At 42.9% G+C, this 144,179-nt stretch overlaps 1 long non-coding RNA gene across 3 annotated transcripts; it reads right to left on the bottom strand.

Annotated features, from left to right (window-relative positions):
• Positions 1-47,637: 47,637 nt before the first annotated feature.
• Positions 47,638-110,115, bottom strand: LOC138423309 (uncharacterized). Of its 3 annotated transcripts, none has more exons than XR_011250224.1 (6): positions 109,921-110,058; positions 77,773-77,876; positions 54,218-54,442; positions 51,012-51,120; positions 49,992-50,103; positions 47,638-48,344 (listed from the first exon to the last, which is right to left on the bottom strand). It is a non-coding gene; the product is annotated as an uncharacterized lncRNA (long non-coding RNA). The 3 variants fall into 3 exon arrangements; XR_011250225.1 differs by lacking the exon at positions 109,921-110,058 and adding an exon at positions 93,703-93,815; XR_011250223.1 differs by lacking the exon at positions 77,773-77,876 and having other exon boundaries at positions 109,921-110,115.
• Positions 110,116-144,179: the final 34,064 nt, after the last annotated feature.

Raw genomic sequence — 144,179 nt, 5'->3', positions numbered from 1 at the left:
ATCTCAGTGTGAAATGAAAAGAATCAACAGCCAAAGGAGTGAGATTGGCCTAAAATAAATAAATAAATAAACAAACAAACACACACATACATTGGTTTCAGAAGAGAACATTCCTTCTAGACAGGGAGAGAGGAAAGAAAAACTTTCCTCAGGGCTCTTGATAGAAATACAAACCAAAAAATCATACTAGAGGACTTTTAACTTCTATTTTATTAGCAAAATGTAGGCATCAGTTTTCTGAAAAGCGAATTAAGTTTTAAACCAATGTGAGAGTGTTTGTGGGCTCGGTAGTATTATGTGCATGTGTGATGTGTTTCCTATGTCTATTCGTGTATGTGTGTCTATGTATATACATGCCTATGTGTGTTTGTGTATTTGTGTGTATATGTGGATATGTGTGCATTCTGTTTGTGTATCATGTGTATCTATGTGGGTGTGATGTATATATAGTACTAAGGCACTTAGTAAGTGTTCAATAAAAGCAAATCTATTTCCTGCTTCTTTTTTTAGTTAAGAGAGTCTATGGAGAGTAAGGCACCCACATTGCCGTGCCAAGTGTATTCATTATTAAAGAAGAGAGATTGCTTTCTGGTGTTTCTGTAAGTGAACGCTAGTGCATTAAAAGTTGAAAATAAATAAAACAAGCAGACAAAAAGACAAGGCAGAATTTGTAGTGGAAATAGCTCTATTAAACCTGCACAACTGGAATGTGGCCGTGAGGAAGTAGCAGGGAGTTGTTTGTCAATTACACTAGGAGGTGCAGGATGCCAGAGTGTGCAGGGCACCTCCCAGGACAAGTGTGTGAGGGCACCATTACAGAGTAGCGAGCTTTACACACAATCAAGATCTTCCAAATACTTGCTCTGACTTTATGCTACAGATCTGGGCACAAATATTGAGCAAGATTCAAGCGGTACATGGCGTCCTGGTATTAGCACCTTCCATCAAAATTGAGTTAGGACAGGGGAGTAAAGATGGGGAGGTTGCTTGACCTATTGCCTTGGATTTATTTTCATCGTTTATATTATATTACATAAGATTGGAACGCAACTTAATGGATGGACAGTCTAATAATTTACATGTTTAATATGATTTCTGCTACAGGCAAAAACAGTACCAGGTAAAGCATTCATATCTTAATGATAGGTAAATAATCCTTTAGTGTCACCGCTGAACGTGCAACCAGCCAGCATTGTCTGTTTATGAAAACACCTTTTTTTTTTGTTCCTCATTACAGCAGAGATATTACTACATTGGTAGCTATAGCCCTACACTGATAGAATAAACAATTCACACACATACACACTTACTCAAGCACACACACACACACACCAGCAAGATGAAGACAATATAGTCACACAATAATCCCGTCCCATCCTGCCGCCCAGAAGCTAGGGGCTTCCCAGGTAACACAGTTGGTAAATTAACTGCATGCCAATACAGGAGACACAGGAGATGCAGGTTCAATCCCTGGGTCAGGAAGATCCCCTAGAAAAGGAAATGGCAACTCACTCCAGTATTCTTGCCTGGAAAGTCCCAGGGGCAGAGCAATCTGGTGGTCTACACTCCATGGGGTCGCAAAGAGCTAGACACAATTGAGCGACTGAACAAGAAGCTAAAGAATTTCTGCCTCATTAAAAAAAAATATATATATATATATAAGAATACTCGAAAGTATTCTAGTATGCTCTGCATGCTAGAAAGAATTCTTGGGATCAGAGAGCAACTCTCAGGTACTCTCCTGACTAGCTTTCTGACCTTGAATGTTGTTTCACAAACTGTGCTGTGCTCATGAATCACTCAGGGTTCCTGTTAAAATGCAGAGTTTGTGCCTCAAGGTCTGGGGCAGAGAGGGTTCCTGAGAGCCTGCATTTCTCACAAATTCCCCTGTACCTGGGCTCAGGATGGTGATTCTTGGACTTGACTTTAAATCTCAGTTTCTTCATCTGTAAAACGTCAATGCTGACGTTTAATAAGGCAGTCAGGATTATACCAAACAATGCTGATAGAAGCCCCAGCAGAGGGGCGGGCAAGCACTGTGTTCCATCAGTGGATGCAGTTACCACTATTATGAATAACGTGGTCACGGAACTAGGGCAGACATTAACCACCTGAAGAGAACAAGGTAATGTCAATTAGGTGCATGTGGTCCCGTCGCCTTTTTCATCCTACAGTTAATGGCAACGTTGCAGGTTTACTTAGCCCTATAAATTCTAACGCCAAGGCATTGTGTATTCCGCCATCTTCCTCAAAATAATAAGAAAACTGGGAAAGAAATAAAAGGAGAAAATCTGTTTGCCTTAGAAAGTTTCCACAGCTCAGCAGAGCCCTGCATGTACTCAATGGTAGCTTCATTTCCCAGGGTCTGGCAGAGGCCGTAATCCATGAAAATGGAACACAAGTCCTTGCATGATGTACTTTGCAGTAAGCCGCTAAGATTCACTTGCAGCTCTGCGTGAGACCCCTGGGTTCTCTTTGATAAGTTGCCCAACCCGAGGAAGCTGAAAATGTGTCTATTATTGTGGGGGGCTGTAGGGAGGAGACAGCATTAGAAGTGGAGAAGGTGGTGGATCATGGACCCCGGGGTGCACAACCTGCCTCCTGACCTCATCTGTAGGACAAAGAGAGCCTGAGTTGGTTTTACAAAGTACTCAGAGCCCTGGCGAGGCACGGTAAGAGGCCTTTGGGGTTGCCTTCCATCAAATGCATGCGGATGAGGTGATCAGGCTGTTAAGGAGGATTTTAGCACCTGTGGAAATGGGGGGAGCCCCAGGCAACTCTGTCCCTACCCTGCAGAGGAAAGAGCGCCCTGGTGTTTGCATTGCAAAGCTGGGAAAGAATAATGCGTAGTGCAGGCAAGGCCATGGGGGGCTAACCCTCTCAGCCCAGGCCTGGGAGAGGATAAAGTGTTTCTGCTTTTCTGGAGGCAATTTGGCATTCCTTTTCAAAACCTTTAAAACTGTACATATACCTTTGGACCCCGCAGACCTACATCTGGAAAATTATCCCGAGGAAATGACATAAATGTGTGGAATATTTTGGCTTTAGGGTGTCATGCCTGGAACTGGGATGCGGGATTCTTTTTTTTGTAACCTTGATGAATAGGGGTACATGAAAACAAAACAAGCAAACCAAAAAACCAAACCAACAATGACAGCAATACAGAGACAAAGAAAAGTTATCTCGTTTCAAAGCTGCAGGGAGCTTTCTCTCCCAGAGAGCTGGAGTGTGGAGCTGGCCTTTGGTGGAGTCTGCTCTACTGCTTGGAAGCCACCCCCTTACATGGGGAAAACTATTAAGCAAACACTCTCCCCAGTATTCCCAGGCAAATCTGAGAATGCAGGTGTGTTAGACTCAGTGGTTAAGTGCCCTGCCTCATTATGGAAATTGTTAAGTGCTGGTTTTATCCAGACTTGGATGCTCTTTTGTACAGAGCCCAGTTTCTCTACTCAGTAAGGTTTCAAACAGGCTGCAATTTGCCTGGAAAGAGGGCGCATTCAGGGGCTTCCCCAGTGGCTCAGCAGTAAAGAATCCACCTGCAAGGCAGAAGACACAGGAGACACAGGTTCTATCCTTGGGTTGGAAAGATCCCCTAGAGGAGGGCATGGCAGCTCTCTCTAGTTTTCTTGCCTGGAGAATTCCATGGATGGAGGAGCCTGGCGGACTTCAGTCCATGGGGTCACAGTCAGATATGATTGAAGTGAACGGGTAACACACATGCAGGAATCTTTCAGGCATGCGATATTCAGGCCAGGGCTGCATAGATAGTCTGAGAATCTGCCTTCGACTTGCTCATATTCTAATAGGCTTGGACAGGTAATGAACACACACGTGAGTAAGTAAACAAATGTGAGCATATATAATAATCATATGTTCTATGTAGAGGAAAGCGCAGTAACAGTAGAGAATATTTCAGACAAGCTATTTACTTAGAATGGTTTCTGAGGGAACGGATAAGGAGGTAATGAATCAGTGAACAGGGACACAATGTCCATCACTACATAGAAAGAAAGCTCTTTGCAGGAGGTGTTGCTGTGAACACCTATAGATAAAGGCCCTAACATCTGGAGGGAATGTGGAGGCATGGGCGATCTTATTTTGGATGGATATCTGATGGCAGATCTGTTGGCTTATGAGAATGATGTAGTAGACAGGGAGAGAGGGGTGAAAAATGTCTGGAGGAATCAGTCCTTGAGAAAACAAGGGGCAGGGGACAGGGAGCATAAGAAGGGAGTCTGTTCTAGGGCTGAGATGGATCCTCGTTCCATTACATGGTAGAAGCCAGGGATACAGATACAGGCAGCCAGTGTCATTGGAGAAATAAAGATGGCGAATTTACGTCTGATTGCATCCATCTTCTTTGAGATAAAATATGAGTAGAACTTGGTGGAGGTGGGAGTGATATTTGAGGATAGATAAGGTGTGAAACCATCATCCCCAGAGCTAGAAAGTAAATTCACCTGGAAAACATGACTGTCTAGTTGGGTCAAATGCCTACTTCAGAATGGGTGGTCATCTACTGAAATGCATCCATTCAGTCCCATTTGGCAACATTGTCCAGCCCAGTCAGCTCTTTGGCAGCAGATGCAGAGAAAGAAGACAATCCATGTAACTAGGTATGATGAACAATTTTATGCGTCAACTTGGCTGTGACACAGAACCCAGATATTGGCACAAACACTATTCTAGATGTTTCTGTGAAGATATTTTTAGATACGATTAACATTTAAACCAGGAGACTTTGAGTAAAGCAGATTTCCCTCCATAATGTGGGTGGACCTCATGCAATCAGTCGAAGACCTTTAGAGAAAAAGAGTGACCTCCCTGGAAGAAGAGGGAATTTTGCCAACAGACTATCTTTGGACTCAAAATGTCATGCTTCCCTGGATCTCCAGCCTTCTGGTCTACCCTGAATAACTTTTAACTTGACAGCTTCCAACATCACATGAGTCAGTTCCTTAAACTGATTCTCTCTCTATGTACATCCTATTCGGTTTGTTTCTATTGAGAATACTGACTACTCCACCAGGTTTAGGGGGAACTGGGGTTACTAAGGTTGTCTTACGAGCAGGGAATGGGCAAGGGCATGAAGACTGTTTTCAAGGGATGGTTATGGTCATAGTCAGGGAAATTGTATATGGTGAGAGTCTGTACCGCTAAGAAACATGCCCCAAATCTCAGTGGCCTATCACAACAAACATTCGCTTCTCAAGCAGGATGGCTACAGCTGTTGTTCATCACGGTCACTCAGGGACCTGGACTGATGAAGACTCCAACTCCACCTCGGCTTCCACAATTGCTGCAATGGGAAGAAGAGAGGGTCAGGAAATTAAAATGCATACATCACTTCACAGATTTGCTTGTAAAAGCAAATCACAAGATTCCATCTATTTCAAAAAATGGTCATGAAGCAGTTCTGCCATGTTTGAGGAAGGAGAATAATCAGAAATGTGTAACATAGCTTGAAAAAGTGGTAGGACTGATGAACTAGAGGTCTCAATGAGGCTGCAGAATTTCTAAACTAGGAGAACTGCTGTGATCCGGAAACTTGGAGGCTTCCCTGGTGGCTCAGACAGTAAAAACTCTGCCTGCAATGTGGGAGACCTCAGTTTGATCCCTGGGTCAGGAGGATACCCTGGAGAAGAGAATGGCAACTCACTCCAGTATTCTTTGGAGAATCCCATGGACAGAGGAGCCTGGTGGGCCACGATCCATGGGGTCACAAACAGTCCAACATGACTAAGCAACTAACACTTTCACTTTTATTAAAACACCTTCACTGCAACACATAGATGAGTATTTGATTAAAGAACTGGGACCACAGCTTAGCCAAGTTGATACAAAGACTATCACATACATCAATAGAGAGCTAAGGCAAATTCACTGATGTCAAAGCAAAAAACATTAAAATAGTCTAAATAAATCTTCAAGTGCTGAACAAGGCATACAGCACACTCAGTGTGTCTGCTTTTAGTTGGGAACACCTTTATGAAAGTCTAAATTTTTAAGCAATATATATTCCCTGTATCTAAAAGGCAACATTAAAGGAGGGAATAATCTCTAGACACAGAATAAGTATAGTTGGTTCCAGAATTCATCAACTCATTTATGTTGGTCAAGTCTTTTAACTCCCTTTCTCTCTTGATCTGCAAAGTGATCTTACCTCACAGCAAGATAAGATTAATTAATGTGAAAGTTCATCCTAATTGCCTATATATCCTCAAAAAATGATCCACAAGGATTTACAATAAAAGATACTTCAAGATGGTGAAAACAGAACCCGAAATTTAACATCCATTCAGAAGGATGGGAGAACACATTTATTTTGAGGGCTAATAAAATTATTGTGATTGAGCAATGAATCTAGCCCATGGCTTTGTTGTAGCTAAGGCCCAAAGGAGAAAGATGCTGACTTGCATGTGTTTATTATTTCAACAACAACCACAAAACCCTATTACATCAGTCAGTTAGTTCATTCACTCAGTTGTGTCTTTGCGACACAACTCTTTGTGACCATGTGGCCTGCAGCACACCAGGCTTCCCTGTCCATCACCAGCTCCCGGAACTTGCTCAAACTTGCATTCATGCAATCGGTGATGCCATCCAAACACCTCATCCTCTGTTTCTCCTTCCCCTACTGCTTTCAATCTTTCCCAGCATGAGGGTCTTTTTCCAGTGAGTCAGTTCTTCACACCAGGTGGCCAAAGTATTGGAGCTTCAACTTCAGCATCAGTCCTTCCAATGAATATTCAGGACTGATTTCCTTTAGGATTGAGTGGTTAGATCTCCTTGCAGTCCAAGGGACTCTCAAGAGTCTTCTCCAACACCACAGTTCAAAAGCATCTATTCTTTGGCACTCAACTTTTTTTATGGTCCAACTCTTACATCCATACATGACTACTAGAAAAACCATAGTTTTGACTAGACCGGCCTTTGTAGGCAAAGTAACGTCTCTGCTTTTTAATATGCTGTCTAGGTTGGTCATAACTTCTCTTCCAAGGTGCAAGTGCCTTAATTTCATGGCTGCAGTCACCATCTGCAGTGATTTTAGAGCCCAATAAAATAAAGTCTGTCGCTGTTTTCATTGTTTCTCCCATCTATTTGCCATGAAGCGATTGGACAGGATGCCATGATCTTAGTTTTTTTAATGTTGAGCTTTAAGCCAGCTTTTTCACTCTCCTCTTTCACTTTCATCAAGAGACTCTTTAGTTCTTCACTTTCTGCCTTAAGGGTGGTGTCATCTCCCTATTACATAATGGGAGTAAACACACATTTATTGGGTCCGAGAACTTTCTTGAAAATACTTGATTTGCCATGACTCATAAAAGGGACACGGATGTGTGTGCTCCAAAATAATAGATGAGTCACACAGGCCTGAGCGCAAGGCCCAGATCTAGCAGTTTCTAGATGCTACTCTGAACCTGGGAGAGATTCTTCATGTCTCTGAGCCTCCATTTTCTCTTTCCCCCAATTGGGAAGATGCACTGTATCTTCTTCACTGAGAAGTTGTGATGTCTTTAATGGACTTGGTACATCAAAAGAGCTTAACACAGTGCATGATATAGAAGGGATTCAATACACATTAGCTAGTTAATCAGAAAGTTGATTTTCATTGTTATGTCAGATACTTAAAAGTTCTTCACATGGTCTTTAGTCTTGCAAACCCACAACAGAGGTCAATCCATCATCAGAAGGAATATTGATTTATTCCCTCTGCTCATATCTTTTGAGTACACTATTCCAGGGACTACTTTAGAGGATGTAGAGCCATTGTGAGTCTTAATCTTATTACCTATAAAAGTAATAAGTAAGGGGGGAAGTAAGCATACTTACCTTGTCAGGTATTAAAATAAAACTAAAAATTATTACAGATGAGACTCAAGCCTAGAGCTTCTGGAGCATTCCAGCCTTCAATTAGTTTTTCACACTCAGGCTACACTTCACCCTACCTACGGATTCAAGATCATTTCAGTCTGGGAAAACGGATGGTTCCTCTCCAGGACGATGTTCGTATATATATGAACCTCACATCTCAAAAAACATGTGTCTGACAGGAAATTGATGTCAGGGCATGCTGCACCTCAGCAACTGTAATAGCACAAAATTAACCTCTGCCCAAGTAAACCCTTCCCCACTGCAGTGATGGACACTCATAAGCTGAGAGCTTATTTTTTTGAGACTTGCATATGCTCTAAAAATGCAAGTTCTTCTAAATATGAGACTGCTGGTACACCAGTAACTAATTATCCAAAGGGTTATTTATTTATTTTTCCTTAGTATATCAGACCTGGTAGCCTACATTTCCACAGGTTCATAATCATTCAATTAGATACTCAGTTGAATATATTTTGCAAGTGATCCTTGCAGAGGAATGTTTAGGAAAAAATAAAGAGAGAGAGAAAGCTTTGCAAACAAGAAGTCTCATCAGCTCAATATTACACTTTGTCATTAATGACACTGACTGTTTTCATTCATTATTCAGCCCAACTTAACAGCAATTTGTGCCTGAGAGCAGGAGCAAAAAGGGGGAAAATGAGGGCTGGAAAATATGTGTTTATATTAGAAATAGTTTTAAAATAGGATCTCTAAAGCATAGTGAGAATGAATATTATTTTCACCATTAAGATTCAATTATATGCACAGTGGTTTTGCCTTTCTCTTAAGTGTAAAACGGTACTATTGAGCCTTAAATGTGGTGATAAGTTTGATACGCATTTCCTTCCTTTTTTGCGCTGCATCCTATACATACTATTCATTTCCAAAGTAATGATCCTTCTTCTCTGGGAAGCTTTTCAAGGTGCAAAAGGTGCTCTGTAAAGAGACACTTCAAGATGCATAGAGCATATATGTTAAGATCCCAGGTTGCGTTGGTCCATTCCCCCCAAAAGCATATGTTATAAGTCTAGTCAGCCTCAGGCATGGTGTTAGACACAGAATTTGCCAGGAAGTAAAGACAGACCCCTGCTCAAGAGGACAGATTCCCAAAGGGAGCCAGCCTTGGAGCATGCATTCACAAAGAGATTATGAGAAAAGGCAGACAGGACATAAAGAGGATGCACAACGGAGGAGGTTGCTTTTAATCTAAGACACTGGTGGGCTGTAATGTTGAGAGAGTCTGTTTCGGGTCCAAGGAAGGTTCATACAAAGAATGTGATGTGAACTTGGGACCCATAAGAAGATCCAGTTCAGTTCAGTTCAGTTCAGTCGCTCAGTCATGTCCGACTCTTTGTGACCCCATGAATTGCAGTACGCCAGGCCTCCCTGTCCATCACCAACTCCCAGAGTTCACCCAAACCCATGGTCAGTCGAGTCCGTGATGCCATCCAGCCATCTCACCCTCTGCTGTCCCCTTTTCCTCCTGCCCCCAATCCTTCCCAGCATCAGAGTCTGTTCCAATGAGTCAACTCTTCGCATGAGGTGGCCAAAGTACTGGAGCTTCACCTTTAGCATCATTCCTTCCAAAGAAATCCCAGGACTGGTCTCCTTTAGAATGGACTGGTTGGATTTGCAGTCCAAGGGACTCTCAAGAGTCTTCTCCAACACCACAGTTCAAAAGCATCAATTCTTCGGCACTCAGCCTTCTTCACAGTCCAACTCTCACATCCACACATGACCACAGGAAAAACCATAGCCTTGACTAGACGGACCTCGGTCGGCAAAGTAATGTCTCTGCTTTTGAATATGCTATCTATGTTGGTCATAACTTTCCTTCCAAAGAGTAAACATCTTTTAATTTCATGGCTGCAATCACCATCTGCAGTGATTTTGGAGCCCCCCAAAATAAAGTCTGACAGTTTCCACTGTTTCTCCATCTATTTCCCATGAAGTGATGGGACCAGATGCCATGATCTTAGTTTTCTGAATGTTGAGCTTTAAGCCAACTTTTTCTCTCTCCTCTTTCACTTTCATCAAGAGGCTTTTTAGTTCCTCTTCACTTTCTATAAGGAAGAAGATCCAGTAGTCATATGCAGATGTGAGAGTTGGACCATGATGAAGACTGCACACACAAAAATTGATGCTTTCAAATTGTGGTGCTGGAGAAGACTCTTTAGGTTCCCTTGGACAACAAGGAGATAAAAACAGTCAATCCTAAAGGAAATCAACCCTGAATATTCATTGGAAGCCCTGATGCTGACATCAAAGCTCCAATACTAGGGCCACCTAATGCAAAGAGACAACTCATTGCAAAAGACCCTGATGCACTCCTCCTGAGAGCAGATGGAGAAGGAGGTGACAGAGAATGAGCTGGTTGAGTGACATCACCAACTCAACAGACTTGAGTTTGAGCAAACTCTGGGAGATAGTGAAGAACAGGAAAGCCTGGTGTGCTGCAGTCCATGGGGTCACAAAGAGTCAGACATGACGTAGTGACTGAACAACAGCAACGTAAGGAGATCAAGGTTATAGGAGGATAAAATGTGAGAAAGGAGTTATTGATGAGAAGAAGGATGAGCAGCTTGTTGGGCCCCACATCCTGATGTCTAAAGGATGCTCAACAGATGAATGCATGTAGATGGTTGAAACCTGAACAAACTCTGTGATTTAGTTAACAGCACCAATGTCAATTTGTTGGTAATCACTGGGGGAAGCTGAGTGTCAGGTACATAAGAACTCTGTGCACTATTTTTGCAATATCTTTTGATTATTTCAAAGTAAAAATACTTAAAGTGTTTTAGAAAGTGCATGTATTGTAAATAGAATACTAAGACATGAAGCTAACGGAGAGCCGACACAGACTTTAGTGCAGAGATGTGTTTCCTAATGAGATTAGACTTGGAATTGAACTTCAAAGATTTTTGAAAACACACCCCTTCTTCTTTGTGCTGGAAATAAAATAGAATCCTAGACCAGACTAGAAGGGTGGCACAATACATTAGTGATGAACCTGGAATGAAATAACAGTCTTGTTCAATGATTGCCTGGCTATTTCAGTTTTTGCATTGATTTAGTCATGGATGCCAAATTTATTGGAAAGAGTTCACTCTATTGAGACAGAAAACTCTGCATTTTATGCTCATGTTGACCACTGTAAACCTTGTTGGTTGTGACCTGAAGTAGTTTTAGGCACACTCTGGAGTCATCTGACCCAACACCAACTCCATTTGCACTTCTGGTAGACTAGGGTTCAAGCGTGCTTCATGTTCCCGTCTGTAGGGTGGAGGGATTTATGGTACCTTCTGCATAGGTCTGTAACAAGAATTAACGTGTTCCATGTATGAATGATTCTCAGTGCTCACTGTGGCACGTGAGTGGTCAATAGTATTTTACCTATGGTTACTATGTGAGCTGACTGACGCTGAACACATTATTTAATCTTTGTTTTTACTGTAATTTTTATTTTATTTTTTATTAAATTTTGTTGGAATATAGTTGCTTCCCAGGTGGCACTAGTGGCAAAGAACCTGCTTGTCAATACAGGAAACCTAAGAGACATGGGTTTGATTTCTGGGTCAGGAAGATCCCCTGGAGAAGGGCATGGGAACCCACTTCAGTATTCTTGCCTGGAGGATCCCTACGGACAGAGGAGCGTGCTGGGCTGTAGACCATTGGGTGGCAGAGTCAGACCCAACTGAAGTGATTTAGCATGCACTTAGCATATCTGCCTTACAATGCTGTATTAGTTTCTACTGCACAGCAAAGTGAATCAGTTATGCATATACATTTATCCCTTCTTTTTTGGATTTCCTTACCATTTAGGTCACCACAAAGCACTGAGTAGGGATCTCTGAGTTATACGGTATATTCTCATTAGCTATCTATTTTATACACAATATCAATAGTATAAATATGTCTATCCCAATGTCCCAGTTCATACCAATCCCCTTTCCCCTCCTTGGTGTCTACACATTGTTCTCTACATCTGTATCTCTATTTCTGTTTTCCAAATAAGATCATTTATACCATTTTGTAGATTCCACATATATATGTTTAACATGCATTATCCGTTTTCCTCTTTCTGACTTATTTCATTCTGCAAGTCAGTCTCAAGGTCCATCTCCCTCTTGGCAAATGACCAAATGCCATTCCTTTTCTATGGCTGATTAATATTCCATCGTATATATGTATGGCTTCTTTATCCATCTGTTGATGGACATTTAGGTTGCTTCCATGTCCTTGCTATTGTAAATAGTGCTGCAAGCACATTATTTAACCTTTATTAACTTTCAAATTCACCTCTATAAAATGGAGATAATCATACATACTTAGCAAGGCTGTGGGAAGACTGGGCAAGATAACGTCTGCCATAGGTCTGGGCAGAGTAAGCAGGACATCTACATTCTAGAGTGTCTCCTTCCTGCCTCTGGGCTCTCTTCCATGCCTAGAAAGCTTCTCTGTTCCCATTCCACCAACAGGACATGACTGAGACATTCGGACTCCAACAGAAAGTCTGCTGTCTCCAGGCTCCTGGCCCTCATCTCTCCTCTGGTAATATATCCTAATTTTAAAAACATAGATATTTATTGCAGACAGATGAAAAGATTTACCTTCAAATTTTCTGTCTAGAGTCCTCCATTAAGCATATTTCATCATGATTTCCTCCAGGTTCATTTTAAATAATTTTTTTTTATGCAGGTGAGTTTATTTAGATAGACAACAGCTTTGTATCCTATTATTTGTTGGGGAAGAGGGGGCTTGAAAGTATTTTTTCCTTGTCTTAAAATTTTTTAACAATTGATAATAGCTGCATAATAGTTCTTTGGGGGAGGGCTATACTTATGTATACAGTGATTCTTATATGGTGGTATATTTATGTAAATTTGGTCAATATAAGTGAACAATGTGATGAACAGATCTTCGTGCATATAACTTGGAGTTGCCAATGGACTTGTCTAATTTGAATTCTTATCTCTCTCCTGGGTTTCCAAATGTCATTTGCTCCATCCCTGGGTTTCACCCCTTTGATTTTCTGGCATACATCTTTGCTGATGGCAGCTTCTTGGTTGGCCTACCATGTGTCTCTGTACCTCTTTGGGTATCCTTTTCTTCCTCTCAAGGATTGGATCTCCTACTCAAGAGGCAGGGCTGGTCTGGGCTCCTGTCACATCTCTGCTTGCCTGATCCTCTTAGAGTTAATATTCCTAGTCTCAGATTATCAAAGACAGAAACAGATAAAACCCCACAACTGACTCTTTCCATTCTATCAGGATGCCTTTTGAAAACATTATTGTTTAGTTGCTAAGTCATGTTGGACCCTTTTGTGACCCCCTGAACTGTAGCCCACCAGGATTTCCCAAGAAAGATAGTAGAGTGGGTTGCCATTTCCTTCTCCAGGGGATCTTCCCTACACAGGGCTTGAACTCACACCTCCTGCATTGCAGGTGGATTCTTTACCACTGAGCCACCTGGGAAGCCCTTGAAAACACTGTAGCCCTCACGTGTTCTTTGTTTTGATTTTGAGTGGTCAGTATCAGGTACTCCATGAGATGTAGAATTAAACAGAGAGAGCATGCTTTATAGGTGGAGTGACTTTCAAAATGAAAACTCTAGTTTAAACTAGCATGAGCGCTGACCTTCAGCAGAACTGAGTTTCAGTCTTGACAAATCCAGTAACCTTATTGAACCTGTCCCTTGGACTTCAAGGAGATCCATCCAGTCCATTCTGAAGGAGATCAGCCCTAGGATTTCTTTGGAAGGAATGATGCTAAAGCTGAAACTCCAGTACTTTGGCCACCTCATGTGAAGAGTTGACTCATTGGAAAAGACTCTGATGCTGGGAGGGATTGGGGGCAGGAGGAGAAGGGGACGACAGAGGATGAGATGGCTGGATGGCATCACGGACTCGATGGACGTGAGTCTGAGTGAACTCCGGGAGTTGGTGATGGACAGGGAGGCCTGGAGTGCTGCGATTCATGGGGTCGCAAAGAGTCGGACATGACTGAGCAACCGAGCTGAACTGAGCTTCAGCTCCCTGTCTGAAAATGAAAGACGGCCATGGCTATTGGGTGAATCACCTTGAGGACTTCTGATTGCTGGGTTTGTGCTGGTTACGAGGCATGCTGATGGCTAATCCAGCCTCGATGATGACTGATACATTGAAAATCAGTGCAAGGAAATTGTGACTATCCATGTGAACTTAGACATGAAAATTACCCTCCTAAGCCTCAGTTTCTCTCGCTGAAAAAAAAAATTAGAGAGACACATACTTATCCCTCAGGGCTGTTCTATGAAAAGAGATAATGCATTTAAAGTGCCTGACATATGCCAGGAACTCAATAAATATTCATATCTTCTCACTCTCCTTCTCCTCCCTAATGCCATCTTGGATTTCACCACAAGGCATTTGACCAGGCGAAGATGGTCACATTGGAGACACGGGCGGTGAGGAGCCGCACTCCTCCAGACTTTGTAGAAAATGATTGAAAGTTAAACTGGGCCAGGAGTCTGGTGACGTTTGGGTGAGAGACAGAGTTAAATTAAGGTTTAATCTTAGCCCCTTCCATGTGTTAACCAGGCTGTGCAGAGCCAAGAGCTTGAAAGAGATTCAGTGCTGAATTTTCTCACTAATCTGATGAGAAGAGAGAGGCATGGGAAGAAAGAGAACGGGAGAGAGGGAGAAACAGAGTTCAGATGGCTAATTTTCTAGCCAGCAGCTACTGGAATGTTTCCATGAGGAGATATGAAAAGAGACAAAAAGAAATAATAACTGAAAATGGGCTTTGTTGGCCAGAAAAACTTATCCTGCTGGGGTGGAGGTCAGTGGGCAAGAGGATGGATAGAAGCAGGTACTCAGGGGACATGTTTCATTTTAATGTAGTCGCTTTGGTACCCCTCTATCTGCTCATTCAATTAGCATCGGAGGGAAAAATAAAAGTTCCTCGCGTGTCAGCCTGCTTTCCAAGCTCTAGGGACAGAACTTCATAAATGCAGTGACCTTACATTGCTCTCCTCAGAGAGCACGCTCCATCTCTGTGTTGGCCTCTGATGTTAAAGAAAATGGATAGCTCATTCTTTTCCTTTTCCGTTTCTTTCAGGAAAGAAACGATCTAAGTGTCGTTTTAAATGAAAACAGTTGAGTAATTGTCTTTTTCATAGATGCTCTTGCATCCCCCAGAGTCATAAGAACCAACTTTCTAGGCCTGTTCCTTTTCTCCCATCTTCTCTCAAGTGCATCTGGCTGATTCACTGCAAGTTAACCTAAAATACGGCCCACGTGTTCCTCCACCCATTCCAAGTCATGTTGATGGCAACGTGACCTTGGCATGGAGCTTCCAAAGTCACGACATCAACAAAGGACATTTCTTCTTCCCATATGTGTATATATATATGTATATGTATATATATATAGGTTGATTTGTTTGTTTGGTTTGGTTTTCACTTGATTCCAGTTTTCCTGTCAAACCAACTTACATTGTTTGGACTTGAGCTGCCCTGACTCATTCCTTTAAGAGCATAAGTTTCCTAGAGATCTTTCACCCCTGACTTATAAAATTCTACTGTCTTCACCATCCCTATCAAAGACTAGACCACAGGCCTGCCTGCCCCACTCTCCTAGAATCTCTGCTTCAGTCTCCTCACCTCTGCTGACTTGAGTGAATCTAAACTCAGGAGCTTTCATGTATTCATTTGCTCACACATCTCTTTAGATCTGTTATATTTGCGAAGGATGTTCTACAAATGGCTATAATATTTCTAGCCCCATGTGCTCCTCCAAAACTTCATCCCTCCTCAACAACAGGTGGAGTTTTTACCCTCTCCCCTTGAATCTGGGTGGCATCTGTAACCACTGCCTCAACTAAAGGAGAGCGGAAGTGATGCTGAATGACCTCTGATGATAGTGAGCAAAGAAGGTACAGAAAGGAGATCAAACCAGCCAACCCGAAAGGAAATCAACCCTGAATATTCATGGGAAGGACTGATGCTGGAGCTGAAACTCCAGTACTTTGGCCACCTGACGCGAAGAGTTGACTCACTGGAGAATCCCTGATGCTGGAAAAGATTGAGGGCAGGAGGAGAAGAGGGTGGCAGAGGATGAGATGGTTAGATAGCATCACTGACTCAGTGGACATCAGTTTGAGCAGGCTCTGGGAGATGGTGAAGGACAGGGAAGCCTGGTGTGGTGCTGTCCACAAGGGAGCAAAGAGTTGGACATGACTGAGCAACTTAACAACAAAGGAGATGCCATCCTCACCTGGATCTCTTTCTTGAGATGTCACCCTGAGAGTCTCCACTTTGTAAGCAAGCCCAGGCCACATGAAGAGGCAGCATGCAGGTGTTCCCATCATTGACAGCTGATAGCCAGTACCAAGTGCAAGACACATAAATGAATGAGCCTTCAGAAACTTCTAGCCACTGAGTCAATCCTTACTCATGTATTCCAGATGAGGTCTCAGACATACTGTAGCAGAGACAGCTACTCTCGTTGTCCAGTTCATACAGCTGATCTGCAGAGTCTGAGCTGGTCATAGTTCTTAAACACGGAGCATCATTCATTGATTCATCTAGCATCTAAGTCACATTCACTGATGACCACTGTTTGTCCCAGACTATAGGTGAGTGTGGGTGCGCGCACCCTGAGATCATAGACACGCCAATTATTTGCCTATCCATCCCTGAAACCCAAACAAAGACAGAGCACTTTCCTAATATCCCATTTCAGAATTTTGTAGCCATTCAATTATGAAAGTGTTTCTGCATTTTCATTCCAACTCAACTCCTTTAAAATAGGGACTATAAGCTCTGTATTTCCCATGGTACACAACACAGTTTTATAAACCTCATAGATGTTTGATATAGATTTGTTAATTAAAAAAATCAGTTCACTACTGGTATTAGGTTTTCCAAGCCCCAAACAAATAAACTAAATACATTTTGGAGAAAGACTTGAATAAATGTAACCATTTTACAAATAGGAGAGAAGGAAGACATGGACAGTTTCTTTGATCTTTTATGACAGACAAGTGCTGTTTCATTTTAATCCGCAAAGGAATCCTATAAAAAAAATTAAAAAAAAAAAAAAAAAACATGATAATCCTCCAGACTGGCAAAGTCGCATGGCTACTGAGTGTGGTGCTAGGATTCTAGCCAATGCCAAGAAAGCCTTTCCAGCCACAGTGGTGGCTTCCACACATGAAAACACAACACAGATGACATTTGCTTTCAAGACCATTGAATAGGCCGTCTCAAGAAGAATGCTTTTCAGTGTGCGACATTATGTCCCATGTGCCACTGGTAAGCGGAGACTTGATCGCTTTTGGACATTTTGGATGCCTCCTCTTTCAATGGTTTCCAAGCCTCACAGAAAAGTGTTACTGATTAATATTACTCTTATTTTTATAAATGGGAAGAAAGAAGGCATAAGACTTAGGGGAAGACAGTTTAATATTCTCAAAAAGCCTTAAAAGTGAAAAACCAAGTATGTTCATTACAAAAGCTCTGCTCTAACTTTGCATTTCTACATTGTATGAATATTGCTAAATATACTTCAGTGAACATAGGGATGAAGCTGAGGGATACGGAGCATCTCCTTTAGAAGCTGAATGCACACTTTGCCCTGCTCTTCTCTCTGCGCAAAGAAAGGGAGCGAAGAGCTAAGAGGTTCCAATCTAATGTGACTGTACCTTCTTATTCTGAGTGACCTTGGCATCCAAAGACTTCATTTTAACAAACCACCCATTTGTTTCAAGGCTGTGGGTGGTGATAGCAAGAAATATGATGTAACTTCTTATTAAAAGAAACTCTAGGGTTGGGAATTATTCTCTGAATAGTAGGGCTTACAAGAAATTCACACACACACACACATACACAGACTTCTGGACAGCATATGTGGATCTATGGATGAAGAAATACCCTCTGACAAGGTCCTTCTCCTCTGCCTATAAGAACTATGTAATTGGAATCAGAATCTGGATGCAATCATCTTGATGCCATTTACCCACACCACTTTAAAAATGAGGAAATTGGAGGCTGCTGGAGGTGGGGGCGCGGTCACTTTCCCTAGGTAATCCTGTGGTTAAAAATAGTCGTGATCAGCTCTGAACGGACCAGTAGCTAGCATACCCTAACTCCAAAGGTCTTTCTCTGATCTTATCATCATATCCACATTCTAGTCTGTTCTCCACCTCCCTGAATTCTGTCTTCATTTTGAGTCTTACAGTCCAGACCTCATTGCTTCTATAAGGTTTGGCCACTGTCTTTCTTTTTAGTAACATCTCCCCCTAGAAGTGGGTCCAATATGTAAACACATAAATATGCCAGGGATAACTCCTATACAGACCACAGAGTTATAAAGCAGGAGATCATCATTCAAATTCAAATATGTAGTGAATTCTGCCTAAAGTAATAGGTCTGCTGCTTGGGGCTGGCTACATGAAGCATATCTGAAAACCAACATGGACCACAAGTAAAGTCAGATGTTTTGATTGGCAGGCTGGTCTAGATGACCACTGAGATATCTTCATCCCCTGGAACATTCTTTCTATCTTCCCTAACTCAGTCCAAAGTTGATATCATATTAAAGCTATTCTTCATCCCACCCCTTTCCCCAAGATAGAACTATCCTTTTATCCTTTGTGTATCCCCATTGTTATTGCCATGGAAATATGAAGAAGAGCAAATGTATTCATATTAATAACAGCAATAACAGCAGTAAAGCCATGGTTGAATGTACACATATCAAGTGAAATACTTTGTTGCTGTTTAGTCGCTCAGTCATGTCTGACTCTTTGTGACCCCGTGGGCAGTAGCCCTCCAGGCTCCTCTCTCCATAGGATTTCCCTGGCAAGAATGCTGGAGTGGGTTGTCATTTCCTACTCCAGGGGATCTTCCCAACCCAGGGATTGAAGACCAGTCTCCTGAATTCTCAAGCAGTTTCTTCACCACTGAGCCACCAGGAAAACCCTGACAAAATACCAGATATGTTATTTAATAGCCAGACTACTTTGAGAATGAGAGCTTCCCTGGTGGCTCAGATGGTAATATGTCTGCCTGCAATGCGGACCACCCGGGTTTAATCCCTGGGTCGGGAAGATCTCCTGGGGAAGGAAATGGCAACCCACTCCAGCACTGAAGGCACTGACACCCCACTCCAATACTCTTGCCTGGCAAATTCCATGGACGGAGGAGCCTGGTAGGCTACAGTCTATGGGGTCACAAAGAGTTGGACACGACTGAGCGACTTCACTTTCTTTCTATCTTTGAGAATGGAAATCAACTATTTTATGTTTTACAAATTAGGGAACTGAAGCACAGTGGAGTTAAATAACTTTCCCAAAGTCTAAAAAACGAAGTAGCCAAGGCTCAGCCATAGCATGTTTTATTCTAGAACTCAGCTTTTACCCCAGCAGCTATCTTTTTCCACAACCCATCCGCTAGTCTATGAAAACCTCCCGAACACTTGAATTCTGTTTAACATTTCTCTCTTCTACGTCACTATATTTCACGTTTCTCTCTTATACTTCAGTTCTGAATGAAAAGACAAGGAGCTTCACACATATTAGGGGATCTTTTTTTTTTTTTCTTTACTAAGCGGCCAGTGATGCCCTTGAAAATTTTACTTGGAATTATATGTTGCCGTCATCAGGTGTCATGGTGTTGTTAATGGATCAAATACAGAGGCTTGCATGATGGGGCTTCCCCATGATGGGATGGTGATAGTGGTAAAGAATCCACCAGGCAATGCAGGAGATGCAAGAGATATGGGTTTGATCTCTGGGTTAGGAAGATCCCCTGGAGTAGGAAATAGCAACCTGCTCCAGTATTTTCCAAGCCAGGCTTCAACAGTATGTGAACCATGAACTTCCAGATGTTCAAGCTGGATTTGGAAAAGGTGGAGGAACCACCAAATTGCCAACATCCACTGGATCACTGAAAAAGCAAGAGAGTTCCAGAAAAATGTCTAATTCTGCTTTACTGAATATGCCAAAGCCTTTGACTCTGTGAATCACAACAAACTGTGGAAAATTCTTTAAGAGATGGGAATACCAGAACACCTGACCTGCCTCCTGAGAAATCTGTATGCAGGTCAAGAAGCAACAGTTAGAACTGGACATGGAACAACAGACTGGTTCCAAATTGGATTGCAGTAAGTCAAAGCTGTATATTGTCACCCTGCTTATTTAACTTCTATGTAGAGTACATCATGTGAAATACTGGGCTGGATGAAGCACAAGCTGGAATCAAGATTTCTGGAAGAAATATCAATAATCTCCAATATGCAGGTGACACCACCCTTATGACAGAAAGTAAAGGAGAACTAAAGAAATTTTTGATGAAAAGAGAGTAAAAAAGCTGGCTTAAAACTCAACATTCAGAAAACTAAGATCATGACATCTGGTCCCATCACTCCACGGCAAATAGATGGGGAAACAATGAAAACATTGAGAGACTTTATTTGTTTGGGTTCCAAAATCACTACAGATAGTGACTGCAGCCATGAAATTAAAAGACACTTGCTTCTTGAAAGAAAAGCTATGACTAACCTAGACAGCATATTAAAAAGCAGAGACATTACTTTATCAACAAAGGTTCATCTAGTCAAATCTGTGATTTTCCTGTAGTCATGTATGGATGTGAGAGTTGGACTATAAAGAAAGCTGAGTGCCAAAGAATTAATGCTTTTGAACTGTGGTGTTAGAGAAGACTCTTGAAAGTCCCTTGGACTGCAAGGAGATCCAACCAGTCCATCCTTAAGGAAATCAGTCCGGAATATTCATTGGAAGGACTGATGCTGAAGCTAAAGGCCATCTAATGTGAAGAACCAGCTCATTGGAAAAGACCCTGTTGCTGGGAAAGATTGGAGTCAAGGGGAGAAGGGGACGATAGAGGATGAGATTGTTGGATGGCATCACCAAAGTGATGGACATGAATCTGAGTAGACTTCAGGAGTTGGTGATGGGCAGGGAAGCCTAGTATGCTGCCATCCATGAGGCCACAAGGAACTGACCACGACTGAGCTACTGAACTGAACCAGTATTCTTGCCTGGAAAATTCCATTGACAGAGCTGCTGGTGGCTTACAGTCCATGGTGTCACAAAAGAGGGGAGCATGACTGGGTGACTGAGCATTTTCATGCATGAAGGGAACCCATGGCAGAGTCATTTTCTTAGCTTTTGTTTTATTTATTTATTTTTTAATTCACAACTGGACCTTTAAATGATAATTGTGCTGTTACTAAGCGTTGCTGCATAAAAAGACTTTTCCAGAAATGGGACACTTCATTCTGATCGCTTCCAGTGACATCCTCAATTTGATGTGAATCTAACCAAGACTTTGCTGCCTAACACCTCATTGATCCCACCTCAGGAAAAACCCACCGATAGGTGACTAAATAAGAAGAAGGAGAAGAGATTGTTAGGTGTCATCTCTGATGCCCACTGAGGGCTCCAGGGTCATCCTGAGCTTATCAGTAGAGCCCAGAAAGTCAGCAGGAGGAAAAGGTTAATGAGAATCAGGGTTGTCTTCAAGGGATCTGACGAGGGAGTGGGGTTGAGATCTCTGGTTGAGATCATCTAACACCTCATCAATAACCAGGAACACTTGAGACCATCACACACAGTTTTCCTCCAAGTTATTTCATAAGAACTAATTTGTATGTGATGTTCTGAAGTGAGAAGAATCTATAATTGAATAATTATGGGCCACAGCTCATATAGGATGCGTCACAATGTACATTTGGATATGTACAGACCTTTGAAATGTACAGAAATCTACTCAGCTATAATTCACTTGACCATTATAGCAGAGATGGTTCATTTCCATTGGGCATCCATTTTCTCCAACCTCCTTGGTAATAGAACTCTGATTTTATTCACATTGGCAACACTCTTTTCACAGTGTTTTTTTTTTCCCCCACAGAAATACTACATTTTACAGTCTCTCTTGCAGTCGGGTGTGGTCATATGACCACATATTCTGGCCCATGAGGTAAAATTAGAGTGCCGTAAGGGAATTCAGGAAAAGTTATTTAAATAACATTGATTTATGTAGAAGACCATTGTGTCTGCCATGCTTTATAATTTTCATTTCTGTTACTTAGAATGCAGATGTAATGACTGGAGCTCTGGCAACCATTTTGAACTACACAGTGAAACATTGAAGATGGAAGTCATTGCTAAGGATGGTGGAAGAGACAGATAAAAAGATCTGGGACTCTCATCATACAAGCCCAGGACGGCTTACCTCGGAATTTATTCCATTTGAAAGAAAAATAAATGTTCATCGTTTAAAGTTCTGGTGTTTTTTTAACAGCACTGGAACACAATCCCTGTTTAAATCAATCATTGAAATCCTTTTGCACATAGCTTACTACCCACGTCCTTTAGAACACATTTTGGAAAGCATGAATTTGACTTAGAAGAAAATCAAAGGCGAGGGAAGGGAAATGATTTGTCAGTGATCACAGCTGTTTAGTTGTAAGACTGAACTTTGGCCCAAGTAATCTGAAAATTGGTCCCTTGCTCTCAGCTCTCATGCTAATTTTTTATGATTTGGAAAATAATTTCCAATTCTGAAACCATCTTAGATGCACAGTAGATAGGATCCGATATATGAACTGCAGACCTTCAGGTGCCTCAGAAAGAAACTCATGAGGCCCTAGAGAGAAAAGAAGCCATTTTAGGCGACCTTGTCCTGGAATGTTCGCCACTGGGCATTTGGGGAGACTTGAAATCCCCCTGTCACTTAGGCACGGGGAAGGCAATGGGGTAGCCAGGCAGAATGATACTTTTGTCTTCTCGCCTTTCAAATCCAAATAAATCATGAAGGCCTTCATATCTGCCTTTTAAGAATGCCATCTCTGGATGACTTGTGGTGGTCTATCAACTCGTCTCACAGCTAACAGCCAATTAAAACACCCTGAGGAATCTGCAAGTTGCTACAGAGGCAAAAATGTGGCGCAGGTCTGACGGGGTCTCAAGGAAATAAATCCATGGTTAAACCTCCAGAGACGGGCTCCTCCCACTGAGTCTGGATGAGTGCAGACACACACACAAACACACACACACACCACACCACACCACACCACACACACATGCCAAACCATGTACCACATACACACATACCACACACACACATATATCATACACACAGACACACACACACAATACCTTACTGACCACACACACACACACACACACACACCACTTCACACACATACACATACAAGCACATCACACGTTGCATTCTAAAACCACACACACACACACACACACCATGCACACGTCACACCCCAAACCATGCACATACCATACACACACACAGCAAACCACATATATACCACAGACACACACCACACACATACCACACACACACACACAACTCTCACGTATACTCCCCACACACCTCAGACCATACTCACCACACACACCCCACACTCACTGTGCACACCCACACCACATTTTGCTAGGCAGAAAGGGAACACTATATCATTAATTACTCCCCCATTGTTAGAAAACAAATTTAAATTATGATATTGTTACCTGAGGGCTTGCTGACAGACTTCTTCAGGTCTCTTCCACCTGGCATAAATCCAAGGCTTCCTTTCTCCCTTCTTTCTTTTGAATTCTGGAATGCAGACAGCAGATTCTTCCATCAGTAAACGAATGTGTCTAAAGCCCAATTATCCTGCTGTGTCAGGAGAAGGGGCCCTTCGCTGTCATCTCACTCCACTTCTAAGCAATGAAACACGGAATCCCTAGGGTATTCACAGATTGCATCTCCCCAGAAGTTTCCAGCATTCTGGGGGCCTTTTTCCCTGTAAATTTCCAGTCACATTCATTTTCAAGGGATTGTTTAAAACCTGTGGTGGGATTTCACATCTTTTATTCCATAGGTTTTCAGATTTTCAGAGGAACATGGGGAAATTTTACAGCATTTTTTCTTTCCCTGTGGCTCAGCTGGTAAAGAATCTGCCTGCAATGCGGGAGACCTGGGTTCGTTCCCTGGGTTGGGAAGATCCCCTGGAGACGGGAAAGGCTATCCACTCCAGTATTCTGGCCTGGAGAATTCCAAGAACTGTATAGTCCATGAGGGTCACAAAGAGTCCACACGACTGAGTGACTTTCACTTTCATTTTCTTTCCTCTCATATACACCAAAGTTAACCGATATAACAAATAACTTCTAGGTCTCAGAAGCTTAACAAATAAAAATTAGCATCTTGTGTCTCTTGTCCAGTGAGGTCAATGGGAGGGGGTACCTTGCTCTGAGCCAGGGGTTGGAAAACTACAATCAGCCTGACACCTATCTTCATAAATAAACTTTTACTGGAATACAGCCTCATCCATTCTATTGGCATGGTGTCTGTACAGTCAGCTGACCGTTGCTCTAGGCAGGCATTCAGGGACGCTGTCTTCTTATGTCTCCCTGCTTCTCCGAGTTCTGGAAGTCTCTCCATTCTTCAGGCAGGTGGAGATTTTAGGGGAGGTTTTTTTTAACAGGTTAGGGGTAGAAGTCTTGTCTAAAACTCCCACTTGTGTTTACTGGCCAACGCTCACAGCTACATGTGATCGTTCAGGAATGCCGGAGAAGAGTATTACCCTTGTGTCCAGAGAGAAGGAGAAGCAGGATCTGTGAGCACCTAGCTTCTGCTTCCCGTCTCTCCTGGCTTCAGTACCTACATCTAGGCATCAGGATCCCCATAGTTTCTATCACCCTAATAGCGCTAAGCCCTTCCCTCCTCTCTCACATGTGGCCACTGCCCTGGTTCAGGTGCGGGGTTTTCCTCTTCTGTTTTCAGAACTGCAGTCTCTCTGCATTCACAGTTCCAGTCTCCATCTCTCTTTTTCCCTCGAGGTCAAGCTTGTCATCCCATGTCTTTGTTTTCTGAAACAACTTTAGAGTCTCCTGTGTGCCTATCACACAATTGCCAAGACTTCGGGAGAGGCAGTCTCGTTCCTCCAGACCTGATGAAGCCCTGATTCAGCTTGACGTCTTCTCTTGCCTGATCCCAGAGCTTTCTTCTCGACAGAATGCTCGATCTTCTTTTCACTCTTTGGCCTGTGGCCACTTTGTGGCTTCTTCTCACATTGCTCCCTCTGCCTGGAAAATGTTCATCTCCCCAAATCTCAGCCATCTGACCCATTTCAACATGTCCAGATATAACTCAGACCTTCATCCACCTACACTATGGACCTCACAGGAAGCAGGAGCTGGGTCATTTTTATTCATTCATTGTGCCCATAGTGCTAGCACACTTCCTACACACACACACACACACAGTTGCTCAGTTGTGTCCGATTCTTTGTGACTCCATGGACTGTAGCCCACCAGGCTCCTCTGTTCATGGAATTCTCCAGGCAAGAATACTGGAGTGGATTACCATTCCCTTTTCCAGGGGATCTTCCCTACCCAGAGATCAAACCCAGGTCTCCTGCACTGCAAGCAGATTCTTTACCATCTGAACCACAGGGGAAGCCCCAGCACATTTCCTAACATGTGGTGATGACTAACAATGTTTTAAAGGGATGAATGAAGGAATACCCAGTGGATTATGGGTGTACTTGTACACCCAGTGACCTGGATCTGTTTTCCCTCTGAAGTCTCATAACTGTACCTTTTTAGAGTAACTTCTCACTCTTGTTTTTAGCATGAGCTACACATGTGTGTTTGGTATCACCTTTCTTGGACTGCACAATTCTCATGGATAAGAGAATCACCGTCAGCATCACAGCATCTATCACATGGTAGGTGCTGAATGAACGTGAGATAAATAGGTGAACCAAGGGAGCTGAGCTCTTTCTTGGAGATTCTGATCCATACACATTCTCTAAGCCTCATATTACTTCCTTCAGGTGAGAATGGAGAGTGACGATATTAATCTTAGAATGAGAAATGTCTTTCTCTCTTAAAAAGGGTTTGAAAGGCTTTAAATCAAGAGCCAAGAAGATTCAAGGTTAAGTAACAGCTTAAATTCTTGAGCAGTGTAGCTCTTCCTGATTTTTTTATGCAGAGACAGGAATTAAGAGCCTAATACCAGGATGAATAACTTTGGACTTAGTTGTGATATGAAGAGACAAGGTGAAAAGAAAAGAGGGGAGACTGGACTCTGAATAGGAAATTGTTGGAATGTTATATCAAGTATCACACTGTGTTCAGCTGAGTGGAAACAACTAGCCCTGAATCATTTTTCCTATCCATGCAATGGGTATTGCTTCATTAATCAAAACTTAGCATTAGTGTAAAGAGGGTGGGTGTGATCTCAAAGCCTCATTATGTGGTCGATTCAGATATGAAATGCTAAGAAGCAATGCACTGAAACCACAGGTTTTTCAACTCTGGAAACATAAATAGATTACAAATAGGCAGGCATCTCTTCCTACAGTTTTAATTATTTTTTATTTTATATTGGAGTATAGCTGATTAACAATGTTGTGTTAATTTCAGATGTACAACGAAGGGATTCAGTTATATACAAATATGTATCTATTCCTTTTCAACTTCTTTTCCCATTTAGGTTATTACAGAACATTGAGCAGAATCCTCTGTGCTATACAGTAGATCCTTTCCTTGGTTGTCTATTTTAAATCTCACAGTGTGTATATGCCAATCTCAGACTCCCAATCTACCCCTTCTCTCCCCTCTCCCTCCTCCCGGGTATGTGTGTTTATTCTCAACATCTGTGATTCTATTTCTGTTTTGTAAATAAGTTCACTTGTATCATTTTTTTAGAATCTTCCTATAAGTGATATCACATGATATTTGTCTTTCTCTGATTTGCTTCACTTAGTATAATAATCTCCAGGTCCATTTATGTTGCTGCAAATGGCATCATTTTATTCTTTTTTATAGCTGAGTATTATTCGGTTATATATAAGTGCCATATCTTCTTTATCCACTCATTTGTCGATGGACATTTAGGTTGCTTACGTGTCTTGGGTATAGTAAGCAGTGCTGCAATGAACGCTGTGGTGAGTGTAACCTTTCAAACCATGTTTTCTTCAGATACATGCTCAGGAGTGGGGTTGATGGATTATACGATAGCTCTGTTTTTAGTTTTTTTAAGGAACTTCCATACTGTTGGGCTTCCCTGGTGGCGCAGAGGGCAAAGCGTCTGACTGCAATGCCGGAGACCCGGGTTCTATCCCCGGGTAGAGAAGATCCCCTGGAGAAGGAAATGGCAACCCACTCCTAGAAAATTACATGCTTGGAATTATTGCCTGGAAAATTCCGTGGACGGAGGAGCCTGGTAAGCTACAGTCTGTGGAATCGCAAAGAGTCGCACACGACTGAGCATCTTCACCTCTTCATACTGTTCTTAGTAGATACACCAATTTACATTCCGACCGATGGTGTGGGGGGTCCCCTTTTTGCCACACCTTCTCCAGCATTTATTATTTTTAGATTTCTTTGACTATGTCTATTCTGATTCCTGTGAGGAGACATCTCACTGAAATTTTGATTTGCATTTCTCTAATAATTAGTGATGTTCACAAGTGAGTTCTATCAAAAAGTTAGAGAGCAGTTAACACCTATCTTTCTGAAACTGCTCTAAAAATTGCAGAGGAAAGACTTCTCTTCCTGTGCTTTTTTCGTAGGACCACTTTGCTAAACAGGCTGGGCGTTGCAGAGACAGTGGATCTAAAATAACCCATGGACTTCTCTGTATTTCCCGTCTCACTCATTGTTGGATGGGTTTGTTGTGTGAACTCTTCCAGAATCAGACAACAGGACAGCAATTAAAGTATCCCTGATATCTTCAGATGCCACAGATGGGAAAGAATCTGCCTGCAAAGTGGGAGACCTGGGTTCAAACCCTGGGTTGGGAAGATCCCTTGGAGAAGGGAATGGCATCCCACTCTAGGATTCTTTCCTAGAGAATTCCATGGACAGAGGAGCCCAGCAGGCTACAGTCCATTGGATTGCAAAGAGAAGATCCAAAGATTGCAAAGAGTCAGACATGACTGAGCAACTAACGCTTGCACCTTTAGCCTGGTAAATTTCTCATCACACGATTGGTCCATCGGAGCCATGGGGCTGGATAGGCTTTTTCGGTTGCGTCTGACTCTTTGTGACCCCATGGACTGTAGTCCACAAGGCTTGTATGTTCACTTTAGATAAATCGATAAGTGGAAGTGAAGCCAACAGAGAGTGTGGTATTGAGCCAGCTTCCACTGTGGTCACCTGGAGTTAATGCTACTGCGGAACTCTCAAAATCAGTGTGAAAGAAGCCTCAGAATGACTCAGACAGAGGAGTGAGGAAGCTGGGGTATTTACCTACTGCTTCTCCTCCTACCAGTGGCTGCCGCCGCTCTCAGAGATTTGGTTTCACGGCAAAGCAGAGGCTGGCATAGCGAGTGGCATTGAGCATGCAGAGACGAGAGGGCACATAGAAGGGCACGCACATAGAGAGCTATGCACCGGCTTCTACCCGCCTGGCCTGAGAGAAGCGGCAGGGCCTGCTTCACCACCTCTTCTCTCCCTTTGGGCTTCCCCAACGACTCCATGGTAAAGAGTCAGCCTGTAGTGAAGGAGACACAGAAGATGCGGGTTCAGGCCCTGGATCAGGAAGATCCCCTGGAGGAGGAAATGGCAACCCACTCCAGTATTTTTGTCTGAAAATCCCATGAACAGATAAGCCTGTGGGCTACAGTCCATGGGGTCACAAGGAGGCAGACACAACTGAAAAAGCTTATCCAGCACATAGCTCAGGGAAGCCAACCAGGCCTCCCTGTCCATCACCAACTCCCAGAGCTGATTCAAACTCATGTCCATCACATTGGTGATGCCATCCAACCATCTCATCCTCTGTTGTCCCCTTCTCTTCCTGCCTTCAATATTTCCCAACATCAGGATCTTTTCAAATGAGTCAGTTCTTCACATCAGGTGGCCAAAGTATTGGAGTTTCAGCTTCAGCATCAGTCCTTCCAATGAATATTCAGGATTGATTTCCTTAAGGATGGACTGGTTGGATCTCCTTGCAGTCCAAAGGACTCTCAAGAGTCTTCTCCAACACCACAGTTCAAAAGCATCCATTCTTCAGCACTCAGGTTTCTTTGTAGTCCAGTTCTCACATCCATACATGACCACTGGAAAAACCATAGATTTGACTAGATGTGTTGGTAAAGTAATGTCTCTGCTTTTTAATATGCTGTCTAGGTTGGTCATAGCTTTTCTTCCAAGGAGCAAGCATCTTTTAATTTCATGGCTGCAGTCACCATCTGCAGTGATTTTGGAGCCCCCAAAACTAAATCCGACACTCTTTCCACTGTTTCCCCTTCTATTTGCTATGAAGTGATGGGACTAGATGCCATGATCTTAGTTTTCTGAATGTTGAGTTTTAAGCCAACTTTTTCACTCTCCTCTTTCATCAAGAAGCTCTTTAGCTCTTCTCTGCTTTCTACCATATGTGTGGTGTAATCTACATATCTGTGGTTTTTGATATTTCTCCTGGCAATCTTGATGCCAGTTCGGCATTCCACATGATGTATACTGCATGTAAGCTAAATAAGCAGGGTGACAATACACAGCCTTCACATCCTCCTTTTCCTATTTGGAACCAGTCTGTTGTCCCATATCCAATTCTAACTGTTGCTTCCTGACCTGCATACAGATTTCTCAGGAGGCAGGTCAGCTGTTCTGGTATTTCCATCACTTTATTTTTTTTTTTTAGTTTTTTATTTTTTAAATTTTAATATCTTTAATTCTTACATGCATTCCCAAACATGAACCCCCCTCCCACCTCCCTCCCCATAACATCTCTCTGGGTCATCCCCATGCACCAGCCCCAAGCATGCTGCATCCTGCGTCAGACATAGACTGGCGATTCAATTCTTACATGATACTATACATGTTAGAATGTCATTCTCCCAAATCATCCCACCCTCTCCCTCTCCCTCTGAGTCCAAAGGTCCGTTATACACATCTGTGTCTCTTTTCCTGTCTTGCATACAGGGTCGTCATTGCCATCTTCCTAAATTCCATATATATGTGTTAGTATACTGTATTGGTGTTTTTCTTTCTGGCTTACTTCACTCTGTATAATCAGCTCCAGTTTCATCCATCTCATCAGAACTGATTCAAATGAATTCTTTTTTACGGCTGAGTAATACTCCATTGTGTATATGTACCACAGCTTTCTTATCCATTCATCTGCTGATGGACATCTAGGTTGTTTCCATGTCCTGGCTATTATAAACAGTGCTGCGATGAACATTGGGGTACATGTGTCTCTTTCAATTCTGGTTTCCTCGGTGTGTATGCCCAGCAGTGGGATTGCTGGGTCATAAGGGAGTTCTATTTGCAATTTTTTAAGGAATCTCCACACTGTTCTCCATAGTGTCTGTACTAGTTTGCATTCCCACCAACAGTGTAGGAGGGTTCCCTTTTCTCCACACCCTCTCCAGCATTTATTGCTTGCTGACTTTTGGATCGCAGCCATTCTGACTGGTGTGAAGTGGTACCTCATTGTGGTTTTGATTTGCATTTCTCTAATAATGAGTGATGTTGAGCATCTTTTCATGTGTTTGTTAGCCATCCGTATGTCTTCTTTGGAGAAATGTCTCCATCACTTTAAGAATTTTCCACAGTTTATTGTGATCCAGACAATCAGTCTTTGCCATAGTCAATAAAGCAGGATTAGATGTTTTTCTGGAACTCTCCTGCTTTTTTGATGATCCAACAGATGTTGACAATTTGATCTCTGGTTCCTCTGCCTTTTCTAAATCCCTCTTGAACACCTGGAAGTTCATAGTTCACATACTGTTGAAGCCTGGCTTGGAGAATTTTGAGCATTACTTTGCTAGCGTGTGAGACGAGTGCAATTGTGCAGTAGTTTGAACATTCTTTGGCATTGCCTTTCTTTGGAATTGAAATAAGAACTGACCTTTTCCAGTCCTGTGGCCACTGCTGAGTTTTCCAGATTTGCTGGCACATTGAGTGCAGCACTTTCACAGCATCATCTTTGAGGATTTGAAATAGCTCAGCTGGAACTCCATCGCCTCCACTAGCTTTGACCGTAGTAATACTTCTTAAGGCCCACTTGATTTGGCATTCCAGGATGTCTGGCTCTAGGTAAGTGATCATACCATCGTGGTTATCTAGGTCATGAAGATCTTTTTTGTATAGTTCTGTGTATTCTTGCCCCCTCTTCTTAATATCTTCTGCTTCTTTAAGTCCATACCATTTCTGTCCTTTATTGTGCTAATCTTCGCATGAAATGTTCCCTTGGTATCTCTAATTTTCTTGAAGAGATCTCTAGTCTTTCCCATTCTGTTGTTTTCCTCTATTTCTTTGCACTGATTGCTGAGGGTGGCTTTCTTTTCTCTCCTTGCTATTCTTTGGAACTCTGCATTTGAATGGGTATATTTATCCTTTTCTCCTTTGTGTTTCACTTCTCTTCTTTTCTCAGCTATTTGTAAGGCCTCATCAGATAACTGTTTTGCCTTTTTACATTTCTTTTTCTTGGGGATGGTCTTGATCATTGCCTCCTTAAATTTCTATTAAATATTGGCCATTATTTTAAAGGATTTCATAATCATGGACTCATTTAATACTTATAATTTTAACAAATGGGTCTTATTCCATTTTTGAAGGTGAGGAGACTGAGCCTCATAAAGATTCAATTACCCATATCACACACCTAGTATGCAGAGAGTGCCAGCCCTGTTCATAGTGTCATTAAGGTGATCAGATCAGACCACTGTGAGAGGCCCATTTAACTGTCTCAGCTAGGTCACCAAAGCAAACCCCACCTTAAATATATTCATTTCTGCCATCACATCACTGTGGACAGTGACTGCAGCCATGAAATTGAATGATTGCTCCTTGGGAGAAAAGCTATGACCAACCTAGACAGCATATTGAAAAACAGACATCACATTGCTGACAAAAGTATGGATAGGCAAAGCTATGGTTTTTCCAACAGTTATGTATGGATGTGAGAATTGGACCATAAAGAAGGTTGAAGCCAAAGAACTGATGCTTTCAAACTGTGATGCTGGACAAGATTCTTGAGAGTCACTTGTACAGAAAGGAGATCAAACCAGTCAATCCTAAAGAACATCTACCCTGAATATTTAATGGAATATTTAATGCTGAAGACTTTAGCTTTATGCTGAAGCTGAAGTTCTGATTTTTTGGCTACCTGATGCAAAGAGCTGGCCCATTGGAAAAGACCCTGATACTAGGAAAGATTGAGGGCAAGAGAAAGGGGTGAGAGAGGATGAGATGATTGGATGGCATCATCGACTCAATGGACATGAATTTGAGCCAACTCCGGAAAGTCTGGCATGCTGCAGTCCATTGGGTCACAAAGAGTCAGACACAACTGATCCACTGAACAAGAACTGTGACCAAATGCAAAATCCTCCAGGCTTACCTGATTGAGGGAATCCCCTGTCTGTGGAATCCAGAATGTAGAAGCTTCCATGTCAATTTCAGCTCTAACATGTGAAAAGTGGCATAGTTTATTACCACAATAAGATCCCTCCTTCTAAGCTTTCTCTTCCTCCCCTTCCTTCTTTCTTTTGTGAAAACTGCCAAATGTTTCTTAGTAAAACTGGACAGCACCAGTTCTGGGAGATGTATAGAAAAGGCATTTTCCATGTTTCACTTAACTCGATATTTCACTGATTAAAGGCAATATAATTTACTCCTATGCTTCTCAAATTTTAAAATGCTTGAAAACCTGTTAGAAGAATTGTTAGAACAAAGATTTCTGAGTCTTGACTCCACAGATCCTCATTCTGTAGACCTAAAATGGGCACTGAGAATTTACATTTCCAATAAAGAGCCCAGGAAAAAGATGCCACCACTGCCATTCCAGGGGCCCACTCTGAGTAGCTAATACATAGGTTTACTGACTTCATTTCTGATAACTCTTAAACTTTACTGAATCCCATAGTCTCACCTTCACTTTGTTTTTCTTTACTGCTTATAAAATTTTGATCTTTGTGACAATCTTTGCTTATCACTTAGAATCGCCTCATTCGTTTTCCATTCATACAACAAATGTTTATGGACTGCCTACTCTGTGCCAGGCACTGCTAGGTGCTGAGATTTTCAAATACAGTTTAAAATGCCATCAGTATCTTCAAGGGGCTCATGGTCAAATGGCCGGAAGGGAATCGAGGGGTATGGATCAGGGCATAGTGAGAGCAGTGAAGCCTGGGAGTAGTTTGGGTTCATGGCATAGGGAGGACCACTTAAAGAAGGTTTTTAAAGTTTCTGTTGCTCCCCTTCTTGCTTCTTTCCTCATCCTCCTCTTGTTCTCTTGTCTTCATCTTCACACTTGACTTGAAGTGCTCTGCATGTGTCGCCCTGTATATTGGGGTGGAGGAATGGACCTCAAATCCTCCAGGCGCCCAAATAAAGTCAGAGCATCCACAGTCATAGGCAAGTGCACCACGGCCACCTCCTATTTAGGAAAGCAGCTCCTTAATCACTGGAATCCAATACAAGGTACAAATCACTGTGCGAATATATTATGGAGACGCCCTTGAGGCAGGAATGTTTCTCTCCCTGTCTTGCCAGTCTGAGATGTTCTCCAGGTCTACAGGAGAAGATGAGTAGAGAGAGACTCTGATGTCTTTAGCATCTGAAGGATCCAGGGATCCTGGACATAACTGCCTTCAAAAGCCAAACTACCTGGGTTCTTCAATTTGCCTAGGAATGTTCATTTATTACACTTATTAAAAGAAAAATAGCCAAATAAAAGCAAAGTTAATTTTAGGTAATGGACAACTTTTTTTTTTTTTATTCTCACCAGCAATATTTTTTAGTTATTTTGGCTCCAGCTTAAAGTTTCAAAGTTGGTAGTCATAGCTGCCTTTTTCACCAATAAGCTAAATGAGATGGTCCCTTTACTTCTAGCTAGAATGAGCTTGTCTGAACAATAAATCATGTAAGAAGGCACAGCTTAGAAAGAGCTCAGTTCTCTAGCTTGCTTCCCCAAACTACTTCAAGTCTAAGGAAAGGTCTCAAGTTAACTGGTTCTTTAGCACATCACTACCGAATAGGCAGATGTTGATAAGAAGAGCTCTGGGGGAATAAATTATTTTTTAAAATGGTAAAGCAAGAAGAGTGGAGGAAATGACTTATTTTTATTGATCAACTTATATTTAATTGGCTGATAATGGTGTTACAGTATTTTGCTGGTTTCTGCCATACATCCACATGAATTGGCCATAGGGCCACATATGCCCCTTTCCTCACTAAAACACACACATTCCCAGGTGCAAGACAGATAGCCAGTGGGAATCTGCTGTATGAAGCAGGGAGCTCAAACCTGGTGCTCTGTGACAACCTCGAGGGGTGGTATGGACTAGGAGGTGGGAGGGAGGTTCAAGAGGAAATGACTTACTTTTAATAAGAACATGCTACATGGATAATTCTTTGCAGTCATTTTGTGGGGTGAAAAACATTTGCCCTCTGAAAACACCTGAAATCTGAAAAGTAGGGATGGAAGCCAAGTAAAACAAACACACTTTCAGTCAATTTTCATTGGCTAGTGTAGTTCTAGAACTTGCCAGGCAACTGAGTCACTTCCTTAAAATGGCTAAAGTCATCTAGCTTATCACTCCTTGCCTTGTTCTGTCTCTGGATTTTGGAAATCTATCTTTGTGGGTGAATCCTCTTAAGATATTCTAACATGGCTGTCTACCCGTTTATTTCCTATAGTCAGCTGTGGGATCCCTACAGGAAATGAACTGTGCTTAGTTAATTCTATTAATGTGCAAAGTCTGGGAGACAGTGAAGGACAGGGAAGCCTGGTGCAGTCCATGGGGTCACAAAGAGTCAGATATAACTTAGCGACTAAACAATAACATTAATATGCTTGCACATAACTGATGTTCAGTATGCATTTAGTAAATGGAACAGAATGAAGTGGATGGATAGATGGATGAAGGAGTAAGTGAGTGAATGAACAAGTGGGTATATAAATGGGTGAATAGATGGAGGGGTGAGTGGGTGGTGGATGGATGGCTGGAAACATGCACAGACAGGAAGATGAATGACTGGAAAGACAGAAAGATGGAAAGGTCAATGGATGAGATGCTGGCCTAGGGGACAACTAACAAAATAAATGATCAGTAATTGAGTGAGCCTAGAATTTTCAACTTGTTACTACTCCTGGACGCTATATTCTTCACAAAGTATCTCATATATTGGTGAAAAAGGAAACCAACTACATATCCAACTTAGTGGTAGAAAGTAAAGAATTCAACAATTAAATAAAAACAGATGCTCTACAGAATTTCAACCACTTTTAGAAGACAGATGCATTTTTTAGAAATCTAACTCCCTTTGAACCATTAGTCCACAAATATTCTATTAACAAAATTCAGAAATATTTGTCAAAACGTTGAAGACCAAATCGGCACAAAAGGTCTTAACTAGAAAACTACACCTCTCTCTCTCCATCTCTTTTCATGTCTCTTTCTCAATCTCAGTCAGTCCCTCTCCATATTATTCTTTATTGTTTCTATTCTAGTCATCTTTTACAACTTAACTCTGGCCAAAACATCCCCATTCTCCTATTATCACTCTGGTGATCTCCTTGTACCTGCAAGCCAGAGTCAGCAACGGACATGAGTTCTGAGGCTGTTCCACCCATCCCTCTCTGCTTTTCTGCTCTCACTGGACACCAGCTGCTCCAGACCACCTGCCATTCCAGTCACAAGAGACCAATCAGAAGTAAAGATGGTGCCCTCTGGTCCATAGCTCAGACCTGCCATATGAAGCCTGCTTCTTTGTGTGCGGAAATAGTACTTACCTCAGTAAATGTTAACACATTTTAAGCTGGAATACCCTTTCTTCCTGCCTTTTGGGGAAAAGCTAGCTTTGTTGGCCTTGAAGCCTTGTTTATGTCTCTAAGGCCTTGCTGTGGGGTGGACTTCAGTGGTGTCTCATCCCCATGCCTCTACCTTTATAAGTCTATAAAGTGAATATGCTGATGTTCAGTTGCGCAGTTGTGTCCAACTCTTTGCGACCCCATAGACTGAAGCACTCCAAGCTTCCCTGTCAATTACCATCTCCTGGACCTTGCTCAAATTCATGTCCATTGAGTCGGTGATGCCATCCAACCATCTCATCCTCTGTTGCCCGCTTCTCTTTTGCCTCCAGTCTTTCCCAGCATCAGGGTCTTTCCCAGTGAGTCAGTTCTTAACATCAGGTGGCCGAAGTATTGGAGCTTCAGCTTCAGCATCAGTCCTTCCAATGAATATTCAGGATTGATATACTTTGAGATTGACTGGTTTGATCTCCTTGCAGTCCAAGGGACTCTCAAGAGTTCCAGGTTCACAATTCAAAGCCATTGGTTCTTCAGCACTCAGTCTTTATTTTTTTATGGTCCAAATCCATACACATAATGGGACGCATTGTGGTCACATCAATACATAATGTACATAAGCTCCCCTGCAATGTTCTCGGTCCTCAGCAAATAACAGTGAAAGCTAATGTTTAGTGAGCACCTAGTATGTCCACTCTTAATAGATTAGGTTTATTAGTTTATTTAATAGTCATGACAGACTATGATGCAAATATAACATTATTGCCATTTCAAAGATGAGGAAAGTGAGAGTCAGAGAGGGTGTGTAACCACTGTGCGCTCCCTGAGAGCAGATGCATGCCTGTTCTCCATAGCTCTTGGCACATAGTAGGTGTTGATAAGTATTGATTAAACAGGTGTCAGATAATTTGATCTCCAAACAAGTGTCAGATAATTTGAGCTGAGGCTGAAGAATGAAGGAGCAACCATCTTTTCATGTCATTTTCTGTGTGATATTAAACTGGCTTCTGCAAATTCCCATTTATTAAATTTCTCATATTTTTCACTTATGATTCAGTCCCTTGGGACTTTTACAATATTTTTAAGCTGAAAATATGACATTGTTTTCTCATATGGCAATCCAGGGTTTCCTTTAAGATTGTATTTAATAATCAGGCTGCAATATATGTCCCCTAAAAGGTCTTCACCAGGTGAAACTTTGTTCTAAAGAGAAACTGACATCCTGGTTTAACTGTTTGGAGGAGCAGTTATAACACCAGTCCCGCTGTGCGTTTCTTCTTATTTGTGTGCACACCTTATTCAATATACTACATGCTTCGGGTTTGGAGACTGAGTGTGGTCTGAATTTTATACCCCTGCAGTCAGCAGAACACCGAGCAGAGAGTAGCTGCTCAATAAATGATCAAAATGGCACTCTGCTGCAACCAAATAGCTTGGAATTTCATCTGCAAGATGGGGATGATAAGAGCAACTTCAGGAGACTCTGGGGAAGTGAACAAGGGAAGCTGTGGGTGGGGCCGTACGCCTCAGCATAGATGCATTGGTAGAAAGCCTTCTGTGAACAGTGGTGTTTGTGAACACCACTAGAATGAGCTCTAGAATAAATCGATTTCAAAGTCTGAGATTCTAACCCAGTTTGAGGTCTGACCTCAGACTTTACCCTTTAAGTTTCAATGCCCTTATTGTAGAATGTGAATAATAATAGAACTTGCTATATATTTACCAAATAAAGACACAAGTGTCCCAGTGAAATCTGCATTTGAGATACACAGCAAATTTGTTTTTTTAAGGAAACTATGTCCCAGGCGATATTCAGAACATATTACTATTAAAAGATATATCTTTTAACTGAAGTTCAAATTTAATTGGCTTCCTGAATTTTCTACCAACTAGATAAAATAATATGTGTAATCCGCTTGCATGGGATACTCAATAACATTCACCATTATTGTATACTGTGTGTTTAATAAATAGTAATTCCCAGCCTGACTTCCCTCTTTTAAAAGAATCAGTGCTACTCCCATCCCTGCCTCCCTGCCATCCTCCACCTCATTCTCTGCTTCTTAACATACATTGAGTTGTCAGGAGGGGTCTTGGATATAAAAAGGGAGCAAACAGCTGCCATAGAAAGAAGTTGCTGTCAGTTCAAATGAATGCTGAGCTAATAGGCCTATTAATAATGAGCTTTATTATAGGAGGCCACTTACGTTAATAATTCTCTGTATTTAGTATTTGACGCTGTGACATTTATACTGAGCTGAATGGTGACTCTGTGTGTGTGTGTGTGTGTGTGTGTGTGTGATGTGTGTGTGTGTGTTTAAAGCCATTTAGCTCACTTTTACTTTGAATACAGCTGCAACATTGGGCCACAGAAAATGTTGTATTTAAACACACACACACATACACACAACTCATCTGACTCAACTTCTCATAGGTGCCTCTCAGCTTGAATGCATCGGAGACACTGCCGAGGGATGAACAAATGGGGATCAGCCCTTACCCTCTTGCCCTGGGATTGTCAGTCCAATCCCCCAGCCCTTGCCCTCACAGCCCAGAGAAGCTGAGGGTAGATTTAATCTGATTTGCATACTGTGACTTCTCACAACAGAAGCTGGAATTGTGACAGGGTCTAATTAGCATTTCCACCCCCTCTCTTCGCCCCTTTTATACTGGACGACAGTGCCTGAGCAGTAGGGGAAGTTTAACTAAACCCCGATTAAGAAGCCATGCTCTGGTTCCGGAAGTTAGAAAAATCAGCATTCCCAGCGGGTGGTGCCTGACAAGGAAGGGGTTCGGGCAGAGGAAATATTGATTTCTGTGGCAGTGACTTCAGCTCTGGTTCAGGCATTCGGGTGTAAGAGCTCCCATCGGAGGAAGACAGAAGCAGAGCTGAACTTCCGCAAGAGTTCCGCAATCCAGCACGCCAGCAGTAGAACCCGTCCTTACATATCCTGCCTTGAATCCAGTGCCATGAAATCTCTCAAATGGGCTAAGCAGCTTATTACAAACCATATAGCCAGAAATTGTTCAAGTCCAGGTTCAAAGTCTAGGCTTCTCAGGTGGCGCGGTGGTAAAGAATCCACCTGTCAATGCAGGAGACACAAGAGAGACGAGGGTTCGATTCCTGGGTGGGGAAGATCCCCTGGAGTAAGGAATGGCAACCCACTCCAATATTCTTGCCTGGAAAATTCCATGGACAGAGAAGCTTGTCTGGCCACAGTCCATGGGCTCGCAAAGAGTTGAACACGACTGAGAACACACACACACACACACACACACACACACACGTTCAAACCCCACCAGGCAGGGTCCACTACCATCTGTTGTCTTAGAACTCAGATATCACACCAGAGATCCTGCCATCATACGTATGCCTGATCCAGATTGGGCCAGGAGCGCCTCCCATCTCCTGGTGACTCACAGAACCGTCCACAGGCTAGTGGTTCTGGTGACCATCTCTCCAGAGCTTGTGAAAAATGCAAAATCTCAGGCTGAATTAGAAGCTGCGTTTTAACCAGATCCCTCATGATCCATTTCTATCAAATTTTGAGAAGCCCTGCCTTAGAGCTTTCTTGGGCAGACAGCAGGCTTCTCCTTGAATTTGTCATATGACTTGCAACTCACCTTCTCAGAGAGCACTCTGTCCCCTTGCCGGGCACATCGCACACCTCACCTCGGCAGGGCCAGCGTTTGGGAATCAGTCCAGGCCTCTAAACCCCGAGGACAGATACAGTATTCCTCTCACCAGGCCAGGCTCTCAATCCCAAGCAGCTTTCCTGCAGCGGATTTCGCTGTGCCCACCCCTCCCACCCCCTGCCAGCCCTCCCCTGCTTGCAGGAGCACAATTAGCAGGTTAATTTTGAGGCCACTGGTGCATGCACAAAGTACCTGGCAATTACCAAAAAAGAGAGAAGATATTCAAACTAGACTGCTCATAGAAGATCAAGCTAGATGAATATTCTTAATAAGTGTTTAAAACATCTTAAGAGTTTCCGGAGCTATTTTGCCGCTCAAGGGTTTTCAATAAGATGCTCTGATGATGGAAGAACCACTTTTATCAAATATTAAGCTACTGTAAATTTACTGTAATTGAATAATTTGCCTCTTAGCTTTGGTTCACTAAGACTGAAGCGAGGTTTTCATCCTTATGTGATTGCTGCACAGTCTGTTTCAATATATGTCATGTCAAGCAAGGCTCATCTACAGCACCATTTGAGTTTCAGTAATTTCAAAGCCAAGGGACCCTGTAAATGGTCTGGATGATTGACCATAAAGTATGTACATATTTAGTTATATTAAATTGTGATTAGGGTTTCAACTTCCATATTTAAACTCTGAGTAGTTTGCAGAGCCTTTATGACTTTTATGGAAGTGTTAATGTGAATTCCGCAGGGCTTTTTATAGGAATTGAAGCAGAGGCAGACCTTTTGGTCCAGGTTACATAAATATTATGGAGATGGAGCAACAGGAAAAAAGCCCGGCCATCAGTTGGAAATAGATAAAATTAATACCCACATCTATAAATTATGTCTTAAGAGATGAGGAGGCAAAAACAATCTGGAGCTTTGAAAAGGAGCATCTGAATTCGTCCCTAGCTCTTCCTCTTATATTGGTTTAGTGATTTTAGCAAATGACTTTCTAAGTCTCAGTTGACTCATCTATAAAATGACCATCATGTTGCACTGAGTAGATCATTGAGGGGGGTGTGAAGTGTCTGTGAAAGGTCTTGGTGACACAAACAAACGTTTCTCAAATCATCACACTTGGATCCCCTGTCTTGGAAACATCCCTGAATCTTGTTAAAATTCTGATGCCTGGTCATCACATCTGCTCTGCTAAAGGAGTAATTTTGGAGATAGGACTCAAAAGCCCTCATTTTTTTCCAATAAAGGTAATTTTCATATACACTAAAGCACATGAAATCCATTTCCAAATATGTTTCTTATCATGTTGGCGTAGTGGAGGAAGGCGGTTCACTTTTTCTTTCAGTTCCCTCTTTCTGCGTATGTGTGCCCAGCCACTCAGTTGTGTCCGATTCTCTGCAACCTCATGAACCATAGCCTATCCGTCTCCTCGGTTCATGGAATTTTTCAGGCAAGAATACTGGAGAGGATAGCCATGTCTTGCCTCCAAAAATTGAACCTGTGTCTCCTGCATCTCCTGCACTGGTGGATTCTGTACCACTGAGCCACCTGGGAATCCCATCTCTTTCTATACACATTCTAAAATTCAGGTTAATTAGCTCCATATACCTGTATAGGAAAAGTGAAGAATCTCATAACCACTATATGCATCCCTGACAGAAGAGATGGACCCAATAATAAAACAGCAGGAATTAGGACTTTTGTTGTTCAGTTGATAAGTTGTGTCTAATCCTTTGCGACCCCATGAACTGTAGCACACCCGGCTCCTCTGTCCTCCACTATCTCCCAGAGTTTGCTCAAATGATAAACCTATATAGCATATTAAAAAGCAGAGACATTACTTTGCCTACAAAGTTCCATATACTTAAAGTGATGGTTTTTCCAGTAGCCATGTATGGATGTGAGAGCTGGACCATAAATAAGGCTGAGTACTGAAGAATAGATGCTTTCAAACTGTGGTGTTGGAGGAGACTCTTGAGAGTCCCTTGGACAGCAAGGAGATCAAACCCGTCAATCCTAAAGGAAATTAACTCTGAATATTCATTGGAAGGACTGATGCTGAAGCTCACATCACCAACTCAATGGACATGAGTTTGAGCAAGCTCCAGGAGATAGTGAAGGACAGGGAAGCCTCGCAAGCTGCAGTCCATGGGACTGCAAAGAGTCGGACATGACTGAGCGATTGAACAACAACTGAGTTGGTGATGCCATCTAACCATCTCATCCTCTGCTGCCACTTTCCCTCTGCCTTCAAGTTTTCTCAGCAGCAGGCTCTTTGCCAGTGAATCAGCTCTTCACATTAGGTGCCCACAGTACTGGAGCTTCAGTTTCAGCATCAGTCCTTCCAATGAATATGCAGGGTTAATCTCCTTTAGAAGTGACTTTTTGATCTCCTTGCAGTGCAAGGGACTCTCAAGAATCTTCTTCAATACCACAATTCAAAAGCTTCAATTGTTTGGCACTCTTCATGGCCCAATTCTCACATCTGTACATGACTATTGGAAAAACCATAGCTTTGCCTTATTATACGGACCTTTGTTGGCAAAGTGATATCTCCGCTTTTTAATATGCTGTCTAGGTTTGTCATAGCTTGCTTTCCAAGGAGCAATGTCTTAAACCTAAATTATTTCCACTATGTCTAAGATGGTATTTCCCTTGTTAACTCTAACTTCTATTCATCCTTCAAAATCCAAGTTAAAATCATCTCTGCTCTGAAATATGTTCAGACCCGTGACCTGACAGCTAAGAAGCATTGCTTCCTAACATGTCCAGAGTAGACAATGGTCATAACGGATGTGGTGGGAAGAACTCCCATATGACCTGAAAGTTTCCTGTCCTCTGAAATCCCCTCCTTGAGTGTGGGTGGGGCCAGTGACGATGATCAGATGTTCCCTTGATCAGTTTACTTTATACAAGTAAAGAGGCAGATTCTACTGCTGGTTGACATCTTGATTTTCCCCTGCTGAGTGTCTGAGCATCAGACCCAGCTAATCTGTGTCCAAAATTTTCACCCACAGGAGCTGTGAGATTATATATTTGAGTTATTTTAAGCCACTAAATATTTGATGATTGCCTATGCAGCAGTACAACAAAGGAGATAAACAGTGAAAGTACAGAGGAGAGACTGTAGAGATTTCTGGAATCCTAGAGCTCTGATCATGAAAGCTTTTTATAGAAAAATGTGTTGTCTCTACCTAGGGAACCAGTGGTTGGTAGGACATCAACCTAGTTCAGACTCTACCCATTTCAACCCATCAGAGACTGTAGGGCATAACATGAGTGGCACAGTACAGGAATAATTTTTCAATTATCTATGTGCTATCATAACATTTCTGACTGGGAGTGGGATGGGAAGAATTCTGCAAACAACCAGCCATGTCAATGCGCCTTGAAATCCGCCATTCTTTACCACCAATGGCTCCGTGGTAAAGAATCCACCTGCCAATGCAGGAGATGAGGGTTTGATCCCTGGGTCAGGGAGACTCTCTGGAGAAGGAAATGGCAACCCGCTCCAGTATTCTTGCCTGGGAAATCCCATGGATGGAGGAGTCTTGTGGGTTGCAGTCTATGGGGTTGCAAAAGAGTCAGATAGAACATAGCCACTAAGCAAGAACAGCAACAAGCTCCTTTAGAATTAAAGTACATCAGTACTTTTCATCCATCAGCTACCAATGAAACTGTCTGGCTCCAGCAAGAGCTTGTGCCTGGGTGCTCTGTGCAAACACAGCTTTTGTAGTTTGTCATAAAATTGCTTCCTCTCCATCATATATTCCCTTTCATCCAACGAGCTCCTAGTGTTTTATTCATAAATATAATTATCCTCCTTTTACAGATGAGGAAACTGGGTCATAGAAACGTGAACACTGTGAATTAATAATAACAACAGAAGCAAGATTTGCCTCAAATTGCAAGTGACGAAGTCTCCTTTTTCAATTACCATTACGTGTATGTAGAAATCACATACGTGCATGCATACACATCGTCATCTGCATATCCATACAGTTCCATTTTGCACAAGTAACTTCCAAACTCTTGTTTACCATGCCAGGTTTTCCCCAGTACAATATTTCTATCCCACTGCATCCAGCCAGGAACATTCACAGTGATTTAACTCCAAGTAAAATTCAGATGTGCTTTTATATCTGTGTGGGCACAGGCACAAAATCTGAGACTGCCTGTGGCCCACACTGGCAACTTGGTCCTATATCATTCCACCTTAGAGACAAAATGTTTAACAGAATATCATGACTCCTCTATAAATACCAACACTGTGGAGCTGAAAGCAATTGGCAATGTGCTTTGTTAGAATGTTGCCTGAAATGTTAGCTGGTGCTTTTCAATGGGGCCATGAATATGAAGAAAGACAACCAGCTCTGCCTTGGAACCACTGAGCCCTTGCTGTAGTCTGAGTCCATCAGTCATGGCTTCATCACTGGAGATTTGAAAAGTCTAGGCATTTTCTCCAGCCCAAGCCAAAGCAGAAATGAGACTGGAGGTCTGGGTACAGACTGAATCCTCTTTCAGAAACACAGAGCCCACTCTAGGAAACTGAAGAGGATGCATCCTCTGCTCCCTACCTGTCTTGTCTTCAGCGGATGGCCAATATTGTCCCTTAAAAATTTTTCTAAACTTAATGGTAATTACCTTATTCTTTGTCAAGGATCCTATATTCATTTGAGAAGTTAGACTGTTTCAAATAAAATGGCTTCTGAAACTGATTTGGGATTCTTCCATTGGCACGTGGACTAGTTTCTGGCTAACAGTAGATGCTCAGGAAATGGTCATTGCACTAAACTGAGAAAGTTCTGTTTATTGTTATCAAAATTCTGTCTCCCATTCTATCCCCATTCCCTCTATGATAATTCACAACCGTGTTATCTCCTGCCCACTTGAATGGCCGTCTCACTTACCTTCCGTTGCCTGTTTATGCTCCCACTGAAACCTGAATAACAATTCCAAAGCCTAAATCTAACCATCCTATTTCTCTGTTTAGAACCCTTCAACACTGACCCCCTCCCCCACCAACAAATAAAGAACAGAGTTCAAGCTCCTGAACATGCAGACAAGGCCCCTGGCCACTTTTTTTTGCCAGATCTCTCCCCCACCCCATCCTATTCATCATCATCCCAGGACTGCTCATAGCTGTATCATAATGCCACACCTAGATGCGTCTTGCCTTGGCTTCTGTCATTGGTTCTCTCCATTTTCTCCTCTTGGTATCTCCCCAAATTTCTACCCTGCCACTTACTTTCTGATTAACTGAAAAATCCTGTTAGCTTTTAAGAATCGGCTTGGAGTTCTGCTTCCAGGAAATGCCGTTCATCTCTTCTAAATATGAGTTCTGCTGTATGCACTTTTGTGCCTAACTTCATAACGACACTTGCCCTTTTATCTGTATTCTTGTCTGCTTTCCCACGTTAGGATGTGAGACCTGGTGAGCAGGGACTAAATCATATGCATCTGGGTATGCCCAGGGCCCAGCATTGGGATTCACGCACAGTAGACACTCAATAAAGCATCCTGACAGAATGAACAGGTGCCAGAAATAACTGATCCATGGATGAGTGGATAATGTCAGCAAAGTTCTGTTCAGAGTACTTCGCTTCCTATGCTTCAAAGGGTTAATTGCCTCTTACCTGGAGTTCTGAGTGAATTCCACTCTCTGGTGTCAAACTCCATTTCCACTCACCTCACCCTTGTTCTAATGACATGCAACTGGACAAATAGGAAAAAGCACCCATGGCACAATTGCTCCTGATGAATATTTCAGCAGGTGCCTCTTGGCTGAAAGTCAAGATGAAAGCCTGGCTCCAGGCAAATTAAGATGGGGAAGAAAGACTTGTAAGTACATAAGGCTTTGGAGAAATGCCCCGATGCTGAGCTGGAGACAGGAGTTCTGCAATTGAAAGCGAGGAGATCACAGCCCGGGTACTCTCCAAGTCTCCTTCTGGGCTTGGGAAGGGGGCGGGGGACACGCTGCTCTCTAAGTTAGATCACAAGCTGTTCCCAGGACACTTAGCTCTGGCAGGATAAGACTGAGAGCCAAGGCTGCCCTTTCACCTACGTATTTTCAGCCCCCGATAGAGCTTGGCTTCCTGAGTACAAGGCAGGCCTGAGTGATCTGTCCCCGGGTCCTGTTCCAACATGACTTCCACGTTCTTGGGTATTTTTTTGTTGTTATTGTTGTTGCTGTTGTTGTTGTTTTTAAAGAAGGGCTGGGCTGAAGCAAGCCAGACTAGGACCATCTTTGAGTTGTTGTTGGTTCAGTTGTTCAGTGTGTCAGACTCTTTGGAACCATCTGAGTGCACACTGCTTTCTCACATCCCCAGATGACCCAATGGGAAAAGAATCTCTGAATTCTAAGTCCAGCAGGCTTCCCTCTCTTTGTTGCAACCCAGTGATTTGTTGGGATTCTACAGATACGTTTTACTGAATCTATATTAAACTCTATGATTTTCTTAAACACCTTGAAGCTGGATGAACAGAAAAATGGGGTCAGAAAAAAAAAGGGGGGGGGAGGCTAATTGAACTGGAAAAGGAAAGTCACTAACAGGAGCCTGGGCAAGTTCCAGGAAGTGGGGAAGACAAGAGAGGACTGGGAATTAGGAGCTCTGGTTCTGAACTTGACTCTGGCCCTGACCTTACATAGTGACTACCCGTTTCTGCTAAGGGTGTCAATTTTCTCAACTACAGAAGGAAAAGCATTGTCTGAGATGTTGCAAGATGCCTTAAAATTCTACTTAGTTGTGAATCGATCTATTGGTTTTTATAAGACCTCTAGCTCAGAAATGACAATAGGAAAACCAGGAGTCCTCTAAGCAAGGTCTACATTTCAGGTGTGTCTGAGATGTAGGAAAGTCTTCACAGGGCAGTTTGCCTTCTCCTGTCAGATGTGGGAACTCAAGAGGAGTCTGATTGAATCAAAGAAATAAATTTTAATGTTGAAGATTCAACCTGTGGTTTGTGGGAACCTGTACACAGGGAATGAAGGTCATAAGTAGATGCCCCTAAGCCTCTAAGGCAGGGACCTATCTGCCAAGTTTACCAGGAGTGCTGGCAGAGCGCAGAGCACAGAACTGAGGAGGAGGAGAGATGGGGCTTTGGAGCAATCACAACCAGGACCCACGGATATCTCTGAAGCTGGAGCGTGCGTGCTCACTCAGTCTCCCTCAGTCATGTCCGGCTCTTTGTGTGGACTGTAGCCCGCCAGACTCCTCTGTCCGTGGAGTTTTCCAGGCAAGAATACTGGAGTGGGCTGCCATGTCCTTCTCCAGGGGATCTTCCCGACCCAGGGATCGACCCTGTGTCTCCTACATTGGCAGGCACCTTCTTTACTACTGCGCCACCTGGGAAGCCCTATTTCTGAAGCTGGAGAGACCCCTTCAAATTCCCCAAGCTGGGGCACGGGAGTGGCTATTTGCACCCCATGCATTGATCAGTTAATGCTTGGGTTGCCTTCAGAAAGACCCAATTTCTCAAGCCAGCTGTCCACAAAGATCTAGCAGTTGCCCATTTTTGCAGAAATTGGGGAAATAAGTCCTTCAGTTCTGCCTGGGTAATCAGGGTGGCAGAGCAGAGTGTCCACACAAGGTAATAGCTCAGCGAGCAAGTAGTTGATCACCCTTAGGGCAGATGAATTTTCCCAATTTAAATTGCTTACCAAATAAAATTATCTACACCATTTTGATGATTTTTATTTCCAAACAGAAACAGAGACACAGACATCGAAAACAAATGTATGGATACCAAGGGGCTAAAGGGGAGGTGGGATGAATTGGGAGATTGGGGTTGACATATATAAACTAGTGATACTAAGTAGAAAGTAGATAGTTGATGAGAACCTACTATACAGCTCAAGGAGCTCTACTAAGTGCTCCATAGTGACCTAAATGAAAAGGAAATTCAAAAACGAGGGGATATACGTATATGTATAGCTGATTCACTTTGCTCTACAGTAGAAGCTAACACAGCTTTGTAAAGCAAGTATACCCCAATAAATGTTAATTAAACTAAATAAGTAAATTGCTTACCAATCACAGGGGAGTTCGCTAAATAGTCATCTCCCTGGCCTCAGTCTGAATCAGTTAAGACAAAATCTGAGAGTATGATCACGTACATAATTTTACAGCATCCCAGGTGATTCTATTGTTAGTTGTGGTGAGACGTAATGGTATCTGGGGCAAAATGGAAAGAGTTGGAGATATGGCATCAAATTTTGAGTTCCAAAAATGGCTCCACTCCTTGCAAATCAAAAGAGACTACACTGAACACACTTCTTTCAGCATTATTGCCTCTATCTAGAGAAGAAGAATGAAAGAGCAGAGAACTACTGTGGAGTCAATAATATTATTTTATTCAAGAATTTTATGGAATTCTACACCAATATCAGATATTTCCCCTGAGTTCAGTGGTTATAAACACGCATCTGAGAAACAGTGCCAGTCTGGGATGCAGTTTTTTCCAGTCTAAAGAAAAACAAGAATTTTTTAATAGAGTTTTATCTAAAGACAAAATCAATTTAAGGTTCTTTCTACCTGGCACGTATCAATTGCCCATTTAATGCTAATTACAGCTACTACTGAAACAAAATTTTCAGTGGAGAAATATTTTTAAGGATCATCCCACCTTGATTGTTCCTCTAAGATGCAATGATTACTTTTAAAATAAGACAGAGCAGCTTATTGTTTTAGTAACTTTTCTCCTCTTTTATCCCAATCCGTGTGAGCAGATGCGTTGGACAGTGTCTTGAGTGAGCCATTTTGACCGGTGTTCCCTCGAACGTTCGGCCACGTTTTGTTGGAAGCTGATTTCTCCCCTTCTGGAGCCGCTGTGAGTGTCCCCAGCCGCAACAGTCACAACGACGTGAACAATGTAACGCTCTCGGTTTTGTCTCTCCGCCATGCGTTCTGCAGCGAGTTGCTTTTCTTTCCATCTCTAACTGCCTCTCCTGTCTTTCCTCTTTGCCTTCTCGTCATCCTCCAGTAACTGTTTTCCTTCCTCTTTCTCTTCCTTTAGTCTTCCCTTCCAATTATTCTTACACTAAAAAATGACCAAACAAAACAAAGAAATAAAAAACAATCTATACATAGACATGGGGAAATCTGTGTAGAGCTGAGGGTCAAGGTATTATCTTGTGTCCATTTTTAAATTGATTGATTCAAGTAATACATAGGACTCACTGGAACCCATCTTAAAGAGATGGGAATACCAGACCACCATACCTACCTCCTGAGAAAGTTCTATGCAGATCAAGAAGCAACAGTTAGGACTGGACTTGGAAGAACCGATTGGTTCAAAATCGGGAAAGGAATATGTCAAGGCTGTATATTGTCACCCTGCTTACTTAACTTATATGCAGAGTACATCATATGAAATGCCAGGCTAGATGAAGCACAGGCTGGAATCAAGATTGCCAGGAGAAATATCGATAACCTCAGATATACAGATGACACCACTCTTATGGCAGAAAACAAAGAAGAACTAAAAAGCCTCTTGATGAAAGTGAAAGAGGAGAGTGAAAAAGCTGGCTTAAAACTCAACATTCAGAAAACTAAGATCATGGCATCTGGTTCCATCACTTCATGGGAAATAGATGGGGAAACAATGGAAACAGTGACAGACTTTATTTTTCTGGGCTCCAAAATCACTACAGATGGTGACTGCAGCCATGGAATTAAAAGATGCTTGCTCCTTGAAGGAAAACCTAGACAACATATTAAAAAGCAGAGACATTACTTTGACAATAAAGGTCCATCTAGTCAAAGCTATGGTTTTTCCAGTGGTTGTGTATGGATGTGAGAGCTGGACCATAAAGAAAGGTGAGCACTGAAGAATTGACACTTTTGAACTGTGGTGTTGGAGAACACTCGAGAGTCCCTTGGACTGCAAGGAAATCCAAACAGTTCATCCTAAAGGAAATCAGTCCTGAATATTCATTGGAAGGACTGATGCTGAAGCTGAAACTCCAAAACTTTGGCCACCTGATGTGAAGAACTGACTCTTTGGAAAAGACCCTGATGCTGGAAAAGACCCTGATGCTGGGAAAGACTGAAGGCAGGAAGATAAGGGGACAACAGAGGATGACACGGTTGGATGGCATCACCACCTTGATGGATGTGAGTTTGTGCAAGCTTCAGGAGTAAGTGATGGGCAGGGAAGCCTGGCATGCTGCAGTCCATGTGGTTGCAAAGAGTTGGACACAACTGAGCAACTGAACTGAATTGAACACCAGTTGAGTCAGTCATTAGGCTCACAACAGGAGAGTTAAGCCAGCTTGGAAACACAGGATGCTTCAAAAGCATGGAGGGTGCTTCTCTAACCTCTGGTCTCTCATAGTACTCATGATCCAGACCTCTTCTCCATCTTACTTTTCATCTCTCCTGGGGTCATGAAGAGAAAATTTAAATAGTTCAGCAGTCCACAGTAGAGTTGGACTCTACTGTTGTAAGAGGAAAGTTGTAATAAATAAGCAAGTAAAGCAAAATGAGCTGGAGGTTCAAAATCATGAATATGGCCTTGGTAGAGTGTGGCCCCAGGTTGCACAAAGAGGCCCCATTCTTGTCTTGGCCTTGACAGTTATGACAACTGTGGTCAAGATTATGTCTAAAGGCAGCAATACTTAGGGAAGAAGAAGTTCACCACATTCGGACTGGTTTTGATGCCTTAAGACAAGAAGAAATAAATTACCCGAGGTCATAGAGTATTGTAGGCTTCCTCCAATCTCTGATAGTTCCACTTCACCTTGTGTCCATTCTTTAGTGATCCTCAAAGCTTGGGTTTTGATGAATACATAAGTCTCCTTTAGATCACAAAATATAGATGATAATATGTAATATAATGTGTTAATCACTCATTTTGACTAGTAAACTAAAGCTCTTCTTTTTATAAACTGCCCCTCTTCAAGAAGGCCACGTTTAACCAATATCTGCTCTGTTTACTCAAATACAGGTCATGTCCCTCCAGGAAGGAATCCCTGAGCCCAAGAGGGAGTATTTTCCTGTAAGTCACTCATTCTACTTTCTGATAGTCTGCTGTCTGTCTGCTCCCAGCTCATGAGATACGGGCGGACTGGGACATTTTTTTAAAGTAATTTTTATTGCAGTAGAGTTGATTTACAATGTTGTGTTGGTTTCAGGGGTACAGCGAAGTGAGTCAGTTACACATAGACATAGATTCATTCTTTTTTAGACTCTATTCCCCCTATAGATCACTACAGAGTGTTGAGCAGAATTCCCTGTGCTCTGTGTTAGGTCCTCCCTAGTTATCTATTTTATATATAGCAGTGTGTATAGGTCAGTCCCAACCTCCCAACTTGTCCCTCCCCCATTCCCATCCTGCCGGTAACCATAAGCTTGCTCTCTACATTTGTGACTCCATTTTTGTTTTGTAAATATGTTCATTTCTACCATTTTTAATATTTTTAGAAAACAGTTTCTTAGATTTTTTGTCTTTTATTGAAGTGCAGCCAGTTACTAACGATGTGCTAATTTCAGGTGGACAGCAAAGCGACTCAGCCATATATATATATCCATGTATCCATTCTCCCCCCAATTCCCCTCCCATCCGGGTTGCCACATAACATTGAGCAGAATCCCCTGTGCTATACAGTAGGTCCTTGTTGGTTATCCATTTAAAATATAGCAGTATGTACCATTCTTTTAGGTTCTGTGTATAAGTGGTATATTTGTATTTCTCTATCTGACTTACTTCAGTCAATATGATAATCTCTAGGTCCATCCAGGTCGAGGGGCCTTTTTAAAAATTTAAATGTGTGCCTTTGTGTGGGTGGGCTGCAAGATGCAGATGAAGCAAATGTCTGCAGAATAAATGAATGGAAAAATAAATCAGTGAATAAGCTAAGGAATTAACATAAGAATGAATGAAGCTCTGTACTAGAAGGTGCTTAATCAGAAAAAGAAAAAAAAAAAAAGAGAGAGAGAGAGAGAGAACCAGCCTTAGAACTGTTGAGAAAGGATTGCTAAGCTAAACCTTGCAAGCATTTTGAATCTAAGGCAAATGCCAGACCGTGGAATTTTATAATGATAACTTACCTTTGGAAGAAATTTAATGTTCATGTGAGCTAATAAAGCTGATGGAATTTAGATGGACTTTTAATAGGAGAGCTGAGGAAATACAGCATCCCTGACTATTTATTTTTAAGAAAAGTCAGAATTAAAAAACAATTTTCACTGATATGTTGCTAAAACCAAATCGACTATAAGTAGGCATTCAAGGGTTCCCTCTTTAGTTTGTTGGAGGCAGTCTAGTGGAGATAGTTACACACTGGAGAGTGAAATTGGAGATCCCCATCAGTCACACAAAGAGCAGCCATGAATATGGTTCCTCTGAAGATTTTCTCCAAACACCTCTCTCTTCTGAAACTGAGGCTCTACCAGCTTCACACAGAGGGTCCTTCAAGCTTCTCTGTGCTCCTAGAAAAGTCACATCAACAGGCTATTGATAAGTATACTCTGCCTTCTTCTCCCCAAGGCATAAAGAGAATACTTAATTCTTCTTTGGGTTCAAAGCATCACTTTTCTTCTTATAGTGTAGTATTGAAAGCTTACAACTCAATGAAAAAATTTCACATCTGAAAAATTAAAGTGGGTTGACAGTGGTGAGCTCCTGTATTCAGTAGTTTGTGATGGTAGTTTGGGATAACGACTTGAATGACAGCGTTAGACATCTATAAGGGAGTTCAAAGTTGCTCAGAGCCATGCTTCTTGAAGATTGGATTTGAACAAGAAGTCATGTACAGTACTAGAGCGGTAAAACTCCCCATTCTAGGAAAGGGTTACCATCTTCGTTAAGTTCTTGGATCTCAGAGGTCCAGCACTGCCCCTTCTGACTTCCAGGTGCCCAGTGGGCACACACATATAACACACACCACGCTGCATTAGCTGGTCTGTCTCCATGCATCACCTTCCCCAGGAAGAGTGTGAGGACCGAGGCAGAACACGGAAACCTAACCAGGTCATCTCTGAATCCTCAAGGTCTAACACTGAAGTTAACTGTTAGTAGAAGTCAGCTTCCCTAGTGGCTCAGACAGTAGAGAATCTGCCTACCAGTGAAGAAGACAAAGAGATGAGGATTCGATCCCTGGGTCGGGAAAATCCCTTGGAGAAGGAAATGGCAATCCACTCCAGTATTCTTGCCTGTAAAGTCCCAGGGGCAGAGGCGCTTGGTGGGCTACTGCCCATGAGCTCACAAAGAGTCAGGTATGACTGAGATACTGACACATATATAGAAGTAGAAGAGAGTCGAAGTGGGTCCTTGAGCGGATGAGTGTTTGGAAGAATGGATGGATGCATGCATGGACAGATGGATGAGTAGATGAATGGGAGGATGTCTTGACTTATTCATCTCTTCTTTTTTTTAAAAAAAAGGTGAGTTGTCAAGAGAACTGATAAAATGTTGTGGGTAGTGCCTCTAGATTAAGGACCGTCACATATTTAGAAGAAATAAATGAGAGAGAGAGAATCCGCTTCTTTCTGTTTCTTGCTGTTTTGCACCTTGCTGTGAGAGGATATGAACTTGGAGCTGCTGTAGACACCTTGAAAGCCTGCGGGGACATCCATTTATATGCTGTGTATAATGTAGCAGAAAGGTAGGAACAGTCAGGGTCCTTAAAGACTTTGACGAGTAGCGGATCATCCCTGGAGTGACCTCTATCTGGATTTTTTATTAGATGAGAAAATTCTTTTACGAGAGAAAAATGCATCCCTGATGGACAAGCTTCTATTAGCTCAGGCTTTCTCCTTCTATTACACTCATTTCTTCTAGACCGCCTTTCTCCCCTGCGTTGGGGTGGCACTAAAGCAACCAGTCCCTGTGGAGCCTAAGCCGTGGTATGGACCAGACACTTGGACGGTGCAGCCCTGCCTTTAGAGGCTGAAGAGCAAGGCAGAGGAGGGCGGTTGTGCTGCTGGTGGCAGTGGGGTCCTGCATGGCCTGCCAGGAAGTAGAGCATTCTGGCCATGGTCTTGCCCAACTGCACTGATCTGGAGCGACTCCAGAGATGGGTGCTGTTGGGTTCTCATTTGACACTTGAACGTGTCTTCTGAAAGTCTCCCACTTCCAAGAAAACTGACGCAGCTGATGTTCCAGTTCAGCCCTTAGAATTTCTTGCTTGTATCATTGAAGATGATAAGCCCTCTCTGCATTTTTTTAACCTCAAAAACAAAAATGGGAAAATCAAAATACACCCTAACAAGGGACACTAGCGGGAGAGGATGTGGAATGAAGAACAGGGTGAGGCTGGACCAAGGGAGGGTGCAGACTCACAGACGTAGAGAACAAACATGGTTAAAAGTGGGGAGAGGGATGGGGGGAGGGGCGCTAGAGGAGTAGGGGAGTAAGAGGTACAAGCTATTAGTATAAGATAGGCTACAAGGAAAATAAATAAACTAAATTACAAGGATAAATTGTACAATACAGGGAAGATAATATCTTGTAATAACTATGAATGGAGTAAAACTTAAAATTTATGAATCACCATATTATACACTTACATGAAATCAACTATACCTCAATTTAAAAAGAAGTGCATTTAACAAATGCTCCTCTTCTCTCCTTGTAGTTTTAATTATTTTTTGTTATTTTTATTAAAAGGGATTTTTTTTTTCCTCCCTACCTGAGGCCAATACAGAAACAAACTGGTTTTACCTTGGTTTCCAGTATGAAAATATTAGAAGGAGATGAGGCCTATTTTTAGTATGAAAGGGCCATTGTGAGTCTAGGCTTTGAAAATAACAAAACTCATTGAAAAAAGCATTTCAATACCTTGCAGAGAGTAAGCACTCACTTTACTTATTATCAATAAAATTATTATTTTAAATAAACTGTTGACTGTTTTGTTATTATGTTACAAACTCAAAGAAGACACAGTTGTAAATTATGATGGAGCAGCTCACCCAGACCAAATGCCCAACTTTAAAAGTAGAGGAGTAAAAACGCAGTGAATTGCTGTTTTCTTTTCTTTCGTTTCTTATGTTAGTCAACTTTTCGTTTTGGGGAAAAATGTGAATTGAGCAGAAATTAGAGTTTCTTCTGGCAGAGTTTCCCATCCATCTTTTCTTGGTAAAACAAAGTCTACAAACGTGGTGGCATTTGTCATTCTCGCAACTTGATCTTCTTTCCTTAGAGAGAAAGGGAAAGAGAAATTCAAAGACCATCCTTAGAAGAGGACGAAGAGAGAAAGTCCCTTGCTAAATGTTAGTTATTAGAGCTGGACAAATTTCCACTGTTTAGATAATGCGATTATTCCCCACACTATGTTTAATTATCAGGTGTGCAGATAAGCTGACACTTTTATTCCTCTTTTAAATATTGAAACTTAATTGAAGAAAAAAGCATCCTAAAAAGTGGATAATTAAACAAATATGCTGTGAAACAAGGCCGTGTGCAATTTTATTTTATGTGTAAATTATATGTAGACCCAAAGGGGATGCCATCTTATTATACAGTTTGCTCCCTCATTAGCATTTCAATAGAGAGACTTTTCCTTCTGGTTTTGAGGAACTCAGAGGAACAGGGAGCACCTGCCAAAGGTGTGTGCGAAGGAAGACTTTTAAAAGTTTGTTTGCTTCTTGGAAAGAAAAAACAAAAACCTTTCTGAGTTGATTGTACTTGCACAGCTTTCTGCTAGCTAGGAAAAATTAACCTCCATTTGCATGAAGGAATCATTCCTGCAGAGCATCACAGGATGGTAGAAGTGAGTCATTTCACAGCTTGGAGAGAATGCTGAGCATGTTTGGTCTTGAGACAGGCCAGGATTTGGGCCCTGAGACCCTTTGCTTCAGGACTTGCACCTAAAAAATGGCTCCTGGAGCAACAAAATACGAAGAACTGATAAGACAGGAAAAAAAATTGTGTGCATTTGCAGCTGGGGCATGGACTGTAACCCTCCAGGCTCCTCTGTCCATGGAATTCTCAAGGCAAGAATACTGGTGTGGGTTACCATTTCCTTCTCCAGGGGATCTTCCTGACCCAGGGATCAAACCTGGGTCTCTGGCATTGCAAGCAGATTCATTACGATCTGAGCCACAAGGGAAGCCCAAACTATAGACAGCAAGATACAAAAGAACCAAAAGCCCAACTGCCACTTCTGAGGAGGAGGGAGCAAAGAAAGGGAAAATGAAAGTGAAAGTCACTCAGTTGTGTCCATCTCTTTGTGACCCCATGGACTATACAGTACATGGAATTCTCCAGGCCAGAATACTGGAGTGGGTAGCCTTTCCCTTCTCAGGGGATCTTCCCAACCCAGGGATCAAATCCAGGTCTCCCACATTGCAGGTGGATTTTTAACCAGCTGAGCCACCAGGGAAGCCCAAGAATACTGAAATGGGTAGCCTATCCCTTTTCTAGCGGGTCTTTCAGACCCAGGAATAGAACTGGGGTCTCCTGAATTTCAGGAGGATTCTTTACCAACTGAGCTATGAGAGAAGCAAAAGAAGGGAGTTGGGAGCAAAAGCAGGGTGCTGCACACACCACTAAGGGGCTGTGGGCAGACCATCTAAGCCACACAGCTGACTGCCCTGGGACCTCTCCTTAGCTTCATCCTTATTTAAGGAGCTAGCTCACTCCCCGTTGTGGATCTAGCAAGGGAAACTGTTACTTTTTCCCCTCTTTCCCCCTGCTATAACAGGGGCCCCAGTAAAGTCTTGTCTGAATTTCTCATCTGGCCTCTTATCAATTTCTACTGATCTAGGAGGCCAAGAACTCTCATCTGTAACATACTGAAAAGACCACAAAAAGAAACTGTATTCCAAGGAACCAAGATAGATCTCTGGTCATAAAACTGGACACTCTGTGTGTCTCTTTTTATCTTTCACCCCTTATTTGACTGAATTCAGCTTAAACATGTAGAGACTATAAATTGATTATTAACAATTCATCGACCGGTACGATTCTAGGATATATGTGTGTGTGCTCACTTGTGTCCTACTCTTCACCACCCCCATGGACTTTAGCCCACCAGGCTCCCCTGTCCATGGGATTATCCAGGCAAGAATACAGGAGAAGGTTGCATTTCCTCTTCCTGGGAATCTTCCCCACCCAGGGATCAAACATGCATCTCCTGTGTCTCCTGCATTGCAGGCAGATTCTTAACCACTTGAACCATTGGGGAATGAGCGAGATCAAAACAAAAACGTGGAGGGATTCTTACAGTTCTGAAGTACTGCAGCCCATGAAATGGTGATCCTAGGTTGCCACTGTATTTCATCTGGGGGCTCATTTTCACTCCCACTGTTCCCAGAACTGCTCCAAGACTGTGGGAGCTGTTTCCACCATCAGAACTTCTTCTTCTTGAGTCTCTGAGGTCCTCTCTGTATCTGTCTTTGGCTTGACATGCAAATATTGTTAAGCAGGGCTACACTTAAAAATGCTTGTGTCTTAATGGAAATTTATTTGATTTTTTTTTTTTTAGTTTTTTAGTTTTTTATTTTTTAAATTTTAAAAACTTTAATTCTTACATGCATTCCCAAACATGAACCCCCCTCCCACCTCCCTCCCCATAACATCCTTCTGGGTCATCCCCATGCACCAGCCCCAAGCATGCTGCATCCTGCGTCAGACATAGACTGGCAATTCAATTCACATGATAGTATACATGTTAGAATGTCATTCTCCCAAATCATCCCACCCTCTCCCTCTCCCTCTGAGTCCAAAAGTCCGTTATACACATCTGTGTCTCTTTCCCTGTCTTGCATACAGGGTCGTCATTGCCATCTTCCTAAATGCCATATATATGTGTTAGTATACTGTATTGGTGTTTTTCTTTCTGGCTTACTTCACTCTGTATAATCGGCTCCAGATTCATCCATCTCATCAGAACTGATTCAAATGAATTCTTTTTAATAGCTGAGTAATACTCCATTGTGTATATGTACCACAGCTTTCTTATCCATTCATCTGCTGATGGACATCTAGGTTGTTTCCATGTCCTGGCTATTATAAACAGTGCTGCGATGAACATTGGGGTACATGTGTCTCTTTCAATTCTGGTTTCCTCGGTGTGTATGCCCAGAAGTGGGATTGCTGGGTCATAAGGTAGTTCTATTTGCAATTTTTTAAGGAATCTCCACACTGTTCTCCATAGTGTCTGTACTAGTTTGCATTCCCACCAACAGTGTAGGAGGGTTCCCTTTTCTCCACACCCTCTCCAGCATTTATTGCTTGCAGATTTTTGGATCGCAGCCATTCTGACTGGTGTGAAGTGGTACCTCATTGTGGTTTTGATTTGCATTTCTCTAATAATGAGTGATGTTGAGCATCTTTTCATGTGTTTGTTAGCCATCCATATGTCTTCTTTGGAGAAATGTCTATTTAGTTCTTTGGCCCATTTTTTGATAGGGTCGTTTATTTTTCTGGAGTTGAGCTGCAGAAGTTGCTTGTATATTTTTGAGATTAGTTGTTTGTCAGTTGCTTCATTTGCTATTATTTTCTCCCATTCAGAAGGCTGTCTTTTCACCTTGCTTATATTTTCCTTTGTAAAACAAAGGCTGTGAAAAGAGACAAAGAAGGCCACTACATAATGATCAAAGGAACAATCCAAGAAGAAGATATAACAATTATAAATATGTATGCACCCAATATAGGAGCACCACAATATGTAAGACAAATGCTAACAAGTATGAAAGGGGAAATCAACAATAACACAATAATAGTGGGAGACTTTAATACCCCACTCACACCTATGGACAGATCAACTAAACAGAAAATTAACAAAGAAACGCAAACTTTAAATGATACATTAGATCAGTTAGACCTAATTGATATCTATAGGACATTTCACCCCCAAACAACGAATTACACCTTTTTTTCAAGTGCTCATGGAACCTTCTCCAGGATAGATCACATCCTGGGCCATAAATCTAAACTTGATAAATTCAAAAAAACCGAAATCATTCCAAGCATCTTTTCTGACCATAATGCATTAAGATTAGATCTCAATTACAGGAGAAAAACTATTAAAAATTCCAACATATGGAGGTTGAACAACACACTTCTGAATAACCAACAAATCACAGAAGAAATCAAAAAAGAAATCAAAATATGCATAGAAACTAATGAAAATGACAACACAACAACCCAAAACCTGTGGGACACTATAAAAGCAGTGCTAAGAGGAAAGTTCATAGCAATACAGGCATACCTCAAGAAGCAGGAAAAAAGTCAAATAAACAACCTAACTCTACAACTAAAGCAACTAGAAAAGGAAGAGTTGGAGAACCCCAGAGTTAATAGAAGGAAAGAAATCTTAAAAATTAGGGCAGAAATAAATGCAAAAGAAACAAAAGAGACCATAGCAAAAATCAACAAAGCCAAAAGCTGGTTCTTTGAAAGGATAAATAAAATTGACAAACCATTAGCCAGACTCATCAAGAAGCAAAGAGAGAAAAATCAAATCAATAAAATTAGAAATGAAAATGGAGAGATCACAACAGACAACACAGAAATACAAAGGATCATAAGAGACTACTATCAGCAGTTGTATGCCAATAAAATGGACAACGTGGAAGAAATGGACAAATTCTTAGAAAAGTACAATTTTCCAAAACTGAACCAGGAAGAAATAGAAAATCTTAACAGACCCATCACAAGCACGGAAATTGATACTGTAATCAGAAATCTTCCAGCAAACAAAAGCCCAGGTCCAGATGGCTTCACAGCTGAATTCTACCAAAAATTTCGAGAAGAGCTAACACCTATCCTCCTCAAACTCTTCCAGAAAATTGCAGAGGAAGGTAAACTTCCAAACTCATTCTATGAGGCCACCATCACCCTAATACCAAAACCTGACAAAGATGTCACAAAGAAAGAAAACTACAGGCCAATATCTCTGATGAACATAGATGCAAAAATCCTCAACAAAATTCTAGCAATCAGAATCCAACAACACATTAAAAAGATCATACACCATGACCAAGTGGGCTTTATCCCAGGGATGCAAGGATTCTTCAATATCCGCAAATCAATCAATGTAATTCACCACATTAACAAATTGAAAAATAAAAACCATATGATTATCTCAATAGATGCAGAGAAGGCCTTTGACAAAATTCAACATCCATTTATGATAAAAACTCTCCAGAAAGCAGGAATAGAAGGAACATACCTCAACATAATAAAAGCTATCTATGACAAACCCACAGCAAACATTATCCTCAATGGTGAAAAATTGAAAGCATTTCCCCTAAAGTCAGGAACAAGACAAGGGTGTCCACTTTCACCGCTACTATTCAACATAGTTCTGGAAGTTTTGGCCACAGCAATCAGAGCAGAAAAAGAAATAAAAGGAATCCAAATTGGAAAAGAAGAAGTAAAACTCTCACTGTTTGCAGATGACATGATCCTCTACATGGAAAACCCTAAAGACTCCACCAGAAAATTACTAGAGATCATCAATGAATATAGTAAAGTTGCAGGATATAAAATCAACACACAGAAATCCCTTGCATTCCTATACACGAATAATGAGAAAGTAGAAAAAGAAATTAAGGAAACAATTCCATTCACCATTGCAACGAAAAGAATAAAATACTTAGGAATATATCTACCTAAAGAAACTAAAGACCTATATATAGAAAACTATAAAACACTGATGAAAGAAATCAAAGAGGACACTAATAGATGGAGAAATATACCATGTTCATGGATTGGAAGAATCAATATAGTGAAAATGAGTATACTACCCAAAGCAATTTACAAATTCAATGCAATCCCTATCAAGCTACCAGCCACATTTTTCACAGAACTAGAACAAATAATTTCAAGATTTGTATGGAAATACAAAAAACCTCGAATAGCCAAAGCAATCTTGAGAAAGAAGAATGGAACTGGAGGAATCAACTTGCCTGACTTCAGGCTCTACTACAAAGCCACAGTCATCAAGACAGTATGGTACTGGCACAAAGACAGACATATAGATCAATGGAACAAAATAGAAAGCCCAGAGATAAATCCACACACATATGGACACCTTATCTTTGACAAAGGAGGCAAGAATATACAATGGAGTAAAGACAATCTCTTTAACAAGTGGTGCTGGGAAAACTGGTCAACCACTTGTAAAAGAATGAAACTAGATCACTTTCTAACACCGCACACAAAAATAAACTCAAAATGGATTAAAGATCTAAATGTAAGATCAGAAACTGGAAATTTATTTGAGAAGACATATTCAGTTCAGTTCAGTCGCTCAGTCGTGTCCGACTTTTTGCTACCCCATGAATCGCAGCACGCCAGGCCTCCCTGTCCATCACCAACACCCAGAATTCACTCAGATTCACATTCATCGAGTCCGTGATGCCATCCAGCCATCTCATCCTCTGCCGTCCCCTTCTCCTCCTGCCCCCAATCCCTCCCAGCATCAGAGTCTTTTCTAATGAGTCAACTCTTCGCATGAGGTGGCCAAAGTACTGGAGTTTCAGCTTTAGCATCATTCCTTCCAAAGAAATCCCAGGGCTGATCTCCTTCAGAATGGACTGGTTGGATCTCCTTGCAGTCCAAGGAACTCTCAAGAGTCTTCTCCAACACCACAGTTCAAAAGCATCAATTCTTCGGCACTCATCTTTCTTCACAGTCCAACTCTCGCATCCATACATGACTACTGTTTAAGACATATTAGAATGTCTTAAACATCTGCATGGACAAGAGCTCCTCAATATTGTGTATTGCCCAAAGTCAGACTCACTTAGTGAAAAGTCTGGCATTAGACTTGAAGACCTCGGTTATTATAAGTAATATTGCAATGGATATTGGGGTGCACATGCCTTTTCAAATTATAATGTTCTCTTGGAAGATCATGGCATCTGGTCCCAACACTTTATGGGAAATAGATGGGGAAACAGTGTCAGACTTTATTTTTTTGGGCTCCAAAATCACTGCAGATGGTGACTGCAGCCATGAAATTAAAAGACGCTTACTCCTTGGAAGAAAAGTTATGACCAACCTAGATAGTATATTCAAAAGCAGAGACATTACTTTGCCGACTAAGGTCTGTCTAATCAAGGCTATGGTTTTTCCTGTGGTCATGTATGGATGTGAGTGTTGGACTGTGAAGAAGGCTGAGCGCCAAAGAATTGATGCTTTTGAACTGTGGTGTTGGAGAAGACTCTTGAGAATCCCTTGGACTGCAAGGAGATCCAACCAGTCCATTGTGAAGGAGATGAGCCCTGGGATTTGTTTGGAAGGAATGATGCTGAAGCTGAAGCTCCAGTACTTTGGCCACCTCATGCGAAGAGTTGACTCATTGGAAAAGACTCTGATGCTGGGAGGGATTGGGGGCAGGAGGAGAAGGGGACGACAGAGGATGAGATGGCTGGATGGCATCACGGACTCGATGAACGTGAGTGTGAGTGAACTCCGGGAGATGGTGATGGACAGGGAGGCCTGGCGTGCTGTGATTCACGGGGTCGCAAAGAGTCAGACACGACTAAGCGACTGAACTGAACTGAACTTGATATATGTCCAGGAGTGAGATTGCTGGATTATGTGGTAATTCTATGTAGACTTTTCTGATGAACCTCCATGCTGTTTTTCACAGAGGCTGCACTGACTTACATTCCCAACAACAGTAGAGGACGGTTCCCTTTTCTCCACACCCTCTCCAGAATGTATTTTTTGTAAATTTTTTAATGGTGGCCATTCTGACCAGCATGAGATGATACCAAATTGTAATTTTTATTTGCTTTTCTTTAATAATTAGTGATGTTGGTCATAACTACATGTGCTTTTTAGTTATCTGTATGTCTTATTTGGAGAAGTGTCTATTTAGATCTTCTGCCCATTAAACAATTATGTATAAATAATTCGACTCTTCCATACTCTATCTCAAACATTGTCTTAATAAATATTTCAATTTTTGCATTTTTAATGAGGACAAAGAGAATTACAGTATGTGTTTCTTTTCTTTGCTGTCATTAAAAGAATGCTTTTATTTTTTAAATAAAAAATATATGTATAAAATAATGGATTGGGAAGATCCTCTGAAGAAGAAATGGCAACCCACTCCAGTATTCTTGCCTGGAGAATTCCATGGACGGAGGAGCCTGGTGGACTACAGTCCACAAGGTCACAAAGAGTTGATCAGGACTGAGTGGCTAATACTGTTATTTAAAGAAGAGAATTAAAGACTCATGTCCTTCATTTAAACAGTGGCATCTGTTTGTATGTGTTTGTGCTTTTCTCCATGAAGCCGCCTTATATTGCACCACTGTCTATGTTTAATTGAGTACTGTTTGAGTGAACTCCAGGAGTTGGTGATGGACAGGGAGGCCTGGCGTACTGCGATTCATGGGGTCACTAAGACGACTGAGCAACTAAACTGAATTGAACTGAGATAACCATTATATGGGCTTCCCTGGTGACTCAGATATAAGAATTTGCCTACAATTCAAGAGACATAGGTTTGATCCCTGGGTCAGGAAGATCCCCTGGAGAAGGAAATAGCAACCCACTATAATATTCTTGCCTAGAAAATTCCAGGAACAGAGGAGCCTAGTGGGCTACAGTCCATGAGGTCACAAAAGTGTTAGAAACCACTTGAGATAAAGCGACAACAATGTAGCCATTATATAGAAGGAAGGAAATTTCCCAGATTTTTAACACCTTCTAATGTTACCATAAAATATTGCAAATCAATCCTGAGAGTCATTCAAATTGTGTTGTTTTATGTTTACCATTAGTAATATTATTTAAAGGAAGCTGTTAATTTCTCTCTGGTTCATTTCTCTCTGAACTCAGGATGAATCAAGAAGACAAGGTCAACAGCCTCTGAGTGACATGAAAAGTCTGCCCAGGGAGGAGGGGATGAGGTTTTCCAGGTCAGACTGAGACAGTTATATATGGATAGTGGATTTGCACTGAAGACAAGTAGGGGAGCTGAAGTGGTGTTGAGGCTTGTAATCAGGAGGGGCACAAAGATTAAAACCAAATGGGCATACATCATAAAAGGGGATATGTGGATTGAATTGGGATGAGGGGCTCAGGGTCATAAGTCACGAGGGTTCATCGATTCCTGTCTCCCAGGGTGATGGGATATGAGATGAGTTTGAACATGGTGGCTTCATAGATGATCAGACAATTTCAGTCACTGCATTAGGTGGTCCACAGCTAGAAAGAAAGCATCTAAGCTTGCAATTAGGAGACCTGAATTGTTTACATTTGGTCCCTTGGCTCAGCTGGACCATAGTGTCCCATAAAAAGATGTAAATAGCAAAAAATATAGTTTGTAGGAAATAAAAAGACACGACAGTTGTAAAGGAATTAGGTTTTAAACGTTTCAAGACAGTTATAAGCACTCTTATAAAAGAGCAGATTTCTACTGTGTTTCCTACTGAGTCATTCAGAGGAGAGACCTACTTTGAAATTTCTCAGCAAATTCTTGGAACCCTAATGCACAGCTTGAACCCCAAAGCAGCAGATGTTTTGAAATAGTGTAAATGCAGAGAGAATGGCTTTCAAGAATCCAGTAAAATGTTGGGAAAGGGATTAAGGATAACACAACTAAAAAAGCAAACAACACACATTATTCAGATACAGCCTTCGTTTCTAAGCTCATGTACAAAAGGATCCATTTTCATTTCTACATTATATCAAGTCCTTTTCCTAATTTTCCCATAATTTAACATTCAATTTATTTTACTACCCATATTACAGAAAATTCATGGATAGAGTCTTGAAATTTTGATATGATTCATTTCATTCCCAAATAACATAAGGCCTTCTGCCTAATTTTCCCATATTTTTACATTCAATTTATTTTACTATCCACATCATAGATAATGGAGGATGGAATCTTGAAAACTCAATTTGATTCTAAAGGTAGTGAGTATGAAATTACAAATGAATAGCAAAATAGTTATACATTCATTTAACAAATATTTATGGAAAATGTCACCTGTTCTCTACGTCAGGCATTGTAGGGAGTAGAAATAAATATGGTGTGTGTGTGTGTGTGTGTGTGTGTGTGTGTGTGTTAGGCATTCAGTTGGTCCAACTGTTTGTGACCCCATGGACTGTGGCTCTCCAGGCTCCTCTGTCCATAGAATTCTCCAGTCAAAAATACTGAAGCGGACTCCATTCCCTTCTACAGGGGGTCTTCCCAACCCAAGAATTGAACCCGGATTTCCCACGTGGCAGGCGGATTCTTTACCATCTGTATCATCAAGGAAGCCCATGAATATGGCACAGACTTCATCAAAGAGCCGATACCTGATAGAGATGATGAAACACATGTGAAAGGCAAATACGTATGTAAAGTAACTGTTTGAAGTTCATAGTGCTCTAGGCATTTTCAACGTTTAGTCTTTATAAGATCTCTGAAAGACAGATATTAGCAGGCCCATTTTTCTGATAAGAACCCCAAGTTTACTTAGGTTGACCTTATATGACAAAACTATGATTTAAACCTGGTCAGTGTGGTGCAATGTCCACAATCTTTTAATTATACTAACAACTTTCTAATGAATAAAAACAAATTGATAAATTAAATGATGATGAAGACAAAAGCAAAGAATTGGGAAAGCTTTTGGGGTGGGAGGTGCTAAGGCATGGGAAGGAGAGACACCATCTAGAGGGATGGTGTGTTGGGATAAAAGTGTGACTCCATCAATGCAAGTGTGTGCAGCTCTGCCAATGCAAGCGTGTGCTGGTGTATATGTGTATGGATGAGCCTTTTGTTACCAAAAAAAACCAACTTGACCTATGTGTGTCTCTTTCTATAGAAAATATCATCCTCAGTTGCTAGGCTTTTAATCACACCACATAGGGCCTTCCTGCAGTTTTCCTGACATTCTAGATACCCTTCAGCTTCTTTGAGAGATAGGATATCATTTAGAAAAAAAAAAAAAAAAGAAATGGCTGCAAAGTGAGAAAAGTTGGAAGGAAAAGGAGGTGACCTTACAAGATGAAGGTATTTCTGTGCAGCTCATCTGGGCAAGGGCCCATGACAAGGCTTGGATGGACAGTTCACTCTGACAAGCCATTTGGGTTACCATGGTCAAAGAGATTATAGCTTATGTTACTACAAAAATACAAGTGGTGGTAGTGCAACCTAAGTTTTCCTGGAGCTGAGGGAGGTTTTGATCACATCCTTTCATTTCTGGATGAGAAACTCAGAGAGATGAATAGACTTTCTTATGGTCACACAACAAATCAGGCAGGCTGCTATGGTAAGAATCTGGCGATCTCAGTAATTCCATTGAGTGCTAGGTCGATTCAGTCGTGTCTTACTCTTTGAAACCCCATGGACTGTAGCCCACCAGGCTCCTCCATCCTTGGGATTGTCCAGGCAAGTGGAGTGGGTTGTCATTTCCTCCTCAAGGGGATCTTCCTGACCTATGGATAGAACTCATGTTTCCTGCATAAGGAGCAGATTTTTTTACCACCTTAACCACAAAGAAACATTATTCTGGGCTGCCTCCTGAGAAGAATGAATGAGACGACCTGTTATAAAGTGTTTAGCTCTAAGTGTTCCTTGATAATAATGTTTATTATTAACTGAACAGAGATCTCCAAAGAGTTAGCCACAATTATCTCCAGGTCCATGCAAAGATTTTGATTGAGCTTCTTAATGCTGTTTTGGACTTTACAGGAACCTATATATTAAAAGTGCTTGAAAACTTGGAGCTGTGCAGCCTTCAATTCCATGGGTTCCAACGTCATCATTGATGGGCTGGGTATCCACATAGCAGTTGCCTCCTTTGACCCAGAATGGATTCATTGCTTTGCCCCAAGTGCTAACAGACCCAAGTCTCATCTAAGTTACCCTTCTAGCCTATAGGACATTATACTTCTACCCACTATCATAGAGAGTTCTAGATGTCTTTTCTTAAACTGTTAATATGTCCTGGCTTAAACAGATAGATACAATAGATAAACAGCCATCTCTATTAGCTCCTCAACTGTATTCCTGGATTTGAGTCATGTTTCTCTGATTTTCCCCAGAAATAAGACCTTAATATCCTGAACATTGTACACTCTGTTGTTATTGAAATGTCACCTAGATTTAAAAAAAAAAAATCTGTTCTTACCATTTTCTTACTTTACTATTTCAGTTTCGCTCTTATCTCCTCCTAGGGAAGCGAGTGGTGAACGTGAAAGAAAAGAGCCATGGTTCTTGGGTGACAACTAGACTCAACAGGGATTCATACCCGAAGCCTGCTTGTCCTCCTTTTCCTCACATCTGTTTTCTGTTGCAGAATGGGAGTTCATATATTTCAGTGTGGAGAGCAAGGGACGAGAGGAGACTTTATGAAGTCCACGGATTTCAGCAGAAGTCAAATATATGTGTTGATCTGGGATTCCCCTAGCCTAGCTTTCCTCTATGAAGGATGAAGAATTCATTAATGTACTACTCACTTTTCCAACTAAATGAAGCTGGAAAAACTGAAGCTGAAGTCGCTCAGCTGTGTCTGACTCTCTGCAACCCCCTGGACTGAGCCCACCAGTCTCCTCTGTCCATGGGGTTTTCCAGGCAAGAGTACTGGAATGGGTTACCATTTCCTTCAATCTTCTTGACCCAGGGATCGAACCCAGGTCTCCTGCATTGCAGGAAGACTCTTTACCGTCTGAACCACAAGGGAAGCCTAAATAAAGCTGCTCTAAGAAAATTACATGTTGAGATACTGAAAGAAGCCAGGCTCTATTTCTAAATGTTCACCCCAAAAAGTGATACAAAGAAGAAAAAACAAGGGTCATACCAAACAGCATCCCGGCACTTCTTGATGGCTCCATAATGGAATACGCTACCACGAACAGAGACGAATAACCCATCTCCAACATGCACACACACGCAGCAACACGGGGTAGTGTTTCTGGAAAATCAGTCCTGCGTGTGGATGCACAGCACAGGTGAAGCTGGAGCATGTCTGCTTCGGTTTCTTCTTTCCTCCAGCCCTCCCTCCGTCCTTTCTGGAATATGACTGAACACTCTTTGGTCTTTGATGATGGCCATTTTCCATCCAGTCCAGGAAAATCAGAGGATTGCCCGGAGCTCTCTGGGACAAGATGTAATGCTGACTTGAATCAACAGATGGTATCCAGAGGGGAAAAAATTCTATCAGCATTTTAAGTGTCAGAGTTTGACAGAGAACTTGCCTTTGGGGTGTCTAGGAACCTGGACAGGGAAACGTGTCTTGACCTTACAGGAAGTAGGGCTGGTTTCTCAATCTTCTAAAATGATCTGGCTTGGCGCATGGGTGCAAATGTGAGGTGACATGCATCTTTGTTGTCATTGGCAGAATACTTAAATAAACAATCACATTTTCAGGAAGGCAGTGTTGTAGAATACTCCATAGCAAAGAAAGGAATACCCTGACTGGATATAAACGCTTATAATGTTCTTGGCTTTTCTTTCAGAGAGATGAGGAATCACAATCTTTTTGCAAATGATATTGATTATAGATATATACAGAAATAAAGAAATAATGATGATGGATATATATTCTTTCCGTCATTGTATAATGTTATATATTACATCGTATTAAATACGTGTATGAGTGTGCTCAGTCATGTGCAACTCTTTGCGGCCCCCTGGTGTGGCCCCACCAGGCTCCTCTGCCCATAGCATTTTCTAAGCAAGAATACTGGAGTGGGTTGCCATTTCCTGCTCCTTGGGATCTTCCCAACCCAGGGGTAGAACCTACCTTGCACCTCCTGCATTGACAGGTGGATTCTTTACCACTAGCACCACCTGGGAAGTCTGTATTATATATAGTATATACATGTACTATATTATATTATAACATATTATATTATGATGGAAGAAATATAAAATCCACCGTTATTATTTCTATCATTGTCAGCCACTTCCTATCTGTTTGAACACAACAAAAAGCTGTGTAACCTCTCCTAGCCTCAGTTTCCCTCTCTAGAAAATGGGCACAATGACCTATACTTGCACAGGAGTCGTGAGCATTAAAGTGACACCTGACTCCTGGAACCACTTGGTCCATGACCAGCTTACTTGGCGTATCTTGATGGCAATGACCTTGTCTCTGTTTCCCCAGGCACAGACATGGAGCCAAGCACATAATAAGTGCTTAGCGTGTGCGTGTTTGAACACCACTTGAACGGAATTCTGCCTTTGATTTCTTCAGTCTTCCCAAAAGGTGCCTTCTACTGATGTTTGATCTTAGCAAAGTTTCTGTTTGGGCTGGGGTCTTCATTCCTCACTGATACAACACAGAGTAGTCTTTCTGGAGAGATCTCTAAAAGGTAGCTAAAATGTTTCCAGACATGGTTTTGTCTCCAGAGAATGTTCTGTGATAGTCAGTGGGTAAGAGAATTCTTTCTTGGCAATGCTTTTTCTCCTACCCCATAACACGTAGCGTGCATGCTCTTGGATCCTGTGGCTTCAAGAAAAGCAACTATGTGAATCTCAGAACAAATTTAGGAAGACCTCGCCAGCTAATTACCCACATGGCAGTGATAAATAAAGAGCTTTGGGGTCAATGGTTACCCAGAACTTGTCTCTTTGGTATTCTTGGGTTTGCGGACTTTCTTCATGGTTTCAATCAACACTCCTCTTTTCTGCGCCTGCTGTATGCCACACATGGTACTGCAGAGGTTTCTCCTTGAAGTCCTAAATACTTTATGTCATCATTTTAGATAAAATCAACAAAAACAATAACGTTCTAAAATGGGATATATCCAGGAAGCCTTCTGTGTTTTGAAAGTAAGATCCCTGAACACCGTCCCACATTTATCATGATTTGGCCATCCTTATGCACAGAGTAAAAGTCTCTCATAAAAGAAAATGTAGTGAGAATTTCTGCTTGCCCCGTTTTCTGAATGGCACCACACTGCATACTTTTAAAACCTGTTCTGCATAGCTTCCTGCCTTCTCCACTTCCTGACTATGCCTTATCACCACCAGTGTCCCCTCCTTCTTGTCTACCTGCTTAAAATACATTTTCTATTTTAAATTCATTTTATTTAGCTGGGATTGGTAGTAAGAAAACCAAGAAGTGAAAAGAGTTATGTGTGTCATCAGAAACATCAGTGGATAGCGTTGGAATTCTTATTCTGACACTTCTCAGTTATGGCACTGGGCATATAACTTTAAATCTCTTATCTTTATTCTCCTGTCTTTAAATTAGGAAATTACCCAACCCCATCTTCTTGCATTGTTGAAGACAGACGCCATGCTGCTTACAAAGCTATAGCTCAGCGGCCCAAATGCTGCCATTGTTGGAGTGTGCAGAACCCTTGCTTCCCTAAATATTCTGTAGCCACTGTCTTGCATGTCCGGGTGTGTCTTCAGCTTCCTATAGCTTTGTTGTTGTTGTTGCTCAGTCGTGTCTGACTCTTTGCAACCCCATGGACTGCAGCACACCAGGCTTCCCTGTCCTTCACCATCTCCTGGAGCTTGCTCAAACTCACGTCCCTCGAGTCCTTGATGTCATCTAACCATCTTGTCCTCTGTTGCCCCTTTCTCCTCCTGCCTTCCATCTTTCTCAGCATCAGGGTCTTTTCCAATGAGTTGGCTCTTCACATCAGGTGGCAAGAATACTGGAGCTTCAGCTTCAGCATCAGTCCTTCCAATGAACATTTAGGACTGATTTCCTTTAGGATTAACTGGTTTGATCTCTTTCCTGTCCAAGGGATTCTCAAGAGTCTTCTCTAGCACTATAGTTCAAAAGCATCAATTCTTTGGCACTCAGCCTTTTTTATGGTCCAACTCTCACATCCATAATGACTACTGAAAAAAACTATAGCTTTAACGATATGGACATTTTTCGGCGAAGTGATGTCTGCTTTTTAACATGCTGTCTAGGTTTGTCATAGCTTTTCTTCCAAGGAGCAAGTGTCTTTTAATTTCATGGCTGTAACCACCATCCACAGTGATTTTGGAGCCCAAGAAAATAAAGTGTCACTGTTTTCATTGTATTCCCATCTATTTGCCATGAAATGATGGAACCAGATGCTATGATCTTAATTTTTTGAATGTTGAATTTTAAGCCAGCATTTTCAGTCTCCTCTTTCACCTTTGTTAACAGGCTCTTTATTTTCTCTTCACTTTCTTGCCATAAGGGTGGTAACATCTGTGTATCTGAGATTATTCATATTTTCCCAGCAATCTTGATTCCAGCTTGTGCTTCATTCAACCCAGCATTTCACATGATGCACTCCATATATAAGTTAAATGAGCAGAGTGACAATATACAACCTTGATGTATCCCTTTCCCAATTTTGAACCAGTCTGTTGTTCTATGTCCAGTTCTAACTGTTGTTTCTTGATCTGCATACACATTTCTTAGAAGGCATGTAAGGTGGTCTGGTAGGTAAAATGAAAGTCACTCAGTCATGTCCCACTCTTTGCGATCCCTTGGACTGTAGCCTGCCAGGCTCCTCTGTCCATGGAATTCTCCAGGCAAGAATACAGAAGTGAGTAGCCATTTACTTCTCCAGGGGATCTTTCCAACCAAGGGATCCAACCCAGGTCCCTTACATTGCAGGCAGATTATTTACCTTCTGAGCCACTAGGGAAGCCCAAGAATACTGGAATAGGTAGCCTATCCTCCAGGGGATCTTCCAGACCCAGGGATCAAACTGGGGTCTCCTGTACTGCAAGCAGATTCTTAACCAACTGAGCTACCAAGGAAGCCCCTGGGTAGGTAAGGTGGTCTGGTATTCCCATCTCTTTAAGCATTTTCCAGTTTGTCATGATCCACACATTATTATTTTCCAAGCTATTTTTTTTTCCTGCTTGGAAAATAATAATCAAAGGGGTCAGTCACTGAAGTCATGCATTTTAGGTCCATTACCTTCTCTTACCCTCGTAGCAGTGCAGTGATGCCGGCTCTGCAGTGCTTATTTTCAGATAAGAGCACTGGGGCTCAAGAGGTTAAATGACTTGTTGAGATCACATAGCTAGTAAGTGACTCAATACCATGTTTCTGACACCCAAACCATGAATCATTTCACTGCACTGGACTTCCTTTCTGGGAATAAGACAGGTTTTCAGAGAGCAGAGTAATGGATCATGGCAGTGTAACTCTACCAACCCCAGCAGGCGACCAGCTGCTCTGAACATTGATTATCTTTGGCAGACCCTCACATTTGGCATGAAAGATTCAGGTATTGAGATGGGATAGACTGGTTCTCTCCTCCACCTCTGAGCTGAATGTTTGGGGACAGCAGGATCTGCTTGACAATTTGGAGATCTAGCTCTCTGTCTTCCTGCAGAGTGCCAGAGATAATGTATTTAAGAGATGCTGGACCAATCAGATGAGAATTTATGTAACCTGAAACCATTAGGTGGCTTAATTAAATCAGGGCATTTAACTCATTAGCCTTCTGCTCCTGGGACTCATAAATTTAAACCTGGTGCTGCTAATCACAAAAGAAGTCAAGTTGGGCATTTTTCCCCTCCCCTCTTTGGTGGAGAGGTGAGAAAGAACGGGAGAACCTGAATAACTAACCCAGAGAAAAGATGACTAGCAACATCAACAGGCAATGTTGAGAATTCTGAGCCTAAGTCAGGATTACCTGGGAGAGAGTGATGATGACAATGGTGTCTGAAAAGAACTTGGGATGTCACCTGGTCATCCCACAAGGATGCCTTGTGGGAAGGCCATGTCCAAGCCATCACAGAAGCCTTCTCTGTTGAGCGACATCCTTCCCTAGGATTGGTAATTGACTTGTGCATGTGTTCAGCCACCAGTCGTGCCTGACTCTTTGCAACCCCATGGACCATAGTCCGCCAGACTCCTTTGTTCATGGAATTCTCCAGACAAGAATATTGGAATGGGTTGCCATTTCCTCCACCAGGGGATTTCTCTGATCCAGGGATCGAACCTGCATCTCCCGCATTGACAGGAAGATTCTTTAACACTGAGCCACTTAGGAAGCCCATGATATGGAATGGAAACTACCGGAAGCCAAACCTCATGTCTCTGCTCACAAGTGTGTGCATTGCCTTCTATTTGCTCAGGCTCACTTATCTCCTTCACTAGGATTTTGAGATGAACGGCATTCTATGGTTCTCCTCTCTGTGTCACCAAAGTACCTTACAAACTCGTGTCTCTTCCTCTGATCTTATCATTTCTTCTCAAACATAGCAGCCAGACTCATCTTTTAGATTAGGAGTCACAATGCCATCTCTCAGCCTGAAATCCTTCTGTAGATGTTCACTGCCTTCAACATCAAGTGCAAAGTCATTAACGTGCCCAACCGAGTCTTCCTTTAAGTTTTATCTGCCACCCCCCGCTACCGCTAGTTCTCCCTTCCAAGGAGGGCAGGTGTTCATAAATAGTATGCAGTGGCTTACATTTCCCCAAATATTCCACTCTCTTCTAACAATATGTGCCCTTGTATACCCCCATTTTGTTTGGAAAGTCCTTCCTCTTCAGTTGGAACTATTCCTTCACTTCCATCATTTGATGGCTCAGACATCACTTTCTCAATCAAGTTCTTGATATCTTCAGGCTTCAAAAGCCTCACTTGGGCTCCTGCTGTATGCTTCAGAAGCCCCTTACTTTTATCCTGGGCACTCACCTATTTGCATGTCTGTCTTCCTTTCTTCGGGCTTTTCCAGTGGCTCAACTGGTAAAGAACCCATCTGCCAATGCAGGAGATGCAAGAGAGGAGAGTTGGATCCTTGGGTTGGGAAGATCCCCTGGAGTAGGAAATAGCCATCCATTCCAGTATTCTTGCCTGGAAAATTCCATGGATAGAGGAGCCCGGTGGGCTACTGTCCATGGAGTTGCAAAGAGTCAGATGTGACTAAGTGCCACCCCCCACCACCACCACACACACTTCCTTTCTAGACCCCCAACTCCTTAGAGTCAGGAACCATGCATTAGTAATCATGACCATTGCAGCCTAGGGTGTCATGTTTGAATAACCCTGAATGGTGCCCAGCAGCTTTCTAAGATGGAGTGACACTTGGCTAGCATTCTGTTACCCCAGATGGGGAGCAAGCTGAGATCCAGAACAGAAGTGGAGCTCAGAGAGGCCATTGAAAAGAAGAGGATGGTAAAGAGAAGCTGATATTAGGCAGGAAAATCTGGAGTGAGGACAGAAGATTCCAAGGAGGGTTTTGTGGAGTTTTGCCACATGTCATTGAGTGAAAAACATTTCTATATCTTCTCATGACATTTTCAGTAAAATAGCTATTTGTTAATCTGTGGGCTTTCCTGATAGCTCAGTTGGTAAAGAATCTGCCTGCAATGCAGGAGACCCCGGTTCAATTCCTGGGCTGGGAAGATCCGCTGGAGAAGGGCCAAGCTACCCACTCCATTATTGCTGGGCTTCCCTTGGGGTTCAGCTGGTAAAGAATCTGCCTGCAATGAGGGAGGCCTGGGTTCGATTCCTGAGTTGGGAAGATTCCCTGAAGAAGGGAAAGGCTACCCACTCCAGCATTCTGGCCTGGAGAATTCCATGGACTGTATAGTCCATGGGGTGGCAAAGAGTTGGGCACGACTGAGTGACTTTCACTTTCGCAATTTGTGATAAGTTGGCTCTTCTGGGGAGTATGTGTCATTTATGTCCATGATTTTAAGGTCATGGGACAGCCGCTTCATCTATGTTGCTTTTTCCCAATGGCCATAAATAATAGCTTGGCTTTCATGATCATATGCCAGTACCTGCTAGACACTATCCTTGCACAATTTTATTCAATACTCGCACCAACCCTGGGAAGAATTGCTATTATGATTAGTACAGTTCTTATAGTGAGAAAATTGAGAGGAAGATAAAAGATGTTCCAAAAGTCACATGCTAAGTGGGATACTGGGACTTGAACCCAGGTCAATGTAAAAGAAAAATCTATGCTGGTATACTGTTCTCCTGGGACCCATCCTGAGACAGGGCCCTGGTTTCTAGGCTTTCTCAACATCAGTAGTCCAAGGATGTCAAGAGAAGTGATTATGAACCATCTGGGGCCAAGCAGGGAAGAAGACCTGCTGGGAGGTGTGTAACTTCAGGATGCATTACAGATGTGCTCTTGCTTCCCACAGAGGTAGAGGCTTAACCAAGCCCTGTCAAGATTTCTGATGCTGCAATAACCTTCCTAGTGTTTTGACATTTTTCTTCCAGTTTCCTCTCTTCAAAAAATGTAGAGAAAATAACGGGGAGCCATCTCTGTCAATGCCTGAGAACCCAAATCAGCCTGAATGAGAGAGAGAGGTGGAGAGAAGAAGCCCCGTTTGAAATGTGTTTTTGTTCTAACCTAAATAGGATGAAAGGCAGCCTGCAAAGTTTGTCATCCAGAAGGCAGGAAGTGCCCAGAACAGAAGTTACCTACTGGGTAATGTAGGCATTTGCGGCGATTTGGCAGATACAATCTTCTGTGTACAGACATCCTTCAGAGTTCCAGTAACTTTTCATAAAATAACCATCACTCACAAGCCCATGGGACTGGTCAGAGCACTGACCTCAGCCCACCCTTGACATTGAGAAGGGAATGAAAATGTTAGATGCTCAATCATAACCAACTCTTTGCGACCTCATGGACTGTAGCCCTCCAGGCTCATCTGTCCATGATTTTGAGGGCTGTCCTTAATCCCTTATCTGACATACCTAAGTCTCAGGGTCTCCATCTATCCATGAGGGCTCGAGTTCCCACTCTGAGTGGTCGTCAGTGTTATGAGCAACTGATGGACGCGCATGCATGTGAGACTCCATCATGTTGGTCCAAATCCTTTATGTAGTAGGTGCTGATTCTGTCTCCTCATTGAGAGGGGGAGGGGCTCATCTTAGATCTCATGGCACTTTCATGCCAGCCCCAGGAAGTCCCACCCCATTCACTAGTGGCTCAAATCAAGGTCTGTGTCTTTTTAAAAACTTTTTATTTTATATTGGAATGTAATTAACAATGTTGTGTTAGCTTCAGATGTACAGCAAAGTGAGTTATACACATACACGTATCTATTCGTTTTCAGATTCCTTTCCATTAATGGTTATTGCAAAATATTAGATCAAGTTCCCTGTGCTATATAGCAGATTCTTGTTGTTTATTTTAAATATAGTAGTGTGTATATATGTTAATCCCAGCCTCCGAGTTTATCCCTTCCCTCTTTCCCCTTAGGGTACTGTAAGTTTGTTTTTGAAGTCTGTGAGTCTGTTTCTGTTTTGTAAATAAGTTTGTGTCATATTTTAGATTCCACGTGTAAGTGATATCATATGATGTTTGTCTTTGCCTGACTTACTTTACTTGGTATGATCATCTCTAGGTCCATCCATGCTATTACAAATGACATTTTCTTGCTCTGAAGGGCACTTCTCCACATTTACTCCAGGTCAGTGACCCACTAGATATGGGACAACACACACACACACACACAACAGTGCCTCTGAATTTTGTCCTCTCCAGCACTGTAGTCACAAACCATGTGTGACACTGGGCACTTGAAATGTGACTGATCTGAATTGAGATGCATACAAAGTGTTACAGACGCCCACTGGGGTTCAGACAGTCAGTACACAGATGAGGAAGGAAAATCTCTCATTCATGATCTCACGTGGTTTACAGATTGGAATAATATTTTGGATGAAAAGTAAAAGTGAGGTCGCTCAGACGTGTCCGACTCTTTGGCACCCCATGGACTGTAGCCCACCAGGTTCCTCCATCCGTGGGATTTCCCAGGCAAGAATACTGGAGTGGGTTGCCATGTCCTTCTCCAGGAGATCTTCCCAACTCAGGGATTGAACCCGGGTCTCCCGCATTGTTGGCAGACACTTTACTGATAAGCAAGGTTAAATAAAGTATAATATTAGATAATGTCACTTGTTGCATTTTATATTATTTGGAAATGTGGTGAATGGAAATTATAACATTACATATGGATCCCTCATCACATTTACGCTGAACAGCACAGGTGTAGCGTCTCTTTCTCTCCCTCTCTCTTTGCTCCCTTCTCAGGAAAGATGCTCCAGCCTTTTTGCCTGTTTGTTCGTTTTCTTTTGCCGCTGGGCTCACTGTCTAGTTTTACTTGCCACACAGTTTTCTCTAGTAGTAGTAATAATAGTTGTGTAATGATTAGGGCTATTTGTGAAACTCCGCCTTCTCACTGGTCCTCTTCCTTACAAAACTCACCCATAAGGTTTCTTGTCCAGTTTATTTTTGCTTGTCTTGACAGGCTGTCTCTGCACCCCTGAACAGTCACGGAGAATTTCCAGGAGATGCCCTTCCGTGAGTAGCCATCCCAAGGTCAAAATCAGAGGAGGGAAAGGTCACACTCTCAAGCCAGCTTCATTCTATTCCCTCCAACTCTTCCAAGGACATGTCCTGAATCTCTCTCTTACATTTTTTTTTTTGAGCATATAAAAAGTTGCACATAATAAATACATGCACCTTGATATATTTGGAGGCAAGTAGACACCTATGGGGGAGAAGGCAATGGCACCCCACTCCAGTACTCTTGCCTGGAAAATCCCATGGTCGGAGGAGCCTGGTAGGCTGCAGTCCATGGTGTCGCTAAGAGTCAAACAAGACTGAGCGACTTCACTTTCACTTTTCACTTTCATGCATTGGAGAAGGAAATGGGAACCCACTCCAGTGTTCTTGCCTGGAGAATCCCAGGGCCAGGGGAGCCTGGTGGGCTGCCGTCTATGGGGTTGCACAGAGTCGGACACGACTGAAGCGACTCAGCAGCAGCAGCAGACACCTATGGAATCATCACCACAATCTATACCATAAACCTACTCATCACCTCCAAAAGTGTTTTCTCTCCATTTTGCTTTGCTTTTCTAAATTTATTTGTAATTGGAGGATAGTTGCTTTACAATATTGTGTTGGCTTCCGCTATACATTAACAAGAATCAGCCATTGGTATAAGTATGTCCCCTCCCTCTTGAACCCCCCTCGCACCTCCCACCCCATCCCACCCTTCTAGGCTATCGCAGAGCACTAGGTTTGAGCTCCCTGGGTCATACAGCAAATTCCCACTGGCTATCTATTGTTACATACGGTAATGTACATGCTTCAATGCTACACTTTCCATTCATCCCACCCTCTCCTTCCCCTCTGTGTCCACAAGTCTGATCTCTGTGTCTGTGTCTCCATTGCCACCCTGCAGATAGGTTCATCAGTACCATCTTTCTAGAGTCCTTATATATGTGTTAATATGCAATATTTGTTTTCCCATGTTGTTTATAACAACTACTACTGTCATTTGTGATAAGAACATTTAACGTAAGATCTGCCCTCTTAGCAAATTTTGGACACCAGGCTGTACACGGTGTACAGATCTCTAGGGTTATTCTTATACAACTGAAATTCTATTCATTGACTAATACCTCCCGGTTCCCTTCCCAGAACCCCAGCCCCAGGAAACCACCATTTCACTCTCTGATTCTATGAATTTGACTGTTTTTGAGTCATTCTATAAACAATATCATGCAGTATTTGTCCTTATGGAAAACCTTTTTGAGTGTGGAGTTTCCTTAAAAAACTGAAAATATCACATGATCTAGCAATCCCAGTTCTGGGTATATATATAGATGCATCACTGACCCAATTGATGTGAGTTTGAGCCAACTCCAGGATATAGTGAAGGACAGGGAAGCCTGGGGTGCTGCAGTCCATGAGGTCACAAAGAGTCGGACATGCCTGAGCGACTGAACAACAACAGAATACAGAGGAATTAAAATCAGCATCTTAAAGAAATACCTGCATTTCCATATTCATTGCAGCATTATTCGCAAGTCTAAGGTAAGGTAGCAACCTAAAAGCCCATTCACAGATGAATGGATAAAGACAGGGCAGTATATACATACAATGGAATACTACTCAGCTTTTAAAAGAAGGTCATCCTGACATTTACAACACCACCGATGAACCTGGAGGACATTTTGCTACGTGAAGTAAGTCTCCCCTGCCTTGGGCCTGAGGTGGTGTAAACACTGTGAGTTCAAAGAGCGGTTTCCTCTTCCTGTTTCCTCTGACCCTCTCCATGCTGTTTTGTTCTTTGTGACTCACTTAACCATTGTAACTGACTGAGGCCTAGTTAACTCAACCACTCGTTTATTTGGCAAACACTCACTCTATATGGGCAGAGGAGCGTGGTAGACTGCAGTCCATGGGGTAGAAAAGAGTCGGACACAACTGAGCGACTTCACTTTCAGTTTTCACTTTCACGCATTGGAGAAGGAAATGGCAACCCACTCCAGTGTTCTTGACTGGAGAATCCCAGAGATGGGGGAGCCTGGTGGGCTGCTGTCTATGGGGTTGCACAGAGTCGGACACAACTGAAGCGACTTAGCAGCAGAAGCAGCAGCAGCAGCAGCAGCAGCAGCAGCAGCATTCTATATTTCACAAATACCAGCTACTGAAGTAGTGGCAGAGATGGAGAGATGAGCTTGGTTTGACCTTTAACCTGAAGGAATCATAGAAGGGTTGAGAAAAAAGACCTGCAAACCCAAGATTATAGCAGGTGGAGGCATTGCTTGAGTACACAAAGCAGGAAAAAATAACCCATCCTGAAGGGAAAAAGAAAAATGTCCCTATGTTGATATGTTGGATGGAGTAGAAAGGCTGATGGAGACTTAGCTAGGGCTTATTGCTATGGTTATTACTATGACATCATCATCATTAGCAACATGTTAGAGGTGGAGGAAAGGCATCCTTGACCAAGGAAGCAACAACTGAAAAGGCATGAGCTTGAGCAAGAGAATGAAAAATGTGAGGAACCAGAAACACTTTGATGATGTTGGTTGACAATGGGCTCTTGGGGAGAATAAAAGGGATTGGAGCAGAGGAGGAGGCATACGCTAGCTTCTAGAGGCTCGTAAAACAAGTTTAGCACAGTAATTCAGCCTTAACTCTAAACCTAGTAAGAAGCCACACACGGAGCTCAGAAAGGTACGTGCACTGGATGAGTGCTTTGTGAGCCATGGATGAGGGATAAAATTGCTCTTACCTTCTGTACAAAGAGCAGATCAGCCACATGTCCACAGAATCAGACTGGCTTGTCTTAGAGACACACCAACCAGGTATTTGCAATTCATCTTTTTCCCTCTTATCTGAAGGAGATGCCTCCTAGGGGTCTAGGGCTTGTCTGTAATATTATTTCCCACAGTCCCTCCATGCTTAAAGGCTTGTATGTATGTTTTCTCTCCTTGATGATGAGGGCAAAGGTGATGGGTCAGGCAGGCGCCTTGGGGAACCAGACCAGACTTGAGGGGAATCTGTCCTTCCTAGCCCAAGAGAGACTGGCTTGATTCAGGGACCCCTGGGGCCCTGTCTATAAAGTGGCTTTTCTCATTTCCCTTTGATCAGGCAGTTCATGGCGTATTTGGAAAGACAAGGAGTGATTTGTCTTGCACATGTGTTTTCATTTATTCCTCAAAAGCAGAGCTAAAACATTAAGCGAGAATACAATGAAGTCCAGTGGGCAGACAAGCTTCAAACAATTTCAAAGGGTATATCTAAGATAAGCTCATTTGTTTATAATTCACTTTAAAAAAAAGTAGCTTATGGAAAATATAGCATGATAAAATTATGACTGGGTAAATAAGGATGAAAGTGAAATAAAATGATGCCAGTCAGGAGGTCAATTCTGGAAAAGGTTGGCATACATTGCTGAATAATTCACGAAGATGGGGGAGGCATCATTTAGGCTTGAGCTTCCTAGCAGCCAATTAAATAAGGGACAGAGTTCCATAGGGAAAGTGTGGGATAGAAGAATACTTAATTTTTAAGTAATTTTTATTTATTCATTTATTTTTGGCTGCACTCGGTGTCTGTTGCTGCTCGGCCTTTTCTCTAGTCGTGATGAGCAGGGCCCACTCTCCAATTGCGGCGTGTGGCCTTCTCATTGCAGTGACTTCTCTTGTTGCAAAGCACAGGCTCTAGAGCACACAGGCTTCAGTAGTTGCATACATGGGCTCAGTAGTTGCAGCTCCTAGAATCTAGAGCCCAAGCTCAGGAATTGTGGCCCACAGGAGCTCCGAAGCATGTGGGATCTTCCCAGACCAGGGATCAAAGTCCTGTCTCCTGCCTTGGTAGGCAGATTCTTTACCACTGAGCCACCAGGAAAGCTCAAAATCACTTACTTTTGTAGAACTAAAGAAATTACATTGGCAGTTCTTCATTAAGCATACATTTTGCAATTACTTGGGCACTGTCTTTAGTAATACCCTGATTACCATAAGATTCTAGGTTTTAGAGTTTACCTGATTTAACTTTCCTTCATTTAAGTATTATTCCCCGAGTATCTCAGATGTGTAACTGCGGTAGAGTGTAGTCAACGTGGTCAAATATATACTGTCTTTTCCTGGCCGCTGCCTATTGCTCTGGAGTGTGGGGTACTCCATCCTGGAAGAGAGCATGCTCACCAGGCCCACCAATAAAGAATGTCAAGTTTAGCCACATGATGTGCTTTGGCCAATAAGAGGAAAGTGGTCCTGAGATCCACTGTAGGGTGTTGCCATCACTCTTTTCCCTCTGTCTGGAGAAGTTCAAGTGCCAGAGAGACATTGCATATTCAGCCTAGATCTCAGTGCAAAGGTAGAATGAAGGGTGCTCCTACTGACCCACCATTAACATCCATGTGAACAAAATATAAGCCACTGCAGTAAATTCCTGAGATTCGGGGATTGTTTGTTACTTCAGCATGACCTAGGACAAGCTGATGAATACTGCTTTATCAATGCCTCTGGAGAACACAGAGTTACAAAAAAGCATCTTTATCCTCTGGGAACCTACAATTGTGTAAGCAAGAAAGAGAAATACCATATGATGTACCTTTTCTGTGGAATCAAAAAAGATATGATATAATTTTATTTATAAAACAGAAATAGACTCACAGAATTAGAAAACAAACTTATGGTTACCAGGAGGGAAGGGATAGTTAGGGAATTGGGAATAGACATGTACTCACAGCTATATTTGGGTTTCCCTGATAGCTCAGTTGGTATAGAATCTGCCTGCAATGCAGGAGACGCTGGTTTGATTCCTGGGCAGGGAAATCTGCCGGAGAAGGGATAGGCTACCCGCTCCAGCATTCTTGGGCTATATTTAAAATACATAACCAATAAGGACCTACTGTATAGAGCAGGGAACTTTACTCAATGTTATGTGGCAGCTTTGATGGGAGGGGAGTTGGAGGGAGGCTGGATACATGTACATGTACAGCTGAGTCCCTTGGCTGTGCACCTGGAGCTATCACAGTGTTGTTAAACAGATAACCTCTAATATGAAATAAAATTTTTAAAAAATTGGCTGAAGGATGTAAAAGCCACATTTGATTCTCAAGAAGAAATATCATGGGAAACAAGGTTTGATATCGATAAATAGATGAATCACTTCCTCCAGGAGTGGGTCCTGATAAGATGGGTGAGGCCAGGGTAGAGCATCCACAGTAGGAACTCACATGGAAGGCTGAATTTAGCAGAGTGAGTTATGGACACACAGAGAGAAGGTCACAAATGGACCTCTGACTGAGAGGAAGAATGTGATAGGAAATATATTCGTAAATCAGAGAGGAATTCAGAGAGTCTTAGCATAGTTTCAACTGTAGGTACAGTGTTTGTTGAGAGCCTACTGCCACTAGGCAGCCTTCTGAGGGTTGTTCATATCTTGTTTCATTCAGTCCTCATGAAAGCACTGGGAGATGGAGGTTCCAATGAACAATTTACCCAAAGATGAGGAAACTGAGGCTTAGCCCCAAAGACGAAAGGGCAGTAAACGGCAGAACTCAGATCTAATTCTTATGAGCTCCTAAGTCTCTCTCTTTTTGCCACATTCTCTAGAATCTCAGGGATTCCCTGGTGGCTCAGATGGTAAAGAGTCTGCCCAAAATGTGGGAGACCTGAGTTCGATCCCTGGGATGGGAAGATCCTCTGGAAAAGGAAATGGCAACCCACTCCAGTATTCTTGCCTGGAAAATGCTATGGGCAGAGGAACCTGGCAGGCTACAGTCCATAAGGTCACAGAGTGTTGGACACAACTCAGTGACTTCACTTTCACTTTCTTTCCAGTTGTACAGAGAGATGGTGAAAGGTCTTGCATGCTATGCTAATGAATGTAAACTTCATTGGGCACACAGTGGAAAGCTACCGAAGGCTTCTAAAGCTAGGAGGAGGGCAACATTCATCTGGCCCGTGGCTTCAGCCTTGTAAAAGACAGCTCTCATATACTCACCAGGAGAAAGGGCATATACAGTTCAATGGTGACATTTTCATACATCGGTAGCCAAAGAGTCCATTCAGTTATCATATGGGTGAGTTTGACTCCAACAGACCTGGCAAATATCTATCCAGAGGGTCCACAGGTATATGTTCCAATAGATTAATTTCTTAATGTTCTCTTATTGCCATTCTGATTGATATGAAGTGACCTCTCACTGCAGCTTTGATTTTCTAATAATTAGTGAAATTAATTATTTCTAATAATAACTAGTGTTAGGTGCATGAATCAAGGGAAATTGGAAGTGGTCAAACAGGAGATGGCAAGAGTGAACATTGACACTTTAGGGATCAGAGAGCTAAAATGAACTGGAATGGGTGAATTTAACTCAGATGACCATCATATCTACTACAAGAATGGGCAAGAATCCCTTAGGAGAAATGGAGTAGCCATCACAGTCAACAAAAGAGTCCGAAATGCAGTATTTGGATGCAATCTCAAAAACGACATAATGATCTCTGTTTGTTTCTAAGGCAAACCATTCAATATCACAGTAATCCAAGGCTGTGCCCCAACCAGTAATGCTGAAGAAGCTGAAGTTGAATGGTCCTACGAAGGCCTACAAGACCTTCTAGAACTAACACCCCTAAAAGACGTCCTTTTCGTCATAGGGGAATGAAATGCAAAAGTAGGAAGTCAAGAAATACCTGGAGTAACAGGCAAATTTGGCCTTGGACTACAAAATGAGGCAGGGCAAAGGCTAATTGAGTTTTGCCAAGAGAGTGCACTGGTCATAGCAAACACCCTCTTCCAACAGCACAAGAGAAGACTATACACATGGACATCACCAAATGGTCAACACCAAAATCAGATTGATTACATTCTTTGCAGCCAAAGATCAAGAAGCTCTAGTCAACCAGCAAAAATAAGACCAAGAACTTACTGGCTCATATCATGAACTCCTTATTGCCAAATTCAGACTTTAATTGAAGAAAGTGGGGAAAACCACTAGACCATTCAGGTATGACCTAAATCAGATTCCTGACGATTGATTATACAGTGGAAGTGAGAAATAGATTTAAGGGATTAGACCTGATAGACAAAGTGTCTGAAGAACTATGGACAGAGGTTCATGACATTGTACAGGAGGCAAGGATCAAGATCATCCCCAAGAAAGAGAAATACAAAAAGGCAAAATGGTTGTCTTATAAATAGCTGAGAAAGGAACAGAAGTGAAAAGCAAAGGAGAAAAGGAAAGATATACCCATTTGAATGCAGAGTTCCAAAGAATATTAAAGAGAGATAAGAAAGCCTTCCTCAGTGATCATTGCAAAGAAATAGAGGAAAACAATAGAATGGGAAAGACTAGAAATCTCTTCAAGAAAATTAGAGATACCAAGGGAACATTTCATGCAAAGATGGGCATATTGAAGGACAGAAATGGTATGGACCTAACAGAAACAGAAGATATTAAGAAGAGGTAGCAAGAATACACAGAAGGACTGTACAAAACACATCTTAATGACCCAGATAATCACGATGATGTGATCTCTCACCTAGAGCCAGATATCCTGGAATGCAAAGTCAAGTGAGCCTTAGGAAACATCATTATGAACAAAGCTAGTGGGGGTGATGGAATTCCAGTTGAACTATTTCAAATGCCAAATGATGATGCTGTGAAAGTACTACACTCAATATGCCAGCAAATTTGGAAACCTCAGCAGTGGCCACAGGACTAGAAAAGGTCAGTTTTCATTCCAATCCCAAAGAAAGGCAATGCCAAAGAATGCTCAAACTACTGCACATTTGCACTCATCTCACACGCTAGCAAAGTAATGCTCTAAATTCTCCAAGCCAGGCTTCAGCAGTACATGAACCATGAACTTCCAGATGTTCAAGCTGGATTTAGAAAAGGCAGAGGAACCAGAGATTAAGTTGCCAACACCCGTTGGATCATTGAAAAAGCAAGAGAGTTCGAGAAAAGCATCTACTTCTGCTTTACTGACTATGCCAAAGCCTTTGGCTGTGTGGATCACAACAAACTGTGGAAAATTCTTCAAGAGATGGGAACATCAGACCACCTAACCTGTCTCCTGAGAAAAATGTATGCAGGTCAAGAAGCAACATTTAGAACTGAACATGAAACAACAGACTAGTTCCCAATAGGAAAAGGGGTGCATCAAGGCTGCATATTGTCACCCTGCTTATTTAACTTATATGCAGAGTACATCATGAGAAACACTGGCCTGAATGAAACACAAGCTGGAATCAAGATTGCTGGGAGAAATATCAATAACCTCACATATGCAGATGATACCACCCTTATGGCAGAAAGTGAAAAAGCACTAAAGAGCCTCTTGATGAAAGTGAAAGAGGAGAGTGAAAAAGTTGGCTTAAAACTCAACATTCAGAAAACTAAGATCATGGCATCTGGTCCCATCACTTCATGGGAAATAGATGGGAATACAGTGGAAACAGTGGAAGATTTATTTGGGGGGGCTCCAAGATCACCACAGATGGAGACTGCAGCCATGAAATTAAAAGACACCTGCTCCTTGGAAGAAAAGTTATGACCAACCTAGACACAGAGACATTACTTTGCCAACAAATGTCTGTCTAATCAAGGCTATGGTTTTTCCTGTGGTCATGTATGGGTGTGACAGTTGGACTATAAAGAAAAAAAAGCTGAGTGCCAAAGAATTGATGCTTTTAAACTGTGATGCTGGAGAAGACTCTTGAGAGTCCTTTGGACTGCAAAGAGATCAAACCAGTACATTCTAAAGGAAATCAGTCCTGAATATTCACTGAAAGGGCTGATCTTGAAGCTGAAACTCCAATACTTTGGCCACATGATGCGAAGAACTGACTCATTTGAAAAGACCCTGATGCTAGGAAAGATTGCAGGCAGGAGGAGAAGGGGACAACAGAGAATGAGATGGTTGGATGGTATCACCGACTCAATGGACATGAGTTTGAGTAAACTCCAGGAGTTCGTGATGGACAGGGAGGCCTGGTGTGCTGCAGTCCATGGGATAGCAAAGAGTTGGACAAGACTGAGCGAATGAACTGAACTGAATAATTAGTGATGTTGGACATCTTATCATGTGTCTCTTGACCAACTAAGGCATACAGGTTTGGCTTTGATCTGTTTAGATTCCTGCCTGTTTTTTGTTTGGGTTGTTTGTTTTTTGATATTGAGCTCCACAAGATACTTGTATATTTTGGAGATTAATCCTTTTCTCACTGTTTTGTTTGCAAACATTTGCTCCCATTCTGATGGTTTTCTTTTCCTCTTGTTTATAGTTTGGGAAGACGAGGGTAGGATGAACTGAGAAAGTAACACTGACATAAACACTACCACATGTGAAATAATTAGCTAGTTGAAACCTGCTGTATAGCAGAGGGAGCTCAGCTCAGTGCTCTGTGATAACCTAGAGGGATGGGATGCGGGGGAAGGGATGGGTGGGGTAGGTGCAAAACTGAGAGGATATATGTACGCATGTAGTTGATTCACTTGTTTGTGCAGCAGAAACTAAAACAACATTGTAAAGTAATTATGCTACAATTTTTTTTTAAGTTATTTGAAGAGAACATCAACAGTAACAACTGGTGTTGTGAGCCATCTTCCTTCCTATTTAGGGTACTTTGCATACATGTCTACCTGAGGCAGGGGCGTGGATCCCACAGACTCTCAAGGGACTTTCCATCTTGCAATTATGACAACCTCTTCATCTTTATTGTTCAATAAGAGAAACCTAGTCAAATTTTCTTTGTCCAGATCTCTGATCATCTCTCTACATGTTGGGGGAAAAGTGTTGAAACTCATAGTAAAATCATGAGTATTAGCACTTGGTGGTTTTCTTTAGTCTGCTTTTAGGATTTTTCCAAGGTGAAAAGAGATTCAAAGTTTCATACCCTCTCCTGGGCATCTGTTTTATGGAGCTATGGGCAGAGAGCTCCTTAGAAGGGAGCAAACACAGGAAAGTGTTCAAGACATAAAAATAAGCAAGGGGAAGGGAGAAAGGAAAAGAGGGAAATTTTAGTGCTTGTAGAATTAGGAATGCTTAGTAAACATCAAGTCGATGATCAGGTTGGTTGGCGGGGCCCCTAATCATGATTTATACAAAGTGATCTGCCATTGTCTCTACAAAGAACTTTTTTGAAAGGCATGAGCCCAGTGGGAAGATTGCATGTTTTCTTCTGACGTTAGGCAGCATTGGTCCCCAAGATAAAGACTTTGAACACAACTTCCATGAAAGAACAGTGCCTGGCACACAGTAGGTAGGTGCCAAATAAATATTTGTTGTTGAATGAATAGATGAGCTGGGCTCAAGGAGGACCCCAAAAGCCATCTTATACCAAAGAGTGGGATCCTTTTGTGGCATTTTAAAGACCGTCTCTCGAGGGCCACCCTGGACACCCCAAGATAGCAGATGGATGATGCAAGGGCAGCAGTTCTCAAGGAAGCTAGACCAAGGGCAGTCAATTAGACTTCCCTTTGAACTTGGCTCAATTTCACCTACAGGCACTTTCCCAGCAAAAGTTCAGACTTCTGACCTCTGAAACATATAATCTGTCTTCCTGCCACAGGGTTCTTTGACTCAACAACTCAAACCTTAGCTCAAAAAAGAATTAGAGAAACCGAAAAACACCACACCCATTAAAACACCAACTAATTGTGCCTTCTTCATCTGGAAACATCAGAGAGGTTTGTGATTGTCAATAGTTGATCTGGGAAGAAGCCAGGCTTGCTTTTTCAGATATCTTCTTTGATTCAGGCAAAGAGGTAAGTAATGGTAGAGACAGTTGGCCCAGAACAAACAATACTGAGGACCCAGAAGGGAAGAGGACTTATGTAGGCAGTCTCAAGGATTCATGTTTGATGACTCTTCAGAAGCAAGATCAGAATTAAAATTCTTTAGAAATTCCTCAACTTACTTCCAGCCCCTTGTGTGGGACATTCTGATGAGTAAATGAACTTTCTATTGGCAGGGACAAGAGAAAGTGTTGGTGCCATTTTTGAAGAGTCTAAGGGCAACAACAACAACAACAAACAATGGGTGTATGCTATATTTAAAAGCTCTGCTTTGCACAATAGGTCCTAAGCATTCTGCTACTGAGATGCATCAATACCTACGTTCTAGTCTCAGTTGGTATTTTGGGGAGCACACAGCCTCTTAGCTGGGAGGTGGGGTTGGAGCTTATGACAGGTCTGTAATCACTACACTTAATAAATCACCAGCTTCCCCTCAGAGTGAGTTATTTCAAGGCAATGGAGAAATGCAAATGCCAACTCATCATGAAAGAGATGTTACAATCAAACATTTTATAATTTACCTGGCCTTAAATCCCAATAGACCCATTGAGTGTATTTTCCCTACAAGATGCCGAACAATTATATTGGAACAACATCAAAACAAACCCCAATACCCATGGATCATAATCAGATTCTCTTCTGTTGCGTCAAGTAAGCATACTTTTTGCATCTCCTTTCTTTGGAAGGGATGATGCTAAAGCGGAAACTCCAGTACTTTGGCCACCTTATACAAAGAGTTGACTCATTGGAAAAGACCCTGATGCTGGGAAGGATTGGGGGCAGGAGGAGAAGGGGATGACCCAGGATGAGATGGCTGGATGGCATCACTGACTCGATTGACGTGAGTCTGAGTGAACTCTGGGAGATGGTGATGGACAGGGAGGCCTGGCGTGCTATGGTTCATGGGGTCGCAAAGAGTCGGACATGACTGAGTGACTGAACTGAACTGAACTGAGTCCCCACCTTGCTGAGCATGCCTTTCAAGGTTACCCTATTTAGGGAAGTAAATCGAAACTGTTGCTGCAAATGGTATTATTTCATTCTTTTTTATGGCTGAGTAATAATCCATTATATATATGTACCACATCTTACTTATTCCCCCGCTCATCTGTGAATGGATATTTAGGTTGCTTCCATGTCTTGGCTATTGTCAATAGTGCTGCTATGAACATAGGTGTGTATGTATCTTTTCGAATTTCAGCTTTGTCCAGATACACACCCAGGAGTGAAGGAGCAAAGTGATTAGCAGGCCATCTCATTTTAAACTTTTATTTGGATTGCTGGCACAGCCTCATTCAGAAAGTTCTCCTAACCACCTGTCCAACCGTCCCTTCTCTGGGGTCTGCAGTCCCCTGCACTTAGCTCTGCCATAGCATTTTCTCCTTGGGGCTATAATTACCCTTCTGTACCGTCATTTCTCTTAGGAGACATTCACTCACTGAGGGCTGGTGTCTGGGGTCCTGGTATAGAGCACAGGACCAGACATTGGAGTGATTAAGATTATGGTTCATAAACAGCTATCAGGTTAATCCATGGATTGATTGCCAAATCAGGTGGTTTGTAATAAATTTTTACATTATCACCCACTTCTCTGCTTTTCCAAATGGTGTACATTTTCCATCAGCTAGCAACACAGCTTGCCCCATCTCTGAGTCCTCTTATTTTTTACCAAAACCCATACTTGGAGAAATGATAAAGAAAATGATGTGGAGCACATGTTATTTATCTACTCATGGAAGTTGCTATGTTGAGTTAAAGTCTTTCATCAGGCTGGATCCCTGGAAAGCTACCGACTTGGACCACTTTCTCTAGCTCCTTGCCAAATCACCTCCGTTGAGTTGTGTTTTGTTACATCTTTGCTTTTTATTGAGAGTCATTATGGAAAACAGTCATATGAAATTTGGTATGCATTTATTCTAGAAGCTAGTGTTTTGGACTTTGTCCACAATGCTAACTAGCTCTCCCCAGAGGATTTCATGTGTGCCCTCTCTTCTGAAAAACAAAACAAAAATAAAAACACACATTTGCCATTGCCTATATTTGCCCTTTGCCTTGACTGCCAGGAAACTCAGGGGCAAATTGGCACTCAGGTGGAGTAATTATAAATAACCTGGTGGGGAGATGATGCTGTGTCCCCTCTTCCTTTTGAGTGGACCATACTGAATTTCCATTTTTGGTCATTCACTGATAAAATCGTGGCATGAGAATCCTTCAGACTTTGTCCCCAGTGAATTTCCAAAGAGATAGGCTTTGTTTAAAATGAAAATAAATAAAGATAATATTGTATCATCTTTTTGTGTGTTTTCCATATGTGTATAATACTACATGGGCTATGTTTAAAATGGAGATAAATGAATATAATATTGTATTATCTTTCTGTGTGTTTTCCGTATGTGTATAATATTACATGGACATGAACTTGGGCAAACTCTGGGAGAAGGTGAGGCACAGAGAAGCCTGGCTTGCTGCAGTCCATGGGGTCGTGAAGAATCAGACATGACTTGGTGACTGGACAACATAATAATAAAATATTTTAAGCTAAATTCTAAACTATATGAGGAAGGGAGAGATTATTGCCTGCAATTACTAGAACAGTGATGAGCTCACAGAAGATGCTTTATTAATGCTATTAATTGCCAAACGCTTGTGCATACCACTCCAGTATTCTTGCCTGGAGAATTCTATGGACAGAGGAGCCTAGTGGACTGTAGTCCATGGGGTCACAAAGAGTCGGACATGACTGAGCGACTAACACACGCTTAGAGGACTTCCCATGGGCATCATACTTCGGCCATATTTTCACTGGGCATCAGCATTCCTATTTTATCATGGGATTTCTCCTTTGGTCTCATTCCCAGATGGAGACAGAAGCCTCATACAATCATCCTTCCTTCCTTCCTCTCTGTCCAGACACAGATGATGAAGGATGCTCTGGAAAGGCAGAGACCTTGTTGGCCCTGGTGCCCTGGTTTAGTGCTTGGCACAGAGTAGGTGTTCAATATGTGTTGAATGCTTTGTTCTGTCTAAAGGCAAAAATAATGCTAATCCTGCCACCTTCCACCTATGTTAGAGAGGATCTAATTTTGACCCTGATGTTTGTTCAGGGCTTTTCATCCTTTGATTAGAAGGAATAATGTAAATTAATTTTCAGGTATGAGAATAGTCATCATTGTATACCTGACTTTTCCCCTGGATCTTCCCAGACACCACCCGTGCTTACATCTTGCTTGTGTTATTTGTGCAATCCCCAGGGGGCAGGAATGCAGCAAAGTTTCTGGCTGCTGTAGCAGCAGCATGGGGAATTAAAATGTCTTGCTCTGGGAATGCCAGTTAGTTTCCTGGCAAATCCCTCTGGTGTGGTCTACACCTCTTCCTGGATGGTGTAGACGCCCTGGAATTCTGCTGCTCTGCATCCATTCAGTATTCCCTCCTCTGGGTCTCACCCTCAGGATTGGCTTGGAGCAAAATAGGATAGTGATGAGTGATGGGTCCCTGAGATGACTGAGCACCGCCCCCCTGAGATCTGGGTTTTGTCCTAAGTGGTGTTGTCTAGACCATCTCGATAATGCCTGTGAAACTCCTGAGACAGCTGTCCCATTTTTACATATAGGAAGCTCTGAGAAATTAGAGACTTGCCTAAGATTTCATAGTTGTTTTTGGAAAGAGCTGGAATTTAAACCCCCTTAACTGCTTGATTCTGAAGTACACAATCTTCTTCCCACACCCTCACATGGGCACAGATTTTCTCCTGTGTCCCCAAACCCCCCTCCTCTGCAAACTCCATCCCATCCTTACATTATTCGTCCTGTTTAGCACTTTCACTGGGCAGAAGGCAAATTTTGCACATTGGCCCCTCCATCTGCACCTCCCTACAGCCCCACCATCCCATCCTGACCACTGGAACAAAACTAAGACCTAGATGGTGGGTTCTGCCACAAAGCTCAACTGCCTCCATGTTCAGATGGCAGGGGATAGGGTTAAAGAAAACATCACATTTACCTATCAGGGTTATATAATCTGTTAGGTTGAACAATATGAAATTGCCAACATTTGATTAATTACTGACAACTCTATAGGTTCAACGTAGCAGCAAAAAGACAAGAGGAGAGTTATCCCTTAGCCAATATATACTCTATTTTGCATCTGTATGTTAGCTGATTTAGACTCATCAAGTTGCTTACACTTTACAATATCCCATGAGCATTCTGCTGAAAACCTGAGCTCCAGAGAGGTCACGTTGCTGGCACAAAGTCACTCTTTTTGGAAGCATTGGAGCTCTGATCCCCATTTACTGGATTCTGAAACTTGTGTCCACTTAACACTTGCTGCAGGGCTAGACTCTGCCTTTAGGATGAGCAAGGTTCCAAGTGGAGATTCATTGCGGCTGGTGGTCACAGGCTCTAGAAGTTAGCGTTTTCTGGTATTGCTGGATACTCATAATCAAGGGTGAAAGACAAAATATCTTGAAGTCAGTAAGGCTTGGGCACTGATCAGTCGGAGCTGACATGCACCAATCAGAATGGATGCTGCCTGTGAAAGTGCTGGTCACTCCGTTTTGTCTGACTCTTTGTGACACCATGGGCTGAAGCCTGCCAGGCTCCTCTGATCATATAATTCTCCAGGCAAGCATACTAGAATAAGTAATCATCCTCTTCTCCCGGGGATCTTCCTGAAGCAGGGATCTGACCCGGGTCTCCTGCATTGCAGGTAGATTCTTTACCATCTGAACCACCAGGGAAACCTGGCTGCGGCTTGTAAGCCACTAGAAAGGCCATAAAGGGGGGATGTACAATCCTGCTGCTGTCACTGTTCTAATCCCCTGTTTGTCACTGTCTGCAGGGTACTCTTAGTTTGGACTACTGCGCAGCTAAATTTGACTCTCTCCCCACCCTACTCACAAGACTGGGCCCATATTTTGCTTTCTCACTCCCTGATCTGGACCTTGCTCATGACTGGCCATGGGTTGCCAGTGGACTTGATGCAATCAGGTACCTTAGATGTGCTCGCTTTTCTCTGGATTTGTGTCTAACGTGCCTGCGGTGGCTAGCGCCCTTCCACTCTGGGACCCAGAACAAACACACACTGAGTGGACTTGAATCCAGTCTACAGCCTAGAACTATATCCGGCAAACACACGGCCTGGAGCAGAGCCTTGAAGCTGAACCAAGTCTCACTCAACAGAACCACTGTGAACTTGAGACCAGTGAGCATGAGAGTAAACACTCAGTATTGCAAACACTGGGCTGAGGTGGTCCTTCACCATTGTTTTGTTGTTACAACTGCTGACTACGTCAGGATGCTGCACCTTAGAGTGCGGCCATTTTTAATAGCAGGCTTTTCCTGAGTGCTCAGCTGGTAAAGAATCTGTCTGCAATGCAGGAAACCCCGGTTCAATTCCTGGGTCAGAAAGATCTGCTGGAGAAGGGACAGACTACCCACTCCAGTACTTTTGGGCTTCTCTTCTGGCTCAGCCGGTAAAGAATCTGCCTGCAATGCGGGAGACCTGGGTTCGATCCCTGGGTAGGGAAGATCCCCTGGAAAAGGAAAAGGCCACTCACTCCTGTATTATGGCCTAGAGAATTCCATGGACTGTATAGTCCATGGGGTCGCAAAGAGTGGGACACGAGTGACTTTCACTTCGCTTTGGAATTGCATAGTCCTTCATGTGTGTGTTTTGAGGTTTCTTACTTTAATTTTTTTCCAGATTTTTGATTAATTGCTGTTATTGGCATACTTCCTTTACGATGTTGTGTAAGTTGCGGGTGTACAGCACCGTGAATCAGCTATGTGTATACATATATGCCCTCTCTTTTGGATTCCCTTCCCAGTTAGGTCGCCACAGTGAATGGAGTAGGGTTCCCTGAGCTATACATTAGCTTCTCACTGGTTGTCTCTTTTATGCATAGTATCAATAGTGTATATGTGTCAGTCCCAGTCTCCCAATTCCTCCTACCCCTGGAACTGCATAGTCCTTTGAATGGGGTTCTGCCTCCTTTTGGTATTGTGAGTGCGGGTCACTTAGCTTTAGATTCCCAGTAAGAAAAAGACTGTTTCTTTTTTTTTCTGTGGGACTTTGCTTTAAGCCACAGAGACCCACCATTATATGTAAAATAGAGATAAGCAACAAAGACCTACTGTACAGCACAGAGAGCTATCCTCAAAATTTTGTGAAAGCCTATAATGGAAAGGCATCTGAAAAATTATATGCATATATATCTATATAAACAGAATCATTTTACTGTACACCTGACACTAATACTACACTCCAGTAAAATGCTGTTTGTTTCCCCCCCAAAATTTTTAAACAGTTTCAGACTAGGGGGTCATGACTGTGTTAATGCATAATGGCAGCAACAATGAATGGATAATTCACTAATAGTTAAGTGATTATAGATTAAAAAGTCCCCCCACCCCAACCCCAACTCCGCCTGGAACTGAGCACTCTCATTTCCTCTGGATCCCATAATAGACACCACCACCACCCACTATTCCACTCCTTACTTGCCTGCCTGACACCAGGGAGCCTTGGTGATGAAGGTTGAGGTACATAGGCAGCAGTCCAGAGGATGCAAGACTCTAAGGCAGCGTTTTGGTCAAGAATGTCTGGGTTCTGTTAGTAAACGCTAACATCACATGATAGCTAACACCATCACCACCGCCACAGCGCTTCCTTTTGTGAGTGCCTCCCTGGGCCAGGCACTGTGAGTGCTTCACCTCACCCTTTGTTTTCACAGTCACACTCGAGGGAAGCATTGTTTACCTTCATTTTCAAGCATGGGAATCAGGCTCAGAGTGGCTAGATGATCTGCCCGAGGGCACACAGCTAATACAGTGGAGAAAGAGTAGAATCCCAGCCTGGCTCGATAGCACAGGAAATGCCTTTGTGATGGACTGAATGTTTGTGTGTTTCCAAAATTCACGTATTGGAGCTCTGACCCTCAGTGCGGCTGTGATTTGAGATGGTGCCTCTAAGGAAGTGATTAAGGTTAAATAAAGCTATAAGAGTTGAACCCTGATCCTATAGAATTAGTGTCCTTTAAAGATGAGACTCCAGAGAGCTCTCTCTCTCTCCACTCCCTCTCCCTACAAGGACCCAAGGCAGGGCCCTAGGGACATGCTGGCCATCTACATAAGCCAGGAAGAGAGGTCTCACCAGAAACCAAGTTGACCAGAACTTTGATCCTGAACTTCTAAACTAGAAAAATGTTAGAAAATATATTTCTGTTGCTTGAACCACCCAGGCCGTGATGCTCTGTTTTTGCAACCCAAGCTACCTAATACAGCCTTAAAAACCTCCAAAGCCTGCATTCATTCAGGCATCCCACCACCCCTACCCCGCTCAGGACACAGGCACGGTTCGGGTGTATCTTTGTCCATCTCCTTCGAGCACAGGTGGAAATGGCGCATGGGTGGCCGCCAATAGCATCTCAGGACTCAGGACTGACTTCAGGCTGATACCTCTGGCTCCAGGAAGGACATTATCTGGATTATGCATTGTTTCACTCTCGTGGAAATTAGCTGCTGCTTCTTGTATAAATAACTAATAATGAGCAGCCATATTCTCCCTATTGGAGCCTGATTACGACCTTGGAGACAACTGGGGGCTCAACCTGGGCTGATGCCGCTGTCTGCGGCCCTGACAGATCACTGCTCTCTCCATTTCCTGGTGAAATATTCCTCACGCATGGGGTCCTGTTTTCATTATCCGTTGTGTGTGTGTGTGCGTGTGTGTGTGTGTGTGTGTGTGTGTAGCTTGCATCCTTTCTCTCCTAATTAAGGGGAATTCCCTGTAACTGGTGGGCGGTGGGGACAAGGAGGTGAGGGACTGGGGGCAAGCACAGAGCTGCAAGGGAAAACGAGATGCCCAGGCCTCTGGCCACAGTCTGTCCTCAGCCTTTGCCTCTACGGGATGGCACAAGTGGGGCCTGGAAATGTCTCCAGCCCATTTCATGGACATAGTCACTCCAATTTTTTAGGCTGTCCTGTTTGCAGGAAAAACACAAAGGAAATGTTGTCGCTATAAAAGATGATCCTATTTTCAAGTCCTGTGGCGGCGGCGGGGGCGGGGGGGGGGCGATAATAACAACAAAACTAAATCAAAGAAAGACAAGAAGAAAGCCCCAGTGCTGCCGGATGTCCACAACATTCAGCAAAGCAAGCCTGTGTGCTGGACATCTCCCAGAAGCCGTGTGGCGGAGGCCTCTGTGGTTCTGTCTGTACACTTTGCGCTCTCAGATGGGACAACCAGAGATACTTCTTTCCTGGCATGTCAAGTGTTTCATTTCCTTCTTAACATGTTTTAAAATGAAGCACACGCCTCCCCACACAGAGGCCCGAGTCAAACCCTATTTGCCTTCATCTCACAGCAATTAATCCAGCCAGAGGTGGTTGTCTCAGACACACAGGCGGTCCTTGTCGCACAAGAGAGGGGAGACAGGGCAGGGATGGAGAACTCTATGAACTCTCCCCCTGGGTGTCCTTGTGGTTGGTCCGCCGAGCCTCTGAAAGGCACGTGTACTGCCATGCATTTTTTTTCTAACAAGAATAAAGATCAGGTGCAGTTGCGGGGAGCCCACAGCATTAGGAGCCTAACACACATGCCATTTAACCCCCACAATCTCTGAGGTCAGATATTTCAGATGAGGGAACCAAAGCAATGGGCTTAGAAGTCATGTGTCTGCAGCCGTATGACAGGGCCGGAATCAGAGCCCAGGATGATGAAACTCAAGATTCGACAAGACTCAAGATTAGGCTGGCTCAGCCCTCCCAGACCTGCAGGGTCACCCACGAGCTGAATGGAGAGAGAAGCTGGGTTCTGAGTGAAAGAAGCTGGGTGTGTGTATTGTGGCAAGAGATTTAGAAAAAAAATAAGCAGCAGCAGTTATACGTTATTTTACAGCAAAGCATACCCGGAGACAAAACAGCGGAGGAGGAAAAGTGACAAAAACATATTAAAGCCACAGTGAAGCAAAAGTGACTGCTTTTTAGGGCAGAGGCACTGACCCCAGAGCTCTGCAGGGTGGTAAGGCTATCACCTAGAAAGGGAGGTGGGGGCGGCTTTAACAACTCCTGGAACGCATACCCCCCCACCCCTCAAGTTCCTGGGCATCGGAGGCTGAGTGATTGCCAAGAATGCCCTCTTCTGGTGATGCTCTCAAAGCCCAGGATGACAGCAAGGCAGACCAAGACCTGTGTTTTCAGATTCCTGGGGAGGTTCTCGGCATCAAGACATAGTGTCACTCAAGCAAATAGCTCTCCCCTTTCTCTTCCTCTTCATCCCCCCCAACTAGCGATAGGTCAATTATTCTAATAAGGTAAGATAGACCATGATCGAGATTTGGCTTCCTTTTTTTTTTTCTCTCTGTCTCTAATCGGGAATAATACTCTCTATGTCATCTGTATATTTATGATAGCTCAAAGACATGGGTGTGTGGATCTAATTAAAAATGTGAAAGGGTTTAGCAGCCTGCTGCTTCCCTGCAACTCTCTGGTTGCCAAATCTTGGCAGCCGTGTTGAAACGGGGCCAAGTGTTTAGTGTGGAGCTGAACGCCTGCCAGCCGGAGTGCTGCATTGTGGGGCCAGGAAGCCTGGTGGGGTTGCATTAAAACCAGCTCGCACAGGGCCAGGCAGGGAGCAGGACCTGGGACCCAGAGGAAACCAGCTGCAGAGGAAGGGTCTTGCTCTCTGCTTGCTTCCCGACTCAACACAGGACCACTTAGACCATCTCGGAGACTAGACAACGCTGTGAGCCACTAGGTGGGAGATCCTCCCCACAGTCTTTGCTACAGCGGGCCTCTTCAGAGAAGAAGCAATCCTCAGCTCTCTCCTAGCAGCAAGGGGCTGCACCCACAGCGTCTCATGGTGCATAGATCTACTGAGTTCCAGGAGTCTCCCCTGGAAGCCTGAGCCTCTCTCCATGGCTCACTCATTGTTCTGGGTCTTCCCTCTCAAGCAGCAGAGCCCCGTTCTGGGTTTCTCTCCAACCGGATGGGGCACACACATCCCTTGGGGAATCTGAGGCAGGATTCTGATCCAGCAGGGAAAGGAGAGAACTCATGTTGCCGAGATCAGAGCTGACCGGAACTGCTGAAGTGCTCAGTTATGAATTCTGACTCCTCATGTCATGGATTCAAGGTTGGTGGGTTCTGGAAAAGTCCAACCTAGGTGATTCAGAGTCCCACTGGGGTCAGGGTTGGGGGAGGTGATTCAAAGAGTTCGACCCCCTCCCCTGGTGTGTTGACAAGTATAATTAAAACACATCAAAGATAAGGGTTACTTCTCATTTCCTCGAAGTGTGCCCATTATAAACAAATTACAGAAGAAAAGGAATCACATTCTTTCTGTTCAGAAACACTCCCCTGCAAACAACAAAAATTTAGTTCAACAAAGATCTGCTGTGATTTTGGGGAGTGACATGCCTGGGGGGCCAGGATAGGGGATGAGAGGAGATTTAGCCTTTTAACTTTTTACCTTGTGTACTGTTCGCTTTTATGATAATGCATGATGATACATTCTTTTTAATTAAAAAAAAGCGGGGGAAGCCCAAAAAAAGCAAGAGTGCACCAGGTAGGGAGTCTGTTCATGACCTCCGGGCAACCATCAGGCCAGTGGTGGAGAGAGCCTGAAAGGGTTTGGATTCACTTGGTCCTGGAGTGGAGTCTCGGCTCTGGCACAACGCTTGGGGAAGTCAGCTGACGTTGCCAGGCTCTGAGGCCCTGTCTGCAGAAGGAAGGAGCCATACCTTCATTGCCGGAGCTGCCCTGTGTGCTAGGGATGTGGATGCGAAGGGGTTCAGACCCAGGGGGTTGGGCCGGGCATCTGACAGATCCAGGGACCCTTTCCACTGGGGCCAGGGCACTACCCCAGGTAGAATTTCAACCCAGCAGACGACTGCTAAGAACAAATACATTCTGAAACCTCAGGACAGAAGCTAATCACTTCGGATGTCACCAAGCCACCTTTCATGGTATCAGAGGGAGCCTGGGGAAAAAAAAAAAATGAGGTCCCTGGGGAACTGCAGAGAATTTTCTCTTTCTTTGACATAGGTAAATTTACACATATGGAAAGTTTAGAATGACATGCCAAATACACCCCAAGTCATCATACTTTAGCCAGCCATGTTTATCCTGAAAAATTAAACTACAAGAAGTCAGCCCTATGGAGGAAGACACAGGTCACGTGGTCCCTGTAGAATCAGAGGCCGAAGTTTTCTTAAAATCCTGAGTTGGCATCCATGTCCATCTCTTCGTGGATGGATAATATAGAACTCACTGCTTCCATCACAGAGAGAGAGGTCGTTTGCTACTAAATATCCTAAGTTTTTTTTTTCTTTAAAAAAATCACACTCCAAGAGACTTTATCACATTTCACTCCTAACATGTGGGCAGGTGATTATCTAAACCACTGAGGGAAGATGTTCCAGGTAAACATCTAATTAATTAAAGAAAACCTCTCTTTCTCCACCCCAACCCAGAAAAGACTGCAATTTAGAAAGACACATACACACACACACTTTTAAAAAGGCTTCCAGGCAATGAATCGTCTAGCCCGACCACCTCTCATAATTAAAGTCTACAGACCTCAAACCTCCCAGCCTCCCTCTAGCGTCTGTGTGACCACCACCCCTCCACTCTTCCAAGCAACATTTGCTCCAACTTAATATTCTGGTGCTTTCGGGAACAACATTTAAAAATAAACCATTTTGGCATATTGTCAAAGTCTTGTCTACATTTCTTCATGACAACCACCCTAAGTGAGATTTTAAAAATCAAAAGAGTTGGGGGTGGGGGAAAAAAAGGAGTCCCCATTTATAGAGTTCTAATTTCAGACAATGTCCAATGAGAATGCATTTATTTCTCCTTCGTCCTTGTTTCTGATTCCCTCACTTGCATGTAGGGCATCCTTGTCCCACCCCTTGACTCCTAAGCCTGTATCTCTTTCATCCTCTCCATGGGACCCAGCTCCTGGGTTGGTGACAAAGAGACTCTGAAATCCTAGGACAACTTTTTGCTCATGGCCCAGGCTGGGCACTAGAGAGAGAAGTTCTGGGCAGAGAAGGGGCCTCGGGCAGGTGTTGAAATGTTGTTTCTGGTCCCGTGTAGCAAGCACAGCACAACAGTCCGTCTGCTCTTTTCCTATCAACAGCCTCATCTCCTTGGTCTGTTGCTAAGAGACCAGCCTGTTGTTTACAAGATCGTCAGTGGCGTAGACGTCCATAATTTATAATTTATTATCTTAGTGTCAAAACGGGTTGGTTTTTATTTCATTTCACCGTAGATCCAATAATTGTTAGACACAACAAAGGTAACGTATCTGCTGGTGGTTCTGTTGCTGCTCTGATAGCATCCCTGGCTGCCCCAAGGTTAGATGCTGTGGAAAAAAATGCTGTTATAAACTGAAGATGAATATCATTTTTTGTCCATTAACTTCGTGCATTATATGACTGCTCAGGTCAATGGATTCCCTCCAGATTTGCTCACTACTGAAAGCATGTTTCTGTCCAACCAAGAAAGAAAGGAATTGAAACGATTTCAATTATCACAAGAAAGGAATTGGGTCTTCTGACTGTATATTTCAGCACCCAACTTGCCAATTCTCTTTCCACAAAGTTCAGGGCCAGAGACATTTAACCAGCACTAGAAATTACCCCTGAAGCATTGTCGGGTATGGTGAGCTCACAAAACTACCTTTGGAGAGTCCTCCCCTCGCAGCAAGTCAATCAACCCAGTAAGGAAGTGATGACACAGAAGAAAGAGAGGTGTTTAAGTAAAACCAGCTCAGTCACAATACCCCAGTCTAAAGAAAAAGAAGAGACAGTTCAAGTGTTATAATCAAGGTCAATACTAACATTTATAGTGCCAGGCACAAGGCTGAGTGCTTAATCTGGACTAGCGTGCAAAGCTCCTGACAAACTTATGAGGAAAATTCTAGTATTAGCCCCATTGAAGAGACAACAAAACCAGAACTTTATAACCTTTGATAAAAGGCAGGACTGAACTCAGACTGTGTCCCTGGATACATCATTCTCATAAAAATTAAAAAAAAAAACAGCTTGGGCTTTGTAATTTACTGTCTATGAAAAGTCCACAGACATTTGATGGAGCAGGGAAATTAACATAGGTTCCAAAATCATATCATCACATTATCTTTCTCTACAGTCATTGGAATCTCTCTAGAAGCCACAGAGCATAAGAAATTTCTAGGAAGTGTATTTTATTTTCCCCATCAAAGGACCTGGCAAATTCTAATGACATTTTACTGGGAATTAGATTTGTCGCTTTCCAGAAAGCAATTATGGTGATCATCCATACTGGCATTTTTCAGTGCTTAATCTCTAGCCTCTCCCCAGTGGTGCTGTGCCCAGGGTATCACACAGATCCAAGATCTCCTGGACCATCTCTGTTTCGGGGTTGGTTGGCAGCCTCTTGCTAACTCCTGCGGTAAAGAGAGATAAACAAACAAGTTGGAAACCATTGGCCACCAAAGAAGCAGTCAACCTCTTGATGACTTAACCATTTCTCAAGAGAGGTCTGAGACCTAATTACTTTTTTCTCTCCAAGCAGAGATTTAATCCCTTTCAAGCATGTGGATTTTTTTACTAGAACCCACAGATCCACCCCAAGCAGCAGAGAAAGGGGACACAGATCCCTCAGTTCATCTTCCAAGAGCACCTTTCTGAAAGGAGCATCACCCTGTAGTTGCAAAAGGTGCGTGATTCATCTTGGCAGCTACATGGTGGATTTGCACATCATTCAGGATGAAGGAGCAGAAGTTGTGGCTTCAGCTTCCTGTCTACCACTTAACAAGCCCTGTGAATAGAGGTGGGTCTATTCAACTATTAGGTTCTTAGATTCTACATTCAGGAAAACAAGGATGATATGACCTTCTTTATAAGGGAGAGACGATTAAAACTGAACGATGAATGCAACCCAAAATCAGGGGGAGCAAACTCTCCAAGAGTGATTAACATCATTACTGGAGCCCTAGGGCCCAATGAAATGCCTGACAAATAGTAGCCTTTCATAGCTGTCTGTACAGCTGCCCATGCTACGTGCCCCCAAACTGCTAAGCACTGGGGCCTCTGAGATGGAAGACGAAGCTTTCTCTTGTCAATTGTTCATTCTATCATGGAGGAGACAGATGTGTAAATGATTATTCAGAGCGATACACTTACTTCTATGGAGACCCCGATTGAGACACGACCTTGGGAAAATATAGTCTTCAAGCCTCTTTTTTGTTTTCTGTACCATGGGGATATAACTGCCTGATCACCTTGAGAAGAAAAAGAAGGATGCCCTGTGTCATCTGTCACCCAGGAGGCGCTCAGTAAATATGGAGAGGTGGGAGGTGAGGAAGACCTCTGGTCCCATTCCAATTGCTCCCTCTGTCCTGGCTTTTTAAGGGAGTTTCTAGAACAAGTGCATGCATATTCCTTGATAAAAATCAAAGGTCATTATAGCAAATGACCTTTGCTAGCCACCTAGGTAAGATCTTCATCAATGTCAGCAGGAAGCACCATACTAGTGATGCCGGTACTGATTCCCCCTACCTCACACCACCAATGTGGAGCCTCTCCTTTGGTCCTTAGCAAACCAGCAGCTAAAAAGTCGGGAAGCAGTAGGGCCAGCCAATTGTTTTGCCAGGAAAATGCTCAATTCTATGTATGATCCCTGGTGGTTCAGATAGTAAAGTATCTGCCATAATGCAGGAGACCAGAGTTCAAACCCTGGGCTGGGAAGATCCCTGGAAAAAGTAATGGCTACCCACTCCAGTATTCTTGCCTGGAGAATCCCATGGACAGAGGAGCCTGGCGGGCTATAGTTCATGGAGTCACAAAGAGTCGGACATGACTGTGGACACAACTGAGCAACTAACACTTTTACTTTCACTAAATGTGATCAGTGAGCAGAAAGAAAAAGCCCTTTGGGAGCCTGAATGAGTTGGGCTATTCAACTCAGCCATTGTCAAACTCTGACCAAGGTCAGGTTAATTAACCCCTGTGAGGGCAACCTCATTGTCAGCATAAACATGAATTGATCACGTGGCTGATGCTCCTAGAATGCAGGGATGTTCAGTATAAGGCAGCTGCCTCCCTACCAACGACTCTCTGAAACACTGATGATGCTAAGGGAGGTTGGGCCGTGATCTGGTATCTCTGGTACAACTTTAAGGAAATCAAATAAAAATTCATCACCAAGATTTAAGGATTTTTTTCATTTCCTCCAAATTCCTAGCATCCAGTCAACACTATTGCCTAGTGGTTTATTAATTAATGTATTTTTCCTTTTTTTTTTTTTTTGAAAGTGAAAGCCGCCGAGTTGTGGCTGACTCTTTGTGACCCTGTGGACTGTACACCGCCAGGCTACTCTGTCCATGGTATTCTCCAGACAAGAACACGGGAGGTTGCCCTTCCTCTCTCCAGGGGATCTTCCCAACCCAGGGATTGAACCTGGATCTCCTGCATTGCAGCTGGATTATTTTTTTATGGAAATACCTGTATGGGTGACACTTGTCAGGATTAGTTTCACTCTTACTAAATTATTCTCCACCAGCCTCTAATCCTGGGCTTCTCTTATCTTCCCAGAACTGCAGAGTCCTCCACCAGCTGCACAAGACAAGGACCGCGACATCACTGGTGATTCGCAGCTCCAGGCAGCCCTCACCGCTCTCCCACATTCATATAGAAGCTATCGATTCTCTTTCCTAAACACATCTCCTCTTTGTACAGTTCGGTAGCATCCAGGGCATTTACTAAACACATGATTCTAGACCAGGAGGATATACTCCTTACATTCTTATAAAGCTCTGAGGGCCCTCACCTTTAGCACAGACTCCTGTTCCAGACCCTGGTACATCCCCTGTCCCCTCAAACAGCCCTTCACCAAACATCCTTTCACCCTTTGGACGTGCAACGGGCAATTGCTTCTCATGCCTCAAACATGTCACACTGAGCCAACACTCTGACTTGGCACACTCAGTCCCTCGGGAAGGATGTGACCTCTTTTATAGCAATTTCTATTCACCCTTCAAGACACAGCAATTGTCACTTTCTCTCAGAAGTCTTCCTGACTTCTCTGGGCAGTGAAATAAACTGTATTTGTCTGATTCATCTCTGTATCAACCAAGCCTGACATGTCATAGCCTGCACGTGTGAGCTCAGTCAGGTCCGATTTTTTTGCCACCCCAGAGACTGTAGCCCACTCATCTGTCCATGGATTTTTCAGTCTTCACATCTATCCCCCTGGATCTTGGTTTCCTTCTTATATTTTCAATGCTTCTCATTCTCCATTCTTCCTGGATCAGTCTTCCTCTACCAGCCATTACATGTTGGTGTTCCTCAAGCTTGGTCATATTTCATTTGAAAATATCATGATCATAATTGTGTCTTGGCCATCCGTCTACTCCCCAGGCAGCATTAACCACTTGCTAGCTGATGCCTCTCGAAGCTCCCTCTCTAGTCTTGCCTGCTTCTCATTACACCCTGGACCTTTCCATTCACAGATGTATTGACAGTCCTGTGGATGGCCTATTTCCCAGAGCCTGAAAACTCAATAGTGCCAAGCTGATTTTACTTTTCTCTCTCTGTGCATGCGTGCTAAGTCACCTCAGTCATGCCTGAGTGCAACCCCATGGATTGTAATCCACCAGGCTCCTCTGTCCATGGGATTTCCCAGGCAAGAATGCAGGAGTGGGTTACCATGCCCTCCTCCAGGGGATCTTCCCAACCTGGGGATCGAACCTGTGTCTCTTGCATCTCCTGCATTGGCAGGTGGGTTCTTTACCACCAGCCCCACCAACCCATCCCTAAATTCTTATTCTATTTCAGTGTTCTCTCATTGACATCCATGCTCAATGTCCAAGTGAGGAACCTAGACATCTTTACTGATCTGCCCATCTGATTAAGCCTCGGGGCCCCTGGGTACTTCTTTTACAATAGTTTTCAAATTTGTTCAGTCTCTCCAATCCATCACCATCCTTCCTCACTCTCTGTCTAGACCATCATCGTTTCTTTCCTGGACTTCTGCAACAAACTCCTATTTTATTTTATCTCTCTGTCTCTAGTCTTTATCCTTGTCATCCATTCTCCGTCTATTAGCCAGGACCATTGCTCTAAAATGCCAAGTTTATCTCACCATTTTTCTATTTGACAGCTTTCAATGTTTCCCCTGCTTGTTTGGGGCAGATGTTCAAAAGCCTCTGTATGGCTCACAAAGAGCTTGACCTGGGTTGTCAACTCTGGGTTTCTGTGTCTTGCACCTGAGAGCCTGCAGCCCTGTTGGGCTTCTCTTAATTCTGCCCTGGGCTCTGCTCTGTGCCTCAGCCTTCTCATCTGTTGTCTCTTCCCAAGCTTCTTTAACTCCTAGCCACCCTTCAGACATCAGCATGCAATGTACTTCTTAGAACATCCCTTCTCTCCTGCCCACTACAAAATGACCAGTCCCACTAAGGGATGTATAAAGTGAATGGAATATGTATTTTTGAACAACTTATTGTATCCTTTTTCTTGAGATCAGCTATAGAATTAATTCAGCAAGACTTTTTCTCAAAAATCAGTCTTTTTCCCCACCAATCTGTTCTCTTGTGATGTATCTTTGCATATCCCTGAGTTTACACACTTAGAAATATACCTGCTTTCTCTTTTAAGCTTATGACAGAATTTCTTCCAACGAGATGCTCTATATTCTATCAGGACTGTAACAATCTTTTCCTATTTCTATTCCCAAAGCTCTGGTTGGAGAACGTACACGTGACTGATCAGAACAGAGGTTTTTTTTGTTTTTTTTTTTAACTTTTATGTCACATTGTCATGGTAAGTGATCATGATCATAATCTGTGCTAGCAGATCCTCTAAGTTATTCTTGTCCTGGCCATACATGCTTTATCCCTTCCACATATATTTTTGAGCTCCTATGAACAGATTTTGAATGGTCCCTCAACTCTTAGTTTTTCCTAAGCTAACTTCCTTTTTTTTTTTTTAAGAAGGTTTCAAACAACCTGCATTTTAGCATCCTACATTTGTTCTGGTTTTTGCAATTCTAGACCCTTGTGCCAAAGCGAGAGCAAATCCCCTAGCCCTTTGATCTTCAGGATCCTTCAGTTATTTTCTTGGTCTCCTTCCATTGTCATTTAGACTAAGTATAGTCGTCTTTGTCCATGAAAGGTAATCTCACTCTTCTTTTCATTAATCCTGGGCCCCTTGGCTGAATGCCTTCTAGTCTTCACCCTTCCTTCTCATACCACGCAGCCCAAAGTTGCACGGCAGCCCAGGCGCTGCCTCCATGGAACTATTGCATCAAAGCCAGGCCCAATCCCCTCTGGTTCAGGAGTTCCCAGCCCTTCCCTCCCTCAGAATACAGTGCGACTCAGGACAGTGCTGTCACCACCAGCTCAGCCTGTTCACCTCAAATTCCATAGTCCTTCTCAACTGGTAAATCACTTTCAAACCTAAGTGCCAACTGTTGGTCACTCTCCTGAGTTTTCGCTCCATATTCCCTCTTTACTTGAAAGCATTGTGTTCTCATTGGTGATTTTGATCTTCAGGTTTGAACCTTTTGATTTAAAAGTTACAGGTGGTTCTACCATTCTTGTTCCCTCCTAAATAGCTCTTTGCAACACCTTGAAATTGGCTTAAGGAAAGCACAGTACCTTGCTCCACCATTTTACTTCTTGAAAGAGGAGAAAGAAGAGCCTAGCATATGTGCACATGCTAAGTCACTTTAGTCATGTTTGACTCTTTGCAGCCTCATGGATTGTAGGCAGCCAGGCTCCTCTGTCCATGGGATTTCCCAGGCAGGAATACCAGAGTGGGTTGCCATTTCCTTCTCCAGGGGATCTCCCCAGCCCAGGGATCGAACATGCATCTCTGAAGTCTCCTGCCTTAGCAGGTGACTTCTTTACCACTTATGCACCTGGGAAGCCCCTAGGAAGCACAGGAAACTATATTCAATATCTTGATATAGCTTATACTGGGAAATAATGTGGGAGACCCCAGTTTGAGTCCTGGGCCAGGAAGATCCTCTGGAGAAGGGATAGGCTACCCACTCCAGTATTCTTGGGCTTCCCTAGTGGCTCAGCTGGTAAAGAATCTGGCTGCAATCTGGGAGACTTGGATTCGATCCCTGAGTTGGAAAGATCACTTGGAGCTACCCATTCCAGTATTCTGGCCTGGCCTGGAGAATTCCATGAACTGTATAGGCCATTGGGTCGCAAAGAGTCGGACATGCCTGAGCGACTTTCACTCACTCATATATATACATATATATACAATATATATTTGTGTGTGTGTGTATGAATAACTTTGTTGTACACGTGAAGTAACACAACATTGTAAGCCAATTATATTCCAGGAAAAAGAAAAACAAAATGAAACAAAATCTGCCCCCCACAAAATAAAAATAATAAAATATTTTAAAAAGAGAGAGAAGAAAGGCTAAGAAATGCATCTATGCTCTGTCCCCCATGACAACACAGTGTTTTCATGTCTTACTCAGCGATAATGCCTGCCTGTCTTTCCAAATTACATTGGGTTTTCCAGTTAATGTTTTAAAATAAATGTTATTGTATCTGCTTTTAAAGTAAAAGTAGAAAAAAATATATATAAGAGCCAGCATATGATAGTAAAATGAGCGTGAATCTGATGTTAGGTAGTTTGGGTGTGTTTCCTCTCCTGTGGTTTGTTGAGCTCACTTTTGTTTGTTCCCTGTGCCAGCATCCTCATCAGTGAAATGGGTAGGAAATACAAGCCCAGTCTGTTGTGAAGGAAAAAGTGAAAATGATTCCAGAAGTTCTCTATATACTTGGAAGTTCTATGTAAATCAATCCGATTTTCTTCAGAAATCTTGGAAAAGTCAAGCATCTGAGTTTTAGAACTTTTTATACATTGATATCTGTATCAGGAAAGAAATGGCTACCCACTCCAGTGTGCTTGCCTAGAGAATCTCATGGACAGATGAGCCTGGAAGGCTACAGTCCATGGGGTTGCAAAGGAGTCAGACACAACTTAGCAAATAACAACAACACAATAACAGCAACATACATTGACATAGAGGCAAGTTCTGAACAGTTTATTTTTTTAACTAAAAATGAAGAGGAGATTTGGTTAAGAGAAAATGAGATTTCAAATATGTTATAATAAGAGATGATGTTTTTATTTTCTTTTAGCAGGCAATTTAGCATTTTTAAAGTTAGTCATCAGGAATTATACATTTAGCTGGTGAGTGTTATGAGCAGAATTTATCAGGGGAATTGGAGGAATTCTACAGCAAGAATACTGTCCTCTGACAGCTCAGAGTGGAGCTGGAGATATCATCCCCACATCAAAACAGAAGGTCTAGGTTGAAATCAAGATACAATTTGTGAGTGTCCAGAGAGTGCTGAGGAATGGAGAGTGAGATGTGGAGCATCAAGGAAGACTTCCTGGAGGAGGTGTGATTCCATCTAGGCCATGGGGAGCCTAGAAAGATCACCCTAAAAATGCATACAGGCATTCTTTTTTTAATTTAAATTTAATTCTAAAATAATTTGAAATAGAACATCAATTTAAAATGAAATTTAAATTAAAATTTAAGGAGAACACTGCATGAAAACTTTTGTTCTCCTTCTTACTCTCCCTTGCATCTTGGCCCTAAAAACTCTTTGGCACTTGGCAGCCTTCTAGCCTTGGGTAGGGGTCATCTTCACCACCACCCTTGCCCCAGCTTATCCAGGTGGTCACCCAGAGTCGCGGCGGCAGTCATCACCTCATCAAACCAGCCTTCACACTGTTCTGTGGTTGATGGCTACGTCTCACCCTGTGGGCCTCCTCTGCCCTCCCTCATCCTTAATACAACCTTTTTGTTTTACATTCAATGACCATTTCCTGCTCTGTGCCCCCCTCTCCCTTCCTTCCGTGAGTGTAGGCCCTTCCCGGGACCCTAGGGGAACACATCTCTGCATCTTCTCTGGTCACGAAGGCCACACAGAGATGCCTGTTTCCTCTCTAGCTTCTTTATTCAGTGAGCTTAAGAAAGCTGGGGTAGGCTGAACCAGGAATTCCCTTGGTTTTAACACAAAATATGGTCAGTGTAAATGGCCTATTTGTCCTGGCTAAATGGCTGTCCCCTGGGATAGCTGAAAATGCTCTTTTAGGCTGGCTAACAACTCCAAGCCCCTGGGCCCCCTGGGTTCCCGGTAGGCGGATGGTGGGAGTCCATTAGCCGCCTCACCTCCTTCCCTTTCTGGTCTCACCTGGACCCTTTTCACCTGTTCTGGGGCCTCCTAGTCTCAAGAGGTCCATGCCTGCTTCTGCCTGGGCCCCAGCAAAAATGGGGAAGTTCAAGCAATTGCCAGCCTTCATCCAATGAGCCTTGCCTAATAGAATGTGAGGAAGGTTTGGTGTGAGTCCTCCAAAGGGGGAAAAGGAATAAAAAGGGATGTATGTAATAGAGTGGGAGAGACAGAGAAAGAATAAACATCGGGCACCTTTGGCTTAGCATCTTGACAAAATATGTAACTCCAACAGGTGATACGGGATTTCCCTGGTGGCTCAAATGGCGAAGAATCAGCCTGCTAATGCAGGAGATCCTGGCTTGATCCCTGAGTTGAGAAGATGCCCTGAGGGAGGGAAAGGCTCCCCACTCCAGTATCCTTGCCTGGAGAACTCCATTGGACAGAGGAGCCTGGTGGGCTACAGTCTATGGGGTCAGAAAGAGTTAGTCACGACTGAGCGGCAAGCAACAGGTGATCTGACCTGTCAGAACTTGAGCTTCCTCAGGCCTTCCCTGGTGGTCCACAGGCTAGGACTCTGCACTTCCACGGCAGGGAACAGGGGTTCGATCCCTGGCTGGGAGCTAAGATCCTACACGCTTCACAGCCAGGTTGGTGTGGAGTGGGCATCCTAGCCTACACGCTGCAGCAATGCTGGAAGGACACCAGCTGATGGGAGTGATGCCCCTGGGGAAGCATGCAAACGTGGCACCTAATGCGACGGTCACTGATGTCACCTTAAGCAGCTCAGGTACCTTGAGAAGCTGAAATGCCTGATTCTATTACCCACATTCATATGAGGGGACGATCTCATTTCTCACTTTTGTTAGAAGTGGTGTCTCTGGTGTTTATCTTCTGTGAACTTTCCAGAATTAAATGGCTTGAGTGTACAGTTAGACCACTTTTTTCATGTTAAATGTAATGATGTGCAGAAAAGAGGAAATTCGTTTTAACAGGACAAGTGAGCCTGTTTATAGTGACCACCCTTAACAATATTAAGTCATTTCCCTGTGTGATAAAGAAATAACAGGAGAACTGAGCCAATTCATGGGGTAGATTTTTATCCTGGGAGAGTAGCAATAAACCCTGGTCCTCCTTTTATCAAAGCCTGTTCAATTTAAAGAACTAACTGCAGTTCACAGGAACTGAATTTGCTTATTGATTAATCCATACCTACATAGTATTTGTTACTATATGTTACCATCATGTTAAGATATAATTTTCTCCAAACTGTATGAGTCTAGTCATTTAAAATATAACAATTAGGTAATTATAGTCAGAAGAATTCATTGAAATTGGAGTATAGGTAAACAAAAGGGTTCACTACTGCTTAGTCATTAAAATTCTACAAATAAAATATGAAAAGAAAAAATAAAAGACCAAACACAATCCACACCCTTCCTGTTATTCCTCCCATATTTTTTTTTTTCCTTGTGAGTCAGATGCCCTATGTCTGGGGAATAGTTATTTCTTACCTCGTTGATCAAGGTGGAACAGGTTGTGGGGGAGCCAAGTGTCCACCTGGGAGAGGGTCACAGTCCCCAGAGCAGACGGTGTGGTTCCATCACCTGTAATTGTCATCAGAAAACTAACTTGAAGCTGCGAGATTGGACATCATTTATTGGATAAGAGGAAGGAAGAGAGAAACATTAAAACAAAAGGTGACAATCTTTAAAAAAGACCACATAACAGATACATCTCCGTAACTGCTCTGTAACTATCTGCAAATCGGTACTGCTTGGAGTCTGAGACACAGAGAGGGGATGGGGCAAAGCCACTGTTGACAAATTCTTCAGTGAAACAGGAAAAGACGGGTTGAAGGTTCTCTGTCTGTGTGGGGGTGGTGCAGGTGGAGGGCACAGCGGAGAGAAGGTAGAGTTTCAACTTCAGTTGAAAAACACAGGCCACGTGAGCTCTCTGCAGACCAGCTGATTCCCTGCAGTGAACTCACCAGGGAGAAGGGATTTGGAGATGAGATCTCATTACTAATTTTGTTAAAAACCCACCTGTGAACACAGCAAAAGAAATAGTCCCTGGGACCGGGGGTTGGGAAGGGCAGGGTGGGGTTGGCTCTGTGCTCAGGTGTGGACAGCCCTTAACCTAATCAGCTGTTTGACTTCAGGGCTCCTGATAAACTGTAAGGAGTTCTCCCACGGAGAATGAATGCAAGTGAATGAATGCAGATGAAGCTACAAACCCAACCACGAGGCTGCTGATGGCCACCTCATTTCAGCTCCCGAAACTGATGTGGGTGATTAGCAAGCAAATGATAACAAGTGATAAAACAGAGTTGTATTGTGTTGACCAAAACCATCATTCATGTTTTTTGTAACATCTTATGGCCTAGTGGCTCAGACGGTAAAGAATCTACTCACAATGTGGGAAACCTGGGTTTGATCCCTGGGTTGGGAAGATCCCATGAAGGAGGAAATGGCTACCCACTCCACTATTCTTGCCTGGAGCAGAGGAGCCTGGTGGGCTACTGTCCATGGGGTCATAAAGAGTCGGACATGACTAAGTGACTAACACTTTCACTCTCATGGAAAAACTCAAATGGACTTTTTGGCCAACCCAATATCTAACCCCTATCTAAAGAGGCAAAAAAGTTTTCTATGGCTGACTGTATGTATACACAGGGTCACACATCTGTTATACCTTTCCGTGAATTAAATTTATTGACTCAGTGTTTTCTGAACAGGCCAGGGGCTTCTGACTTCAGGTGAGGCTTGATCAAGAGGCTCAATCATGTCCCCAGGAATCTGGGTCTTCTGGGTCTCTTTGTTCTGTGTCCTTGGATGGCCGGGCATCCTCAGGCCGTATGGCATGGCTCCTGGGAAGCCCCTCGCTCTCCCTTCACCATAGCAAATGCTGCTTAGTCCTGCTCCACAGTTTACCACATCTCCATCCAAAGAAAACTGGTCTTCTTCAGTGAGGCCTTCTGGAAAGCAGCTTCCAAGATGGGTCACGTGGGTTATCCCTCCCTTATATTTTACTTCCTACAACATAGCGCTTCCTGTTATGATGGAAGTGGGCTCTGTGTTTGTACAGAATTATGTCTTGGTTCACACCTTGGCCAACAACTGGAACGTTCTTTCTTTGTGACTTCCTTTTTATTCCTGTCTGTGTTCTATTTTGTTCTGATCTCTCACTCCATGCCACCAAACCTTGGCAACCACTGATCTTTCTATCATCTCCATAGTCTTGCCTTTTCTAGAATGTCAGATAGTTGGAACCATCCAGGATTTAGCCTTTTCAGGTTGGCTTCCTTCACCGAGAAATATGCATTCGCAGTTTCTCCATGTCTTTTCAAGGCTTGATAGCTCATTTCTTTTCATTGACAAATAATATTCCAGTGTACAGATGTACCATGGTTTTATTTATCCATTAACCTATTGAAGGACAGCTTGATTGCTTCTAGCTTTTAGCAGTGATCAATAAAGCAAAAATAAGAAAGTGTGTGTGCTTAGTCTTGTCCAACTCTTGTGACCTCATGGACTGTAGCCCTCAAGGCTCCTCTGTCCAAAGGATTTTCCAGGCAAGAATAGTGGAGCAGGTTTCCATTTCCTTCTCCAGGGGACAGTGATCAATGAACCTGCTATAAACATTGGTGTGCAGATTTTTATGTAGCCATGAATTTTTAACTTCCTCTTTTTTTTTTTAATTCAGCCCAAATGCCTAGGGGTTGGGAGGGGAGCTCCAGGAAGTGTGGCCTGCTTCTCTCTGGCTGGAAGCGGGCATTGCCACTGTGCTCCCAGAGTACCTGGTACCTCTCTTGCTATGCTGCTCATGAGACCGCATTGGACGGCTTTCCTGCCAGCCGCCCCAGCTAGACTGTAGGCTCAGAACTAGAGGGTCTGTTCGGTTCTGCTTGAAAAGCACCCATGTTAAGTGGTCAAGATATATTTGTTGGTCTGAACTTTAAGCCAGACTTGAGTTCCTGGAGTTAATTCCAGCATTTTCTTTTAAGTGCCGCTGGTATAGTGGTATCATGCAAGATTCCCATTCTTGTGAGTTTAGGGGAGTTTGGGGTTCCCTTGTGGTTCAGCTGGTAAAGAATTCACTTGAAGTGCAGGAGATCTGGGTTTGATCCCTGGGTTCAGAAGGAAATGGCTACCCACTCCAGTATTCTGGCCTGGAGAACTCCATGGACTGTATAGTCCATGGGGTCACAAAGAGTCGGATGTGACTTCACTTCATTCCAAAGTGGCACTAGTGGTAAAGAACCCACCTGCCAATGCAAGAGATGTGAGAGATGAGGGTTTTGTTCTGTCTCTGGATCAGTAAGACCCCTAGGAGGAGGGCATGGCAACCCACTCTAGTGTTCTTTCCTGGAGAATCCCATGGACAGAGGAGCCTGGCAGGTTACAGTCCATGGGATCATAAAGAGTCTGACAGGACTGCGGAGACTTAGCACACATCTTTGGGTAGTTCATCCTCAAAGGTAAATGTCAAGTTAAAAAGCAAGATCTCAGTGGCATCTTCTAAGCCATTGTGACACTTCTGTGTCACAATCTAAGTGTGACATTGATGCTGGTGAGGAAAGGCAGATCTATAGCCTTTGATGGAGTCAGAAATGAGATTGAATGGCAAGAACAGTGCTAGTCTTCTGCCAGGAGGGAAAGCTGTGTTAGTTGCTCAGAGAGAAAATCAGTGTATCACGGTTCCAGGAAGGATAGAGAAGCAGCAGAAGAGAGAAGTGAAAATACATAAAGTGTAGAAATAAAAGAAGGAAAATCCTGCACAGACGTTAGGGACATAACACAGATTTGGGTTTGAGTTCCCTGACAGCCTGAGCAAAGGGGGAAACAGGATGAATTACAATCCATAGTGGTCATCAGATTAAAGAAGAAAAATATGCCCTTCAGATGCCTTTCTATCCCCCCAACATTGGTTCCAGACATGTATTTTACTACAGTGGGTATCCACAAAGGGAACTCTATGTCAGGACTCGATATCATTATTTTAACAGCAACAAGCCACAAAATATCACTTCTTAGTATAGGCAAGGATGATTCCACACAAAGTCTGTCTTCGGAAGCAAAAGAGGTATTGATGTGGACAAAACAGTAATAATATGAGGCTATCAAGCAAAACAAACCCTCTGTACTGAACCCTCAGCTGAAATTGGATGAGTTCATAATCGATGCTTTGGAACTGTGCTGTTGGAGAAGACTCTTGAGAGTCCCTTGGACTGCAAGGAGATCCAACCAGTCCATCCTAAAGGAAATCAGTCCTGAATATTCATTGGAAGGACTGATGCTGAAGCTGAAACTCCAATACTTTGGCCACCTGATGCGAAGAACTGAATCGTTTGAAAAGACCCTGAGGCTGGGAAAGATTGAAAACAGGAGGAGAAGGGGACAACAGAGGATGAGATGGTTGGATGGCATCACCGACTCAATGGACATGAGTTTGGGTAAACTCCAGGAGTTGGTGATGGACAGGGAGGCCTGGTGTGATGCAGTCCATGGGGTCACAAAGAGTCAGACACGACTGAGCGACTGAACTGAACTGATAAGCAGAACCCCTGGGTATGTGGCAGTACTGGGAGTGACCAGCAGGGGGAGGTTGGGCAAAGCACCCCGTGGTGGTTTAATCACTAAGTTCTGTCCATGTGACCCCATGTACTGTAGCCTGCCAGGCTTCTGTCCATGGGATTCTCCAGGAGAGAATACTTGTGTCGGTTGTCATTTCCTTCTCCAGGGGATCTTCCCAACCCAGGGACTGAACCCATGTCTCCTGCATTGCAGACAGATTCTTTGCCAAATGAGCTACAAGGGAAGCCCAAGGCACTCCATGAACCTTCTCTTTGTCACTGGCTATGGACACGACTGAGCGACTTCACTTTCACTTTTCACTTTCACGCATTGGAGAAGGAAATGGCAGCCCACTCCAGTGTTCTTGCCTGGAGAATCCCATGGGCAGAGGAGCCTGGTGGGCTAGAGTCCATGGAGTTGCAAGAGTCAGACCCAACTGAGCGATTAAACCACCACCACCATCGCAAACAGCAATCATAGGTGGATTCTTTCTCTCCCAGATAAAGAGACCAAGCTCAGAGGGGTGGGGACCACATAGCTATGTGGAAGAATAAAATTAAACTAAATAAAATTAAATCAGCTTAACTCCATAACGTTCCTCAGCTTGTCTGCTCCATCATCTTCCCCAGTGCCATTTGAAAAACTTATTGTTTAAAATTTTATATTGAGCTTATTTGATACTAATATTGTGTTTCAAATGTACAGCAAAGTGATTCATTTCTACACATACGTGTATTTCTTTACCATGGGATTTTTTAAAAAAATTTTGATTTTATGTTGGAGTATAATTGATGCCAGGTGTACAGCAGAATGATTCCGTAATACACGCACGTATCTATTTTTTTCAAATTCTTGTCCCACTTAGGTTATTAGGGTATAGGAGCAGCATTCCCTGTGCTATACATTCGGACTTTGTTGTTTATCTCTTTTAAATATAACAGTGTATGCGTGTCAATGGATAGCAATATGCGGTATGCATTCACTAGATAGGTGGTTCTCAATATTGTTTATTTTCATTAAAATACTCAGAGACTTTTTTTCTAATTGCCCCCCATGAAATATTGATACTACCGTATATTGAATACTTATTTCAGTTCAATTCAGTTCAGTTGCTCAGTCGTGTCTGACTCTTTGCGACCCCATGGATCGCAGCACGCCAGGCCTCCCTGTCCATCACCATCTCCCGGAGTTCACTCAGACTCACGTCCATTGAGTCAGTGATGCCATCCAGCCATCTCATCCTCTGTCGTCCCCTTCTCCTCCTGCCCCCAATCCCTCCCAGCATCAGAGTCTTTTCCAGTGAGTCAACTCTTCACATGAGGTGGCCAAAGTACTGGAGTTTCAGCTTTAGCATCATTCCTTCCAAAGAACAACCAGGGCTGATCTCCTTCAGAATGGGCTGTTTGGATCTCCTTGCAGTCCAAGGGACTCGCAAGAGTCTTCTCCAACACCACAGTTCAAAAACATCAATTCCTCAGCACTCAGCTTTCTTCAGAGTCCAACTCTCACATCCATACATGACCACTGGAGAAACCATAGCCTTGGTAAAGGCTAATAGAGTTTTGCCAAGAGAATGCACTGATCATAGCAAACACCCTCTTCCAACAACACAAGAGAAGATTTTACACATGGACATCACCAGATGGGCAACACCAAAATCAGATTGATTATATTCTTTGCAGCCAAAGATGGAGAAGCTCTATACAGTCAGCAAAAACAAGATCAGGAGCTGACTGTGGCTCAGATCATGAGCTCCTTATTGCCAAATTCAGACTTAAATTGAAGAAAGTAGGGAAAACCACTAGCCTATTCAGGTATGACCTAAATCAATTCCCTTATGATTATACAGTGGAAGTGAGAAATAAATTTAAGGGTCTAGATCTGATAGATAGAGTGCCTGATGAACTATGGACTGAGGTTCATGACATTGTACAGGAGACAGGGATCAAGACCATCCCCATGGAAAAGAAATGCAAAACAGCAAAATGGCTGTCTGGGGAGGCCTTACAAATAGCTGCGAAAAGGAGAGTAGTGAAAAGCAAAGGAGAAAAGGAAAGATATAAGCATCTGAATGCAGAGTTCCAAAGAATACTTGTTTATGTACCATCTATATGCTTGTGCTTTCAATGTATAGTGAAATTTCTCTACTCCCCCAAGAAACAACTTTAGCCCATTTTAGGGGTAATGTTGCCTTTCCCTGAAAATATATGCCTTGCCAAAAATATATTATAAATGCATGGTCACTTAATAATATGTAAAAGCTTCTTAAATTTGAACTGATAAATCTATATCATTTAATTTGTTTTGTGAAAGTCGCTTAGTCGTGCCAAACTCTTTGCAACCCCATGAACTATGCAGTTCATGGAATTCTCCAGACCAGAATATTGAGTGTGCAGCCATTCCCTTCTCTAGGGGATCTTCCCAACCCAGGGATCAAACCCAGGTCTCCTACATTGCAGGCAGATTCTTTACTACCTGAGCTCTGAGCTATCGGGGCAGGTGGCTTATGTAAAGAAGAACCAGAGGGTCCAGGGAAGTGAGCCAAGCTCACAGAGACAGGAAAGACAGAACCAGACAGACACTAAAGCATCCTGAATCCCACTCCAGCCCTCCCACCATGCCAGGGTGATCAATAAATAGATGGCTTTTCAAGGTGTTCTGGTTCTTTCCTACAATACCTCCTGTACTTAACAAAATAATGTTATTTGGAGAGAAACCAGGGTCTGCTCAGTGGCCATGGAAAATCCTCAAGGCACCACCTGCAGCCATCTTTTAGACATATCATTTGGGCAATAAAGTATATCAGTTTTCCATTGCTACTGTGACAAATTACCATAAACTCAGTGGTTTAAAGCAGCACACGCTTATTCTCTTATAGTTTTGGAGGCCAGGAGTGCCAAATGGTTCTAACAAGGCCAAAATCTAGATGTCAGAATGGCTATGGGCCTCTGGAGGCTCTGGAGGAGAAGGTTTTTTCCAGTCGCTATAGATGGTCCACAGTCCTTGGCTTGTGGCTGCTTCTAGTAATCACGTCATTTGACCTCTGCGTCCAGCATCACATCTCCTCTGACTTGGAGCCTCCTTCCTCTTTCCCTTCTCAGGATGCTGGTGGTTACACTGAGCCCCCAGGGTAGTTCAGGTTAATCTCCCCATTTCAAAATTCTAATGTATAATAATGGCATCTGCAAAGTTTTTCTTTTCCTTTTTTTGGCCATGAAGGCAACAGATTTACAGGTTTGGAAAATGAGGATTTGACCATCTTTGGGGACATTAGTCTTCCTACCGCACACATCATTTGAGTTTGTCTGAAACTGCATTGGTTTTGAAAATGAAAATCCTGTATCTTCAGAATCTCTTTAGTCCTGGGGGACCAGGGCCATTGGTCACCCTAGATGTGGGATGATGGGATGAGGCCTAAAATCCATACTTGTCAGAAAGGTTAGTAGCTTCAATTTTTTGCTCTGACTTGGACCCTTTTTAGGTCTGCAGTTTGGGTACTATCAGCCTCCACCTCACATTTCCTCCTCTAGAAATATCCAGCTATTGGTTGCTTTTCTTGTTTCTGTGCTTTTGCCTTACCAACCCTCAACTTAGTGTTTCCTGCCTCACTCCCCCACCCCCGCCTCCCCTTCAAATGGCCAACTCCTGCTCAATGAAAGGCTGAACAGTATATATCCTAAACACTTCTCTTATCAAGCACTGATCAAGCCCTTATAGCACTTAAGACGTAATTACAAGTCGACTTCCTAGATTGTAAGTGATATCTTTAATTCAAGGTCTATTGTTTTTTAATCAGTAAGTTATGTCCATCTCTTTTGTGACCCCTATGGATTGTAGCCCACCAGGCTCCTCTGTCTATGGGATTTCCCAGGCAAGAAATAATCTTCCCCAGGAGATCTTTCCAACCCATGGATCAAATATGTGTCTCCTGCATCTGGTACATTGGCATGCAAATTCTTTACCACTGAGCCACCAGGGAAGCCCAATTCAAGGTCTAGGTCATATTTATCTTTGTTAGAAAAGGGGATTTCATGGGTCTTTGACAATTATCTTTGATTCAGGAAATACTTGCTGATTTGACGTGAAGGGAAAAATAAACACATGCCTGGCTGGGTGGATGGTAAGATAAATGGATGGGTAGGTGAATGGATGAGAGGATCTATGGAGGGCTGGATAAAAATAATCATATCGAGAGGGCAACTTAGAGCCTGACAGCATCTAGGCAAAGAAAGATGTATACCTAGAGTCACTAGTATGTGTCAGCCCAGAGAGGCAGCAATGGAAACAAAAGAATGTGAAGCAAAGGAAAGAAGAAAAGAGAAAAGAAGGGGAAAGGAAAACAAAAACAAGACAAAAAGCCCTGGTGGATTCCAGCCTGGACCACAGGCCCACAAATAGATCTGCAGCCCCCAGGTGGAATTGCTCTGGAAGTCCAGAGGAAGACACACGTAGCCCGAGCGCAGACCACGCCACTTATCCTTGTTAATTACCATTCCTCCAGTCCAGACCCACACTAGGAGGAGAATGTCTGCCATGCATTTTATTTTTTATTTTTTTTATTATTTTTTTTTGTGGTTGCATTTGGTTTTTTATTTTTTAAATTTTAAAATCTTTAATTCTTACATGCATTCCCAAACATGAACCCCCCTCCCACCTCCCTCCCCATAACATCTTTCTGGGTCATCCCCATGCACCAGCCCCAAGCATGCTGCATCCTGCGTCAGACATAGACTGGCGATTCAATTCACATGATAGTATACATGTTAGAATGTCATTCTCCCAAATCATCCCACCCTCTCCCTCTCCCTCTGAGTCCAAAAGTCCGTTATACACATCTGTGTCTCTTTCCCTGTCTTGTATACAGGGTCGTCATTGCCATCTTCCTAAATTCCATATATATGTGTTAGTATACTGTATTGGTGTTTTTCTTTCTGGCTTACTTCACTCTGTATAATCGGCTCCAGTTTCAGCCCCAGACAGAAAGCCACTTCTCTGTCTACACTTCTCACATGCTAGGTGGCATCCTGCATTTTTGGAGGGCCGTGAAGGTACTTCAGAGAAGGCAATGGCACCCCACTCCAGTACTCTTCCCTGGAAAATCCATGGATGGAGGAGCCTGGTGGGCTGCAGTCCATGGGGTCGCGAAGAGTCGGACACGACTGAGCGACTTCACTTTCACTTTTCACTTTCACGCAATGGAGAAGGAAATGGCAACCCACTCCAGTGTTCTTGCCTGAAGAATCCCAGGGATGGGTAAGCCTGGTGGGCTGCTGTCTATGGGGTCACACAGAGTCAGACATGACTGATGTGACTTAGCAGCAGCAGCAGTGAAGGTACTTAGTCCTTCAGTCTTGTCCAACTCTGTGCAACCCCATGGACTGTAGGCCCCCCAGGCTCCTCTGTCCATGAGGATTCTGCAGGCAAGATACTGGAGTGGGTTGCCATGCCCTCCTCCAGGGGGTCTTCCCAACCCAGGGACAGAACCCAATTCTACATTGCAGACAGATTCTTTACCGACTGAGCTATGAGGGAAGCCCAGGAATACTGAAGTGAGTAGTCTATCCTTCCAGTGTTACTTGAAAGTTTGCAGTTCTAGAGCTCAGCCTCTTCCTGAGTCAAAAAGTTTAGAGATCAGTGGATTCAGTTACCAAGTGGGTTCCCAGACCTCCCTGGGGCCATCTTGGAGAGAAACCTATGGACTTTTGACCTTCTGCTTGCCCAGCAGAGACTGAACTCCTAACTCCTGAATGCTCATAACGAAATACCCCTGCTTTTTTGTGATGAGCCTCCTTTCTGTACCGCCTCATCACCAATGGAGGATTGTCAGCAAAATATGAGAGGACTGGGTACCCTGGGCTCTTTGACATTGCTAACTTTTGTCACAACCACTTCTTTGGCATCGTAAATGGCCTGGTATTGACATTTAGCTTGGGAGCCTCATCAATATCCTGGAGAGATCTGAGTTCAAGATCATCAAATATGGCAGCCTGGTTGTTTGACAAGGTGGTAGCCTACTAAATGTCAATTTTGTGGGGCCCAGACCAGTGTTTTGGGGTTTCTCATAATTCATGGGATTTTCTGGTGTATCCCCAAATTCGACCCTAAAGAAGTGCAATACCTCAGTGGGCTTTGGACCACACGGAGTGCCAGCTCTGTCCCTTGGCAGATACATGCTTTTGAGGAATGAGCCTCAGTCTTTCCAGCCATTGCAGAGGGCTGAAGTTTAAACCCGGTGGTCACTAAAGGTATTTCCAGCCTTGTCATTCTAACATTCTGGTATGCCTGGCTTTGTTTAGGAGGCTATGAATTTGTTAGTACACTAGCCTTTGCCTATTCTGATAGATAAGGTCAGGAAATATAGTTCTTACACATCTGCAGTTAAGTATTAACATAAATCATCTGCCCGAATCCTGGCTTTGGTTATTCTGTGGATCAAACCACGGCCCCGTAAGCACGATAATGATTGGTTATGGTGGCCATATGTCTTGGGTTTCTTTGGACAGCCTTGATTTCAAATATTCTGTCCCATCGACAGAGCTAGTGTCAGATAATCTATCCCAATTTTGATTCAAAAATATGGTCTCCATATGGCAGATGTATCTTCACCACTATGGGATAGAAGGCTTTCTTTACCCACGTACAAAAGCTCTTCCCTGCCTTCCTTTCCCAGGCAGATGAAGCTGCTTCTCTGAGCTCCCGCTGCTATTGCTGTGTCATCTTCATTCAGCCACTTTCATTCCGGTGTCTTGGGTTGGACTCTGGCCCTCAAAGGGCAGGGACACTAATTTTTCATCTCTATATTTCTAGCAGTAGTTCTGAAAAAAAACTAGAAACAGTTTTCAGGAATTTGTTACATGACACAGCAGAAATGTTCCTGAAAAGTTGAGGCTGTCTATGTTTAAATTAAAATCTTTCCGGTAGAACCAGAGGATCTATTACTAGAAGAAGAAATTCTATACTATATATTTGTTTTCCTTTTCGTTTCCCCCAAATTATTCTTTCAGCCTTTCTAAAAGATCTGGACTGACAGATGCCATTAGCTAGAAGGGAGCTGATCTTGGAAGCTAAGGTTCTCTTAGCTCTGTGGAATTCAGCTCACTTATGGCCATCAAACTGAGAGATCAGAAGAAAGAATCCGTATTTTAAATCTGACAGGAATGCTGTCAGCTCTGCACGCATAGTTTCCTTTGCAAGTAAAAATCCAAATTGCAGCTTTTTAATTGCTTCAAGAGCTAAAGAAGAAAACAGCCTTTTCAGAGTGCAACGGGGCAAGGGGACCATCTCATGACCTTTAGAGATAAACCTCAGCCACCTGTCTTGCATTTCTGATGGTTGGCTGCTTCTAGTACTGAGTGCCTTCCTTAAGTACCATTTCTGTCTGATCTCTCTAGATGAGCTTATCTCCCGGTTTCCTCCAACCCAGTGTCCACTCTGCCCAGCATGCTAAGCTTCGGTCCAATGTCATCAGTCACTTCTCCTTACTTTCTTGCCATCCCATTTGAGATGTCTCATGGTTTGATCATCATCTATTAGGCTACAACTCAGTTCTTTAAGGGTCTATATTTCTAACCCCTTTGGCCCCCGTTCATCCAGAAATTCATCTTTTCCCAGCATTTCAGTAGTTGCCGATCCCATAAAGTAGCCCAGTCCTCCCACCCACCCCATCACACTGTTGAGTCTTTGCACTCTTCTCTCTGGGTTGTGATTCTGCCTTCAGGCACCTTGACAATCCTTGCCTGGTTTTCAAAATGTTACTTGATTTTTCCTCTACCATGAAGCCTTTTCTCATCCACTAAATAGAGATGACAATGATGATGGCGGTGATGAAAGTATCAATAATAAAACATGATGGTAACAATAACACCCACAGGTGTTTAGCAAGTATTAGGTGTTAAGTTGGGTGCTAAGTGCTTGGCACACTCTACCCACTATTACATGTTACAAAAGAAAAAAATCTCAAATTAATAATTATTTGGATTAAAAAAGAGGAAAGGAATAAAAAGGAAAGATTTGGGGAGCAAAACTAAACCCAAGGACAAATAGCTAAATTAGGGTAAGTCTGGGTTTGGGACCCAGCATCTGTCTGACCTCGAAGCCTAAGCCATTCCATACCTCACGGATCTTGGTTAAACCCTCCTTTATTGTATGGAGTATGGTCATCGCAAGCTTGCTGGGCAACCTGAGTATCTTAAAGACAGAGGCACTGCCCTATAAATTAATTCCTCATTAACCCTCCACATGGTTCCTGACACATCTGCCATGTAAGCAGATTGTGCTAAGTGAATGGAAACAAGGAAGAAACTCCTTCCTGGAGTTTTATTGTTGCCCAGAGGAACCTTTCAAATGGAATATATTCAATATATGCCCTCCACCCAGATCTGTGAACATACTCACTGCTCTCACACCAAAGGGACCTCCATGATCTCTAGGCGTCAACATTAGTCTAGATCTTTCTTACGTCAAGACAAGCACCAATATGATATCACTTACATGTGGAATTTAAAATGTGACACCAGTGAACTTATTTATGAAACAGAAACAGACTCACAGCCACAGAAAACAAACTTAAGTTTACCAAAGGGGGAAAGGGGTGGAAGAGCGATAAATTAAGAGTTTGGGATTAGCGGACGCAAACTACTATCTATAAAATAGATAAACAACACCGCCCTACTGTAAAGCACAGGGAACTAGCTTCAATACCCTGTAATAAACTATAAAGGGAAAGAACATGGAAAGAATAGATATACGTATGCATGACTGAATCGCTTTGCTGGACACCAAAATCTAACACAACATTGTAAAGCTGCTATACTTCAATTAAAAAAAGAAATCATGTAGATCTTTCTTTTGGTTGGGGTATAAGCAGAACCATCAAGACTCTGAGCTGGCACCACACCTCTGTGCTTCCTAGGGACCAGGCTGATGGTGAAGTCATCAGATCTCCCCCTTTCAAATGAATCAGTGCCCAGATGGTGAATATATTGAGTCTAGTATAAAGAACAAACAGGGTCATAGCTGATGGAAGCAAATGTTTCATGCGAGTTTCACTCACATGAGAGTGTTCTTTGTTCCCTTGATGGAGATTGATACTCAGAGATTCACCAGGACGACTTGCAGCCTTATGTGGTGAATGAATTGGTAAAACACATCCATCAATCAATAAGGGCAAAGAGGGGATCTGCTATCAAATCTGACCCAAACCAGCAAACACAACCCTATCTTTTTGGCCACTTAGTCAGAGGAGACTGTTTCCACATTCTATTCCAACACAGAGCTGGTCTGCTCATCAGGAGAGGCTGTGTTGATGAATTCTGTTTCAAGCACACAGCAAGCTTGCCCTTGCCTTTCACCTTACAACCAACTGAACCGGGCTCACCCAGAGTCCTGAAGGCTCTCTTGGATCTGACTCATTGATCGCATCTCAGGGAACCTGTTAGGCACACAAACTGTTGGGGATAGTGCGCTCTGACCGGCTAGGCTCTGCAGTCCCAGCTCCTGGCTCTCCAGAGTTGCATTTCCCGCCTTGATTCACTTTCAGGAGGCTTCAGAGCTGGTCAATCAAAACACACCTGCTAACTGCCTACTGTGTGCTGATGACTCTGCTGGGATAAATGGAACTCTTGAGTTTTATAACCTTACACTGTCAATACAACCATGAAAATAAGCCAAGACTGAGATATAAAGCAACTGTAGGACCAAAAGGTCATGTGTATGTTCAGAAGTGGGCTGTGTAGCTGCTCACTGGAATTTCAGGAAGGAAGAAGACTTCCTGGCCGAAGGGCTTCAGTAGGTGTAGGAATGTAAGTAAACAGAATGCTGTGGGTAAAGTCAAGTGTGTGAAAGTCGCTCGGTTATGTCCAACTCTTTGTGACCCCGTGGCTACACCCCTGGTGTAGCCCACCAGGCTCCTCTGTCCATTGCTTCTCTAGGAAAGAATACTGGAGTGGGTTGCCATTCCCTTCTCCAGGGCATCTTCCTGACCCAGGGACTGAATCCAGGTCTCCCGCATTGCAGGCAAACTCTTTACCCTCTGAGTTAAACGGGACATGAAAGTTGAAGGTTCTGTCCAAGCCAAGATCTAACAAGAAGTTTGAGATGCAGGAGAGTGATCTAGACAGGAGAAAAGATGAGGTGGTTGGGAGCACAGAAAGCATCCTTTCCCCGGTCCGCACTGTATACGCTTCATTTGCTTGTCTACACAGACTTCTCTCCGCTGGGTTATAGAATCTTTTAAAATATGATGGGGATTTATTCAGCTCTACTCCCCAGTGCCCACAGAGATCCTGGCCCATACTGTGTGCCCAGTAACCGTGCCTGGAAGAATGCCTGGTAGGTATAGGCAGCAGCTGGTCCTCTGTCAGCTGACTTGCAAGCATCATCTCAGGGAATCCACTCACCAGTCCCCTGAGGGACAGGATGAGGAGCAGTGTGGTGTGGTACCCAGAACACAGGACCAGACTTTTGTTGGCTTTGGCTTCAACTATGACTCATTTCCTACTCAGCGTGTGAGCGTGGGCAGGTTGGTCCTCCTCTCAAACCTCCAACACCTCTAACTATCGGTGAGAAAAGATGTTTAGACCATGACGCCTAGATATTCAGTATGACGGTGTTGTGATGAGTTTCTTATTTTCTTACTTTCACAGCCCAAGTACGATCCCTGGGCTGTGGAAGTTCACACATGGGAAAAGTCACCAGGATGGCTGTGAATTAGAATCACAAGTGCTATAGTCACATGGAGCCCTTCACTGGGTTAATGATAACTACGCTTGCATTTTTCTTTTCCCTGATTTCTCTTTGGTGAGTACCTGATATATGCAGGTGGGATGCTCATGGTCACACCGACCTCTCACAACAGCCTCACAGGCAGAAATTGCCACTGGCTTCACTTTAAAGATGGGGACACTGAAGAGCTGAGTGAAGACCGGCTTGCCAAGGCCATCCAGCTACATGACAACAAAATCCATTTCTGTTTCATTAACATCTCTCAGTATAATGATCATCCTTTAGGATGCACAAGAAATTATTCGGGTGGCTTAGTGGTAAAGAATCCGCCTGACAATGCAGGAGCCGCTAGAGACACGATTTCCATCCCTGGGTCCCTGGAAGATCCCCTGGAGAAGGAAATGGCAACCCACTCCAGTATTCTTGCCCAGAGAATCTCATGGACAAAGGAGCCTGGCGGGCTACAGTCCATGGGGCTGCAAAGAGTTGGACCCTGACTGAGCAACTGAGTACACACACACCCAAAATAGAAATCATTCCCCCCATATGTCTGTCTTGACTGCTCATCATTTATCCCCTTTTTCCACTGACATATGGATACAAAGAGCCTGGCTGCAGGCCTAGGACATAACTGGTCTTTGGATGTAACTTGTCTGAGATGGTACGTGACACCGAGCAGCTCATAAAAGAATATCACTTGAAATTTTCCCAAGAGTCCCTGGATAAAGCGAGCCATTCTCTATGTGCACACCTCCATAGAGATCTACAAATTGGCAAGTTGGGTGCTTAGCCAAGCAAAGGTTTGTTTTGTTTTTCAAACCAATTCTAGCAAAATGAAGTGAAGGCTTGATGTCAAAATAGGATTAAGTTTGCCTTTTATTCCATTACTCCACACCCTAGTATATCCTCTCAAACTTCACACGCATACAAGAAAGAAAGAAAGCAGTGTCTCTGTCTCATTTTTGGCATGAGCAATTGAAAATACCCCACCACACTTCTATCTGGCCCTGGTCTGAATGTTTTCAATTTGGCTAAGAAACACCATGATTACGTATGCCTGACATGCAAGGTTATCGCTTACGCATAGATTTCTGTACAGGAATAAAATAATAAACATGGCAGTGAAATAGCTAATGGGAAGTTAAACACGCTCGCAGCCCCTCACCAGAGCTGTCAGGAGCAGGGCCCTCCATGTCTGCTTCTGCCCCCTGACTCTTTGTGGCACCAGAGTCCTCCGCTGCCTCCACAGGCCTCACATGACTCTGCTATAAGATCAGACTACCAGTCAGCTCAGTGTGGTTAACTTCCTTTCACACACTTGACCTATAGTTTGGGCATGGATAGCAGGTGCCTTTATTCTTTCTTTGTTCAAACTACCAAGAGGCTGCAGACATCCAGAGAGTGGATAAATATCAACAGCTGAAACATTTAAAAGAAATTCAGGGTTTCTGTTCTCTTTTTGCTGTTGTTGCTTGATCACCAAGTCATGTCCCCAACTCAGTGGCCCCACGGACTGCAGCACACCAGGCTCCCCTGTCCTGCACCATCTCCCAGAGTTTGTTTGAATACATGTCCATTGAGTCAGTGTTCCTGCTCTCTCTAACTCAGATAAAATGAAAAAATGTATCCTTATTAAACAAAATGAAAATTAACCTAAAGTAGAATTATGTCCTGGGCAGGGGGCATGAAACCTACTTACAATACAACATTAGATGGAAAAAAAAAAAAAAAAGCCAGATGTGATCGTATATTCAGTGTGACTTCAAACATGTAAAATAATATTTTCTAGAAGAGCAAAGTATGTTAAGATGTGAATCTCTGGATGACGCAATCATGAATGATTTTCATTTTCTTAACAATTTAATAGAGCATTTAGTCAAGCTATGTTTTTTTTCTGTAGTCGTGAATAGATGTGAGAGTTGGACCATTGAGAAAGCTGAGCACCAAAGAATTGATGCTTTTGAACTGGATGTTGGAGAAGACTCTTGAGAGTCCCTCGGACTGCAAGAAGATCAAACCAGTCATTCCTAAAAGAAATCAGTCCTGAATATTCATTGAAAGGACTGATGCTGTAGCTCCAATACTTTGGCCACCATGCAAAGAACTGACTCCTTGGAAAAGGCCCTGATGCTGGGAAACATTGAAGGCAGGAGAAGGGGATGACAGAGGAAGAAATGGTTGGATGGCATCACTGACTTGATGGACATGAGTCTGAGCAAGCTCCAGGTGTTGGTGATGGACAGGGAAGCCTGGAGTGCTGCAGTCTATGGAGTCACAAAGAGTCATACATGAGTGAGCCACTGAACTGAACTGAACCTATTTAATGTCTTCCAGGTTTCCTATAATAAGAGTAAATTCTCTTTTATGCTTATAAAAATATGTATCTATATCCATACCTGTCTCTCAAATCTACAAGTATTCTACACACACACACACACCTGCACGCGCCTCCTATGCATGCCGTCAATTCACTTGCCCACTCTGTTGTATGAATCACACCAGCTTTTCCATGGAAAAACAAACCCAAAATAGCAGGTACAAAGCGAAAATTAGAGGACCGAGCCACTGGTAGGCCATTCACTTAACTTAGTACCACATATGTTTCAGGTCCTGAAGATACCCTCTCCCCATTCTCAGCCTCCACTCCCCTCAGCTCCTGAGGGTTAGTCGTGATCTGAACAGTATTGTGGTTGTTGTGTTATTCACTCAGTCGTGTCCGACTCTGTGACCCCATGGACTAGCCCTTCAGGCTCCTCTGTCCCTGAAATTCTCCAGGCAAGAATACTGGAGTGGGCTGCCATTCCCTTCTGCAGGGGATCTTCCTGACCCAGGGATCGAACCCCGGTCTCCTGCATTTCAGGCAGATTCTTAACTGTCTGTGCTACCAATGCTCTGCAACAGTATTAAGATTTCCCAAAGTTCTTGCCCCAGCCCTCCACCCCACCCCCAGCTTGGCACCCCCTTGGCCAGAGCAGTTGTGTTGTCCTTGGCAGTACAGAGCTTCCAGGATGGGCAGTCCAGCCTGCAGCGAGAGCTGTCAGACCTATAGGGAGGCTGCAGGTTAGACAGTGACAGACAGTGGAAGTCGCTCAGTTGTGTCCAACTGTTTGCAACCCCATGGACTATAGAGTTCATGGAATTCTCTAGGCCAGAATAGTGGAGTGGGTAGCCTTTCCCTTCTCCAGGACATCTTCCCAACCCAGGGATCGAACTCAGGTCTCCAACAATGCAGGCGGATTCTTTACCTGAAATGGAGTTTAGAAGGTGATGCTTCTAAGGGGCATTCAAACTGAGCTCCTCAGTGACATCAGAGTTCTCAGGTGATGTGCGTGTAGGTGACTCTTCCAAGGACAGTTGTCGGGGGGCTTTTGAAGTTGGATTGATGTGTTGTTGTCGTTGTTCAGTCACTAAGTGGTGTCTGACTCTTTGAGATCCCATGAACTGCAGCAACCAGGCTCCCCTGTTCTTCACAATATCCCAGAGTTTGCTCAGACTCATGTCCATTGAATCAGTGATGCCATCCAACCATCTCACCCTCTGCTGCCCCCCTCTCCTCCCACCTTCAAGCTTTCCTAGAATCAGGGTCTTTTCCAATGAGTCGGCTCTTCACATCAGGTGGCTAAAGCATTGGAACTTCAGCTTCATTATCAGTCATTCAATGAACATTCAGGGTTGATTTCCTTTAGAATTGACTGATTTGATCTTCTTGCTGTCCTAGGGACTCTTAAGAGTCTTCTCCAGCACTATAATTCTAAAGCATCAATCCTTGGTAGCCTGCAATTAATGTTCTGTCCATGATTCCACTAGGTGACCATGTTGATAGTCAGTGTCCATGCCTGCTTCCTTCTGGTCCATGAGTCATACCTCGAGGTCTGCAGATCTGGTGGAGGGAGCCCTTGGCCAAAATAACTCTACTGTATCCAGGCCTATTCCACCCCCTTCACTCCAAAAGCCTGCAAGCTGAAGAATAGACTGTGAGTCCCACAGGGGCCGGGGTTTCAACACCAGGCTGCCTCCCAGGAACCAGGAAGGGGTGTCTGGCAACCAAGAGCCTGGACAAAAGCACCTAGAAAGCACTGGGGGCTGAGTCCAGGCACCCGGTTGCCAAGGCCCTGGTCTGGAGCATCCCAGCTGCAGCAATGCGTGACTGAGCCGGGCCCCACACAGCTGAGCAGAGCTGGAAGCCCTGGCCACACATTCCTGGTTTCAGCTCACTTTCCCTGCCTGGTTCCTATTAGCGCTGCGGCTTTCCAAGCCTTAATGGCAGAGCTCTGGCTGGAGACAAGGACAGCCTGGGGCAGCCAGCTGCCAACCAGGTTATAATCCAACGAGATCTTTCCGGAGTCAGCCTTTACAGCCTGGACACTAGGATACTTACAAACTTCTCAGAAAGCAAACCCACAAAAAACAGGACTGCAAACCTTGGAAGGCGGGAGGCTGGGCAGATGCTCCTTTACGCACGGACAGAAGTCAGGCAGATTGAAAGTCCTGTTTGTCGGTAAACTCCGGCGTCCTTCATGGTGCTCCACGAAGGCTGCTTTCCATGGAGCCTGTCATCAGTGGCCAGGCCTTCGGCATTTTTGCCAAACAGAGAGAGGTGACTTTAAAGTGATGAGAGACCCAGATGGGTGGGGGGTGGGGAGTCAATAAGGTCCCATCCCCTCTCATGGCACAGACTGTAGAGCAGGGGTTATTCTGAAACTCTAGCCAAGGAGAAGCTGGCTCTGTACAGATGAGAGATCCTTGTCCCGTAAGCCCTGGGCCAACTCAGCTGCAGGAGGGGGCACCTGCCGTCCTCTCTCCGGCTCTCTGGCTCTCCCGTGGGCTCCCTTCCCGGTGTTAGCCCTCTCCTTACACCCTCAGCTTCTCTGAGGCCCCCTCCAGCATCAGCAGAAAATCAAGCCATCCAATGCAGTGGTAGGTGTGTGAGAAGGGTAATGTCTAAAGATTGGGGCCAATGCAATGATGCAATGGTGCAATGATCTTGCCTTTATTTCAGGCCCCTGAGGAAGTGGTTTTCCTACCCACTGTCTACAGAGTTCGCAGCATTCAGTGGCCTGACTTTTATGTAATAAATCTAGGCTCTTTTAGGAGGCACTTTAGCTAGGCAGAAGGGCCTGAGCCGTCATATTTTGAGCTCCTGCTTACCAGTCCACTTTCATGATCTATCTCCTTCATGTATCCATTCATTTGTGTGAAACTTTTCTGCAGCATCTACTGCATTCCAGGAACTGTGTTTGTTGTTGTATGTAGAGAAGTGATCAAAGTGCGGGGCTAAAAGACATACAGATTTCAGATCTTATAATGGACACCACCTCAGTCTCATGAAAATTAAGGTTTAGTGAGATATGCATCAGTGAAGAGCTAAGTGATTACAGAAAATCACAGATACTAATGTAGGGAAGTGTAGGATGCTAGAGACAAGGAAAGAATGATCCAGACGTGGTATGTGAGCTGATTTCGAAAGATGAGTAGGCGTCTTCCAGGTGAAAACGGAAAGAGGTTATTCATGGTCAATGGAACAGCATATGCTAAGGCCCTGTGGGATGCACAGAAAGACACCTACCCAGAATTTGGTTGGAGCTTGAGATATACTCATGGAAATCAGAGTCAAAGAAAGCAGGGGCTTGATCATAAAAGGCCTCCAAAGTTATGCTGTGGAGTTGACCCTTTATCCTGAAGGAGAGAGAGTCCTTATAAGTTTAACAAGGATGTCCCTGGGGTCGGATGGACAGCTTGTATTTCTCTCTCTGGTAGCAATGAGGAGCATATATGGGACAGAAGGAGGCTGGGTCCGCACAATTTGGGGGGAAGTTATTGCCAGAATCCAAGTGCTAAAGCATCAGGGATGGAGAAATAAATTCAAGATGCAGGAGACAGGATTCCATTCAGTGGGACTCAGCCTCAGGGGCTGATTACTCAATGGGAGGTACCAGAGACGATGCAGTTGAATGGCTGAGAGTGGTGATGCCCTTCACTGAATGATGGAAGGCCAGACACCCAGGTTACATGCCAAACAAATGGTCTTCCCTCATGCGGGGACGCTCCTGTCTCCCTCCGCCACCCTGCCCTGAGATGCGCTGTCAGTAACACCGCCAGCGGGGACCAAGAAGTCATTTGCACACTCCTTGGCAATCTGGATCTCATCCATTGCTGCTTTCCCTTCACTTTGAGAATAAATGAAAAAATCGACTCCTCCGGATGCCAGATTTGTGTTCCTGTGTTAGGAGATTGTTTTTTCTTTTTTGCATCTGTGTGTACGTTAAACAGCAAGAAGAAAGTCGCGAAACTCAAGGAGTTTCCCCAAAAGTAAATCAATTTGCGGTTGAATGTGCTGTGGAATTTGTTTGCAAACCTACAAGAGCGAAGCGAGCTTAAAAAAGATGCAGTTGGATGAGACTGCAAAGTTTTGGAAAGTTCTTTGAACACATGTAAACATGATATGTGTAAGCAAATGTTTAACTTGCCTTTTTTACTTCTACAAATTATATTATGAAATCAGACGTCTGTGACTTCTTAAGAATGTCAAATCAGTGTATTCCTTCAAAACAGATAATTGCCTAGAGCTGCTCAGCTTCCAGGCTTGGGGCTTGGGAAGGCTGAGATTCCTGCCCGCCAGTGAATAGAAGCTTGTAGGGGAGATTGATTTGTGTAATGCAGGCTGGGGCAGGCGTGACCATGGGGAGGAGGGCTTGCTGGACACAGCCAAGCGGCCCTCAGAGAAGGAGGAAGAGCAAGTCCCTCTGTGCTTCCCCTTCCCAAGGACCTCGTGATGATTCCATTCCCTGCCCTGCCCTCCAATGGACGAGAACAGCACGCTAACCTCTCCTCGAGAAGGATGGTGCAAAATGCATTCAATCTGATATTTGTCTCACCACTGCTTTGATACTCTGCTCTGTGAGGCCCAGGACTGAAGCAGCTAGAATTAAACTGCCCTTCTGGTGCCAAATGAGATGGAATTGGCCAGCTTAGCATTCATGAGCACAGCTAAGGTGTGGCCAAGGTCATCTGATTGGGTGTCTCTAGTATTGTTCCTAGTAGAGAGCATCAAAGTGGTTGGGAGGCAAAGATGGAGAAGATACGGTATATGTGGCAATATTTCAGGCCCCTGCATATGATTAGGCCATTAATACTAAGCACTTTTATTAGCACTGCAGCTGGACCGAGAAAGAGACCATCCGGGACCACTGCAGGTATTTCAAAGAACACACGGTCCCACTGAAATCAATAGGATATTGCCTGGCCTCACCACTGCACCCCAAGATTCTCTTCCCATGCCGTCACGCCCAGGCTAATAGCAACACATGATCACTTCCAGGGGAGAAAGGACCACATAGTACTTAATATGCTAGTAGGCTTTCATTTGATTCCCTGGGTGCAAAAGATGTCAGTGAGACCACCGTAAACGCATATGCCGCCACTCATTGGCCCAGTGAAATCAAGGTGTCGTGGCTGTCTTGCATGATCCAGAGTAGATGTATGTATGATAGATTATTAGGGATGCAGTTTGCAGTTTTGTGCATTATTTATTCCCAATTTATTAACTGCTTGTGGTGGTTATTTTGGAGAAGTCATTTCACATTGAAAGTAAGCTCACAATGAAGAAATATGTGTCTCTCTTGATTTGGAAATGGTACAGCCATAGAGCTGTCATTTTCCAGAAGTCTGAGGAGGTTTTTATAGGCTCTCAGGGACTGGATTCAATACCACTGACACTTATTAAGTGTCTTCTGTTGGTGGGTTTTGTTCCAGACTCTTGACCAACTTACTAATCAAATAGGAACAAAATTGCCGCTAGATGTATACTGAAGGTGAAATACTGGGAGAGGCAGACTCTGCCCTCTGGGAGTTTGCACTCTTTATCTGCATTCTGTCTTACAAACACACACACAGACTCAGTGAGGAATTTATGAATATTCTTTGTTTCCGGATGAGGTTCTTCTGATTCCTGGAGAAAGGAAGGCCTCAACCTAGCTCAGCCATGCAGTAAATGGAAGAGATGGAAGGAGAAGCTAGCATCTTGCAATCCCAAACTCATGACCTTTATGTTTTACCTTCCTTAGAAGTGGAATGTAAATAAATAAGTCAATGACACGGCTAGCTTGTCTTCACAGCTCCCAGAAAGCAATCAATCCTGTGTTCAGAGAGCACAAGAATGCCTTATGTATACAGTCCATCATTCTTTAACTGAAGGGAAGAGATAAAAGGATGTTATTAATACTTGAATTGGTATAGCACAAGGATCTTGCCACCTTTCTTTCTTTAGGAAATTCCCTTAAAAAAAAAATTCCAAAGGGATATCCATTAGTATACAATAAATACTTTCTCATCTCACAGAAGTTACAATGAAAAGGCTGTGTAGAAATCCAGACGAGAGTGGGTGAGTTTTATGAGGGGATTTCTTCACTTCTCAGAGATAGTTTTTATTTTGTAAATTAAAACTATTTTACATTTTACACGTGAGAAGACCTAGTAGGAAACATGAGAGGAATCCAGTGGCACTCTTGGAGCAGTCCATGCCCCTCTCAGTTGAGTTGGGGTGAAGATAATGCGCTTGCCAGAGGAAACTTCCCCATGCATTTCCTTACTAAGCTTACGCTCAGCTGGAAAAGCTCACATTCTTCTGTTTTTTGGAGGTACTAGCAGAGAGTTCAGAGAAGGCAATGGCACCCCACTTCAGTACTCTTGCCTGGAAAATCCCCTGGACGGAGGAGCCTGGTAGGCTGCAGTCCATGGGGTTGTGGAAGAGTTGGACACAACTGAGCAACTTCACTTTTACTTTCATGCATTGGAGAAGGAAATGGCAACCCGCTCCAGCGTTCTTGCCTGGAGAATCCCAGGGATAGGGGAGCCTGGTGGGCTGCCGTCTATGGGGTTGCAGAGAGTCGAGTCGGGCACGACTGAAGTGACGCAGCAGCAGCAGCAGCAGCAGAGAGTTGAACTATAAAGAAGGCTGAGCACCAATGAAGTGATGCTTTTGAATTGTGGTGCTGGAGAAGACTTTTGAGAGTCCCTTGGACAGCAAGGAGATCCAAACAGTCAATCCTAAAAGAAAATAACCCTGAGTATTCATTGGAAGGACTGATGCTGAAGCTGAAGCTCTGATACTTTGCCCATTTGTGTGAAGAGCTGACTCACTGGAAAAGGCTATGATGCTGGGGATGATTGAGGGAAGGAGGAGAAGGGGATGGCTGAGGTTGAGATGGTTGGATGGCATCACCGACTCAATGGACATGACTTAGCGAATGAACAACAGAGGACCCAAAAGTAACTTGGCAATACTTGAGTCACGAAAAAGTACATTTGGAATCCAAGCCAGCTGTTTGTTCTCCAAACTCTATGCTCTCTTCATCTGCTATTCCACAGCCTAAAGCAGTGGCTGCGCTAAAGTTGGTCCTGTTACCGAATGGGGTAGGGTCCAGCTGCTCGCCATCCAAAAGCCAGTAAACAGGTCAGGTTGGTGGAAAGGAAAATTTGCTCTATTTCAGATACAGGCAACGGGGGGAGAAGGTGGGCATCTGTCCAAAGGCCAACTCCTGCCATTGACAAAAAGTGGGACAAGAGCTTTTATAGACAGAAGGAGGTGACTACATGCAGAAACAGCACAGTCAGCTCTGAGAGCCATCTTCAGATTGATCACTGGTGGTCTCATCAGTGTCATCCTGATTGTTTTAGCTACAGTTAATCTTCAGTTCCAAGTTCGGTTTGTTTCCATATCTTTTAGACCAATCCTCAGAACTGTGGCAGCTGACGTCGGAGGTACAGTCTGGTCATCGTGAGTTAATTTTTCCACCTGGGATTTCAGTACCTATAAGACAATTCACAGAATATGGCTCAGAATAATGTCTATAGCCCTTGAGAAAGAACAAAGGTACTTGACTATGCTTAATGACTACATTATTATTAATTAGTCTCCTTTGACTGTTTTCCTCCATTTCTGCATGTTCTCATTTATCTGATTAGTTGTTCTTTGACTAAAGTTTTCCACAAGCAAAAGGCAGGCTGAGGACTGGGGAGTTTGGAGGCAAGGGCAAGGACCATAGGATTCTGCTCCATTTCAGTCCTGACTTAAAAGATCCAATTATAGGCACCTCTTTCCAAATTCACATTAAAGGAGATAGCTTGAAATCAGCCATGGTGAGTTTGTCTATTCACCATGGAAACAGTCAAAACTGTTACCAGTCAAGGCATCACTGACTCAATGGACATGAGTTTGAGCAAACTCTGGGAGGTAATGAAGGACTAGGCAGCCTGATGTCCTGCAGTCCATGGGGTCACAAAGAGTCAGACACGACTTAGTAACTGAACAACCACCATTCAGCTGTTTTTTGCAGAGTTCTGGTTGTTAAACTTCACTGGTGCCTCACTGTTCCTCTGCTTCTGGTCTTCATATGTTATCAAAAGAAAATATTATAGCGTGTCTTCATTACTGTTTGGCTCTTTACAAGGAAGCACTCTTCACCCTTTTGGGAAATATAAGCAGGCATTGCTAAGAAAGCAAGTTCAAGGATACTTTAAGCTAAATCATCTCCCAAGGCATTTTAAAACCATGGGTCTCCCAGTAGGTCCCGACTACGGGCCCCTGGACAGCAATACCTGGTCTGTCATCGGCACAAGCTGATGTTAAAAGTCTGGAAGCCAGAGTCCCCTTCATCTCGGCAGACCAGGGCCGCTGACCACGGAAGTCCTGTAGGGTGTTCAGAAATGTGTTCTTGCCTGGAAACAGGCCATGCCTCCCAGAACAAGCAAAGAGAGCATTTCCAGATGACATCAGCCCAGAACAGAAGAGGTTCCTGCCCTGATATCAAAGGACAAGAAGATGGAGAATGGGAGAGGATGAAATTGTACTAATGGCAGATCCATGAGCAGCTCTTTTTTTTAAGCATCAAAATCATTAACATCTGCTCTAGAGTTATAAGAATGGTTACCTTTAGCCACCCTCATAAGATGTATCCTCTCTAAGCTAAGCAAAGAGCATCAAATCTGAACGTGGAACAACAAAAAAAAGACTGAATATATATATATTCATATTTTGTGTACTCATAATGTGTTGAGGAAAAAATAAGTGAAAATTAAAAAAAAAAAAAAAACACCATCCTATCCATTTGGATTTGAGGGTTTGAGAATGGACCAAAAGTTTGAGTGGCTTGTTCTGTTTCCCTAATCAGAATATACCTTAGGTTATGTCTGCAACCTCCAGTATAAAACCTCTCTACACATACACATCCTCCCTTGATGACAGGATCATCATATTTTCTGAGCCAAGAGAAAAATTGTAGGTACACAGTCTGAGAAGATCAATTCTTGGAATATTTCCATGTCAAGAGGCAGTTAAAGGCTATACTTTTTATTCTTTCATTAGTGGGATTGTAGAATCCTTTTGGTTTTATTAAAGACAATGGCATGGAAATTCTGACATCACACTGTTCCAGAAATAACCAAATAAGACAATTGGAACATAAAGTTTCTATACTGATCACACGCAATTCTAAAGCACACACACACGGGTGAATGAAATCCAGCCATCTCCTTCCCCTCCTCCTTCTCCTCTGCTTTTCTTTGTCATCATTATCGTTGTCATCATAATCATCATAATTTGACCTTCAGAATCGTATTCAGAGGCATTCCTTCCTATAAACCACAGCAGATTATTTCCCTTCCCTCTGTCCATTAGCCACAATTCACATTTCTCCTAGAATTCCCTTCTGGAAAACTGGTAAAAGGAAAGAACCCACTTTTATCCAAACTTCCAAAGGCCAAACTTGAAAGAGGGCACATTTCCAGGAAGTCACTAGAATCACTGAAGGGAAGGAGGAAAATTTACTTTAAGTCCCAAAAAAAACAACAAAAAAAGCACTATTTACCTCCCCACCATGCCCTTCTGAGCCATTACACCCAGCCATCCAAATTCACAGTTACACACGGCTTTAAAGCCAACCTCTCTTTCTGATGAACTTTAATGGAGAATTGAAAGTGTAGAGCCAGCCCTGGCATTCCCAGTGCAGTTAAAAAAAGCCCTGTGGTTTGGTTGTGTGAGGCGATATTGCTCAACAGTTAATGTAATCATATTACAAGAGCTTGTATTAAAATCATATGCAGGACGAAAATCGGTCTGAACGGCAGCAACTAGGAAAAGACAAAGAAAGATCTGTGAGTTGTCATAATTCGTAAAGACACTTTGGTAGGAGAAAAGTACTGACAAACACACGCAAATACACAGAACTGATAAAGCCTACAAGGCAACTGGAAATGCAGAGACAGGTTCCAGCGAAAGCTTCTCTTCACGTGTGTATCTTCCACAGGACAGAGAAGCTCATCCAAGAAAGACAGTGTGTTGAATAGTGATGGTCACCTCAGACCTCACCTGGACCAGGGCAAAGCCAAGTCCAGCTTGATAGACTGGGATCCTGAGCATTCATTCATTAGCTGGGAGTTTGCCAGGCAGGACATGGCAGGTAGCCACTTGAAAGCCCATGGCTTTCCTGGTGTGGCCCTGGTTTTTGTTGGCAGTTTAACTCTGCTATTTTATACGCTCCTGTGGTAAGGATTAAGTCTATCAAAACTTCAAGATTTCTTATAATATGAGACACACAGACATAAAGTCAGACTCCCATAACCAGTCCCCCTCCCTTCAGCATGCAAGAGAAAAATCAGATCTTTTTTTTTTTTTTCTTAAACTTTTAGTACCTGGAATCTACTTCAAATACTCTTTCATGGAACCAGAAGCATCAAATGTTAGGGTTTCTCAGCAGGACTTTACACAAACCTAAAACCTTGCCCAGTTTTCCACTTGCCCTCCGGGAAAGGATCTGTAAAGGGGCCAGAGAGGATTCACAGTACATCATGGTGTGAGAGCAAGTCAAACACAGGAAGGGCCTAGTGATGAAGATTTTAAGACTTCAAGAGCCTTGCAAGGCCTAGGGCTTGTCTCAGACTTTGGCTTGGGAGCTGCAGCAAGAACACAGATGGTAGCAGGCTGACCATCTCTTGATTTTCTTTTTTTTTTTTTAACTTGCAGGAAGGTGTCCTTTACTCTTTCCACCATGTGTTTGGTTGGTTTCAACTTAGCATACTCCATCCTGGCTTTAAAGGGGTGGGCCCATCTCAGAACAAACTGCTCAGCGTAATCTATTCTTACAACAAGCGGTCAACCTTGGAAGGAGGAATATGACCTGATGCTAAATAAAGCCTGAGAATGTTTCACACAGCATGCTTTGGAGAGAACGCCTAGACCATACCATGAGAAACACCCTTCCCATATGACACACAAAAAAAATGTGTTTTCCTTAACAGACCATGATGAACTGGTTCAACCACTTTGGAAGTTTCTTTTCTTTCTTTTTGTATTTAATCAGTTTTTTAAAAAGTTTTTTTAGTGGTTAGAGGGCTATGTCTGCCTACATTTTCTTCTTCCATTTGATTTATTTTTATTATTATTATTTTTGTATTTAAAACTTTTATAAAAGATGGATTAGCATGGTTAATCTTATTGACATTATTATGCTGGTCAATGTACATTTGGACATGGTTTTAATTAATGACTTTAGCTACTGCAAATTCAGCAAAAGCAGAGCCTTTTTGGCATATGCATGTGTTGTGGGGAGGTGAACACTACATTTATGGCAATTGCTTTCTGGAGTTTATTATTTTCTCTCCCATTATACACTTCTCAGTATTTGGTCTGGCTCCTCTTTAAAAAATGTAGTGATTTCCTCTCCAATGATGTAATCTTATGAAAGACCAAAGCTTTGCAAACTTGAATTTAGCAATGGGAATTCCCAGTATTTATATGTGTGTTAACATGAATATATATATAAAAAAAACTCGAATCAGCCAAGCAACTGCAGCTCACATTTTATGTTTTATTTATTTTTTATTCTTCTTGTCTTTTCTCTAGCTCCTGTTCTCTCTCTCTTGATTTTTTTTTTTCTGAAGATATTTTAAAGCACTTTCTAAGTGCCAAAGTCTGTGTTTAGATGGAGAAAGTAGAGATGACCAGACAGTTCTTGACCTTATAATATGGGGTGATAGATAGTGAGCCAATAAAAGAGAATTAAGAATGGACATATGTGTGTGTGTGGTACAAAGCATATGCTGGATTCCCAAGGAGCCTACTGTGAGCCCCCAATTCATCATGGGTTGAGTCCTCATCTGGTGCAAAGGAAGGGGCATAGCAATTGTCCCAGGGAAGCTGACATTCTTACTAAGTCTTGAAAGATCTGTCAATAATACCCAGGCAACATGAGACGTGTAGGTGAACTGGATGTTTGAATGCCACCAACACAAGCAAAATCTATAAAAAGAGAAAGTATGCCAGGTTCCTGAATCTGCAAGGTATCTGGTGCATATATAATGTGCAAGAAAGGGGGACAAGAGATTTGCAGGGGCCAGAGATAAAGAACACTGCATGCTTTGCTAAAAAGTTTGAACTTTGTTCTTTAACTAATTAGCATATCAGACTTTTGAGTAAAGAGAAGAAAGAAAGAAGACGGCTTATGGCCCAGTGGTAAACTGTGCAGACTGCAGTCTGTGGAATCTGGGTGACTAAGTTTGAATTCCAGTTCTATCACCATGAGTGGCATGGTCTTAATCAAGTTATATCAAGTTTCCATGTGATGAAGGCTTTCACAGTTATAAAGTGGTAATGATAAGTATGATTCCTAGCTCCAAATATTGATGTAGACACACATCTTCAGTAAACCTACTATAGCAACAAGAATAGAATGCAGAGTAGTGGGAAGGTGATGAACAGAGGAAATTAGCCAGACCTTCCCTTGGAACCGGCTTTGACCATTGATTAGCCATGCAGCCAGGGACAGGTGACCTCCCCATATGGTCGTCTGACCTCGGCTTCCTCATCTGTCTGATTGGGGTAAGGAGAACTGCCGCAAGTGGTTGGCAGGACCAAATGAGAGAAAATGCAGACGCGTTGCTCACTATAAATTCTGGCACCTGTTTATGCCCTTGATCCCACAGTCTCTTCCTCCTTGACCCTGGAGATTGATGCCAAGAAAATATCGCTTGTGTTTCTGGACTTTTGAGAAAGTTTGAAGCCATAACTGTTTAATATAATACAGGTATTGAAAATAAAGGTTTCTCGTGGAAAACAAACAAATGAAACACTGGGTTATGTTTCTATATGAATTCAACAAGCCTTGAAAATTATAGGAATCTTAATCAGAGGTCTTTGAAAAATAATATTCTCACTCTTGAGTCACAGTACTGGCAATTAAGCATCATCCTTGGGTACCCTCTCAGGAGATAATGACTGACCTGAGAGAAAAGACTATAGGAGCTTAATCCAGGGGACTTTCCATTTAAGCAACAGTGAGACTCAGTGGTGGACAGGTTCCATCCAACCATACAATGTTTCCTCTTAGGTATTTACTCACAAGCTCCCAAGTCAAAATTAACAACCAAGTACTTCCAGATGTTAGATAAAAACTCGTAGCATGGAATATTATCACCAAAACAAACAAACAAATACAAGAGAAAACCACCAGAAATGGAGACTGCATTGACCAGAAGAAAGTTGTAAATAAACATAATTACTATACTGAGTGAAATAAAAAAAATATTGCATCCAATAAACATTAAAACACAATGAAATAATATTCAGAGAATAAGATAGAACTCTTTGAGTTCAAAAAGCATAAGTACAGGGAAAAAAATCCAATAAAGAGATTAAAGATTAGATTGGGAAAATTTTCAAGATAAATGACAAATTTAAGTATATGAAAATGTGGTAATAAAGATAAATAGATAAATTTAAGAAACTCAGTATTTTCTCCATATGAGCTCCAAGAATAGAAAACAAAAGAACATTTTTCAAGATATAATACAAGAAATTTTCTTCAGAATGAAAATACGTAAGTTTCCATTTGAAAGCTATTCCATCTCTCCAAGGGCATCCCAGGTGGCCCAGTGGTAACAAATCCACCTGCCAGTGCAGGAGACAAGGGTTTGATCCTTCCATCAGGAAGATCCCCTGGAGAAGAAAATGGTAAACCCTCCAGCATTAGCTGGAAATCCATGGACAGATGGGACTAGCAGGCTACACTCCATGGAGTCACAAAGAGTCAGACATGACTTAGTGACTAAACAACAACTCTCTCTCCAAAGTGGTTGACACAGTTCCAAGAAAGCCATCCATTCCAAGGCACGTCAACATAGAATTTCACAACACAAGGAATAAATACAGCATCCTGTACATTCACAGAAAAAAAGAAAAACAACTAGATTTGAATGACAAGAAAAATGGGTTTCTCAGCCGTGATAATGAAACTAGATGACGGAGGAGCAATGCCTTTCTTATTATGAGAGAATACGACTTCCATTCAAACTCTTAAGTATGAAGGTAAAATGAAGAAATTTTCAGACATCAAAGAAATTGAAATTTGAACTTGCATAAGCTGCCTTAGGAAGTTACTAGTTTGTTCTCCAACAGGATAAATTATTAAACCAATAATAACAAAGACAGAATTCAAGACAAGGGGATGCAATAGAGAAGGAGGCAGAGAGAAATTCTGAGCTGAGGGTGAAGACTTCTCAGTCAAAGCTGAGAAGTCAGCCTCTGACATAGCCTATCTCACTGAAGCATGACAAAGAAATGGAGAATGGATATTTCTGAAGGAAAAAAAAAAGAATTCTAGTAAACTACCAGTGTTCAACCGAATGTGAACCATATTACAATTTTTAAGATAAAAATTAGATAAATAAATAGTGATACGGAAAATTAAGCAAACTAAATAATAATTTTAAAAATAGTCATTTACTTCAGGGAAAATAGCTTCACCACCAAGAATATAAAATTGTAATCAGTAAGTGGCTCAGTATTTAACTTATTCAAACACTTATGATTTATGAAAAGTTTCTATTAAAACTACATAGGAAGTCATGTATGTGTGTATGTGTATATTTTAAGAGAGCTAAATCACTCTTTGTATTAGGAAGTTAAAATTTATTTATTTTAAACTGTTTATTTTATAGTGAGATATAGCCGGTTAACAATGTTTTTGATAGTTTCAGGTGGACAGCAAAGGGACTCAGACATACAAATACATATACCCATTCTTCGCCAAGCTTCTCTCCATCCAAACTGCCACCTAACATTAAAGAGAGTTCCCTGTGCTATACAGTCCGATACTTGTTGGCTATTCATTTTAAATATAACAGTATGTACAAAAGAGAAAATCAACTTGTAATGGTATTATAAAAATATTATTTATAAAATGAGGAGTAAATATCATCAAAAAGGCTAAAGAAATTAAAAATATTTGCCTCCAGAAAGCAGGAGTCTGGAGTCTGTGTTGAGTAGAGAACTCTGTTTATTTATGTGGTAATTTTTGTGCTACCATTTGACTTTTTAAAATGATACCCACCTACTACTTAATAAAAATTTCAGAAATTCATAAAAGGGAATATTGGATTGATGGTTGTCACTGACATTCATATGAGGTAACTGAATAACTTAGTTCCAATATTTGGGGGGAAATAAAGGCATAAACTAAAGAAAAACAGCAAAATAATAAAAACAATAAAATTTACTGAACATCTCCTAGGTTTCAGTGGTGACAGTTAGATAATAGATTTACCATCTTATGTGATCCTCAACATAAGCAGAAGTCACACGCTATGAGTTTCAGACTAAGCTGATCAAGGTCATTGAAGGCCAGAAGGCCAGTGAATGAATAAAGCAGAATCTGAACTCAGCAGGTTTGACTGAAAACCCCAGGAATATTCCCGTGTCCCATGCTGTCCTTTGGGATGCAGCGCTGGTTATGTAGGTCTTCCCTGGTGGTGCCAGTGGTAAGAAACCCACCCGCCATTGCAGGAGACATAAGAGGTACAAGCACAGTCCTTGGATTGGAAAAATCCCCGGAAGGCATGGCAGCCCACTCCAATATTCTTGCCTGGAGAATCCCAGGGACAGAGAGTCTGGTGAGCTACAGTCCTTAGGGTCACAAAGAGTCCATTTCTGTAGATGCCAAAGGCGTCCTGGGCTGTAAGCATTTTGGTGCTAGAAAGCCTCAGCTGAAGGTGAGCTGGCTGCCCTTTCATGAATAGTTTGTTGTTGGGGAAACCGAAGAGTGGATATTTGTGTTAGTCTTCTGTTATCATTTTAGCCAGTTAGCATCTGTTGAGCGACATACAGCAACACAAACATATGATCTCACGATTTTGTAGGACAGAAATCTATCTCCGTCTCACTGAGCCACTGTCAAGGTATCAGCGGGCTTGTTCCTTGCTGAAGCCTCTAGGGGAAAATGTTCCCTTGCCTTTTTCTGTTTATAAAGGTCTCCCTCATCCCTCAGCACAAGGACCCCTTCCTCTTTCTGCAAAGCCATAAACATCACATCCTTCTTGAGTTTTCGATAGTTACTTCTCCCCCTGACTCTGAACTCAGTCAAGAAAGGTCCACTGATTTTGAGGATCTTTGTGATTACATTTAGGACCCCAGTCAGATAATGTAGAATAATTCCCCCATCTCAGCATCTGAAAGACGCCTGCAAAGTCCCCTTCCCACCAAAGGTAATGTACTCCTGGGTCCTAGGAGTACTCCTGGGACTAGGATCGGGGCATCTCTGGGCGGCCCTAATCCTGCCCATCTGAGGACTTCATCATGTGGGCTCAGTGGCTTTCTACAAACAGCTGCTGCCTCCAAGGGTGGGCCACCCCCCCCCCTTCCCGGCCGCCTCTGCCTTGTGCAGCTGGACAGCACACGCGGGGAGACGCTTCTTGCTCCTTTGTCCAAATGCAGCGTTGAGATGACTAAAACACAGAATAAAAACCAGACACTCGAAGCAGTCACTCTGCCCGCCCCTCGGTTCAAGGATGATGCTATTGTTCCCGCCCCATTCAAATGTGTGCCTTTGGAAGACGTCTCCATTTCCAAATTCATCACTGTCGGTGAAGGAGCCTTCGAGTGCAGGAGAAATTCAGCTGTACCAGGGCATTCAGCCTCCATGTGCATTTAAGGCTGCCGGTGGGGCAGGGTGACCACAATGAACCCCAAGGACATCGCTCAGCACGTCCCACAGACCCAGCACAGCTCTGTGTGAGGGAGCAGAGCCAAGGAGGATGTTTGTTTGTGCTTGCTATTTCCAGGTCCTGGGGAAAGAGACGGTCTGCTTGAAGACCTATGCTTCGAAAGGCAGGCAGCTTTGAGTGCAGATTTTGCGGTGCTCTGTCACTTGGAGCCTCAGTTTCCCTTCTTGTCGGAAGGAAAATGACATCTACCGATGGGGCATTGTAAATATTAGATAAAAAATAACATTAAATAAACATTAATCACAAAACTCCTAGCATGAGGCCAGGACTGTATACAGCAGCCAAGATACAGTATCTATTTTATTTCTGATTCTGTTCATTCTCCAATCTGTACCATCATTTGTACCTAGCCTGCACAAAACGTGGAAATGTGATGTCAGCAGCTATTTTCACAAAGGTAACTCAAACCTGGTCTTGAGAAACTT

The sequence above is a fragment of the Ovis canadensis genome, chromosome 18 (genome assembly GCF_042477335.2).
Source record: "Ovis canadensis isolate MfBH-ARS-UI-01 breed Bighorn chromosome 18, ARS-UI_OviCan_v2, whole genome shotgun sequence".
Taxonomy (NCBI): domain Eukaryota; kingdom Metazoa; phylum Chordata; class Mammalia; order Artiodactyla; family Bovidae; genus Ovis; species Ovis canadensis.
This window is presented reverse-complemented; position numbering and strand designations above follow the sequence as displayed.